General features: G+C 45.9%; 1 protein-coding gene across 1 annotated transcript; it reads left to right on the forward strand.

Moving 5' to 3' along the window:
- Positions 1 to 18513: 18513 nt before the first annotated feature.
- Positions 18514 to 89512, forward strand: SNX17 (sorting nexin 17). The gene is made up of 15 exons (XM_063441842.1): positions 18514 to 19186; positions 21940 to 22014; positions 22176 to 22293; positions 32730 to 32794; positions 36558 to 36668; positions 53707 to 53797; positions 53878 to 53965; positions 54046 to 54115; positions 54216 to 54308; positions 54633 to 54836; positions 54981 to 55097; positions 61282 to 61359; positions 63816 to 63890; positions 69727 to 69768; positions 88209 to 89512. Exons 1-15 carry the CDS (start codon positions 19127 to 19129, stop codon positions 88326 to 88328), a joined length of 1407 nt encoding a protein of 468 aa, XP_063297912.1. The 5' UTR covers positions 18514 to 19126; the 3' UTR covers positions 88329 to 89512.
- Positions 89513 to 144179: the final 54667 nt, after the last annotated feature.

The raw sequence follows: 144179 nt of genomic DNA on the forward strand, positions 1-144179 counted from the left end.
TTAGTATATCATCTAAGTATACAATAACACAATCCTGTTGAAATTCCCTAAGAACTTCATTGATCAGATCCTGAAATACAGCCGGTGCATTACAGAGCCCAAAAGGCATTACCGTGTACTCATAGTGCCCATATCGAGTATTGAACGCTGTTTTCCACTCGTCTCCCTGCTGAATTCTCACCAAGTTATACGCCCCTCTGAGATCTAACTTGGTGAAAATCTTGGAACCCTTTAAACGATCAAAGAGCTCAGTAATCAAGGGAATTGGGTATGCATTTCTGATAGTTATTTTATTCAAGCCTCGGTAATCAATGCAAGGCCTTAACGTGCCATCCTTTTTATTCACAAAAAAAAAAACGGCCCCGGCAGGCGAGGATGATCTCCTAATGAATCCCTTGTCTAGATTCTCACGGATATATTCCTCTAAGACTAAGTTCTCCTTAGTGGATAAAGGATATACATTGCCCCTCGGAGGCATAGTACCAGGTAGGAGATTAATCTTGCAATCAAAGGACCTGTGTGGAGGTAAAGTGTCAGCATTCTTCTTGTCAAAGACTGCCTTTAAGTCTATGTATCGAGACGGTATTTGTAAGTCTGTAGACTGGGTAGAGTTAACCGGTGTATTACCTACGCAAAGTGGTGAGACTTTCTGTAAACACCTGTCCTGGCAACCCTGACCCCATGAAGTTATCTCCCCTAGCTCCCAATCAATAATAGGGTTATGTTTCTTTAACCATGGATACCCCAGAACTATAGGAACAGAAGGGGAAGAGATAAGCATAAGGGATATATCCTCCTCGTGTAAGATACCAACAGTCAAAATAACAGGTATAGTCTCATGAGAAATCACAGGTTCAGATAATGGTCTACCATCTATGGCCTCAACGGCCAAGGGAGTATCTCTTAGCTGAGATGGGATAGAGTGTTTAGAAACAAAAACTTGGTCGATAAAGCTCTCAGCAGCTCCGGAGTCTATCAATGCCATAGTCTTTATTACTCCCTTCTCCCATGCTAAAGAAACCGGTAGTAGAAGCCTGTGATCTTTATAATTGTGTATAGAGGACAAAATAGAAACACCCAAGGCCTGTCCTCTAGAGAAACTTAGGTGCGAGCGTTTCCCGGACGATTAGGACAATTTAGGCGAAGGTGCCCTCTTACTCCACAATACATACACAATCCCTCCTTTCTTCTGTACTGTCTCTCCTCTTCTGAGAAGCGAGTATTGCAAATTTGCATAGGTTCAGAAAAAACTGGGATAGTGGTTTGAGGACTTTGAAATAAAGGCGCTAGTTTAAAGGAAGGTCTACGAATATTATCACGAGTGTTCTGTCTCTCTCTTAAACGTTCGTCAATACGAGAGATAAAAGAAATTAAATCCTCCAAATTTTCAGGGAGCTCTCTAGTAGCCACCTCGTCTAGGATTACATCAGATAATCCGTTTACAAATACGTCTATATAAGCCTGTTCATTCCACTTAACTTCTGCCGCCAAAGACCTGAACTCTAGTGCATAATCCACAAGGGTTTGGTTATCTTGTCTAAGGCGCAATAGTAGTCTAGCTGCATTGACCTTTCTACCTGGAGGGTCAAAAGTTCTTCTAAAAGCAGCGACAAAGGCATTATAATTATAGACTAACGGATTCTCATTCTCCCACAGAGGATTGGCCCATCTCAGAGCCTTATCAATGAGGAGTGTGATAATAAATCCAACCTTTGCCCTATCTGTAGGGTAAGAGCGAGGTTGTAATTCAAAATGAATACCAATTTGGTTTAAGAAACCACGGCACTTCTCCGGAGAACCACCATAACGTACAGGAGGTGTAATACGGGAAGAAGCACCTACAGTGGCTACTTCTAGACCTGAACTTACAGGAGAGATGGACGTAGCTCGCATCTCCTCCGGTGGATTACTAGATCGAGATAATAAAGCTTGCAGCGCTAGAGCCATCTGGTCCATTCTGTGATCCATGGCATCAAATCTAGAATCAGAAGAACCAACCTGAGTGTTTGTACCTGCAGGATCCATGGCCCTGTCGTAATGTCAGGATCGGGACAGGGATACAACACGCAGAGTACAAACAGGTACAGGGTACGTATACCGGACCTTAGAATGGCCGGACTAACGTAAGAGTAGTAAAGAATGGTCTAGAGACAAGCCGAGGTCGAGGGAACGAGAGAGCAGGTAAACGAGAGACAAGCCGAGTCAAAGGGTAATAGAGGTAAACGAGGTAGAACAGACAAGCCGGGTCAAAACCAAAGAAACTAACAGAATACAAGAGCACTGAGTGACTAGACAAGCTAGAACCACGACAGGGCAATGAACAAACGTAGAAAGCCCTCTTTTATACCCTGATTCTAAACAGGTAATCACGCCCCCGACGAATCCTCATTCGTGCTTGGGGCTTGATTGACAGATCGGGTTGGGTTGTCGTCATGACGTCGGCTACTGAACGCCGCGTCATAAAAGGAAGTGGATCCCTCGCGGCCGGCGTGTAAACGACCGAGGGGACCGCGAGGAACGAGCGATTCAACCCTTTTGCGAGGAAGAACGTCCAAGTGTCTCACCTCCACAGAGGTGTCCACACAGCTGTTTCTGGTGGGACAGTTTATTCGGGGCGCTGTTTCCGGTGGGACAGTTTATTCAGGGCGTTGTTTCCGGTGGGACAGATTATTCAGGGCGCTGTTTCCGGTGGGACAGTTTATTCAGAGCGCTGTTTCCGGTGGGACAGTTTATTCGGGGCGCTGTTTCCGGTGGGACAGTTTATTCAGGGCGCTGTTTCCGGTCGGACAGTTTATTCAGGGCTCTGTTTCCGGTCGGAAAGTTCATTCAGGGCGCTGTTTCCGGTCGGACAGTTTAATGAGGGCTCTGTTTCCGGTCGGAAAGTTCATTCAGGGCGCTGTTTCCGGTGGGACAGTTTATTCAGAGCGCTGTTTCCGGTGGGACAGTTTATTCAGGGCGCTTTCCGGTGGGACAGTTTATTCAGAGCGCTGTTTCCGGTGGGACAGTTTATTCAGGGCGCTGTTTCCGGTCGGACAGTTTATTCAGGGCGCTGTTTCAGGTCGGACAGTTTATTCAGAGAGCTGTTTCCTGTCGGACAGTTTATTCAGGGCGCTGTTTCCGGACGGACAGTTTATTCAGGGCACTGTTTCCGGTGGGACAGTTTATTCAGGGCGCTGGTTCAGGTGGGACAGTTTATTCAGGGCGCTTTCCGGTGGGACAGTTTATTCAGGGCGTTGTTTCCGGTGGGACAGATTATTCAGGGCGCTGTTTCCGGTGGGACAGTTTATTCAGAGCGCTGTTTCCGGTCGGACAGTTTATTCAGAGCGCTGTTTCCGGTGGGACAGTTTATTCAGGGCGCTGTTTCCGGTCGGACAGTTTATTCAGGGCGCTGTTTCCGGTGGGACAGTTTATACAGGGCGCTGTTTCCGGTCGGACAGTTTATTCAGAGCGCTGTTTCCGGTGGGACAGTTTATTCAGGGCGCTGTTTCCGGTCGGACAGTTTATTCAGGGCGCTGTTTCCGGTGGGACAGTTTATACAGGGTGCTGTTTCCGGCGGGACAGTTTATTCAGAGCGCTGTTTCCGGTGGGACAGTTTATTCAGGGCGCTGTTTACGGTGGGACAGTTTATTCAGAGCGCTGTTTCCGATGGGACAGTTTATTCAGGGCGCTGTTTCCGGTCGGACAGTTTATTCAGGGCGCTGGTTCCGGTCGGACAGTTTATTTCGCTACCTTTGTTTCCGGTCAGACACTTTATTCCTCGCGCTTTGTTTACGGTCGGACAGTTTATTCAGGGCGCTGTTTCCTGTCGGATAGTTTATTCAGGGCACTTTCCGGTGGGACAGTTTATTCAGAGCGCTGTTTCCGGTGGGACAGTTTATTCAGGGCGCTGTTTCCGGTCGGACAGTTTATTCAGGGCGCTGTTTCCGGTTGGACAGTTTATTCAGAGCGCTGTTTCCTGTCGGACAGTTTATTCAGGGCGCTGTTTCCGGTCGGACAGTTTATTCAGGGCACTGTTTCCGGTGGGACAGTTTATTCAGGGCGCTGTTTCCGGTGGGGCAGTTTATTCAGGGCGCTTTCCGGTGGGACAGTTTATTCAGGGCGTTGTTTCCGGTGGGACAGATTATTCAGGGCGCTGTTTCCGGTGGGACAGTTTATTCAGAGCGCTGTTTCCGGTGGGACAGTTTATTCAGGGCGCTTTCCGGTGGGACAGTTTATTCAGGGCGTTGTTTCCGGTGGGACAGATTATTCAGGGCGCTGTTTCCGGTGGGACAGTTTATTCAGAGCGCTGTTTCCGGTCGGACAGTTTATTCAGAGCGCTGTTTCCGGTGGGACAGTTTATTCAGGGCGCTGTTTCCGGTCGGACAGTTTACTCAGGGCGCTGTTTCCGGTGGGACAGTTTATACAGGGCGCTGTTTCCGGTCGGACAGTTTATTCAGAGCGCTGTTTCCGGTGGGACAGTTTATTCAGGGCGCTGTTTCCTGTCGGACAGTTTATTCAGGGCGCTGTTTCCGGTGGGACAGTTTATACAGGGTGCTGTTTCCGGCGGGACAGTTTATTCAGAGCGCTGTTTCCGGTGGGACAGTTTATTCAGGGCGCTGTTTCCGGTGGGACAGTTTATTCAGGGCGCTGTTTCCGGTGGGACAGTTTATTCAGAGCGCTGTTTCCGATGGGACAGTTTATTCAGGGCGCTGTTTCTGGTCGGACAGTTTATTCAGGGCGCTGTTTCCGGTCGGACAGTTTATTTTGCTACCTTTGTTTCCGGTCAGACACTTTATTCCTCGCGCTTTGTTTCCGGTCGGACAGTTTATTCAGGGCGCTGTTTCCTGTCGGACAGTTTATTCAGGGCACTTTCCGGTGGGACAGTTTATTCAGAGCGCTGTTTCCGGTGGGACAATTTATTCAGGGCGCTGTTTCCGGTCGGACAGTTTATTCAGGGCGCTGTTTCCGGTCGGACAGTTTATTCAGAGTGCTGTTTCCTGTCGGACAGTTTATTCAGGGCGCTGTTTCCGGTCGGACGGTTTATTCAGGGCACTGTTTCCGGTCGGACAGTTTATTCAGGGCGCTGTTTCCGGTGGGACAGTTTATTCAGGGCGCTTTCCGGTGGGACAGTTTATTCAGGGCGTTGTTTCCGGTGGGACAGTTTATTCAGAGCGCTGTTTCCGGTGGGACAGTTTATTCGGGGCGCTGTTTCCGGTGGGACAGTTTATTCAGGGCGCTGTTTCCGGTCGGACAGTTTATTCAGGGCTCTGTTTCCGGTCGGAAAGTTCATTCAGGGCGCTGTTTCCGGTCGGACAGTTTATTAAGGGCTCTGTTTCCGGTCGGAAAGTTCATTCAGGGCGCTGTTTCCGGTGGGACAGTTTATTCAGGTAGCTGTTTCCGGTGGGACAGTTTATTCAGGGCGCTGTTTCCGGTCGGACAGTGTTACGGACCGTTTCAGCAGACAAGGGGTTAAAATCCGTTTAGGCGATATGCCCCTTTCTGAGAGACAGGCACAGCTACTGCAGAACACCAAACTCCCGAACTGGATACAAAATAGCACTCCAAACTGGAACCTCACGAATAGCTGCTAGCAGACGAACAGGAAAAGCAGACATCAGCTTACACTCCTAGCAATCAGTCTCCAACAGCATACAGTGAATCCCCCCAAGAACGAGACAAGGCTCCGTGTTGAGGGTCAAGCAGTGGTCTGCTTATTGAGGGCTACCTGCCCCTGTATTTATGCAGGTCTCCCACCTGGTGGACACTCCCCTAGGGGACCAAATGGAAGACTGTAACACAGACAGACATGTATCACATTACAGACTCACAGAAGCAAAACATCCCCACAATGCATCCTGGTTTCCTCCCTTCTGCCCTGGAGATAATTGGAGAAGTAATTCAATTATCTCCCAGGACAAAGGCAAAACTCCATTACACACGTGGGGACCCAAATACAGTAATATGCTTTAAAATACATAAAGTTACTTTTTATACATTAAAGGGAAACTCCAGTGCCAGAAAAACAATCCGTTTTTCTGGCACTGAAGGGTCCCTCTCCCTCCCACCCACCAATCCCCGGTTACTGAAGGGGTAAAAACCCATTCAGTCACTTACCTGGGACAGCGGCGATGTCCCTCGCCGCTGTCTCCGCCACCGCGACGCTCCTCCCAGTGATTGCGTCGGCCGGTGGGCGAGACTGATCTCGCCCATCGGCCGAGGAGACGTAATGCGCATGCGCGGAAATGCCGCGCATGCTCATTACGTCTCCCCATAGGAAAGCATTGAAAAATAATATCAATGCTTTCCTATGGGGTTTTGAGCGACACTGGAGGTCCTCACACAGTGTGAGGACGTCCAGCGACGCCCTAGCACAGGTTTCCTGTGCTAGAACCCAGGAAGTGACCTCTAGTGGCTGTCTAGTAGACAGCCACTAGAGGTGGAGTTAACCCTGCAATGTAATTATTGCAGTTTATGAATAACTGCAATAATTACAGTTGCAGTGATACCGGAGAAACTGACGGAAGCCAAGCACAGAGAGATGGACACAGGTTTCTTCAGGAAGGAAGAGATTCTTTATTGGATCACCGATCGGGACTCAGAGGGACTAATGTCACCAAAATACAGCAAGTTCTGAGCCCCGGACAATAGTGCAGGCTCCTTATATAGGCACATAACTCCTCCCATATTAAGCTCCACCCGCACATTCTCTTGACCAATCAATACAAATAAGAATTAACTTCCTGCTTGACCGCATGGCCTGTCCAGCACAATGGAGGAGGGGAATACTATATCCTGTATTCTTGCACATGCTCCGTACACTACTGATCATATCTTGCCTCGTGCAACCAACTGATCGATACGTCAGCATATGCACGTACACATGCCACGTGGTAATCTCGGCCTACTAAATTTATTTTTACCGAGATTCCACCACATTCCCCCCTTTGATGCCTCTTGATATTTCACAATTACTTGAGGCATCACTTAACCTTAGTTTGCATACACCGCAAGTTACCTTGAACCAGACCAGACTTATCTTATGATGTGAATCTTCAAGACTCATCTTCCTGCATTGGTTCTCCCTGATCTAGAGCCTTATTTTTATAAATTGCCATTATCTGTGCAGCAGCCTTCCTCTCTGCTATATTTTCTATCAGGCTTTGCACAGACCTAACTACTAAGGGTATAAGACACGGCAGGAGTAGACACAACATTAAAATTAGTAGGACTCCACCTACCACTGCCTTAAGCCCTCCAAACCACTCATACCAACTAACAAACCAACTACTTGGATTATACCCTTTCCATACCTGTGTAGGCACATGCGCTTGTTTAACCATATGGCAAGTAAGCTCAGCTATTGCTTGCCCTTCGTCATCTATTTGAAGACAGCAATTGCTCAGGTTAAACTTCCCACATACACCTCCCTCTACTGCCAAAAGGTAATCCAAGGCTAATCTATTTTGGTATACTGCTATCCTCATCCTGGTATTGTGCTTCGCTAGAAGATTGAGCGCTTGTGATGTCTCGTTAGTAATGATCTCAACCACTGCCTGTAATCTTATAATACGGTTGAGCATGTAAATTGGGGTTCTATAACCAAAGGTACCATCCTCTGCCCACGTGGCTGGCCCATAGTAATCTATAATACGCTGGGGAGGCCATTCATTATCTTCCCAGGTGCCTATCTCTATGGGTCCTCTTTTCTTCCTATGATTCACATCATACACTTTAACACCTAAAGTCTCACCTGTTTCGATAGGTAACAAGAAGGATGGTTTGAGCATACCCAACACACATGCCCCTTCCCAGTCCTGTGGCAACTCCGAATAGGCTTTCTTACCACAGATCCAGTACAAATTTGCTGGGGCTCTCCAGTTAGATGTGATGGATAGATCAAACCACACATCCTTTAAATTGGCGTAACTTGCAAACGGGTTAGATGGTTCTGAGACATTTGAAGCCGACCACCAAGTTGTATTCTTTGTATCATCATCATAAGCTTTTTGCCCTAGACAAGTTAATTCTCCTACAGAAGTATTATACATCATTCCTTTCCTCGCTATGCAAACATAACCTATGATGGAGGTCTTTAATCTCCACTCAGATTTACCTCTAACACTCATATGATAATCGGCTTGTGTAGATATTAATTGGTCAACTGCCTCAGAACCGGACATTACCTCCTTTGCTTCCCAAGGCCATTGGTCTCCCATATTAGTACCTCCACACACATAGCAGTTGGTAACATTAAGACTACCGGCAATACTTTCAGCTAAATCAATAAACAGGTTTTTAGCATTATGGGGGATCTTATTATCTATGCTCATCTCTTCATAAAAGGAATGGTATACTTGATGAGTCTGGGAGGATACCGTATCAGTCTCTATCCCTATAAACAATACTGTCCCAGGATCTAAACCCGTCCCATATATTTGAAACCCAAATAAATTACCATATTTATCTAAGAACTTGTCGGGGTTATTTATAAGTATATGGACTGGATTGCATTCCATAGACTTACAATATGGACTGGTAGGCAACTTAGTCACAATCATGTCCTTGTCTACTGTCTGTCCCCAAGTTGCCCACCCCACACAAGACCAATATGGGCAAAAGTTATAATCTCTATTTGGGCATCTAGGACTCACATACTTATTTTTACTACTGGTACAAATATATTTATCGTTAGACCCATACGTCCTCTCCCATCTAAGATCCCCACATACATTCCACGGCTTTCTACCACTTGATATCGCCTTACACGCATCAAATAGCAGAACACCCGAAGAATGTACGGATTCTAATACCGTCTTATTAATTAGGGTCCCCTGAGGATCTCCATTCCTGAGAGTCAACCAAATCGTACGGGGTTGATACTCTGGACTGAAGCACTTAGGTTCTCCTACTCCTAAATGGCACACACTATATTCTATATTTAAGTATCTACATCTTGATACATCTCCTTTACACTCGTATTGCGAATGCCAAATTAGGGATTGGGAAATATGGTTACCTGTTCTTGTAGTCTTAATGCATACCTCACAGCTAGGAGTGTCGGTACCTCTACCTTCCTGAATATAAAAATACACATATAAAAGCATTATTAAGAATACATCTTTCGTCGTCATCCTCAGTCTTCGTCCGTGCGAAGGCACCTCAGCTTCCAGGATGTAAGGGCTGCAGGGAATGGAGTTCTGCTCGTCTTCACAGGGGTCCCTTCGAGACTTTTCCTGACTTATACACTCGTTGGTGAGTGGACAGGCTTTATTATGGCCGTCTAAACACTCACTTACCAAATCTCTGAAACAATAAAATTTGTAATCCACAAGGTTCCTCGTCACTCCGACTGAGTCGTGCGTTTTAACCGGATCTTGCAGGGATTCTCTGGATCTGCTGTAGCTTGGCAAGAATCGACTGCTGCTGGTTTAACCCTGGAGTGATGTATCCACGGAGTCACTTCGGCTACTTTTATCGCTGTAGGGGTAGACAAAAGAACAACATAAGGACCTCTCCACTTGGGCCCTAACGGTACATTATTCCACTCTTTAATCCACACTTGGTCTCCTGGGTGGTAACTATGAACTGGGGGATAAATATTCACAGGTAATCTATCTTGTACCCATTTCTGTACCTCCTCCATAGTCTTACCCAACTCTACAACCTGCTGCCGGGTAATTCCTTCTCCCAACTGACTCAAATCCCCCCTTAAGTTACCAAGTACGGGAGGTGGTCGCCCATACATGATTTCAAAAGGAGAGAGGCCCATCCTTCTGGTAGGTGTACTGCGGATTCGCAATAGAGCTATGGGCAAGAGAACGTTCCACTTAAGTTGGGTTTCCTGACACATTTTAGCCAACTGATTCTTAATAGTTCTATTCATTCTCTCTACCTTACCAGAACTCTGGGGTCTATATGCCGTATGAAGCCTCCACTTTATACCAAGCATATGAGTCAGTTGTTGTAGGCACTGATGAACAAAAGCTGGACCATTGTCCGATCCTATAGAGCAGGGTAGTCTATATCGGGGTATTATTTCTCGTAGCAGGAATCTCACAACTTCCCCTGCTTTCTCTGTACGAGTAGGACATGCTTCTACCCAGCCTGAATAGGTACACACAACTACCAGTAGGTAGCGATGTCCACCAGATTTAGGCATCACTGTATAGTCAATTTGTAAATCGGACATGGGGAGTCCCCCCATAAACTGGACTCCTGGTGGCTTTACTGGTCCTTGCCTTGCATTATTTTTAGCACACGTTACACATCTTCGTACAATGGCCTGAGTCAAGTTAGACAATCTTGGTATGTAGAAATGTTTTCTGAGAGATTCTTCTGTGCTGTCTCTCCCAGAATGTGTCCCGTTGTGATAGTTTTGGACAATTTCTACCGCTAGTGATGCTGGAATGACTATTCCTCCATCTTCTAACTGATACCATTTGTTCTCCAAATACTTTCCAGGTTCAGTCTTTAACCACTCCTCTTCTTGAGCTGTATAAACTGGAGTCCATTGAGACAGTGGAGTTGGTATAAGAGCAGCTATATGCCCCACATACTCTTGTCTTCCCGATTCAGCGGCACGCTTAGCTGCACTATCTGCCATCCGATTTCCTTTGGTTACATCACCATCTCCTCTCAGATGCGCTCGACAATGTATAATACCGACTTCTTTCGGCTCCCACACTGCTTCCAATAGTTGTAGGATTTCAGCTGCGTACTTGATTTCTTTGCCTTCTGAATTCAATAGTCCTCTTTCTTTATACAAAGCTCCGTGGGCATGAGTGGTTAAAAACGCATACTTGGAGTCCGTGTAGATGTTCAGTCTTAAACCTTCAGCCAATTGTAACGCTCGTGTCAGTGCTATCAATTCTGCCTTTTGTGCTGATGTTCCTTTTGCCAGTGGCCGAGTTTCTATCACCTTGTCTATCGTTGTTACTGCATATCCTGCATAGCGGATCCCTTCTTTCACATAACTACTGCCGTCGGTGTAATATTGAACATCGGGGTTCTGGATGGGAAAATCACGAAGATCTAGTCTACTTGAAAATACTTCATCCATTACTTCCAAACAATCATGTTGACTTTCAGTAGGTTGTGGCAAAAGGGTAGCTGGATTTAAGGTATTTACAGTCTCTAAATGCACTCTTGGGTTTTCACACAACATTGCTTGATACTTGGTCATACGGCTGTTACTAAACCAATGATTTCCTTTGTAATCCAACAACGTCTGTACTGCATGTGGAACTCGTACATAAAGTTCTTGACCCAGAGTGAGTTTATCGGCTTAAGCTACTAGCAGGGCGGCTGCAGCTACGGCTCTTAGACAAGGTGGAAGTCCGCTGGCCACTGCATCCAGTTGTTTAGACATGTAGGCAACAGGTCTTTGCCATGATCCCAAGTACTGTGTCAATACTCCCACAGCCATTCTTCTTTGCTCATGTACATACAGGTAGAATGGTCGTGTGTGATCAGGTAGACCTAATGCTGGGGCACTCATCAAAGCCTTCTTCACATCTTCAAATGCCGTTTGCTGTTCTTGAGTCCATAAGAAGGGGTCGTGCTCTGTACCTTTGATAGCTGCATACAGAGGTTTTGCCAGTATCGCGTAGCTGGGAATCCATATCCTACAGAAGCCTGCTGCCCCCAAGAATTCTCGCACTTGTCTTCTATTCTTGGGTATCGGTATTTGGCACACAGCTTCTTTTCTCTCTGGCCCCATAATTCTTTGACCTTCAGAGATATGGAATCCCAGATATTTGACAGTTGGCAAACACAACTGAGCCTTCTTTCTAGACACCTTGTATCCTGCCTTCCAGAGAATGTGTAGTAGATCGTGCGTTGCTTGCTGACATATTTCCTTTGTAACTGCTGCTATCAACAAGTCATCTACATATTGTAACAATACACACTCTCCTGGGATGGACTCGAAATCCAATAAATCTTGACTTAGAGCTGACCCAAATAGGGTAGGTGAATTTTTAAACCCTTGGGGCAGTCTTGTCCAGGTCATTTGGCGTTTTGAGCCCGTCACAGCGTTTTCCCATTGGAAAGCAAAGATACATTGGCTTTCTGCGGCAATTCGGAGGCAAAAGAAGGCATCTTTGAGGTCTAAAACTGTAAAATAAGTAGCCCCGCCCGGAATTAAAGCAAGCAGGTTATATGGATTGGGCACAACTGGATGTATACTAACAACCGCATCATTGACTGCTCTCAAGTCCTGTACAGGTCGATACTCATCTGTACCGGGCTTTTGAACAGGCAGCAATGGGGTGTTCCAGGGGGAAGTACAGAATTTTAGGATACCATACCGTATGAACTTATCCAGATAAGATTGGATGTTCTTCTTAGCCTTCTGCGGGATGTGATATTGTCTTAGGCTCACTGGATAAACCCCAAGTTTTAGTTCGATTTTAATAGGTGGAATATTGCGGGCCAGTCCTGGTGGGTTGTTCTCTGTCCAAACTCCTGGTATGTTGAATAAGGATTCAGCACTCCTAGGGTTTTGGCTAGTCAACGCTGTATAAAGTCGCCACTCTTCTTCCTTTGGTACGGATAATGTCATAATACCTGAAGGTCCATTAAACTTTAAGGATGTTGTTCCATTTGGTAGGAACGTAATCTGCGCTTGTAATTTGGATAGCATATCACGTCCCAGCAATTGGACTGGACATTCAGGCATGTAAAGGAATTGATGTTTTACTACGTGGCCTCCCAATGTACAGAGTCGACTTTTAAGAACCGGTTTTGCAGCACTTCTTCCAGTTGCTCCTATTACAGTAATAGTTCTTCCAGATGGAGGAGCAACTAGGTCAGTCACCACTGAATGTTCAGCACCAGTGTCGATCATGAACGCACTCCTTTTTCCCCCTATTGATACATCGACCATAGGCTCCGCTCGACCAAGGGGGATGGAGCCCGGTCGGTATCAATAGTCCTCCATGACCGTGTCAGCCAATCCTACGAAGTCCCTACCTTCTCTATCGCGGGACCTTTGCGCTGCTGGATAGTACCTGTCTTCCCTTACACTTCCTCTGTTCCCATTACTTCCTCTATTACCATTGCTCCCTCCGGGGCCTCCTCTACCTCTCGCTCTGCCTCTAAAGTTTCCGTAACCTGCCCTGGGTAGGTCTCTCTCGTACTGCTCTCTTTGCGGACACTCGTTTCTCCAATGCCCTTCTTCCTTGCAATACGCGCACTGATTCCTACTCAAAGGCTCCCTATTCCATCTACTATCGCCTCTATCTGGGCCCCGTCTATCTACGCCTGCGATCGCTACCGCTAGCATATCAGCCTTTTTACGCATCTTGCGCTCTTCCTCTTTCTTTGTCTCTGTTTCCCTGTTCATGTATACTTTATTTGCTACCTCCATTAGTTGGGTGATAGACATTCCTGCAAACCCTTTTTAACTTTTGTAGCTTGCGCTTAATATCTCCGTAAGCTTGGCTGACAAAGGCGGAGTTTACCATTCGGGAATTATCAGCGTCTTCCGGATTAAAGGGGGTATACAAGCGGTATGCCTCCAATAATCGGTCATAAAAGACACTGGGCGCTTCATCACTTTTCTGAATCACCTCAACTGTCTTCGACATATTAATAGCTTTCTTCCCTCCGGCTTTCATGCCAGCAATTATAGCGTCTCTATAGGCTTTGAGTTGAACCATATCTGCGCCATTAACATTCCAATCGGGATCGGTATTAGGGTAATGTGTTGCGGCCCATGCTGCCGGATTGGCTTGATTTAAAGCACGGGCTCTATCCTCTAGCGCTTTAATGGCCGCTTGGTTAATCCTTGTCCTTTCCTCATTATTAAACAATGTCATTAATAACTGCTGGCAATCAGCCCATGTCGGATTATGTGTCTGAACTATCGAGGTGAACAGATCGGTCATAGCTTGTGGTTTCTCAGTGTACGAGGAGTTGTGGGTCTTCCAATTCAAGAGATCGGTAGTCGTGAACGGGACATATACGAAGACTGGGTCAGCATGTGCCATTTGACCTGCGGCATCGAGATAGGCTGACCCAGGATTCAGACGAAGAGGCATCTGATAATGTTTAAGTTGTTGGGTACCGGTCAGTTGTCTGGTTAGTATAGGGCTACGTGAAGGGGCGTCAGTTATGGGTTCCAGTCGGGGGGAAATAAGGCATGAGGATGTGGGAGCTTGATTTTGGGAAAAGCTAGTAAATAGAATACTCCCAGCCGAGCTAGAAGAAGCTTGACCGGAAGTTTGAAGTGGCGCCAAATCAGGATATTCAGATCTAACGGGGGTTGGTTCTGGTTCCGGAAGGGGAGGTTTAATACGAGGGGGGGTGGATTCTGTACTGGAGGAGGAAGCGGAAGTGGATGGGGGCAATGAGGGGAGGGGTATAGAACTTCCTGCACTCGCGTCACCTCTTCCTCTTAAAGGGAAGTAAGGGGGCGGCAAAAGGATCTTGGACTCAGGGGGCGTGTCCAAAATGGGCCTAACCATAGCCCTAGTGGACAAACAAGTCCTGGCCACCATGAGGCGACATTGCTCCTCGTGGCATATCTGAATCCATCTTGGCGAGTCGTTTACGGCCTGTCTCCAACAATCAATATATGGAAACTGTCCGTAAAGTTCAGGCCTACCTGATACAGCCACGTGTACACGCTGTACCAGAGTTGGATCCAAACTACCACGTGGCGGCCATGCCGCAACCAAAATAGGCCACTCCCTAGTGCACAAAGTGACCAAACGTACAGGAGACATTTTAACCCCAAAATCACATGTTTTAAATCCCTTTTTAAAATGCTTTACCATACAACCTAAGGGATCCAAAATCGTTGACTCCGACGCGCCCATACTTATCAATGGAACGTCGGTGACAATGAATACTATGCACGCGTTCTATTCAACAGTCACACCCGTTTCCTCTGGCAACAGCACCACGTGGTACGGTTACCAAGTGAAACGTACACAATAACACAATAAACACTCAGGGAATTCCCGTACACACACAGCTGTTACACCAGTCACTAAATAATCAATATTATGCCCTTTGGCGAAACTATACAGTCACCCACGCTATAATTCTCTATATACGAATTACCCGTCTATAACACACCCCAGTAACATCGTCTTTTACAAATAGCGGTTACAGTACGGTTAGCATAGGTCAAAGCACAATTTAAGGTCACAATACAATTATTAGTGGTTATGGTGTTAAACATGCAATAGACGACAATGATTAGTACTTATATACAGTGTCAGTAAATATACAGGGTTATGGTACCGTGCACTATGATACAGCAACACACTATTAACACTCTCGCTAGACGGCTGAGCTCACGCTATCTAACAAGATATACACTTTACTAACAATCTTTAACACATATACAATCCCAACTAAACTATTGGCCAGTACCTTGAATGGACTACCTAAAACTATGTACACCCGTTTTGGTTAGCCACACTGCCCAAGCACCACATATAGCGAACTAGAGGGCGGAATTTACAACAGAACCCTCTTAGTCCATTTACTCTATCAAAAATCTAGTGGGTTCCAAATTTACACGCCTTCCCACTTAGCCAAGATAGGTTGAGATCTAGCGAACCAAATTTACACAGGCGCCGCTTAGTCTCCCGGTCCCTCCGACCTAGCGAACGTAATATACACCCTAGAACGCTAGTCTAGACAAGACACCGGTGTCCGGCTAGGGCTATTTACACAGGACCCCGCCTGACTCCAAACCAAATCAAACGGTCTTACTAAAGAGCGTTCGATTGAGCGGTGCGCCTTCGCTCCTTCCCTCCGACAGAGGGGGCAGATTCCATACACAGATTTAAACCCCTTTTGGGCCTACCGCACAATCGGTATACCCCTAGTGGGTCTGCCGTCTAAAACAGCAGTTGTCTTACCTCCTCGTTCCTGAACCTGAGTTCACACTCATCGACGGGGACACCCCAGCACTTCTTACGTAGAGGCCGATGATCTCCTGGACAACAGACCAGTGGCGCGAGACGAAGGGAGGTCCACGCAGAAGTTCAGGGGTGCAGCCGTAGAGAACGTGGGCAAAGATAGACCGTCTCACGCCTCTGCCTCTCAGCTACCGTTGAACGATGAGCTTCCCGGCCAATGCACCAAATGATACCGGAGAAACTGACGGAAGCCAAGCACAGAGAGATGGACACAGGTTTCTTCAGGAAGGAAGAGATTCTTTATTGGATCACCGATCGGGACTCAGAGGGACTAATGTCACCAAAATACAGCAAGTTCTGAGCCCCGGACAATAGTGCAGGCTCCTTATATAGGCACATAACTCCTCCCATATTAAGCTCCACCCGCACATTCTCTTGACCAATCAATACAAATAAGAATTAACTTCCTGCTTGACCGCATGGCTTGTCCAGCACAATGGAGGAGGGGAATACTACTTCCTGTATTCTCGCACATGCTCCGTACACTACTGATCGTATCTTGCCTCGTGCAACCAACTGATCGATACGTCAGCATATGCACGTACACATGCCACGTGGTAATCTCGGCCTACTAAATTTATTTTTACCGAGATTCCACCACAGCAGGGTTAAGGGTAGTGGGAGTTGGCACCCAGACCACTCCAATGAGCAGAAGTGGTCTGGGTGCCTGGAGTGTCCCTTTAACCATAGACATGTAACATATCCCCAGATAGCTCAGGTCTGAGTGCACATTATTAGGTGAATGGCACTCAGACCACCCGAATACAGTTTAATCGCCATGGAGCCAAAGTCTTTAATCACACGAATAGGCTCCATGGCATAGCTATCTGGGTTACCACAAATTCACATGAAATAAAATACTGAATAAACGGCTGTTCGGCTACATCCCCACGAATAGGAACCAGGAGACGGACGTCTCAGCGGTGTTCGTGCAAATAAGTGTCCGTTTATAGTTCCATAGTTTAGGTGCCGAACACCGCTGGCCGTATGGGACTTGTAAAATGGCCGCCGCCACGTGTTCAGTTGACGAACAAAGACCACCCTGCCTTCGTCAATTAAGCTGCGGTGTCCGACCGGAAACAAGGCGCCCTGACTAAAGTGTCCGACCGGAAACAAAGCGCCCTGAATAAACTGTCTGTGACGAGACCAATCTCGCCACCTTGCATTGGAGGAGCCGGGTCGCCTGCCTGCTGCCTTTGGATTATGGACCAGACTTTAAAATACTTATTTTCACTGCAGAAAGGCTTATTCGAGCCTTTTCTGCCGGGGTGTTCGCTTTGTTTCCGGTCGGACACTTTAGTCAGGGCGCCTTGTTTCCGGTCGGACACTTTATTCCGCGCGCTTTGTTTCCGGTCGGACACTTTAGTCAGGGCGCTTTGTTTCCGGTCGGACACTTTATTCCGTGCGCTTTGTTTCCGGTCAGACACTTTAGTCAGGGCGCCTTGTTTCCGGTCGGACACTTTATTCCGCGCGCCTTGTTTCCGGTCGGACACTTTATTCCGTGCGCTTTGTTTCCGGTCGGACACTTTATTCCGTGCGCTTTGTTTCCGGTCGGACACTTTAGTCAGGGCGCTTTGTTTCCGGTCGGACACTTTATTCCGTGCGCTTTGTTTCCGGTCGGACACTTTAGTCAGGGCGCCTTGTTTCCGGTCGGACACTTTATTCCGCGCGCTTTGTTTCCGGTCGGACACTTTAGTCAGGGCGCCTTGTTTCCGGTCGGACACTTTATTCCGCGCGCTTTGTTTCCGGTCGGACACTTTATTCCGCGCGCTTTGTTTCCGGTCGGACACTTTATTCCGCGCGCTTTGTTTCCGGTCGGACACTTTAGTCAGGGCGCCTTGTTTCCGGTGTGTTCCAGAGATCAGAGACTCCACATCTCCCTCTGCACAGTCTGGGTGTCAGTGTGGCCCCTAGCTCCCCCAGCTGTCTGGGTGTCAGTGTGGCCCCTAGCTCCCCCAGCTGTCTGGGTGTCAGTGTGGCCCCTAGCTCCCCCAGCTGTCTGGGTGTCAGTGTGGCCCCTAGCTCCCCCAGCTGTCTGGGTGTCAGTGTGGCCCCTAGCTCCCCCAGCTGTCTGGGTGTCAGTGTGGCCCCTAGCTCCCCCAGCTGTCTGGGTGTCAGTGTGGCCCCTAGCTCCCCCAGCTGTCTGGGTGTCAGTGTGGCCCCTAGCTCCCCCAGCTGTCTGGGTGTCAGTGTGGCCCCTAGCTCCCCCAGCTGTCTGGGTGTCAGTGTGGCCCCTAGCTCCCCCAGCTGCCTGGGTGTCAGTGTGGCCCCTAGCTCCCCCAGCTGTCAGTGTGGCCCCTAGCTCCCCCAGCTGTCAGTGTGGCCCCTAGCTCCCCCAGCTGTCAGTGTGGCCCCTAGCTCCCCCAGCTGTCAGTGTGGCCCCTAGCTCCCCCAGCTGTCAGTGTGGCCCCTAGCTCCCCCAGCTGTCAGTGTGGCCCCTAGCTCCCCCAGCTGTCAGTGTGGCCCCTAGCTCCCCCAGCTGTCAGTGTGGCCCCTAGCTCCCCCAGCTGTCAGTGTGGCCCCTAGCTCCCCCAGCTGTCAGTGTGGCCCCTAGCTCCCCAAGCTGTCTGGGTGTCAGTGTGGCCCCTAGCTCCCCAAGCTGTCTGGGTGTCAGTGTGGCCCCTAGCTCCCCAAGCTGTCTGGGTGTCAGTGTGGCTCCTAGCTCCCCAAGCTGTCTGGGTGTCAGTGTGGCCCCTAGCTCATCCAGGTCTCTGTGTATTGGTGTGTCCCCTAGCTCCCCCAGGTCTCTGTGTATCGGTGTGGCCCCTAGCTCCCCCAGGTCTCTGGGTATCAGTGTGGCCCCTAGCTCCCCCAGGTCTCTGGGTGTCATTGTGGCCCCCACCACCCCTTACACTCTGCTTGGGATATCGGCGTTAACCCCTTACTCTCTGCCTGGGATATCGGCGTTAACCCCTTACTCTCTGCCTGGGATATCGGCGTTAACCCCTTACTCTCTGCCTGGGATATCGGAGTGACCCACATACTCCTATGCCAGGCATATCCAAGTTAACCCCTTACTCTCTGTCTGGGATATCTCAGTTAACCTCTTACTCTCTGCCTGGCATATCGGAGTTAACCCCTCCCCATTAGTAATTCTCCCACCCCCTGCTTACATAGTAGCCCCTGCTTTGTGTGGCCTGCCCAGGGGTAATTCCCCCCCTGTGTTTGGCTAGTAGCCCCATTGGAAACGCTGGACTGTAATTCACAATATGCATTTCTCCATCCCTGAGACTGAGTCCTGCAACAGTGAGAATGGAACACCTTATGTGGTAAGTAGAGACTTGCCTCTTACTCATTCATACCCCATTCCTACCCCATTCCTACCCCATTCCTTTTGAACCCATATAGGGCTTGGATTTCTGAGTGGCAATTAATCTGTCAGTCTCAATAGCAGCAAAACTTGAGGCTATTTATTTTTTAACTAATGTATAGGTGGGGTGAATACTTTGCTGTGTGCTCTGGGTATTATTCGAAAAGGTACTTACATTTGCTGTTATAAATGCCTTATAAACTGTACAGTTGGGACAACAAGGTCATTTGCTACAATTTGGTATAGAATTAATTATCCCGTTTGATACGGATATCAAATAGCTGACAGTGTATGGGATATCTGTATGGGCAGCGTGATATGTGGATAGTGTATGGGGAGCGTGATATGTGGATAGTGTATGGGGAGCGTGATATGTGGATAGTGTATGGGGAGCGTGATATGTGGATAGTGTATGGGATATCTGTATGGGCAGCGTGATATGTGGATAGTGTATGGGATATCTGTATGGGGAGCGTGATATGTGGATAGTGTATGGGGAGCGTGATATGTGGATAGTGTATGAGATATCTGTATGGGGAGCGTGATATGTGGATAGTGTATGAGATATCTGTATGGGGAGCGTGATATGTGGATAGTGTATGAGATATCTGTATGGGCAGCGTGATATGTGGATAGTGTATGTGATAACTGTATGGGGAGCGTGATATGTGGATAGTGTATGGGATATCTGTATGGGCAGCGTGATATGTGGATAGTGTATGGGATATCTGTATGGGGAGCGTGATATGTGGATAGTGTATGGGGAGCGTGATATGTGGATAGTGTATGGGGAGCATGATATGTGGATAGTGTATGGGGAGCGTGATATGTGGATAGTGTATGAGATATCTGTATGGGGAGCGTGATATGTGGATAGTGTATGGGATATCTGTATGGGGAGCGTGATATGTGGATAGTGTATGGGATATCTGTATGGGGAGCGTGATATGTGGATAGTGTATGGGATATCTGTATGGGGAGCGTGATATGTGGATAGTGTATGGGATATCTGTATGGGGAGCGTGATATGTGGATAGTGTATGGGGAGCGTGATATGTGGATAGTGTATGGGGAGCGTGATATGTGGATAGTGTATGAGATCTGTATGGGCAGCGTGATATGTGGATAGTGTATGGGATATCTGTATGGGGAGCGTGATATGTGGATAGTGTATGGGATATCTGTATGGGGAGCGTGATATGTGGATAGTGTATGAGATCTGTATGGGGAGCGTGATATGTGGATAGTGTATGGGGAGCGTGATATGTGGATAGTGTATGGGATATCTGTATGGGCAGTGTGATATGTGGATAGTGTATGGGATATCTGTATGGGGAGCGTGATATGTGGATAGTGTATGAGATATCTGTATGGGCAGCGTGATATGTGGATAGTGTATGGGATATCTGTATGGGGAGCGTGATATGTGGATAGTGTATGGGATATCTGTATGGGGAGCGTGATATGTGGATAGTGTATGGGATATCTGTATGGGGAGCGTGATATGTGGATAGTGTATGGGGAGCGTGATATGTGGATAGTGTATGGGGAGCGTGATATGTGGATAGTGTATGAGATCTGTATGGGCAGCGTGATATGTGGATAGTGTATGGGATATCTGTATGGGGAGCGTGATATGTGGATAGTGTATGAGATCTGTATGGGGAGCGTGATATGTGGATAGTGTATGGGGAGCGTGATATGTGGATAGTGTATGGGATATCTGTATGGGGAGCGTGATATGTGGATAGTGTATGAGATATCTGTATGGGGAGCGTGATATGTGGATAGTGTATGGGATATCTGTATGGGGAGCGTGATATGTGGATAGTGTATGGGATATCTGTATGGGGAGCGTGATATGTGGATAGTGTATGGGATATCTGTATGGGGAGCGTGATATGTGGATAGTGTATGAGATCTGTATGGGGAGCGTGATATGTGGATAGTGTATGAGATCTGTATGGGGAGCGTGATATGTGGATAGTGTATGAGATATCTGTATGGGGAGCTTGATATGTGGATAGTGTATGAGATATCTGTATGGGGAGCATGATATGTGGATAGTGTATGGGATATCTGTATGGGCAGCGTGATATGTGGATAGTGTATGGGCAGCGTGATATGTGGATAGTGTATGGGCAGCGTGATATGTGGATAGTGTATGGGATATCTGTATGGGCAGCGTGATATGTGGATAGTGTATGGGCAGCGTGATATGTGGATAGTGTATGGGCAGCGTGATATGTGGATAGTGTATGGGATATCTGTATGGGCAGCGTGATATGTGGATAGTGTATGGGATATCTGTATGGGCAGCGTGATATGTGGATAGTGTATGAGAAACTGAGAGCGCTCGTAACTCCCAATTTACAAAATAGTGTCAAACATACAATTTATCTCACTTGGTTTTGTGTGCAGAGAGCTACTAATCTACATGATTCAGGTCTCGGACTGCTTTGATTATAGCTGGGCAGAACTGGCTGGAGCAGGATTTAATTCTTTAGGGGTTCAACAGTTTAGCAAAATGACTCCTCGAGGTGTGCTGGCAGCTGGTACCTCCTTTCACCATCACCACCTCAATCTGCTGAATTTCTTTTGGTGCCCAGAATGTTTCTTTTAATGCAACATTTTAAGTTTCTTGATATAGTGATAATCCACTATATAATATTAAATTCACTTTAATTCTAGAGGCGTTTGTTTCTGTTCTAGGCCTACAACATCCATGTGAATGGCGTACTACACTGCCGTGTCCGCTACAGCCAGCTGCTTGGCTTACATGAACAGGTGAGAGCAAGCTCTTGAGGCTCTGCAGTGTGCCAGTTAAACACTCATCATTCAGTGAAAGCAAACTTTGCTCCTCCAGACAGAGCACCTTCTATAAAGCAAATAGGGAGCTGCACCTTTTTGTGATAACTTTTCTCTTTTTTTTTTATCATCTTTCACAGCTCAGGAAAGAGTTTGGTAACAATGTGGTCCCAATTTTTCCTCCCAAGAAACTATTCACCCTTACACCAGCTGAGGTGGAGCAGAGAAGAGAACAGTTGGAGAAATACATGCAGACAGGTATGTTTTTTCCCACCTCTCTCCCCCCCCCCCCCCCCCCCCCCCCCTCTAATGCAGCACGTCTCCGCAGAGCCTGAGATTCTTACTGCAGGGTGACACAGACAGAAGGAGCTATGGGAAATGGAGTCTGTCCCTCCCACTGCAGGGTGACACAGACAGAAGGAGCTATGGGACATGGAGTCTGTCCCTCCCACTGCAGGGTGACACAGACAGAAGGGAGCTATGGGACACGGAGTCTGTCCCTCCCACTGCAGGGTGACAGACAGAAGGAGCTATGGGACACGGAGTCTGTCCCTCCCACTGCAGGGTGACACAGACAGAAGGAGCTATGAGACACAGTCTGTCTCTCCCACTGCAGGGTGATACAGACAGAAGGAGCTATGGGACACGGAGTCTGTCCCTCCTACTGCAGGGTGACACAGACAGAAGGAGCTATGGGACACGGAGTCTGTCCCTCCTACTGCAGGGTGACACAGACAGAAGGAGCTATGGGACACGGAGTCTGTCCCTCCTACTGCAGGGTGACACAGACAGAAGGAGCTATGGGACACGGAGTCTGTCCCTCCTACTGCAGGGTGACACAGACAGAAGGAGCTATGGGACACAGAGTCTGTCCCTCCTACTGCAGGGTGACACAGACAGAAGGAGCTATGGGACAGCCTAATAGGTTAGAGGCGCAGATAGTCAGTTTTTGTTACGTTAGAATTTGGTAATCACACAGTAACTCGTGTAGGTGTCATTTATAGGCCCCCAGGGCAAATTGAAGAGTTAGATAATCTACTAGTTGAGGAAATAGCTAAAATGACAATGAAGGGGGAAGTTATCATCATGGGTGACTTTAATCTTCCTGATGTGAATTGGAAATCCAAAATAGCTACTTGTGCCAGGAGCACACATTCTAAACTCCCTACTGGGATTGTCTCTAAAACAAGTCGTTGAGGAGCCAACTCGTAAAGAGGCCATACTAGATTTAGTGTTAACAAATGGAGATTTGGTATCAGATATTACTGTAGGTGAAAGTTTAGGATCCAGTGATCATCAGTTAGTGTGGTTTAATACAAGAACAGTGACTGAGTCACACCACACAAAAACAAAAGTTTTAGACTTTAGAAAAACAGACTTTTCTAAAATTAGAATATGTGTAAAGGAGTCATTATCAGACTGGAGCAACTTAAATGGAGTCCAAAAGAAATGGGATTATTTAAAAGCTGCACTACTGAAGGCTTGTCAGTAAAAGCAAAAAATTCAAAAAACCACTGTGGTACTCCACAGATGTGGCCAAAATAGTAAAAAAACAAAAAGTTAGCATTTAGTAATTATAAAAAAAACTCAGAGTGAGGAAGACAGAATGATCTGTAAGATTAGGCAGAAAGAGGCTAAGCAAGTTATAAGAGCTTCCAAATCACACACAGAAGAGAAAATAGCACAGTCAGTAAAAAAGGGGACAAAAAATATTTTTAGATACATAAGTGAGAAAAGAAAAGTAACACGAGGATTAGTTAGATTAAAAACAAAAGAAGGAAGGTATGCAGAAGAGGATAAAGGTATAGCTGACTGCCTCAATGAATATTTTTGTTCAGTATTTACAGATGAAAATGAAGGAAAGGGACCTCAGTTAGGAAAAAGGACAAATGAGTCATTTATTACACGTGAGTTTACAGAGGAAGAGGTTCTATTTCAACTGTCAAAAGTAAAGACAAATAAGTCAATGGGACCTGATGAAATACACCCAAAGTTATTAAAAGAGCTTAGTGGTGTACTAGCAAAAACATTAACAGATTTATTTAACCAATCATTGTAACAGGAGTAGTCCCAGAAAATTGGAAGTTAGCGAATGTTGTGCCCATTCACAAGAAAGGTAGTAGGGAGGAGTCGGGCAACTATTGGATTCCAATATTGTTGAATGGGTAAGTCATTGGTGTACAAGTAGCTTGGCGTATGACATCGGAAGAGGGAGGAGAGTCCCCGGCGCTGGAGAAAGGTAATCGTTTAACCTCTTCCTATCCCTAGAGCCTGGTGGGAGGGGGACCCTGAGGGTGGGGGGGGGGACCTAAAGACCCTATAATGCCAGGAAAACTAGTTTGTTTTCCTGGCACTATAGTGGTCCTTTAAACTAGAGGGGCAAAGGTTTAAAAATAATATCAGGAAGTATTACTTTACTGAGAGGGTAGTGGATGCATGGAATAGCCTTCCAGCTGAAGTGGTAGAGGTTAACACAGTAAAGGAGTTTAATCATGTGTGGGATAGGCATAAGGCTATCCTAACTATAAGATAAGGCCAGGGACTAATGAAAGCCTTTTGAAAATTGGGCAGACTAGATGGGCCGAATGGTTCTTATCTGCCGTCACATTCTATGTTTCTAATAAGCTCAGTAACAAATACCAATTTAATGAGCATGTGACCTCTGTGATCGAAGAAGCTCAGTAATGAAAAAGTGCGTGTCTTATGTGATAATTGAAGTAATCGCATACCAATTTGAGTGCTTGCCCTTTGTTAGGAGGAAGCTCAGTAACCAAATACCAATTTGAGGAGTGTGAAATTGTGTGCAGACATGGGGGTGTTTTTCTATGGAATGACCAGTATGTGGATGTGGGTTATATGTTTCTGTTGATACCACAGAACAAATGAGACGTGGCTGGCAGAGGCTAAATGTAGACTGAGAATGATAGGAGTTGCAGTGTTGGAACTGTAAATATTGCATGGGTTAATTCTGGCAACTGTAGCTTTAGATCTGAAGTGTGTAGCAGATGATGATAAATAAGTTGGATATCACCATTTACAACTAGATGTGAGAGGTTTAGTTTGAAATATGCTGCCATAAACCAAAAAGTCAAAAACCGTAAACAAGTGGGTAGGTTCATAAAAGCACAAGTAGGACACATAGTGTTAATAACACTTAGGAATGTAGCACAGTAATAATAAATGGGGAAACTAACTGATGATATAACAAATACGTAAAGGCCTTATGACAGGTAGCATGGCCGAATGAGGCTTAAAATTAAAGTAATGAAAGTGCAGCCAAACTTATGCCAAATGTACTGAACCAAAAAGAAAATGTAACATAGCTGATGGTAGGCCAGAACCAAAGTTAATATGTAGCATGGCCGAACATAGCCCAGTTTGTACTAAAAGCAAAGTGAAAATGTAGGATAGCCGATGGTAGGCTAAATGTACTGAACCACATTGAAAATGTAGAGCTGCTGACCGTATGCCAAATGTATTGAACCAAAGTGAAAATGTAGATCAGTTGAATGTCCTGAACCTTTAATGAAAATATATTGTGGCCGAATGTAGGCAGAAATGACTGAGCCTGCACAACAATTTTGAGGCTGAATGTAATTAACCAAAGTGACTGTCGCTCAGCTGAACTTTTGCCAAATGTTTTAAATCCAAATTAAAATGTAGCATGGACAAAGGTAGATCTAATTCATTACTGTCAAATAGAACATTTTGTGTGGCCGAATGTAGACCGAATGTACTGAACCCGAACGAAAATGTAGCACGACAAAACAGAGGCCTAAAGTACTAACCAAAGTGTACAGATGCCTATCATTGGCCAAATGTAGCATGGCTGAACCTAGGCCAAATGTACTTAACCACAGTGAATATATAACATGGCGTAACGTAGACCAAATGTACTAAACCACTGTGAATATGTAACATGGCCGATCGTAGAATAAATGTACTGAACCACAGTGTAGCGGATGGCATTGGGCAGTCCACAAAATTATGTGTTTTAATATGCTTTCGTTTAATTTTTGCCATATGTATGTATATTGTATGCAGCATTCGACTGATTGTTCGGTAAAATCACTCCATTTATTATAAGAGTGAAACTACCGAAAAATCAGACCATTCGCAACAATGTTGCAAACCCTAAATTGTGTTATGTATTCATCCGCTTATAGAAATGTGGTTAATGACATTTACTGTCCACACAGGAAAAGTTGTGCCGAGCAGCAACCCAATCCACAGAAGGATTAATGCTGAGCAGCAATTATGCAAATTAAACCTGGTAACTGACTTTGGGGTCAAAGGCTGGTTACAGCCTATCAGAACTAAAGGAGAGGTATTTAGGCCCAGTTCTCATCCTGCTCAGTGCCCTGTCGTGGTTTCCCTTGTGGTTGTCCGAGAGCGCGTTCCTGTTATTAGTTTTCTACCTGGTTTTTGACTTTGGCTTTGTTTATTGACTTCTCTATATTCTGGTATCCTGACTCCTGGCTTTCCTCATCGCTGCGTCCCTTTCTGTGTTCCCTGACCTCGGCTAGTATTTTTGACTATTCTATGTACGTTAAATCCGGCCATTCTAAGGACCGGTAATACGTTACTTATTTGTCATCCGTGCTATACAGTTCTACGTGCTGGATCAAACAGTAATCCTGTCAAATTGGCAATCAGTGCAGTGTGTGCTTTGTCTTCTGGGTGGCCACCGTTCTGGAGATGAACACGTGGCGGCGGTCATCTTAAACTCCCGAACAGCTGTGTTTTGCCGACCATTGTCTGGAACTAAAATCGGAAACTCGACTAGGCAAACACAGCCAACCAGCCCCTCGTTCTGTAAAATGTCCCGAACAAGTGAATTAATATGAATACCGATTTTTTTTTTTTTTTTTTTTTTTTTTTTTTTTAAATTTTGGATGGCAAGTATTTCTATGTATTTTATCTCCCGAACAGAGACTGACCGCAAGGCCAAAACACATGGAGCCTTTTTCGGATACCACCTCGTGTGCGGTCATTCAAATTGCCTCTTCCATCTAACACCCGAACCCCTGGTCTGATCTGGGTGAATTTTGAATATTAGTCACCCAGATCAGGGCTACCAGGGGGGACCCATTATATAATTCTATCTGACTGTTTTGGGGTACATCCAGAAATCTGGTAAAACTGCAGTATGTATAAGTGGATTATGTGTCACACTGAGGGAAGGAGATGTGTGGGAGGAAACAGTTACACTATTGGATACTGTACTAATTAAAGGACCACTCTAGGCACCCAGACCACTTCAGCTTAATGAAGTGGTCTGGGTGCCAGGTCTCTCTAGGATTAACCCTTTTTTTTTTTATAAACATAGCAGTTTCAGAGAAACTGCTATGTTTATAATAGGGTTAATCCAGCCTCCAAATCCTCTAGTGGCTGTCTCACTGACAGCCGCTAGAGGTGCTTGCGTGATTCTCACTGTGAATATCACAGTGAGAACACGCAAGCGTCCATAGGAAAGCATTGTAAATGCTTTCCAATGAGACCGGCTGAATGCGCACGCAGCCCAGAGCCTGGCGGGAGGGGGTCCCTGAGGGTGGGGGCACCCTCAGGGCACTATAGTGCCAGGAAAACGAGTGTTTTCCTGGCACTATAGCGATCCTTTAATGTGAATCTCTCCCTTGCATGGGAGAAATCTTTAAAAGAAGGTTGTGTGGATTCAAAGTTCAGTTCTGCTCCTGATGCTGTGTGTCGTCCAGTCATTGGGATCTGTATTAGGATATTCATGGATTACCTTGCTTGCTGTGACTATTGTTATATGGGATTTTATTACTTGTTCCTGAGCCTCACTGGGATCTTTAGTGGACCAAATGTACTAAACCACAGTGAATATATAACATGGCCAAACGTAGACCAAATGTACTGAACCACAGTAAATATATAACATGGCCGAATGTAGGCCAAATGTACTGAACCACAGTGAATATGTAACATGGCGGAACGTAGACCAAATGTACTGAACCACAGTGAATATATAACATGGCCAAACGTAGGCCAAATGTACTGAACCACAGTGAATATGTAACATGGCGGAACGTAGACCAAATGTACTGAACCACAGTGAATATATAACATGGCCAAACGTAGGCCAAATGTACTGAACCACAGTGAATATGTAACATGGCGGAACGTAGACCAAATGTACTGAACCACAGTGAATATGTAACATGGCCGAACGTAGGCCAAATGTACTGAACCACAGTGAATATATAACATGGCCGAACGTAGGCCAAATGTACTGAACCACAGTGAATATGTAACATGGCCGAATGTAGGCCAAATGTACTGAACCACAGTGAATATGTAACATATTCAAATGAAGAGAACCGGGTGAGGTTGACTGTGGTTCAGGCTCCTGCTCATGAACAAACTCTCCTTGTAATGTAATGTAGGATTTCAAGAATACAAGATATGGTAAATAATCATTAATTTAATTCATTCAATCTATGTGTTTCCCTTTCATACTTTTATTCCTTTTCACTGGTTGTCCAGAAGGATTTTGGTAGAGATCTGTGCATTTAAAGGTAATTTTGTTTCTTATTTCGTGTTCTAAGGCTTCTGGCCTAGTTACCAGCCGGTGTCCTTTCGTGCATGCGCAGGCTTTGCTCCTATTTCTTAATCGCACATGCGCATTCGTTGGTTTGCCTTTCGCCACATTGCGACTGGTTCGCGCATGCGAGTTTGCTTCATTGCCCTTTGCCATCATTCAATACGCCCATGCGAGCAGTGTATTTTCTGACCGTTCTGATAATTCGTTTTAGAATGCACCCATGCAAACAAAACTATTTTGCGCGTGCACGATCGGTTCTTTTTACTCAAATCCTTTGCATTTATGGCATTACGTTTTCGCGCATGTGCGAATTTACCAATCCGTGCATGCGTAAATAAGCCCCCAAGTTTGTGGTGATGTCAAGATGCAGTTCAGAGTCCTCCCCTTTGGCCTAAGCACGGCTCCAAGGACATTTACAAAGATCCTAGTGGTTCTGATGGCAGACCTGAGGAAGCACGGGGTATCCATATACCATAACTTAGACAATATCCTGATCGTAAATAACAACTCAAAAAACACGGTGTAATAAATATCAAAAAAATAAATAAAACGGGCTGCAACACACATATACAAGCGACTAGATCTGAGTGTAAGCTCACGATATAAAATGCATGTGCGCACCTAAATAAATTGAAAAAATAAACAAAAATGTTTATACCAATATAAATGTATTTATTATTAGATGATTAGTAAAAAGATAGCCAGATAACTCTACAATTAGTAAAATAGATATAATATATGGTATATAGTAGAATATAGCTATCTAGAAATATAAAAAATCATACAGTAATATAGACATGAAAAAATTATAAACATAAAAATGAAACAGCTCAATAGAAGTACCTAACCTCGGTGGGGGCCCCCACCGAGGTGTAAACCGGAGGAATACTCGGGAGCAGGACGAAATCCGACGTGTAAGGAGAATAATGCTGAACCGCGGTCGGAATCTTCTAAAAAGACCGCGGTAAGTAGAGAGGGCACTCCAGCAGGGAACGTGTTGCACCACGGTCGGTGCCTTCAAAAAAGACCGCGGTGTACGAAGACCGGCCGGCAGCAGAACACGCTTCAAGTAAATACTCACGGAGATTCCTGCACCCGACCTCTTCCCTGATCGTAGCAGACAGTAATATCCTGATCGTAGCAGACAGCTAGAGACCCTAGATTTGGATGGACAGATCTCTCTAAAGTTCCTTCAAAAGCATGGATGGAAGATAAACTTCAAAAAGAGTCATCTTTCCTCTACTCAGATGATGGTCTACCTGGGAGCTCTATTCGATTCATCCAAAGGGAAGGTCCAGCTGTCACAAGAGAGAAAGTTGAGACTTACAACAAAAGTAAGAGAGATGTTGGCATACAAAGTGACTTCAACAAGAAAATCCATGAGTCTCCTGGGTTCAGTGTCTTCCATCATAGGACTGACAAGATGGACCCAGTGGAGAATGAGAATATTTTAGTCTAGTTTCCTTCACCAATTTACGTTGGGGAATCTTCATCAAACCATCAAAATTCCATCAGAGGTTCGTCAATCCCTGATCTGGTGGTCAAGGAAAGATACCCTCTCCAAGGGGTTTCCACTGGGACAAAAAGCTTGGTCGATGATAATGGATGCCAGCCAGTGGGGCTGGGGAGCCCATTTTCTAGAAAATGATGCTCAAGGGAAATGGAGATTAGAGACAGTAAACACTCCCTCCAATCTTCTGGAACTTCGTGCGGTACTAGAAATACTAAAGTATTTCTCCTCCCATATTCTTTACCAATGGGTCAAGATAAGGTCGGACAACACTGCAGTGGTGGTCTATATCAATCATAAGGGCGGGACGAGGAGAAACCAGCCTGCAGAAACCAGACTGAAACAAAAGGATTCATGGAAAAGGAACGGGTGTGGCAACATAAAAAACAAACATTTAAAGGAATCCAGGAGACTGTGAATTCCAGGAATGGAATACAGGAATGAAACCAGAAAACCCAGCATAAAGAAAACCAGACATAGAATACAATACCAGAAAAACTAAACAAGAAGTGTAAAAAGAGTACTGGATACCAGAAGCCATAGCCAGAATGATCCGCAGCTAGGAACAGGATGTGACAGTTTTGACCTGTACCCAGGTCTTTATCAAGTCTCCAGTGTCCCCTATGTATCACAATGTCTCAGTGCCCCATGTCTACCAGTGTCCTTGGTGTTTCTCAGTGTCCATAGTGCCTGTCTCCTAGTTTCCCAGTGTCATGCCCCTGCAGTATCACTGCTCCATTCTCTGCCATTTAGAAGTTAAATCACGTTGTTTATACAGCCCTAGTCGAGGCAGGAGGGTTGCAGCGAGGGAGGGAAGACAAGGCGTGAATTTGATAATGTCTGTCACCTGCGTGCAACAGATGTCCGCTTTGAATCTCTGTAAATGCTTATACCATGACCACTTCTAAAAGCAGAAGCTATCATAGATGCACATCTGATAATTCCGTTGGTGTAAGAGTGGTAAAACCCCACTTGGAAACGGAACAAGTGCTAATTCACTAGCCTTACTTTTGACCTACCATCAACCTCTTGGTGCTTCATAAAAGTGATCCGGCCAATTATAGCATTCCTAAGGCAAAGGGGGGGACCTCTAAATTAGTGTATGTTGAAGGCATCTTATTGATTCTCAGGAGATTTGTTCCATTTAAAAACAAAAACAAAACAAAAAACATTCAGTGACCATTTACCCTATTATCCAATATAGATTTCTTGTTAGACTAAAGTGAGACTTTTCCCTATGGATTAAGGACAATACAATTATTATTAATTTATTTTACTGTATGTTCGGAGTCCATTTTAGAAAATTCAGCTGATCTAGTGATTGAATAAGATGTCAGAAATTTAGCCTTGTCCGATCAAGAATGAAACATTTGTATCAGTTGGTTGGTGCTTTTGTTAGGCCTTTCCCCATCTTGTTCATGTTCGAAAAGTCATGATTTTATTAAAGATACCTGTATGTGAGTATCACCCCCATCTTTCTTCATTTTTATATTCTTTTTGTTTGTTTTCAGTTTGATTGTTTATAGATGTGTTGTTGTTTTTACTCCCATATACAGTTTATCATTTCTTTTATTTTCTCATTTCAGTTCAGTATTAAAGGGACACTATAGTCACCAGAACTACAGCTTATTGTATTCGTTCTGGTGAGTAGAATCATTACCTGCAGGCTTTTTGCTGTAAACCCTGTCTTTTCAGAGAAAATGCAGTGTTTACATTACAGCCTAGGAATCCCTCCACTGGCCACTCGTGCTGCACAGTGTGACTGACATTTACTGTCTCCACCCTCTACATGCAGACACTGAACTTTCCTCATAGAAATGCATTGATTCAATTCATCTCTATGAGGAGATGCTGATTGGCCAGGGCTGTGTTTTGGCTTATTCTGGCTCTGCCCCTGATCTGCCTCAGAGATCGTCTGAACAAATCGAATGCTTTCCTATGGGAAATCATTGTGATTGGCTGAGTTTATCACTTCTGATGATGTCAGCCAAGCAGGCAGATCAGGGGCAGAGCCAGCAGCAGCAGACTGGAATAAAGGTAACATTTTACTGTATTTAGGGGGGCAGAGGGAATACGTGGTGTTTTTAATGCTATAGGGTTTGTGTTCCTAAATGTATGGTCTGTTGAAGTAGTGCATTTGTGAAAGTCCTTTCCTTGTTTCTTGTTGGAGTCCAGTTCGATTATTCAATATTTCTGAATTGATCTCAAAGAATGAAGAAATCAAAATGTTACATCATCCTTTTATGGACTATGGGAAGAATGAAAATGATATCACTTAACTGTTCAAGTTTACCTTAATTCTTGTATTTATCGTAATTGTTTCTTTGCTGCTATTTTATTAAAGAAATAGGAAAGCATAATACAAGCCTCTGCCGTGATATTGGCTAAAATCAGCGGTTTCCTACTACAATAGTCATTTACAACAATACAGTGTCTGTTTGATCAATTTTATGTCATTTTAATGGACAAAAAAAGTAAAATTTTTCTGTTTCAAAAACAAGGACATTTTTAAGTGACCCCAAATTCTTTGAAACAGGAAGTGATTTGTTAACAATGTGTGAGAAATAGTTTTTTCTAGTTCTTTTTACATTGACTGTTATCCGCTTCATTGGTTTACAGTGCGCCAGGACCCCATGTTAGGAGCCAGCGAAATGTTTAACAGCTTCCTACGCCGAGCACAGCAGGTCAGTGACGCATCTATCCTGTGATAATGACATGTCACATCCTGTGATAAGATGGGTTTAAAAGTCAGCAAACAATCCACCCATTACATATAAAAGGGATCTGTTATCTATTTATATAAAAAGAGCGCAATGTACAGGCAAGCTAATTATTTATTAAATTCTATTAGTCACGGATATAAAACCAAAATCGAGTAAAATTCTGCATGTAAAGTTACAAACACCGTAATAATAAAACTTGAATTAAAAACCGCTTTCCGTCCAATAATCTGTGACTGTGTCTTCTCGCATAGAGACTATGGGATCCAGTCTCACAATGATAGAGTTCAATGTTTCACAAGCAATGACATCCTGGGCTGAAATGATGGTGTAAAGCAGGGGTGCCCATTAGGTGGATCTCCAGATGTTTTACTCATCTAAGCATGCAAAGCATCATGTGATTTGTAGTTATAAAACATCTGGGGATCTACCTTTTGGGTAAAGTCTGTAAAGATCTCTGAGCTGCCTAAAGATCCAGTATAGTAATTAGTGGATTGCTGGGAATTCCTGAAATAAAAGTAATCTTGAATCATGTAAACGATTACCAAGCATTGACCACCTCCCAAACTTCCACAACCCCTCCCATCAGGGGAGAAAGGACACAGGAGCTGCTGCTACCGATGCTACCAGAGATTCAGCTGGCAACAAGATTCAAGATAGCTCCAGTTTACCTCAGGAGCGCCCAGCATGCTACCACTTACTATACCTGGAAGGACCTCCAGTTTACCTCAGGAGCGCCCAGCATGCTACCACTTACTATACCTGAAAGGACCTCCAGTTTACCTCAGGAGCGCCCAGCATGCTACCACTTACTATACCTGGAAGGACCTCCAGTTTAACTCAGGAGCGCCCAGCATGCTACCACTTACTATACCTGGAAGGACCTCCAGTTTAACTCAGGAGCGCCCAGCATGCTACCACTTACTATACCTGGAAGGACCTCCAGTTTAACTCAGGAGCGCCCAGCATGCTACCACTTACTATACCTGAAAGGACCTCCAGTTTAACTCAGGAGCGCCCAGCATGCTACCACTTACTATACCTGAAAGGACCTCCAGTTTAACTCAGGAGCGCCCAGCATGCTACCACTTACTATACCTGAAAGGACCTCCAGTTTAACTCAGGAGTGCCCAGCATGCTACCACTTACTATACCTGGAAGGACCTCCAGTTTAACTCAGGAGCGCCCAGCATGCTACCACTTACTATACCTGGAAGGACCTCCAGTTTACCTCAGGAGCGCCCAGCATTCTACCACTTACTATACCTGGAAGGACCTCCAGTTTAACTCAGGAGCGCCCAGCATTCTACCACTTACTATACCTGGAAGGACCTCCAGTTTAACTCAGGAGCGCCCAGCATGCTACCACTTACTATACCTGGAAGGACCTCCAGTTTAACTCAGGAGCGCCCAGCATGCTACCACTTACTATACCTGAAAGGACCTCCAGTTTAACTCAGGAGCGCCCAGCATGCTACCACTTACTATACCTGGAAGGACCTCCAGTTTAACTCAGGAGCGCCCAGCATGCTACCACTTACTATACCTGGAAGGACCTCCAGTTTAACTCAGGAGCGCCCAGCATGCTACCACTTACTATACCTGAAAGGACCTCCAGTTTAACTCAGGAGCGCCCAGCATGCTACCACTTACTATACCTGAAAGGACCTCCAGTTTAACTCAGGAGCGCCCAGCATGCTACCATTTACTATACCTGGAAGGACCTCCAGTTTAACTCAGGAGTGCCCAGCATGCTACCACTTACTATACCTGGAAGGACCTCCAGTTTAACTCAGGAGCGCCCAGCATGCTACCACTTACTATACCTGGAAGGACCTCCAGTTTACCTCAGGAGCGCCCAGCATTCTACCACTTACTATACCTGGAAGGACCTCCAGTTTAACTCAGGAGCGCCCAGCATGCTACCACTTACTATACCTGGAAGGACCTCCAGTTTAACTCGGGAGCGCCCAGCATGCTACCACTTACTATACCCGGAAGGACCTCCAGTTTAACTAAGGAGCGCCCAGCATGCTACCACTTACCATACCTGGAAGGACCTCCAGTTTAACTCAGGAGCACCCAGCATGCTACTACTTACTATACCTGAAAGGACCTCCAGTTTAACTCGGGAGCGCCCATCATGCTACCACTTACTATACCTGGAAGGACCTCCAGTTTAACTCGGGAGCGCCCAGCATGCTACCACTTACTATACCTGGAAGGACCTCCAGTTTAACTCGGGAGCGCCCACCATGCTACCATTTACTATACCTGAAAGGACCTCAGTTTAACTCAGGAGCGCCCAGCATTCTACCACTTACTATACCTGGAAGGACCTCCAATTTAACTCAGGAGTACCCAGCATGCTACCACTTAATATACCTGGAAGGACCTCCAGTTTAACTCAGGAGTGCCCAGCACTCTACCACCTCCAAACAGGTCAGAGATTGTTAGACTTTACACCAACATCATTTCAGCCCAGGATGTCATTAACATTAATCACTATATATTTGTGAGACTAGATATCATCTCCATTAGCGATGGCACAGTAATAGATTATCGTATGAAAGGCTGTTTTTTAATTCATGTATCGGCTGAGCGCTCTCAGCCAGTGAGCAAAGACCTGCACAGCCAGGTGTTGCTCGGTAGGGGGCTTTTCCGGCAGCAGGGTATGAAGAAGCAGGCACCTGACAGGATGCAGGGTAGTTGTGTCAAACAGTTCTTAAACGGTATGACTGCTTGCTGGGCAGCAGACTGTAGGGTTTAATCCACTGTGTTCAGCTCCTTCACTCTTTGAGCTTGTTTGGTTATGTATTCCTGCAGTGGTACGTTATAGTGTGTCACTGGCCAGCTCTTTAAAATGGCTTCTTACCTATAAAGTGCTTCAGCTCCCTGACTGTCAGTATTTGAGTGCCCCTGCTCGCATACCTCAGACCAGCGTTCTTCCGGAATTGCACATGCGCATGGAGGGACAGATTCAGAGGCTTCAGATCTGCAGCTTTGCAAGCTCTTGTAAAATATACCCTTATTGAAAACATAGAAAAATCAGCGTAGTGTCCCTTTAAGAAGTGACCCAGGGTAAGGTACAGGAAGATAAGCTGTTGGAATATTATTCCTGCCTTTCATGTTCTCCATCTGTGAATGACACACGTATTGCTTGTTCTCTTTCAATCATTACCCGCAAATTAGCACGCTGTTCTAGTGTGTGCCCTTAACAACTAATTGTCAAACTGCAGCCATCTTAACAAGTTCCACATTACCTATACCTACCTAACTTAATATCCGCTCCCAATTAAAAGTGTGATTAACAGTGGGAACGTAGATCCTCTCCGTGATCGCAGTATGGCAGTCATTGAGGAGATAAAGGTAGTTAGTGAGTTTAAATAGAAATAAAGTGAGTCCCCTATCATTTGAGGAAGGTAAACTGGTTTCTAGAACCCCTGGGAGGTGACAATGAGCCCCTTTAATTAGCACGATGCCTGCACTACATTTCTTCATTAATGTGTTTCAGATGGTTTAAACAAATCAAATCCCATTTACTTTGCCAGACCTGGTTGATCTTTTGGGGGTTTATCATTGAATAAAATTCCGCAGGTAAGTTACTGATTGATTTGTTTGAGATAAATTAAAAGGAATTTGATTTGTTCAAACGACCTGAAATGCAAATCTGCATGAGTCTAGCCTGCAGCTTTTCCTATTGATTAGTCTGTGTTTTGCTCCCAAGGAAACTCAACAGGTCCCCACGGAGGAGGTCCAGCTGGAGGTCTTCCTTTCCAATGGGCAGAAGGTTAAAGTGAACATTCTGACCTCGGACCAGACAGAAGATGTACTGGAGGTTAGTGGGCAGCCTGAGTGAACACAGCATGTACCTATTACCAGTGGTGTATCCTGGTTTTGTGCTGCCCTAGGCAGGACAAAACTCAGGCGCCCCCCTCCCGCCCGCGCCACCCCCACCCAACCCTTCCCCCGCCCCGCCTTCTAAATACACACACACACATTCACTGACAGATACGCATACACTAGCTAACAGAAACACACACACACTAACAGACACTCACTAGCAGACACACACACACTCTCACTAGCAGACACACACACTAAGACATACAGACACACACACACTAAGACATACAGACACACACACTAACAGACACACACACACACTAACAGACACACACACACACACTAACAGACATACACAGACATACACACACACACACACTTTTTCTTTTTTTATTTAACCCCCCCCCCCCAGCCTCCTTACCTTTGGGAATGCTGGGGGGGGGGGGAGGGGTCCCTCTCTCCCTGGTGGTCCAGTGGCTGCTGGGCGGCGCTGGCCGGCAGCTGGCGAGGGAGCACTTCCTCTCCGCCGCACAGTGAGGCTGGGAGGCGGAGCCGGAATATGACGTCATATTCCGGCTCCCAGCCTCACTCTGCGGCGCGCGAGGGAGCTGAGCAGACAGCTCAGAGGAAGTGCTCCCTCGCCAGCCGCCGCCCAGCGCCACCCAGCAGATCGCCCGCCCAGAGGGCTTGTCAGTTAGCCGCAAGGCTAACAAGGCATTTGCCCTGGGCGTTTGGGGGTGACTTTTTTTGCCGCCCCCTGGAAAATTCCGCCCAAGGCAAATGCCTTGTTTGCCTCGCGGCTAATACGCCCCTGCCTATTACAATTATTTATATAGCTCCAACTTATTCTGCAGCAGTGTACAATAGGGAAACGAGAAACGACTCTGTCAATATACAAAAAAGGATTGCACACGTCGATAGATACTTGATTTCAGAGCTGCTCACAAATACCAGAGTGGCCACACACCAATAGTCGAGTAAACCAGACTTTATAAACGTTGTCTCAAACCGTGGTGTGATTAAAGTCCGCTTTAATATGATCCCTGTTTGCCCAAACAATTCCGATAAAACATGTTTGACATACCAGAATAGGTGAAGAGTTTACAATCTAAAGTGATTAGGATCAAATTATCTGAATGAGGCACCAGGTCAGGGTTAACTGTGTTTTAATAGAGAGCCCATGCCAAGGGTCTGTGTATATAAACCTGTGGTTCATTGAATAAAAGCAGCTCTCATTCACCTTTCACTAAGTCTTGGCTAGTGTGTGTGGGTGAGACAACCATACCCTGTGCAGGAGAGTCTGCTCTAGAGAGGGAGAGTTCCAGTTGGACCCCAGTCAAGCTGCGGCGACTGGGGTTGAAGCACTCTTGGTGTCCTAGTTACAGCTAGGAAGCAAGCTTGGTGGAGGTACCCAGTCAGGGCACAAGGAGCTCCGTTACACTACACCCAGAATATTCCCACAGGCACCACTCTAGTGCTACAAACACTGGGTAGCTCTATGCCAAATTGTCAGAAAGGAGACAGTATGTGATTTACTGTTACTGTGTTTGTAACGGATCCCTTATACTCCAGCTGAGTAACTCCATGCATAATCTCCCAAAATCCAAGTGTAGCAGAAGGTGTAGTGAATTATAGCTCCCAATCCCCCAAACATGAGCCAAGACTTCATGAAGGGGTAAAACGATCTGTTTAATGGTGGCCACAGCTTGTCCTTTTATGGAGGTCCTCCAGTAAGGGATACTCCCACAAGGGACCTTATGGAGGACTGAAACACAAGTTACACTAACCAATCATTCTACAGTACAATATAAAACACTCCCACATAAATAGTGAAATCCCTTTTCATTATCCTGGAGATAATTGGGCTAAGTGGCCGCAGTAAACTTAATTATCTCCAGGTAGAGAAAATATTTCCATTTTACAACTGTAACAAAATACATTAAAATCAATTACTTATATCTCACAGAACGGAACCCCCACATTCGACATATCCCCAGATAGCTTGGATCTGAGGGCTCAATATTGCCGAACAGCGCTCCGATCCCACGAACACAGTCAAATCGCCATGGAGCCCAAAAGTTAGGCGTTAGTCCAGTTTGTGGGTTATGAATGTACTAAACGACGCGGCGTTCGTGTAAACGGATAAGAAAGGATGGTAGTTTGACAAACGGCTGGGTGGTCCCTGCTGGGACTGCCAAATCGTTGTGGTTAACCACAGCTTCTGGGAGATTAATAATCTGCACACTCCCATTGCGTGTGGTCTATGTGTTCGGTAATTTGTTTGGTATAATAAAAGGGAATAAAATAATGCTAAATTCACGAACAGCATACAAAATAAAGGGTCCTGGTAGCCACAAAACAGGGGTTTTGTCACATAGCTCCCCCTTAGTTCCATGGGACGGCATACCCGCCTAGACCCCAACGGGTTTGCTTGGGGATGACTGAGAAGTAGTTGGCAGATCGTCCAGTTCTGTTTTGCGGGACATCCATCGGTGAACTACAGAAGGGATAATTTGGCCCCCCACTGCTATCCGGGGAGGCACCCTAGAGCTTAATTTTTCATGAAATCCTGTGAGTGCATTACATTTATGCGATTTTGTTTTTTTTTAAACTGTATCACACTATGTATGTGTTTTGTTTGTTGTAGATTTGCAGCCGTATCTCAAACTTCTCTGTTATCTTATATTTCTGTTTTGCGGAACAACCTGTAACGGCACCCCCAGGCATAAAAGGGGTTAAAAGCTGTTTAGTAGATCTTCCACTTCCAGAGACACAGGCACAGCTACTGCAGAACCCCAAACTCCAGAACAGGATACCAAGTAGCACTCCAAACTCCCGAACTGGAACCTCACGAATAGCTGCTAGCAGCTGAACAGGAAAAGCACCCAAGCGGCTTACACTCCTGGCAATCAGTCTCTAACAGCATACACTAAATCCCCCCCCAAGAACGAGACAAAGCTTTGTGTTAAGGGTCAAGCAGTGAACAGCCAGAGCTGTGGGTTTATTGTTCTTATATACACATTAGTACCACCCACAGGGTTTTGGAAAACAACCAATAAACACATACAATACACTCAGACACTCCCACACAAAATCCTCCCACCTAGCCTGTGATATAATTACCTTACACAACGGATAATGTAATTATCACAAGCAGAGAAATAGTTTTTCCACATTATTCATAACTTTCAAAGTATGCATCACATTCACATAAAACATTTTCAGAATCATCATACTCCAAATACAAACATAGGTAAAAATCATACAAATTGGTCCAGTGGTTCAAAAGATAGATCATAGTCCTTTGTGACCAAATGAAGCATGGCTTTTCTGCCCAAAACCAGTTCCACAGAGTCTTCTATCCTGGAGATAATTGAGAAGTAATCCAATTATCTCCAAGGGCAGAGGCAAAACTCCATTGAACACATGGCAGCAAAAGACAAGAAAATACATAAAAATATATAACTGCAGCCATTGCATAAAACAGGTATATTCAACATATCCCCAGATAGCTTAGATCTGAGCGTACATTATTACTGAATGGCGCTCAGATCTAATACATACAGTTCAATCGCCATGGAGCCAAAGTCTTTCACATAGTCTTTCATCATACGAATGGGCTCCATGGCATAGCTATCTGGGGTATTACTATTCAAATAGGGCAAGTACCGAAGAACCCGGCTTTCATGTCTTTGCAGGGGAAAATCAAGCTTTTTAACATGGGGCCATAGTCCAGAGGCAACAGGCGGGCAACCAGGCTTCTCCAATGCAATGTGGCGAGATTGGTCTTGTCACACAACCCATCTGCATTGGCATTCTGCTTCCTTGGCCTGTACTGCAAGGTTAAGTTATAAGGTTGCAGCGCCAGGCTCCATCGCAATAGTCTGGGGTTGTCTCCTGCCACTCTGAGTCAAATCAGGGGGTTGTGATCAGTCATAACGGTGAAGGAGCGCTCGTATAAATAAAGTTGAAGCTTCTTGAGTGCCCAAACGAGGGCTAAGCACTCCTTCTCCACAGTGGCATAACTGACTTCCCTGGGTATCATTTTTCTGCTCAGATACGCCACTGGGTGCTCCATGCCATCCACCCCGACCTGACTCAATACGGCTCCCAGTCCAAACATTGAGGCATCTGTATGGACGAGAAATCTTTTAGAATGATCAGGTGCCTCGCTGAGGGTCGTTTTTAACTTTTGAAAGGAGTCCGCACACTCTAGATACAATACAACTTGTCTGGGTAGACTTTTTTGTGAGATCAGTGAGGGGCTTCGCTATAGTGCTATAATCCTGTACAAACGTCTGGTAATAGCCGGTGGTCCCTAAAAATGCCACAACTTGGGTTTTGGTGCGGGGCTGGGGCAACTGGGTTATGGCCTCCAATTTGCCGGGTTCGGGCCTCTGCTTGGCCTCTGCTTTGCCGAGCTCGGTGGCCTAAGTACTGCACTTCTGCCATCCCTGCATGACATTTGTCAGTTTTTAATGTTAGACCAGTGGTTTCAATTCTTTTGAGCACTACAGACTTGCTCCAGGTGAGCTACCAATGTACAACTGAATATGGCTATCCAGATATGCACATGCGATGCTCTGAAATCCCTCTAAGAGCCGGTCAGCCATCCACTGAAAGGTAGCTTGGGCATTCTTCCCAGCTCTACTCCAGCTGGGTTGGCGGGTAGCATATCTGGCAGGGGAATACCCTCGCTATCTTTACCGGCCAGAGTGCATACATCAGATATCTCCTCTGTCCTTTCTAAGTAGGGCTTGAGCATGTTCACGTGAAAGGATCTTCTGATCCTTTCATTGGAACAGCTCACTACCACGTAAGTGGTATCACTAATTCTGGCGGCTACCTTCTAGGGACCCTGCCAGGAGGCCTGTAATTTGTCAGTTTTAGTAGGTCTCAGAACTAAAACTTTGTGTCGTGGCTCTAATACACGGTTTCTCGCCCCCCTGTCGTACCAATGTTTCTAACGCTTTTGGGCTGTATGCAAGTTTTCTTGAACAGCCAGTCCCTCAGCTCCAGAACGTAGGGCATGATAGGGGTTCCTGCCTCTCCCACATCTCCCTCCAAGTGTTCCCGTACCAGGTCCAGGGGTCTATGTACTCTTCTCCCATACAGTAATTCGAAGGGAGAGAAGCCGGTTGACTCCTGAGGCACTTCCCGGTACGCAAACAACAAATGGGGAAGAAAAGCTTCCCAATTCCGACAGGTCTCTGTGAAGGTCTTCAGCATCTGTTTGAGTGCCATTGAATCGTTCAGAGTCAGTTCGTCTGCGGGTAATAAGGTGAGCTCAGGATAGGTTTTACCCCGCAGCTCTGCCAGAGCGGCTGTGTAAAGGCCGCCGTGAACTGTGTCCCCTGATCCGACACAATCTCCCGGGGGAATCCTACTCTAGTAAAGACCTGTATTAGAGCCTCTACTACCGTCTCGGCCTGAATATTAGAGCCTTGTAGACACTGCCTCCGGGTACCTACTGGCATAGTCTACGATAGTGAGGATATACCTTCTGCCCGAGGAGCTGGGCTTACTAAGGGGTCCCACTAGGTCCACCGTTACTCGGTAGAGGGGTTCTCCTATTATGGGGAGGAGTCGTAATTTGGCCTTGGGGTGGTCAACTCTCTTCCTATGCGTTGGCAAACCTCACAGGTTCTACAGTAATCGTCTGTGTCCTGTGTAACTCCGGGCCAAAAGAACGTCTGTGTCAATCTATTCCTAGTTTTCTTTATCCCTAGATGTCCGGCTAAGGGGATGTCGTGGCTTATCCGCAACAGTTCGGTCCGGTACTTGCGGGGTACTATTAACTGTATTTTGGTCACCTGACTGGCCCCCTGTCCGGTCCCGTCTGTCATTCAGTATAACAGTCTTTTTTCCCATTGAAATCGTGCCTGACCTACGGCTTATCTTCTGTAACCCCGTAAAGTAGGATCTTCCATTGGCTCTCTTACAAAATCTCGGGGGGTGTCCCAGTAAGGAGTGGGGTTTAAGGCCAGTGTGACGAGACCAATCTCGCCACATTGCATTTTAGAAGCCTGGTTGCCCGCCTGTTGCCTCTGGACTATGGCCCCATGTTGAAAAGCCTTCTTTTCCCCTGCAGAAAAGGCTTGTTTGTGCCTTTTCTGCCCGGTGGTCAGAAGATTCAATCTACCGAACAAACAACCGAATGACTGGACCACCTGTAATGGGAGTGTGTCTGCAATTTACCTCCCAGAAGCTGCGGTTAACCTCCGCTTAATTGACAAATGCTGGGTGGCCTTTGTTCGTTTGCCGAACACGTGGCGGCGGCCATTTTAAAGTCCCGAACGGCCAGCGGTGTTCAGCACCCAAACTATGGAACTGGAAACGGACACTTATTTGCGCGAACACCGCTGAGCCGTCAGCCTCCTTGCTTCTGCATTCGGTCATTTAACCGGATGCCTGTTCATTCGGTAGTTTAAGCCGTATGAACAGCATTACCCCAGATAGCCATGCCATGGAGCCTATTCGTGTAACGAAAGACTATAGGAAAGACTTTGGCTCCATGGCGATTGAAATGTATGTATGTGATATGAGCGCCATTAGGTAATAATGTGCGCTCAGATCTAAGCTATCTGGGGATAGGTAGAATGTATATGTTTTGTGCAACAGTTGTAACTTTATACATTTTTATGTCTTTTACTGCCATGTGATTAATGGAGTTTTGCCTCTGTCCTGGGAGATAATTGGATTACTTCCCAATTATCTCCAGGATAGAGGGAGGGACATTAGGATGCATTGTGGGGATGTTTTACCTCTGTGTGTCTGTTATTGGTTCATGTCTGTCCTTTGTCACAGTCTTCCATCTGGTCCCCTAGGGGAGTGTCCACCAGGTGGAAGACCTGCATAAATACTGGGCAGGTAGCCATTAATAAACCAGACCACTGCTTGACCCTCAACACGGAGCTCTGTCTGATTCTTGGGGGGATTTACTGTATGCTGATAGGGACTGACTGCCAGGAGTGTAAGCCGCTTGGGTGCTTTTCCTGTTCGTCTGCTAGCAGCTATTCGTGAGGTTCCAGTTCGGGAGTTTGGAGTGCTATTTTGTATGCAGTTCGGGAGTTTAGAGCATTCCCTTTTATTCAGTTCGGGAGTTCGGTGTTCTGCAGTAGCTGTGCCTGTGTCTCTGGAAGGGAAGATCAACTAAACGGCGGTTTCACCCTTTTATGCCAGGGGGTGGCGTTACAGCCAGGGTCTGGGTATCTGTTCCTACCTGAGGTGCCTGAGAGTGTGGTCTCCATTGCTCGAGTCTGCTGTCGAGTGGTCACAGGCAAGTTCTTTCCTGGGCTGGTGGGACAAACTGTGAGGGGTCATTCCCCAGGAGTACTTCGGCCAGAAGATCTGTCATAATCCCTACTTCCAGGGATTTAGCTCCAGTACCTCAGTCAATATGGACCCGGGCTGTGGGTAGTTTGTGGATGCCCCCCCTCCCCCCCGGCTACTCGGAACGCTGCCGTGTGTTGGGGCGGCTTGACCCAGTGTGGTTGTACCAGGGTGATGGTGGCTCCGCTGTCTCTTAGGCCTCTAGCCTCCTGTCCATTTAGGCGGACGGTCTGGCGATGATGCGCCCTATTGTCGCCAGCGGCCTCTACTGGGTTTACTTCATGTAGTACAGATCATTGTTCGGTGGTGTCTGGGGTGGAATAGGATAAATAACCCCTTGGGTTTCTTTACTGTAATCCTCCTGGATGCAATGTGCCGCGGCTCTAGGCAGTGGTACTGGTTGTCGCCCCTCCCTGTGCTGAGGTGCGCTGCGGGCAGTTGGGCTTGATGGGCCCTATTTGGTTGCACCCGAAGCACATAGGCGGTGGCTTACGGTATCCCGGATTGCTTGGTGCAGCGTGAGAGCTAGTAGGTCTAGCTGGCGCCGTGGGTGTTGGGGCAGAGGTAGGGGGACGAGGTATCATTAGTGTTAAGTTGCTCTTCATACTTCTGCTGTCGTGGCTTGCGATCACGAACCCAGTCTCTAACCTCTGGCGGAGCATAATCATAAAACTGCTCCAGTAGGAATAACTGTAGGGCATCTGCCAACGTGGTCGCCTGGCACCCCTGAATCTAGTTGTGGGCAGCGAGGTGCATGCGGAAGGCCCGTTCGTCATAGAAGTTGTAAAGAATCACCCTCCACTCATTCGGTTCTCTCCCTCCCTGCTACTTTATTCTTTGGCTTTATTACTGGTTCATTCGTTACTTTAATTTTGTTAATTTCCCTTGTTCTGTAAAATAGTGAGCTTGCCGAACGAAGACCACCCTGGGTAGCAATTAGAACTTAGAACTCTGAGTAACTGCACGAAAACCGCAAGTTAATTGACGGCTCCGAGGTTGCCGCCATTTCGGCAAACGAACACGTGGCGAGAACAATGGACGGCGGCCATCTTAACTCCCGAACGGCGGCCAGCGGGACTTGGTCGTCGAGTGCCTGGAACTGTTTTTCGGCATGGCACTCAACGAACACCCGGTCCCCCTCTGGAAGTCCCATACGAAGCCCTTCTAAATACGGCAGAAGAACGGCGTTCGGGAGTTTGTAACAGACGAACGAGGGAAGCATTCTCCAAGAACCAGATTGAAGATACCTACAGCGGTTTTCGTGCAAATTTCATCCGAACGGAGACCAGCTCTTGCCCCTGATTCTATGGAACTCTGAGTCTGCTAATATCTCGTGGTGAGCCGGGCAAACTTCCACACAGTTTAACTCCAAAACTCGCCTCCACCCACTCTGGACCCAAGTCCAGCTTCCAGTAGGTGGACCTCTCCGAATTCCAGAGAACAGGAACAGGCTCTTAGCAGAGCTCAGCGATTATACCCTGGGGAGTATAGTGATTATAGCAATCCCCAGAGTGTAATTCTCCAATCCCCCAAACATGAGCCGAAACTTCATGGAGGTACAAGATGATCTGAGGTGCTAGCACACCCAGTCTGCTTTTATTTCCATCTTACACATATAAGACCGCCCACAGGAGAGGGGTAAAATAGCCAATAGCATAACGGTTGCAACCCACAGGTTCCCTCCCCTCAGATAACCAGTTAACATAATTATTACAGCCAGGAAAACTACAGTTTTTATACATGTGCTATAACTTTAACCGTACATCCAATCTTCATAAAAAGATTACTACATATTTAGAATCAGCACACTTTAAACATAAACCCTTCCAAAAATCAGACAAATCCCTCCAGTGGATCAAAAGTTAGGTGGAAGTCCTTTATGACCGACCGCAAGCACAATTTCCTGCCCAAAACAGTTCCATAGATTTGGGCTGTGCGGTCGGTCAATTTCATGCAGAAAAACGACCATCTTCGAACGGGACTTAGTCTCTGGAGCTGCAAGTTCAGTAGGGAAGAAGGTAAGGGTCAGCGGTGTTCGTGTATTTGCGCATCCGATTTTAGTTCCACAGAATCTTTAGCATACACCGCTGACCGCGTTCGAATGAACAAAGATGGCCGCCGCCACGTGTTCGACTGTCAAATGGCGGCCACCCAGCGGTCGGCAATTAAACTGCAGTAACCTCACAGCCTGGGAGGTAAATTGCCTGCACACTTTAACTTCTGGGTGGTCCGCCTGTGTGGTACTAGGTTCAGTAAGCCCCATTTACTGAACCAAGAGGGAGAAAGCCAGGAACAAGTTATTTTACAGGTCTGGGGACATAGTCTTAAAGGAGCATTGTTCACTAAAGTTACAAGATGTCCCCAGACGGTTCTTAAAGGGCCATACACACCGAATAAAAGTCCATACGTTTTCAGGGGCCATAGTCTTAAAGGGTATTGTTACCCAAAGTCTCAATATGTCCCCAGACAGTTCTTAAAGGGCCAGCAGCAGTACAATAAATACAATATGCCCAAATGTTGCACCTGAAGGGCCAAATCTCCCAGGGACCATAGTCAACAGGTAAGAGGCTGGCAATCAGGCTCCTCCAACAGCCGTGGGTAAAGGGCAGCTTGTCACCAATAAACTCTGTGACGAAAGGCATTTCGTCACATCCTCCCATGCAAGGGAGACACCCACAATAATTAGTACAGTAACCAATTAGGTATAAGGTACAACCCACACATCTCCTCCCCTCAGATTATCAGTTAACATAATTAAAAGGCACACAATTTCCCCCACGTTCTGGATGTACCCCAAATACCTAGGGTACACCCCTAAATATGGTATCCCCTGATAGCCCTGATCTGGGTGAGCAACGTACTCAAAAATCACCCAGATCGGACAAGGGGTTCGGGAGTTATGGAGGAATAAAGTTTTGACTGACCGCACCGGCAACAGTAGCCGAAAACAGTTCCATAAGTTTTGGCCTTGCGGTCAGTCTCTGTTCGTGTTTTAAAAGTCCCGAACTAAATGCCATCCAGAGCTGGGCAGGCATTCGGATGAATCCCCTTGTTATTGGGATTTCTATCAGTCTTTTCTGTAGCTCTTGGGGTCTCAGCGGTGTTTGCTTAGTCGAGTGTCCGATTTGGGTTCCAGACACTCATTGATCAAAGACCGCTGTTCGTGAGTTTAAGATGGCTGCCGCCACGTGTTCAGCTCCCGAAATGGCGGCCACCCAGGGACTGTAACAAAGCGTTTGTGAGTTTTAAGGGAGACGAAATAGAACGAACAGGGAGGTAGATTGAAGCCACACTTCGCATCAGGGTGGTCCGGTGATTTGGTAGTTTTAGATCGTATGCCGAATGGAGTGGTTCAATACAGTCTATGGGGAATATTTAGAAAAATGCTTTAAATTCACGCGAACGTCTTTATAAATTACTCACACGCAAGTATTGGGGATCAAGTAACGAGTAAACAGGGAATATGCTGGACAGCCAGATGTACTCTGCTACATTACGTGTCTGTCCATAAGCAGCTCTCTGCAGCGCTAGTTTATCCCCTGGTTGCGTTCCTGTTGCTTGAACTCTGGCATTCTGCGCTTGTGTTGCTTGTGCCATTATTTGTGCAATAATCTCCTACGATGGATTGGGCTCCAAAATGCTGAGTCTCCATCTTAAATCCTTTTGGAACTCTGTTTCCTCTGTAATCTCCATGGTAGCTTTGCTGGTTCTATCGCTCTCTATTAATTGGCTATTATCATGGCTTTCGGCTTGTTTCTTGACACTATGCCTTGAGCTTCCAGTAATTCCTTTAATGTTGTTCATTTGAGCTGTTCGTATCTGTGGGCCATTCACTCCTTCTTTCGGTTCAATATATCTATTCGGGAGAAAACTCCACTCCTGCCAGCTTATACTCCAGCTGAATAAATCCGTGCATAATCTCCCGAAATGGAAGTGTAGCAGAAGGTGTAGTGAATTATAGCTTCCAATCCCCCAAACATGAGCCAAGACTTCATGAAGGGGTAAAACGATCTGTTTAATGGTGGCCACAGCTTGTCCTTTTATGGAGGTCCTCCAGTAAGGGTGTAACGGACCGTTTCAGCATACAAGGGGAAAAATGCGTTTAGGCGATAATCCCCTTTTCCATAGACAGGCACAGCTACTGCAGAACATCAGAACTCACGAGCTGGATACGAAATAACACTCCGAACTGGAACAGCTGAACAAGAAAAGCATACAATCGGCTTACACTCTTGGCAGTCAGCTTACAATCCAATCCCCCCCCAAGAACGAGACGACACTTCATTTTGAGGGTTAAGCAGGAACTGAGGACTGGGACACCCAGTCTGGCTTTTATTACAACCAAGTACATACAGGACACTCCCAGGGGGAGGATGAATTTAACCAATCACATGGATGTACCTCCCACACATTTCCTCCCCTTAGATTAGCACTTAACATAATTAACAGGGACACATTTTTACCCAAGTTTTGGATGTACCCTAAATACTTGGGGTACATCCACAGATCCAATATCTCCAGATAGCCCTAGTCTGGAGGGACAACATATGTTAAAATCAGCCCATTCGGATAAACGGTTCGGGAGTTATGGGACTTTAAAGTATTGACCGACCGCATGGGTAAAGTATCCGAAAACAGTTCCATGCATTTTGGCCCTGCGGTCGGTCACAAACAAGGGAACGCAAACAGACGAATTACTTGGGTTATAGAGACTAAGGGGGATTCGCATGAATCCCCTAGTTCGTATGTTTCTTTCTACCGAACGACGGGTCATTCGGTAGTTTCTATACGAAATCCTGGAAGTCTGGAGGTCTCAGCGGTGTTTGCCTAGTCGAGTGTCCGATTTCAGTTCCAGACACTCGACGGCAAAACACCGCTGTTCGGCAGTTAAAGATGGCCGCCGCCACGTGGTTGTTTCCCGAATGGCGGTCACCCAGAGGACACATAATACATTACATGAAAGTATTAAAGGCAGGATTACTGTACTACGCTCCACAGTCTTAAAGGTACAGTAGTCCCAAAAGTTCCAATATGTCCATCGCTGCTTTTAAAGGGCCAGCAGCAGCAATACAAATTGTTACATGCCCAAATATAGTCTCTAAAGTGCTGCATGTCCAGGGGCCATAGTCAGCGGGTAGGAGGCTAGCAACCAGGCCTCTCCAGTTCACAGTGGCGAAGCTGGTTTCGCCACATTTCTCCCCTTTGTCAATTAGACTAACAGGGTATCTGACTTTCTGCCGGTCAGTGCCCTGGTTAGTCCAGCAACCCACCCACGAAACAGAAATAACAGAGCAGCCCACCCCCACTAACCGGTTACTACATCTGGGTGAGGAAGAATTTTGTCCAAGTTCTGGTGTTTCACCACTGCTGGGTGGGAGACGGGTAGGCTGCCTTGGTGGGTTGCTGAGGGGGCAGAGACCAGCGGTACTCTGTCCTGTTGCCAGCACTACCACGGGAGTAGTCTGGTGGGCGCCTGGTTGCTGGAGACTGGCTGTCTCCCCTTTAGGTGCACAGCTCGACTGCCGGAGGGGGAGACTGACTGTCTCCCCTTTGGATCCATCACACTGAGGCTGGGGAACAGGACCGACCGTCCCTATCCCTTGTGCTGTAAGTGCAGAGACTACGGTCCCATCTGCACAGTTGGGGGGCTTAACATCTCCCCTCGGTGGGTTAGGTTGCCGTGGGAGAGAGGGTGTAACAAGCTCCTCTCTCTGGATGGCAAACTGCCGCTGGGGAGGAAGGACTGCACCTTCTGCTCCCTGAAACACACACTGCCGCTGGGGAGGGAGGACACTGCTCTCCTCTCCCTTTACTTCACACTGCCTTCCTGGCATATCACTTTGCTGCTGGGGGGCAGGAACAACAACCTCTGCCCCCTGTAACTCAGCCTGCCGCTGGGGAGGAAGGACGACACCTTCATCTCCCTGGGGTACACACTGCCGCTGGGGAGGGAGGACGCTGCTCTCCTCTCCCTTCACTTCACACTGCCTTCCTGGCACATCACTTTGCTGCTGGGGGGCAGGAACAACAACCTCTGCCCCCTGTAACTCAGCCTGCCGCTGGGGAGGAAGGACGACACCTTCATCTCCCTGGGATACACACTGCCGCTGGGGAGGAAGGACGACACCTTCTTCTCCCTGGGGTACACACCGCCGCTGGGGAGGGAGGACGCTGCTCTCCTCTCCCTTCACTTCACACTGCCTTCCTGGCACATCACTTTGCTGCTGGGGGGCAGGAACAACAACCTCTGCCCCCGTAACTCAGCCTGCCGCTGGGGAGGAAGGACGACACCTTCATCTCCCTGGGATACACACTGCCGCTGGGGAGGAAGGACGACACCTTCATCTCCCTGGGGTACACACTGCCGCTGGGGAGGAAGGACGACACCTTCATCTCCCTGGGTTACCCACTGCCGCTGGGGAGGAAGGACGACACCTTCATCTCCCTGGGGTACACACTGCTGCTGGGGAGGAAGGACGGCACCTTCATCTCCCTGGGTTACCCACTGCCGCTGGGGAGGAAGGGCGACACCTTCATCTCCCTGGGGTTGCTCACAGGACCAGTCTAGGAGCTCTGCTACCTCGGGTACTGCTGGTTGCTGTTGGGCGGGAGGACCGGTTGTCTCTTCCCAGGCCGCATTGATGAGTCGCAGGTAATCCCCCTCCAGGTTCCATTCCTGGGTAACTAAATATCGTAGGTCTGCCTCGAGGTCAATAGCGCCAAAGAGACCCAGCATGTTCTCTCGGATGCCGTACAGGTCCCAAAAACGATAGTCGGTATCTTCCCCAAAGTCCTCGTCACCACTATTATCCCAAAATAGACCGGGGCCAGTGTAATCTCCGCCTTCTGGGAACTCATACTCTGCCATCCTGGGGACACACTGAGCCGCGTACCACTGTAGCGCCTGGTATGCGTCGTCGAGCACCAGTTCTGCGTATACTAGAATCTCGAGTCTAGTCACCCACTTTTCTGTGGTCTGTTTTCTCAGGAGGGGCATCCGCTCTGCCATTCTAGCCAGAATTCGCTGCCTTCTGCTGCGGCGCTGATCCCCTCGTCCCACAATTCGGCTCTGACAGTCTCTCTGTACATCAACATGTTCTCCTCTGAGACTGCTCCAGACTCCAGGACGTAATCGTCCAATCTAACTTGAAACTTCTCCTCCATTTTCTGAGTTCCTTTGTAGATAGGGTCGCTGTACGGATACTAGCGTTGCCCTCAATTTGTAATCCAGAAATAGTGTTGTCTGTAGCTGTCCCTCTGGTTGTAGGAACGATCCCGCCGCTTGCCACCAATTGTAACGGACCGTTTCAGCATACAAGGGGAAAAATGCGTTTAGGCGATAATCCCCTTTTCCATAGACAGGCACAGCTACTGCAGAACATCAGAACTCACGAGCTGGATACGAAATAACACTCCGAACTGGAACAGCTGAACAAGAAAAGCATACAATCGGCTTACACTCTTGGCAGTCAGCTTACAATCCAATCCCCCCCAAGAACGAGACGACACTTCATTTTGAGGGTTAAGCAGGAACTGAGGACTGGGACACCCAGTCTGGCTTTTATTACAACCAAGTACATACAGGACACTCCCAGGGGGAGGATGAATTTAACCAATCACATGGATGTACCTCCCACACATTTCCTCCCCTTAGATTAGCACTTAACATAATTAACAGGGACACATTTTTACCCAAGTTTTGGATGTACCCTAAATACTTGGGGTACATCCACAGATCCAATATCTCCAGATAGCCCTAGTCTGGAGGGACAACATATGTTAAAATCAGCCCATTCGGATAAACGGTTCGGGAGTTATGGGACTTTAAAGTATTGACCGACCGCATGGGTAAAGTATCCGAAAACAGTTCCATGCATTTTGGCCCTGCGGTCGGTCACAAACAAGGGAACGCAAACAGACGAATTACTTGGGTTATAGAGACTAAGGGGGATTCGCATGAATCCCCTAGTTCGTATGTTTCTTTCTACCGAACGACGGGTCATTCGGTAGTTTCTATACGAAATCCTGGAAGTCTGGAGGTCTCAGCGGTGTTTGCCTAGTCGAGTGTCCGATTTCAGTTCCAGACACTCGACGGCAAAACACCGCTGTTCGGCAGTTAAAGATGGCCGCCGCCACGTGGTTGTTTCCCGAATGGCGGTCACCCAGAGGACACATAATACATTACATGAAAGTATTAAAGGCAGGATTACTGTACTACGCTCCACAGTCTTAAAGGTACAGTAGTCCCAAAAGTTCCAATATGTCCATCGCTGCTTTTAAAGGGCCAGCAGCAGCAATACAAATTGTTACATGCCCAAATATAGTCTCTAAAGTGCAACATGTCCAGGGGCCATAGTCAGCGGGCAGGAGGCTAGCAACCAGGCCTCTCCAGTTCACAGTGGCGAAGCTGGTTTCGCCACAAAGGGATACTCCCACAGGGACCTTATGGAGGACTGAAACACAAGTTACACTAACCAATCATTCTACAGTACAGTATAAAACACTCCCACATAAATAGTGAAATACCTTCTCACTATCCTGGAGATAATTGGGCTTAGTGGCCGCAGTAACTTAATTATCTCCAGGTAGAGAAAATAATTCCACTTTACAACTGTAATAAAATACATAACTTATATTTCACCTAATGGAACCCCCACATTCGACATATCCCCAGATAGATTGGATCTGAGCGCTCAATATAGCCGAATAGCGCTCAGGTCCTACGAATGGAGCCTGTGAAGGGATAACCTCATCACCATTCGCCAATTGTACTCCCTTCTGTCAGCCTTCCACAGTTATTCGTTTCTTTTGCTGTTCCATTTGTTAATTTGTTTTTCCCGAACCGAGACCACCCCAGAGACTAATTAGAACTAAGAACGCCGTGTATCTATGCGAAAACCGCAGACTCATTGAATGCTCCTAGGTGGCTGCCATTTCATGCATACGAATACACGTGGAGAGAACAATGGGTGGCAGCCATCTTGTCTCCCGAACGCTGCCTGCAGGACTTGGTTGTCGAGTGCCTGGGACTGTTTTCGTCAATGCACCCTTGCACGAACACCGGTCTCTATGGAACTCTATGTTCTATTTCCCAGCACTTTAGACGAACGGTGTTCGGGAGTTTCAAACTACCGAACACAAGAAGCATTCTTCACGAACCAGATATTTCCCCAATTGCGGTTTTCGTATAAAACTTCACGAACAGAGACCGGCTCTTGCTACATTTCCTCTGGAACTGTTGTTTCCTGGCTTCAACCTCGTGGCAGATAGGTCAACTCTCTCTCTGGTGTTACCGATCGGATTTGGCTGAATTTTGAATATGTTGCTCCCACAGAGACAAGCTACCCTGGGATGTGGGGTTCTTATGTGTTTTTGGAATATTTCTAATTTTTTTAAAAATTTTTACTTTTTCTGACCAGAAGATAATTGAGTTTAGTATGTTCTCTAAACTCCATTATCTCGCTGGCTCAGAGGAGGAGTTATGCACTGTCAGCCAACAGAATCCGTAATAGAATATAGAACTGGCTGGGCTCTCAATGCTCTGTATACTGGCCAGATAGTCATGGCATGTGAGCTGGACTGAATCCATAATAGAATATAGAACTGGCTGGGCTCTCTGACTCTGTGACAGTGGGCGGATTGATGTGTATAAAGAGTAATCAGGGCATCCAATTCACCTTGTGTTCCTCTCTCCCTAGGCAGTCGCCAACAAGCTGGACCTTCCGGATGATCTAGTGGGATATTTCAGCCTGTATCTCATTAAAGACAGCAGTGATAGCTCGTTCTTCTGTGAGTAATGTTAAAGTGATCTTCTGTCCCAGGATCGTGCTGGCAGAATCCCTTTTTGACCTTGTTTATTTCTTTGATAGTTGTGAGAAAGTTGCAAGAATTTGAGTTGCCTTATGTGTCATTAACCAGCCTTAGGAGCAGAGAATACAAGATTATCCTTCGCAAAAGGTGAGGGCTCAGCTTTTACGGGGGTTGGTGAAGATAAAGTAAGCTTTCAGACATAGTGAGAAAGGATGTCTCTTTTTCAGTTACTGGGACTCTTCCTACGATGATGATGTCATGGAGAGTAGCGTAGGACTCAACCTGTTATATGCTCAAGTAAGTTCCCTTCATGATGATTGCTCGTGTCCTGGAAAGTGTCCGACATATTGTGCGTTTTCCCCGTTTACGTCTGACAGCCTTCTCGTTTGCTTTGTAGACTGTCTGTGACATTGAGCGGGGATGGCTGCAGGTAACAAAGGACCAGCTGCGGCAGTTGAAGTCTCTGCAGGAGAAAGTTTCTAAAAAAGAGGTAAGGGTTTTAGAGAGAGATTGATAGGAAATGTACGGCTCTGACAGTGTGCCCGGTATACTCCTGTAATCCCAGGTCCCCCAGTCTTGGTGCATTACTAATACATAATGTTTCTGTTAGAGAGAGATTGATAGGAAATGTACGGCTCTGACAGTGTGCCCGGTATACTCCTGTAATCCCAGGTCCCCAGTCCCGGTGCGTTACTAACACATAATACTTCTGTTAAATCGCTTTGTTTATGAAACACTAGTCATACCTTCCCTGACTGAGATCACACAAGGTAAAGTTGTTTTGGTGTTTGTTTACTTGGTCTATGTGTCTCAGTTTATTCAGCTGGCGCAAACCCTGAAGTATTATGGCTATTTGAAATTCGAGGCATGCATCACAGACTTCCCGGAGAAAGGCTGCCAGGTGATTGTTAGCGCTGGTAACAATGAGCTCAATTTCCAAGTCAAACTGCCCAACGACCAAATGAAAGAGGGCAGCTTCAAGGTGACGCGAATGAGATGTTGGCGTGTGACATCTTCAGTAAGTACCACAGCCTGCGCTCGTTTATACATTTTGTACATTCTAGTCACCTGATTTTGAATATGAAGGGATCCAGTTTCCCCCTTTGTGAATATGTGCTTTCCCATTTCCTGAACGGGTACGGCTTTGTTTGATTGTGTGCAGGTCCCGTTTGCTAATGGAAGTGGAAGCCCAAACAAGACCGAAGCCAGGCTGGAATTGGCCTTTGAATATCTGATGAGCAAAGACCGTTTGCAGTGGATCACCATATCGAGCCCCCAGGTGAGACCTGCTCGTCACTTGCTCTGTGATGTCCTTGCCAATAACTGGGTAACCACAGAACTCTTCAGATAAATAGGAAACAATGTATGTCGTCATGTATCCAACACCTAAAGATTAGGCTTCCTTTAACCCCATAAGGACCAAGGCTATTTTGAGATGTGACACGTTTGCGACCAAGGCCTTATTAGCACTTTTACCATGCATTCCTTATGCCACAATTTCTGTGTGTGTGTGTGTGTGTGTGTGTGTCAATTTTTTTTTTTTTTTTTTTTTATGAAGAAATACAAACTTATTGTGATGGTCAGTGAAGGTCTTGCATACTCTTTTCCCATAATAGTAGCACGCCAATAATCCACAGGTTCCAATATCGCTGGTGTCTCATAATAACCCACACATGAGCCAAAGCTTAATGCTGGGACAAGACTGGTTTAATGGCAAACAGGCATTCAATTTATACAGTGTACAAACTCCTCCTCTGAGCCAGAGAGATAAGTGAGTCCGAGAAAAAGTAACATTTTACACAACACCCTGAAATACCCCCAAAATACATGGGAACCCCACATCCCTGGGTAGTCTGGCTCTGTGGGAACAACATAATAAAAAATCAGCCAGATCCGTCCAGGAAGTTAACGAACGGGACCGCAGGGAGAGATGACCGGTCTGCCACAAGGTTGAAGCCGAGAAACCATTCCATGAGAAATGTAGCAAGAGCCGTTCTCCGTTCCGTGGTGTTTTTTTGTTTTTTTTTAATTCTTTATTTTTTCCTGTGCACAAGACAATACAGAGGTTCACGATGCCACAACAGCATTAGTAAACAGTGAAAACAATGCAGAGCATATATATGGCATGAGAAAATGGCACAGTTTTTAAGTGTATTGATACATAGGCTAATCCTGCTTGTTTAAATGAAAGTCACAGAAGTAAAGATAGATGCACATATTAAACAAGTAACGTTAGAGACTTTGAATAGTATATGTTTGCACGGTAACAAGATTAACATTAGAATATATATTTAGTATTAAAGATCAAAGTTTTGCTACTGCAAGGTATGCCTAAGCGATAATTGAACATGCAGTAAGTTACACTTAATGGTAATATGCAAGCTAAGTTTGCCACCCTGAGTGACTGTAGTGGTAGGTGCTACTGTGGGGATGTTTGGGACACGTGGTGCAGCCTTATGGATTAGTTTTTCTGGCTGAGTGTGAGGTGATTGTGGATCCGACAACTTTTTATGCTTTCAGCCTATGCCTGTCATGGACAGAGTGCAGTACCCGGTATTGGGATGAACGAAAAACAATGTGACCAATAGCTTATATGTTTGTAATAAGTTTAAGCATCTCAATATAGTAGAAAGTAGTATACTGTAGCATAGAGTATAGGATATAAGATGGTAATTAGGCTACAGTATAGCGTAAACAATAACCGCAGTATCAGGATAACAGGTTTATGTCTAACTTTGTGAAGGAACAAAAAAGAACAAAATACAGATATGCTTTGCTATAGAGTGGTCGACAGTTTACTCAGCCTATGCCTGTAGAGGGGGGACACTGTCCTTAGCCAGCTGGAAACTAGAGTCCGTCTCGGTCATCCAACCCCTTCCCTGGAGGCTGGACATGTCCGCTGGGAGTGAGGGCAGGCGAGGTAGTCGGTGGAGAGAGCAGCCAGGAGGCTGGTGTTGCGTGCGGGAACCCTGTTGCCATGCGGCGGTAAGGCATTCCTCCTGCCAGCATTCTGTTCCGGTGCCTGTTTCACGGTGTCTCGCTTTGGTGGTCCCGTTGTAGCCCAGCAGATTCCTTTTAGGGGATGGCAGGTATTGCCCCCAGGCCTGCGGGTGGGTGTTTGGTGGCAGCCCTTGTTCCTCTGCTTGCGTGGCCTGCGTGCCCTGGGCTTCACCCGTCTCCTCCGCCTCTCGTCGGAGTGTGTCTCATGAGCCTTCCAGCTGATCAAGCTTGGTGCGTAGCGGGGAGGGTGAGGTGAGTCAGGTGGCGGTTTTGCAGTTCGCGGTCTGCTCTCGAGCCTCTTCCAGAAGGCTGTAAATAGCCTGTCAAGGCGGACCTCAAGCGGCTCCAGTAGGTCCCGTGTGGTGGGGGTCCGTGCGGAGTCCGCCATCTTGTCCACGGCTACACAGCGTGTCAGTTGTTTTCGGGTTACCCCATCGTCGCTTGGCAGCAGGTAATGGGTAGCTGGGACCGGGATAATCCCCGCTGGTCCATAGGGGGGGGGGGGGGGGAACGTGGGCCCAGTCTCTTTCTGTATGCTGTCGCTGGGGGAGCGGCCGCCTCCTCCACGCCGGCCATGCTTGTAGGCCTCGGGTTGCGTTGCTGGGTGTTCTGCAGTCGGTGCCTGGTGTTTGGCACCAACGCGTAGCCCTTGTCAGCAGCTCTTTGTTGGTGGCCCATTTGACGAGTTTTGAAGTCGTTTTGTGGCTTTTTAGCCGACAGATTTGGCGTTTGGAGCAGGAGCAGCTCTGACCTGCGCCCGCTCGGCTCTGCGTCCAGGCCCTGCCCCCCCCCCCGTGGTGTTTTTTATGAAAACCACAGTAGATAAAGTAAATCTGGTTCGTGGATAATGCTCCCTGTGTTCGGTATTATGAAACTTCCGAACGCCGTTCGTCTGAGTGGATGGGAAGAGGAACGTAGAGGGGATCCGTAAAGAACGGTGTGACGAGACCAATCTCGCCACATTGCATTGAAGGAGCCTGGTTGCCCGCCTGCTGCCTTTGGATTATGGACCGGCAGTTAAAGGGTTAATTTTACTGTGCAGAAAGATTTATTCCTTCCTTTCTGCCCAGCCGTTCGGTAGATTCTATCTACCGAACAAACAGCCCTTTCTTAGCCTCCCCAGAGCCGTGGGGAGCTGGCAGGCACCGTTAATTGGCCACCCAGAAGCTGGCGTGTGCCCTCCATTTACCTCCCTGAAGCTGCGGTTAACTGCAGCTTAATTGATTTGTTACTGGGTGGCCGCGGTTACACTTAGCGGCCGCTAGGTGGCGGTGTTAAGGAGCTCCCCGGACGGCCAGCGGTGCTCAGCCCAGAATCAGTGTAGTGTAGAATTCGGTAGTTTGTATATTTGAATGTTAACCCAGATAGCACAGCCATGGAGCCAATTCATGTAATTAAAGACTTTGGCTCCATGGCAATTGAACTGTGTGAATAGGATCGGAGCGCTATTCGGTAGTTTTGAGCGCTCAGATCCGAGCTATCTGGGGATATGTGACATGTCTGTGTTTTATGTATAAAATGTGTCTTTATGTATTTTATAGTAATATTGTATCTTGTGTTCACCACGTGCATTATGGAGTCTTGCCTCTGTCCTGGGAGATAATTGAATTACTTCTCAATTATCTCCAGGGCAGAGGGGAGGAAGCCAGGATGCATTGTGGGGATGTTTTACTGCTGTATGTCTGTAATTAGTACTTGTCTGTCCGTTGTTACAGTCTTCCATCTGGTCCCCTAGGGGAGTGTCCACCAGGTGGGAGACCTGCATAAATACAGGGGCAGACTTTTCCTCTAATCCAACCCTTAATGAGAGGGATTCCCTCTGCAGACATCAGCAAAGGGATTTTCCAGCTCACGCAGTACAGAGGGGGCTCAGTGAGCACTGCCTCATCTGCCAGCATTGGGCCTGTAAACGTGGTCCTACTGGGGTTCCTCAGGTATTCATTGGCACCTGGAGCTGCTTGGTACCAGCAGAGATGTAACTGCTGGTATTGTCTAGGCCATCATCTTGTCTCCTTTTTATAATCCTGCCCATTACGTGTTCCCAATGGCTGCCTATTCAGTACTCTCCTTTTTATAATGCTAGTCTCCTGCCCATTACATGTTCCCAATGGCTGCCTATTCAGTACTCTCCTTTTTACAATGCTAGTCTCCTGCCTTATTACGTGTTCCCAATGGCTGCCTATTCAGTACTCTCCTTTTTATAATGCTAGTCTCCTGCCTCATTACGTGTTCCCAATGGCTGCCTATTCAGTACTCTCCTTTTTACAATGCTAGTCTCCTGCCATTACGTGTTCCCAATGGCTGCCTATTCAGTACTCTCCTTTTTACAATGCTAGTCTCCTGCCCATTACGTGTTCCCAATGGCTGCCTATTCAGTACTCTCCTTTTTACAATACTAGTCTCCTGCCTTATTACGTGTTCCCAATGGCTGCCTATTCAGTACTCTCCTTTTTATAATGCTAGTCTCCTGCCCATTACGTGTTCCCAATGGCTGCCTATTCAGTACTCTCCTTTTTATAATGCTAGTCTCCTGCCCATTACGTGTTCCCAATGGCTGCCTATTCAGTACTCTCCTTTTTACAAAGCTAGTCTCCTGCCCATTACATGTTCCCAATGGCTGCCTATTCAGTACTCTCCTTTTTACAATGCTAGTCTCCTGCCCATTACGTGTTCCCAATGGCTGCCTATTCAGTACTCTCCTTTTTACAATGCTAGTCTCCTGCCTTATTACGTGTTCCCAATGGCTGCCTATTCAGTACTCTCCTTTTTATAATGCTAGTCTCCTGCCCATTACGTGTTCCCAATGGCTGCCTATTCAGTACTCTCCTTTTTATAATGCTAGTCTCCTGCCCATTACGTGTTCCCAATGGCTGCCTATTCAGTACTCTCCTTTTTATAATGCTAGTCTCCTGCCCATTACGTGTTCCCAATGGCTGCCTATTCAGTACTCTCCTTTTTACAATACTAGTCTCCTGCCTCATTACGTGTTCCCAATGGCTGCCTATTCAGTACTCTCCTTTTTACAATGCTAGTCTCCTGCCCATTACGTGTTCCCAATGGCTGCCTATTCAGTACTCTCCTTTTTATAATGCTAGTCTCCTGCCTCATTACGTGTTCCCAATGGCTGCCTATTCAGTACTCTCCTTTTTACAATGCTAGTCTCCTGCCTTATTACGTGTTCCCAATGGCTGCCTATTCAGTACTCTCCTTTTTATAATGCTAGTCTCCTGCCCATTACGTGTTCCCAATGGCTGCCTATTCAGTACTCTCCTTTTTATAATGCTAGTCTCCTGCCCATTACGTGTTCCCAATGGCTGCCTATTCAGTACTCTCCTTTTTATAATGCTAGTCTCCTGCCTCATTACGTGTTCCCAATGGCTGCCTATTCAGTACTCTCCTTTTTACAATGCTAGTCTCCTGCCTTATTACGTGTTCCCAATGGCTGCCTATTCAGTACTCTCCTTTTTATAATGCTAGTCTCCTGCCTCATTACGTGTTCCCAATGGCTGCCTATTCAGTACTCTCCTTTTTACAATGCTAGTCTCCTGCCCATTACGTGTTCCCAATGGCTGCCTATTCAGTACTCTCCTTTTTACAATACTAGACTCCTGCCTCATTACGTGTTCCCAATGGCTGCCTATTCAGTACTCTCCTTTTTACAATGCTAGTCTCCTGCCCATTACGTGTTCCCAATGGCTGCCTATTCAGTACTCTCCTTTTTATAATGCTAGTCTCCTGCCCATTACGTGTTCCCAATGGCTGCCTATTCAGTACTCTCCTTTTTATAATGCTAGTCTCCTGCCTCATTACGTGTTCCCAATGGCTGCCTATTCAGTACTCTCCTTTTTATAATGCTAGTCTCCTGCCCATTACGTGTTCCCAATGGCTGCCTATTCAGTACTCTCCTTTTTATAATGCTAGTCTCCTGCCCATTACGTGTTCCCAATGGCTGCCTATTCAGTACTCTCCTTTTTATAATGCTAGTCTCCTGCCCATTACGTGTTCCCAATGGCTGCCTATTCAGTACTCTCCTTTTTACAATGCTAGTCTCCTGCCCATTACGTGTTCCCAATGGCTGCCTATTCAGTACTCTCCTTTTTATAATGCTAGTCTCCTGCCCATTACGTGTTCCCAATGGCTGCCTATTCAGTACTCTCCTTTTTATAATGCTAGTCTCCTGCCCATTACATGTTCCCAATGGCTGCCTATTCAGTACTCTCCTTTTTACAAAGCTAGTCTCCGGCCCATTACGTGTTCCCAATGGCTGCCTATTCAGTACTCTCCTTTTTACAATGCTAGTCTTCTGCCCATTACGTGTTCCCAATGGCTGCCTATTCAGTACTCTCCTTTTTATAATGCTAGTCTCCTGCCCATTGCGTGTTCCCAATGGCTGCTCATGACATGTTCGTTGCAGTATGTGGCATTTAGAGCCATCCAGAGATCATTTTCAGTTTCTGTTTCAGGCCATCATGATGAGTATCAGCCTGCAGTCAATGGTGGACGAACTGATGGTGAAGAAATCTGGAGGGAAAATCAAAAAGGTATCCGAGAATCTAAACCTTATCCCTGTCATTACATTCATTCTCGATCTGTGATATCACTGTCTTTCTCTCCCCTCCCCTTCCCCCCCCCCCCCCCCCCACATTCCTTATCTGGGTTTTTCTGACCTGTCTCTCTCCCGTTCCCTATCTGTGTTATTACTGAGCCGTCTCTCTCGCGTTCCCTATCTTTGTTATTACTGACCCGTCTCTCTCGTATTTCCTATCGGTATTATTACTGACCCGTCTCTCTCGTATTTCCTATCAGTATTATTACTGACCCGTCTCTCTCGTATTTCCTATCGGTATTATTACTGAGCCGTCTCTCTCGTATTTCCTATCGGTATTATTACTGACCCGTCTCTCCGTCTCTCTCGTGTTTCCTATCGGTATTATTACTGACCCGTCTCTCTCGTGTTTCCTATCGGTATTATTACTGAGCCGTCTCTCTCGTATTTCCTATCGGTATTATTACTGACCCGTCTCTCTCGTGTTTCCTATCGGTATTATTACTGACCCGTCTCTCTCGTGTTTCCTATCGGTATTATTACTGACCCGTCTCTCCGTCTCTCTCGTGTTTCCTATCGGTATTATTACTGACCCGTCTCTCTCGTGTTTCCTATCGGTATTATTACTGACCCGTCTCTCCGTCTCTCTCGTGTTTCCTATCAGTATTATTACTGACCCGTCTCTCTCGTATTTCCTATCGGTATTATTACTGAGCCGTCTCTCTCGTATTTCCTATCGGTATTATTACTGACCCGTCTCTCTCGTGTTTCCTATCGGTATTATTACTGACCCGTCTCTCTCGTGTTTCCTATCGGTATTATTACTGACCCGTCTCTCTCGTGTTTCCTATCGGTATTATTACTGACCCGTCTCTCCGTCTCTCTCGTGTTTCCTATCGGTATTATTACTGACCCGTCTCTCTCGTGTTTCCTATCGGTATTATTACTGACCCGTCTCTCTCGTGTTTCCTATCGGTATTATTACTGACCCGTCTCTCTCGTGTTTCCTATCGGTATTATTACTGACCCGTCTCTCTCGTGTTTCCTATCGGTATTATTACTGACCCGTCTCTCTCGTGTTTCCTATCGGTATTATTACTGACCCGTCTCTCTCGTGTTTCCTATCGGTATTATTACAGACCCGTCTCTCTCGTGTTTCCTATCGGTATTATTACAGACCCGTCTCTCTCGTGTTTCCTATCGGTATTATTACTGACCCGTCTCTCTCGTGTTTCCTATCGGTATTATTACTGACCCGTCTCTCTCGTATTTCCTATCGGTATTATTACTGAGCCGTCTCTCTCGTATTTCCTATCGGTATTATTACTGACCCGTCTCTCCGTCTCTCTCGTGTTTCCTATCGGTATTATTACTGACCCGTCTCTCTCGTGTTTCCTATCGGTATTATTACTGACCCGTCTCTCTCGTGTTTCCTATCGGTATTATTACTGACCCGTCTCTCCGTCTCTCTCGTGTTTCCTATCGGTATTATTACTGACCCGTCTCTCTCGTGTTTCCTATCGGTATTATTACTGACCCGTCTCTCTCGTGTTTCCTATCGGTATTATTACTGACCCGTCTCTCTCGTGTTTCCTATCGGTATTATTACTGACCCGTCTCTCTCGTGTTTCCTATCGGTATTATTACTGACCCGTCTCTCTCGTGTTTCCTATCGGTATTATTACAGACCCGTCTCTCTCGTGTTTCCTATCGGTATTATTACTGACCCGTCTCTCTCGTGTTTCCTATCGGTATTATTACAGACCCGTCTCTCTCGTGTTTCCTATCGGTATTATTACTGACCCGTCTCTCTCGTGTTTCCTATCGGGATTATTACTGACCCGTCTCTCTCGTGTTTCCTATCGGGATTATTACTGACCCGTCTCTCTCGTGTTTCCTATCGGTATTATTACTGACCCGTCTCTCTCGTGTTTCCTATCGGTATTATTACAGACCCGTCTCTCTCGTGTTTCCTATCGGTATTATTACTGACCCGTCTCTCTCGTGTTTCCTATCGGTATTATTACAGACCCGTCTCTCTCGTGTTTCCTATCGGTATTATTACAGACCCGTCTCTCTCGTGTTTCCTATCGGTATTATTACTGATCCGTCTCTCTCGTGTTTCCTATCGGTATTATTACTGATCCGTCTCTCTCGTGTTTCCTATCGGTATTATTACTGATCCGTCTCTCTCGTGTTTCCTATCGGTATTATTACTGATCCGTCTCTCTCGTGTTTCCTATCGGTATTATTACTGATCCGTCTCTCTCGTGTTTCCTATCGGTATTATTACAGACCCGTCTCTCTCGTGTTTCCTATCGGTATTATTACTGACCCGTCTCTCTCATGTTCCCTATGAGTGTTATTACTGACCCATCTCTCTCATGTTCCCTATGAGTGTTATTACTGACCCATTTCTCTCTCTATGTAATTATATATTCTCTGCTACAGTTGCTTCGGAAGAGATTGCCGTGTTTAGTACGACGTTCAGACAGCCAGCAGGCAGTAAAGTCTCCCCCTCTGCTGGTGAGAATTCTCCATGTAACCATCTTCTGTTCCCTGTAGCTTCCATTCAGCTGCTGGAATTCAATGTATTGCTCTCACTGCTATACAGTGCACCTAGGCCTCACTCCACATCACTGTCTGTCTGTGTACCAACCCTGGTCTCAGTGTCGGTGTGTGTGTACTAACCTGTTACTCATGGTGTCCATGTCTGTCTGTGTACCAACCCTGGTGTCAGTGTCTGTCTGTGTACTAACCTGTTACTTACGGTGTCAGTGTCTCTCTGTACTAACCTGTTACTCATGGTGTCTGTCTGGGGACTAACCTGTTACTCATGGTGTCTGTCTGGGGACTAACCTGTGACTCATGGTGTCTGTGGACTAACCTGTGACTCATGGTGTCTGTGGACTAACCTGTTACTCATGGTGTCTGTCTGGGGACTAACCTGTTACTCATGGTGTCGGTGTCTGTGGACTAACCTGTTACTCATGGTGTCTGTGTACTAACCTGTTACTCATGGTGTCTGTCTGGGGACTAACCTGTGATTCATGGTGTCGGTGTCTGTGGACTAACCTGTTACTTATGGAGTCGGTGGACTAACCTGTGACTCATGGTGTCGGTGTCTGTGGACTAACCTGTTACTCATGGTGTCGGTGTCTGGGGACTAACCTGTTACTCATGGTGTCGGTGTCTGGGGACTAACCTGTTACTCATGGTGTCGGTGTCTGGGGACTAACCTGTTACTCATGGTGTCGGTGTCTGGGGACTAACCTGTTACTCATGGTGTCGGTGTCTGTATACCAACCTGTTACTCATGGTGTCTGTGTCTGTGGACTAACCTGTGACTCATGGTGTCTGTGGACTAACCTGTTACTCATGGTGTCTGTGTCTGAGGAGTAACCTGTTACTCATGGTGTCGGTGTCTGTGGACTAACCTGTTACTCCTGGTGTCGGTGTCTGTGGACTAACCTGTTACTCCTGTTGTCGGTGTCTGTGGACTAACCTGTTACTCCTGTTGTCGGGGACTGTGGACTAACCTGTTACTCCTGGTGTCGGTGTCTGTGGACTAACCTGTTACTCCTGGTGTCGGTGTCTGTGGACTAACCTGTTACTCCTGGTGTCGGTGTCTGTGGACTAACCTGTTACTCCTGTTGTCGGTGTCTGTGGACTAACCTGTTGCTCGTGGTGTCGGTGTCTGTGGACTAACCTGTTACTCATGGTGTCGGTGTCTGGGGACTAACCTGTGACTCATGGTGTCTGGGGACTAACCTGTGACTCATGGTGTCTGGGGACTAACCTGTGACTCATGGTGTCTGGGGACTAACCTGTGACTCATGGTGTCTGGGGACTAACCTGTGACTCATGGTGTCTGGGGACTAACCTGTGACTCATGGTGTCTGGGGACTAACCTGTGACTCATGGTGTCTGTGGACTAACCTGTGACTCATGGTGTCTGTGGACTAACCTGTGACTCATGGTGTCTGTGGACTAACCTGTTACTCATGGTGTCTGTGGACTAACCTGTGACTCATGGTGTCTGTGGACTAACCTGTGACTCATGGTGTCTGTGGACTAACCTGTGACTCATGGTGTCTGTGGACTAACCTGTTACTCATGGTGTCGGTGGACTAACCTGTTACTCATGGTGTCGGTGGACTAACCTGTTACTCATGGTGTCGGTGTCTGTGGACTAACCTGTTACTCATGGTGTCGGTGTCTATGGACTAACCTGTTACTCATGGTGTCTGTGGACTAACCTGTGACTCATGGTGTCTGTGGACTAACCTGTTACTCATGGTGTCGGTGGACTAACCTGTTACTCATGGTGTCGGTGTCTGTGGACTAACCTGTTACTCATGGTGTCTGTGGACTAACCTGTGACTCATGGTGTCTGTGGACTAACCTGTTACTCATGGTGTCGGTGTCTGTGGACTAACCTGTGACTCATGGTGTCTGGGGACTAACCTGTGACTCATGGTGTCTGGGGACTAACCTGTGACTCATGGTGTCTGGGGACTAACCTGTGACTCATGGTGTCTGGGGACTAACCTGTGACTCATGGTGTCTGTGGACTAACCTGTTACTCATGGTGTCTGTGGACTAACCTGTTACTCATGGTGTCGGTGGACTAACCTGTTACTCATGGTGTTGGTGTCTGGGGACTAACCTGTTACTCATGGTGTCGGTGTCTGTGGACTAACCTGTGACTCATGGTGTCTGTGGACTAACCTGTGACTCATGGTGTCTGTGGACTAACCTGTGACTCATGGTGTCTGTGGACTAACCTGTTACTCATGGTGTCTGTGGACTAACCTGTTACTCATGGTGTCTGTGGACTAACCTGTTACTCATGGTGTCTGTGGACTAACCTGTTACTCATGGTGTCTGTGGACTAACCTGTTACTCATGGTGTCTGTGGACTAACCTGTTACTCATGGTGTCTGTGGACTAACCTGTTACTCATGGTGTCTGTGGACTAACCTGTTACTCATGGTGTCTGTGGACTAACCTGTTACTCATGGTGTCTGTGGACTAACCTGTTACTCATGGTGTCTGTGGACTAACCTGTTACTCATGGTGTCTGTGGACTAACCTGTTACTCATGGTGTCGGTGGACTAACCTGTTACTCATGGTGTTGGTGTCGGTGGACTAACCTGTTACTCATGGTGTTGGTGTCGGTGGACTAACCTGTTACTCATGGTGTTGGTGTCGGTGGACTAACCTGTTACTCATGGTGTCGGTGTCGGTGGACTAACCTGTTACTCATGGTGTCGGTGTCGGTGGACTAACCTGTTACTCATGGTGTCGGTGTCTGTGGACTAACCTGTGACTCATGGTGTCTGTGGACTAACCTGTGACTCATGGTGTTTGTGGACTAACCTGTTACTCATGGTGTCGGTGTCTGTGGACTAACCTATGACACATGGTGTCGGTGTCTGGGGACTAACTTGTGATTCATGGTGTCGGTGTCTGTGGACTAACCTGTGACTCATGGTGTCGGTGTCTGGGGACTAACCTGTGACTCATGGTGTCTGGGGACTAACCTGTGACTCATGGTGTCTGGGGACTAACCTGTTACTCATGGTGTCGGTGTCTGGGGACTAACCTGTGATTCATGGTGTCGGTGTCTGTGGACTAACCTGTGACTCATGGTGTCGGTGTCTGGGGACTAACCTGTGACTCATGGTGTCGGTGTCTGGGGACTAACCTGTTACTCCTGGTGTCGGTGTCTGGGGACTAACCTGTTACTCCTGGTGTCGGTGTCTGTGGACTAACCTGTTACTCCTGGTGTCGGTGTCTGTATACCAACCTGTTACTCATGGTGTCGGTGTCGGTGGACTAACCTGTTACTCATGGTGTCGGTGGACTAACCTGTTACTCATGGTGTCGGTGTCGGTGGACTAACCTGTTACTCATGGTGTCGGTGTCTGGGGACTAACCTGTTACTCATGGTGTCGGTGTCTGGGGACTAACCTGTTACTCATGGTGTCGGTGTCTGGGGACTAACCTGTTACTCATGGTGTCGGTGTCTGGGGACTAACCTGTTACTCATGGTGTCGGTGTCTGGGGACTAACCTGTTACTCATGGTGTCGGTGTCTGGGGACTAACCTGTTACTCATGGTGTCGGTGTCTGGGGACTAACCTGTTACTCATGGTGTCGGTGTCTGGGGACTAACCTGTTACTCATGGTGTCTGTGGACTAACCTGTTACTCATGGTGTCTGTGGACTAACCTGTTACTCATGGTGTCTGTGGACTAACCTGTTACTCATGGTGTCTGTGGACTAACCTGTTACTCATGGTGTTGGTGTCGGTGGACTAACCTGTTACTCATGGTGTTGGTGTCGGTGGACTAACCTGTTACTCATGGTGTTGGTGTCGGTGGACTAACCTGTTACTCATGGTGTCGGTGTCGGTGGACTAACCTGTTACTCATGGTGTCGGTGTCGGTGGACTAACCTGTTACTCATGGTGTCGGTGTCTGTGGACTAACCTGTGACTCATGGTGTCTGTGGACTAACCTGTGACTCATGGTGTTTGTGGACTAACCTGTTACTCATGGTGTCGGTGTCTGTGGACTAACCTATGACACATGGTGTCGGTGTCTGGGGACTAACTTGTGATTCATGGTGTCGGTGTCTGTGGACTAACCTGTTACTCATGGTGTCGGTGTCTGGGGACTAACCTGTGACTCATGGTGTCTGGGGACTAACCTGTGACTCATGGTGTCTGGGGACTAACCTGTTACTCATGGTGTCGGTGTCTGGGGACTAACCTGTGATTCATGGTGTCGGTGTCTGTGGACTAACCTGTGACTCATGGTGTCGGTGTCTGGGGACTAACCTGTGACTCATGGTGTCGGTGTCTGGGGACTAACCTGTTACTCATGGTGTCGGTGTCTGGGGACTAACCTGTTACTCATGGTGTCTGTGGACTAACCTGTTACTCATGGTGTCTGTGGACTAACCTGTTACTCATGGTGTCTGTGGACTAACCTGTTACTCATGGTGTCTGTGGACTAACCTGTTACTCATGGTGTTGGTGTCGGTGGACTAACCTGTTACTCATGGTGTTGGTGTCGGTGGACTAACCTGTTACTCATGGTGTTGGTGTCGGTGGACTAACCTGTTACTCATGGTGTCGGTGTCGGTGGACTAACCTGTTACTCATGGTGTCGGTGTCGGTGGACTAACCTGTTACTCATGGTGTCGGTGTCTGTGGACTAACCTGTGACTCATGGTGTCTGTGGACTAACCTGTGACTCATGGTGTTTGTGGACTAACCTGTTACTCATGGTGTCGGTGTCTGTGGACTAACCTATGACACATGGTGTCGGTGTCTGGGGACTAACTTGTGATTCATGGTGTCGGTGTCTGTGGACTAACCTGTTACTCATGGTGTCGGTGTCTGGGGACTAACCTGTGACTCATGGTGTCTGGGGACTAACCTGTGACTCATGGTGTCTGGGGACTAACCTGTTACTCATGGTGTCGGTGTCTGGGGACTAACCTGTGATTCATGGTGTCGGTGTCTGTGGACTAACCTGTGACTCATGGTGTCGGTGTCTGGGGACTAACCTGTGACTCATGGTGTCGGTGTCTGGGGACTAACCTGTTACTCCTGGTGTCGGTGTCTGTGGACTAACCTGTTACTCCTGGTGTCGGTGTCTGTGGACTAACCTGTTACTCCTGGTGTCGGTGTCTGTATACCAACCTGTTACTCATGGTGTCGGTGTCGGTGGACTAACCTGTTACTCATGGTGTCGGTGGACCAACCTGTTACTCATGGTGTCGGTGTCTGGGGACTAACCTGTTACTCATGGTGTCGGTGTCTGGGGACTAACCTGTTACTCATGGTGTCGGTGTCTGGGGACTAACCTGTTACTCATGGTGTCGGTGTCTGGGGACTAACCTGTTACTCATGGTGTCGGTGTCTGGGGACTAACCTGTTACTCATGGTGTCGGTGTCTGGGGACTAACCTGTTACTCATGGTGTCGGTGTCTGGGGACTAACCTGTTACTCATGGTGTCGGTGTCTGGGGACTAACCTGTTACTCATGGTGTCGGTGGACTAACCTGCGTACATTCTCTCCATCACTGTGCCCTTGCTGCCATCTCTCTATGATCTGCTGCACATTCTTTCTGGTACCCTATTTATCTCGCTCTCTCTCCTTTCTGTCTGTTTCTATCTCTCGCGTTGTCTTTTCTGTTTCCATAAGTATGCTTCCCCTGCTCGCTCTCCATGGTGTGCGCGGTTGCTGTGCAATGGATGCAGTTCCTGTTTTATCTTTATTTTGTGTCCTCGATTTCCTACATAGCAACCTATCTTTAGCTGTCTCTCTCTCTCTCTCTCTCCCAGGATTCTCCAGACTCCTCCAGAGAGCCAATTGTTAAATTATCGGTAAGTTATGAGACTAAATGGCAAACCTGGAATTGGTGCAGTTATAAAGCTTTATGTAAGCAAGAGTCTCCAATCAGAATCAATAATTAAGTGAACCAAAGCAGGAGTTTCTCAGGGTACAATGGTTTGTCCTTCGTTAACAGGAGTCTTTAAAAAGTGTGTATTTGATCAAACTTAACGTTTATTAGTTACAGGAGAACAATATGAAACGAAAAATATTGAAACACCCAAAATGTAATCAACACCCAGTGTAAAACAAATGGAAATGACAAACACCCACCAACCATAAAGTGATGAAAACAATAATCAAAACTGAGAGCCAAGTGCTCTCTAGATAAAACTTCCAAAAGAGGAATATTCTCCTGATCGGATCTACCTTAGAAATCGAAGATAGAGGTATGTCTAAAGAGAACCAGAGGGGAACGCTCTACTAAGCTGTTGGATATATAAGCCCAGTATTTAATCAGCTCACACACGTTATTTGTTTTATTTCTTGTTCTTATTTTTACTTTATCGTGGATCTATGAAGTTGCCAAACTGTTTCTATAGAAATGTTCTAATTAGAAACTTTGATGTACATTTGGTTCATCCAGTGAGTGTCTATAAGCCGTGCACTTGCTTGTTGTGTGAGAGAGGGTCATTTGTAATTTCCATTTGTTTTACACTGGGTGTTAATTACATTTTGGGTGTTTCAATATTTTTCGTTTCATTTTGTTCTCCTGTAACTAATAAACGTTAAGTTTGATCAAATACACACTTTTTAAAGACTCCTGTTAACTAGGGACAAACCATTGTACCCTGAGAAACTCCTGCTTTGGTTCGCTTAAAGCGCCACTGTCATGCCGAATCTCGTTTTTTGTTTTTTTAACCCCCCTCCCGCCTCCACTACATCCAAATGCCCCTAAGCCCCCCACATTACCTATTTTTTATTCTTTATTTTCTGCCCCGATCTATATTCAGGGCGCCGCCATCTTTGTGTGGGTAGGTGAAGTCCCTGTGGGACACTTCATCTGCCCACATTAGGTAGACTGTGAGATTCCCGCACATGCCCAGTGAAACACCTGGACATGCGAACGGGAATTTCACCTATTCATTCATTCATCAGACAGACGAATGAATGAATAGAAAAAATCAAACGAACGAACAAACACCGAATATCAGTGTTCGTTTGTTTGTTCGGTTTATTACAAGGAGGGAGCTACCGGCATGCAGCTCCCTCCTTGTAATATGTAAAGACAGAAGCGGCAGGGAGCTGTGCTCCCCACCACATCATAAGCCCCCCAGGCCCCCCCCCCCCCCCTCACTCTATGGGGGTCAATATGACCCCCGTCATAGCATAAGGGAGATTAAAATCTCCCGAATGCCCCTACTCGCTATACCGCAAGTAGGGGCATGTCCACTAAACAGTGAGCAGCCTGTGGCTGCTCACTGTAAAAAAAAATTGTTGTAAGGTGGGGCGGGGGACCTACTGTCCTCCCCCCCCCCCCCGGCCCCCACCCCTGGGTGGCGGGTAGGGGCCATAATGGTAATGAGGGGGGACCTACTGTCCTCCCCCCGGCCCCCACCCCTGGGCGGCGGGTGGGGGCCATAATAGTAATGAGGTGGGGGGGGGGGGGCTACTGTCCTCCCCCCCAGGACCCACCCCTGGGCGACGGGTGGGGGCCATAATGGTAATGAGGGGTGGGACCTACTGTCCTCCCCCCCCGGCCCCCACCCCTGCGCGGAGAGTGGGGGCCCTAATAAAACAATAAGGGGTGGGGACCTACTGTCCTCCCCCTGGCCCCCACCCCTGAGCGGTGGGTGGGGGCCCTAAATAAAGATTGGGGGGGGACCTACCCCTAAAAATAGTGAGGGGGGAATAAAATAACCTGTAAAAAAAAAAAAAAAAAAAAAATTAAACTTGCCATTTGACGTCTTTTTTTCTAAAATCTTCTTTCTTCAGCCCCCAAAAAGGGCAAATACAAATCCATCATACCCGTCCAACTAAAAATAAAATAAAAAACCCGACGAAAAAGAAAAACCTGAGCGCAAAAAAAATAATCCATCTTCACCCATGGAGGGCTCCGCGCAGACTGAGCTCCGCAGGGTGGGGAAGGCTTATAAAGCCTTGCCCCGCCCTGCAATTAGGCTAAGAACACTCTGATTGGTGGGTTTAAGCCAATCACAGTGCTCTGTGTCATTTTACACAGCGTGGGAAAGTTCTTTGGAATTTGGAAAACAATAAGGGGTGGGGGCCGGGGGGGAGGACAGTAGGTCCCCCCCCTTATTGTTTTATTAGGTTATTAGGGCCCCCACCCACCGCGCAGGGGGGGAGGACAGTAGGTCCCGCCCCCCCATCTTTATTTAGGGCCCCCACCCACCGACCCAGGACACCAGCCGCGGGGGGGGGTGTATTCGTTTTTTTTTGTTTTTGTTTTTTTATGCTATAGGCTGCACACTGCTTACTACACATGCCCCTACTCGCAATATAGCGAGTAGGGGCATATTATTTACTAATACTAAGTATTAGTAAAGTTGGCTGAAAGACCAATTTAGCTCTTTCAGCCTTTTAGTAGATAACTCCCTGATACCGTGGGAATTAGGGAGTTATCTACTAAGCGGCTGCAAGATGCAGCCACAGCAATGAAGAGGATCGGAGTTTCATTCATTAGAATGAAATTCCGATACGAACAAAGTACCGAATTGCATCCTAACACCAATGGAGAAACTCTTCTCATTCTGTTACGATGCAATTCGGCAGTTTTGCCGGCGTTCTGTCTAAGTGACAGGACGTTCGGCAATACTGACAGGAAGCATTGTGGGAACAGGGAGGAAAGCTAGGGATCATGGGAAAATTGCTCTGACCAGCGTAAATGAAGCACACTTTGCTCCTCTGCTGGTCAGAGCTGGTCAAGCGGAGGAATCCTCCATAAGGCAAAGAGTCCCTACTTTGTCTTATGATTTTAAAGAAAACTAAAGAAGACAGGAAGAAAAGAATAACAGATCCCGAGAGAGGGGGAGAAGAGGAAGAGATTGAGGAAAGGTAAGTTCAGCATGACAGTGCCGCTTTAACTATTGATTTAAATGAAGGGGTTAACCCCCACACAGGAGTATACACTTCTACCTGTAAAACCTAATGATTAACTTATCAAAATAAATACACAAGTTATCAGTGAGCTTTACATCTTCTTAACACTCGCCTTCCTGGAAGCTTTCACGTTAAATCGCTGTAATGGAAAGTGATGACATCTCTTCATTAAAGGTACACTCCAGGCACAAATACAACGATTTGGTAGGTTTTGGCCTCGATAATTTGCTCAAATCTTTTGTGTGCAAAAAAAATTAAATGTTTTGCAGAATGCTGCACCATAAGCCTGCCTCCTTAGCCACACCACCTCACCCCAGAAAAATACTTCCGTATCAAGGTATGTACACAGCTTAGCCACACCCCATCACCCCAAGGTATGTACACAGCTTAGCCACTGACCTACAAAGCAACCTGCACTGGAAGATTACACCAAGTTAGATCTATAGTAAGGATATCACTACCTGTGTGTAGTTTCTCTGACCGACTACAATGGGGTTGTGAATTAAAAGCAGTCACTCATTGCTATTGTGACAGAGCTCCTGTACTCCTACCGAGTACCTCTGCCCAATCCGATGCCTAGCCGTTGGGGAGGAAGCCTAGAATGCTTCAACTCCAGTCACCGAGGCTTAAATGGGGTCTCTGGAGCTTTTCCACCCGTCCAGGCTGCAGCTCTACTCCCAGGCAGGTATCGTCCCCTCTGCCTATTCCCCTGCAGCTCTACTCCCAGGCATGTATCGTCCCCTCTGTCTATTCCTCTGCAGCTCTCCTTCCAGGCAGGTATCGTCCCCTCCACCAATTCCTCTGCAGATTTCCTTCCAGGCAGGTATCGTCCCCTCCACCAATTCCTCTGCAGATTTCCTTCCAGGCAGGTATTGTCCCCTCCACCAATTCCTCTGCAGCTCTCCTTCCAGGCAGGTATCGTCCCCTCCACCAATTCCTCTGCAGCTCTCCTTCCAGGCAGGTATCGTCCCCTCCACCAATTCCTCTGCAGCTTTCCTTCCAGGTAGGTATCGTCCTCTCTGCCTATTCCTCTGCAGCTTTCCTTCCAGGCAGGTATCGTCCCCTCCACCAATTCCTCTGCAGCTTTCCTTCCAGGCAGGTATCGTCCCCTCCACCAATTCCTCTGCAGCTTTCCTTCCAGGCAGGTATCGTCCCCTCTGCCTATTCCTCTGCAGCTTTCCTTCCAGGCAGGTATCGTCCCCTCCACCAATTCCTCTGCAGCTCTCCTTCCAGGCAGGTATCGTCCCCTCTGCCTATTCCTCTGCAGCTTTCCTTCCAGGCAGGTATCGTCCCCTCCACCAATTCCTCTGCAGCTCTCCTTCCAGGCAAGTATCGTCCCCTCCACCAATTCCTCTGCAGCTCTCCTTCCAGGCAGGTATCATCCCCTCTGCCTATCCCTCTGCAGCTTTCCTTCCAGGCAGGTATCGTCCCCTCCACCAATTCCTCTGCAGCTTTCCTTCCAGGCAGGTATCGTCCCCTCTGCCTATTCCTCTGCAGCTTTCCTTCCAGGCAGGTATCGTCCCCTCTGCCTATTCCTCTGCAGCTTTCCTTCCAGGCAGGTATTGTCCCCTCTGCCTATTCCTCTGCAGCTTTCCTTCCAGGCAGATCCCTAAAACTCCACACAAGACACTCTGTTTTAAAAGGAACTAACATGCAAAGCTTTATTTTTACTTGGGACTAGCCTATATGCTCATTACATAAAGATTAATGTGACCACTTATTAAAAATACAAGCAATGAAATTACATTAGGCAACATACAGGAACTTATAATAACATAATGACATACTTGTAAAGATGTGAGGAAGATAATTAACATTAAACATCTCTCTTCTGCCTGCAGAATTAGCAATATGCATATCTACCTGAATATGCAAATTAACCAGCCTTGCTATTCAGTTATGCTACCAACAGAGGGCTCTCTGCAGGCTCCGTAGCTAAATCCACCCAGTCAGTAGCCAGCATCAGCAGTACAGGAGAGCACACAAAACAATAAACAAATACATTACACACATCCTGCACCTATAATGGGCACAGGGTGACTTACACATAGGATAATATATGAATAAGACAGAATGGCATAGTATAATACTGTTTAGTATAGATATATGAGAAAAAATTAAGCAATATTACTCACAAGCCCAGAGCCAAATTAGCATATGGCTCTCATGGGAAGCGTGATGGGACGATTAATAGGATGTCCCCATCCTTCTTCTTGTTGTTCCTTAAATAGTAGTTGGTGAAGGATGCAAAATTCAGATGTCTTTCAAATTGCAGATGTGTCTTTATTTGATGAATAAAAGTTGTACAAAGATAAAGGATAAAAATTCCAATTGACAATTAAAAGGTGATATAAATAAAAGTCCTGTATATACAGTCTGACCCAAAACGCGTTTCGCCCTGTGGTGGGGGCTTCCTCAGTTGGTGTCAGTCAGTATCTTCTGGGTAGGCTTCCTCGGCGTTCTTTTATAGCACTTCTGTGTTCTACTTCCGGGTTTGCATTACTTATCCGCATTTGGAACGCATACTGCGTTCCACCGCCGTCTACATGCGTTCCACTTCCGGGTCGCGTATTGTGTGTCAATCGGGCGCACAATAGACGTCACTGGAACGCATGGTAGTCGGTGTATGCGTTCCACTTCGGGATATTTTACAATTAAAGTCATAACAGAATATCTATTTTCAAAATTTCGGAATATTTTAAAATTAAAGACTTTACAGAGTGTATATTTTCAAAGTGTGGTGATTACTATGTGATATATTAATTTGTATATTCCAAACTCAATTTTATATACATATATAAAACTTGTATGGTAGCTAATAACCAGGAATAAATAAGAATACAGAGCAATCTTCAAGGAAATTATAATGCTGTGAGGTTTAAGTTAATATATGGCATTAAAATACATGATATACATATTGATATTGGGTTTTCATATATCTGTTATATATAAATTAGTTCTAAAAAAGGCATATGTGTAATAATATATACATATAGAGCTTATATGACATATAGTAATATTGTACGTAATTGTAGCTAAAATCTATGATGGTAATAATTGCTAAAAATGAGGAAAAATTCATACTTTAAAAGGAGTGAATAGGAAAAATTATGTATATATTTTAAATGAAGTGACAAATCTCGAAATCCGAATTTAGACCATAAGGGATAAGGGTATTAAAATTGAAAATAAATTTCATCTCTTCTGAGCCTATCTTTTTGGTGTAATCTCCCCCTCTCCAATTTTTCTTAACTATTTTGAGGGGGCAGAAAAAAAGGTGATCCGGGTTAAGGTTATGATGTATTTTAAAATGGTTGGATACGCTGTGGGTTTCCAAACCTTTTTTAATATTTCTCACGTGTTCTGATATTCGTACATGTAGGCACCTAATTGTCCTGCCAATATATATTAAATTACACGGACATTTTAATAGGTAAATGACTCCTTTTGAGTAGCATGTTAATTGGTCTTTAATAACAAAATCGATATTGGTGTGTTCTCTAAGGTCTGTTATGTCTTTTTGGATTTTTTGTTGACCTACATGCTAAACATGTTCCGCACCCATAAAAACCTTTGCTTTGGTTTAGAAAGTGTCTGATGCTTTTTGGTGGCCCTTCGCTGCTATGGACTAATGCTTTCTTTAGATTCGCTGCACCTCTATAGACGATTCGAGGTCTGGATGGTAAAACGTTTTTTAAAATTGGATCTCTTTGGAGGATGTGCCAGTGTTTTTTAATAGTCCTATTTATTTTGTTGTTGTTTCCGTTGTAATTGCATATAAAATGTGCCTCATTTGTGTTTAAAATTTTGGGGTTTTTCTGTTGTTTGTAAGTTAATAGTTGCTCTCTGGGAGTATCTCGGATTTCTTCCATAGCTTTAGTTAGTTTTATCTCTTCGTAACCTCTTTCTAGGAATTGTTGTTTTATTATGCTTGCTTGATCCATGTAGTCCTGTTCAGTCGTACAATTGCGTCTTATTCTTAAGAACTGGCTCTTGGGAGCGTTATCCAGCCAGGGTTTGTGGTGGCAGCTCTTTTTTTTCTATGAATCCGTTAGCGTCCACTGGCTTAAAAAAGTTTTTAGTTTTAATCTGTTGAGCTTCGATAAAAATATGGAGGTCCAAAAAGTTAATTTCTGTAGTGCTATGTATGGTAGTGAGTACGATTCCCCATTCATTGGATGTGAGGAAGGCTAGAAACATATTTAAAAGATCATGAGAACCATTCCAAATTAAAAATATGTCATCTATGTATCGGCGATAGGTCACCAAACTCGACACCCAGGGATGCTCTGAAAAAATAAAAATCTCCTCACAGTATTCCATAAACAAGTTGGCATAACTGGGTGCGAATTTGGTGCCCATCGCCGTACCTCTAATTTGCAGATAAAAAGTGTTCTCGAACCAAAAAAAATTATTGGTTAAAATAAGATGGATGCCTTCCAATATAAAATTCATCTGTTCTTCCTTAAAATTAGCTTTTCTTAAAAAATGTTTTACTGCCTCTATACCAATTTCGTGTGGAATTATGCTGTATAGAGATGTGACATCACTAGTGACTAATATATTGCCATCTTCCCATTTACTTGTTTCTAAAGGTCCTTTCCAAAGCACAATATTTACAAGAATCGGAAAGAATCCTTTCAGATAACAACACTTATAAAAAACTAAATTCAGATCCGACCAGTAAAGTCAAAGATCTATTTGACAATTACATACAAAAAGGTCTAGATAAGGGTATACTAACGGAAAAAGAAAGTAAATATCTGTCAATTACACATCCAAAAATACCAGTATTTTACTACCTTCCAAAAATTCACAAAGACATAAAAAATCCCCCAGGACGCCCAATTATTTCCGGGATAGACTCCATCTCCTCCAGAGTCTCGGAATACATTGATTTGCTTTTACAACCCATAGTAGTTAAAAATCCTGCATATCTAAAAGATACTATACACATATTACAACTTTTAGAAACAAGTAAATGGGAAGATGGCAATATATTAGTCACTAGTGATGTCACATCTCTATACAGCATAATTCCACACGAAATTGGTATAGAGGCAGTAAAACATTTTTTAAGAAAAGCAAATTTTAAGGAAGAACAGATGAATTTTATATTGGAAGGCATCCATCTTATTTTAACCAATAATTTTTTTTGGTTCGAGAACACTTTTTATCTGCAAATTAGAGGTACGGCGATGGGCACCAAATTCGCACCCAGTTATGCCAACTTGTTTATGGAATACTGTGAGGAGATTTTTATTTTTTCAGAGCATCCCTGGGTGTCGAGTTTGGTGACCTATCGCCGATACATAGATGACATATTTTTAATTTGGAATGGTTCTCATGATCTTTTAAATATGTTTCTAGCCTTCCTCATATCCAATGAATGGGGAATCGTACTCACTACCATACATAGCACTACAGAAATTAACTTTTTGGACCTCCATATTTTTATCGAAGCTCAACAGATTAAAACTAAAAACTTTTTTAAGCCAGTGGACGCTAACGGATTCATAGAAAAAAAAGAGCTGCCACCACAAACCCTGGCTGGATAACGCTCCCAAGAGCCAGTTCTTAAGAATAAGACGCAATTGTACGACTGAACAGGACTACATGGATCAAGCAAGCATAATAAAACAACAATTCCTAGAAAGAGGTTACGAAGAGATAAAACTAACTAAAGCTATGGAAGAAATCCGAGATACTCCCAGAGAGCAACTATTAACTTACAAACAACAGAAAAACCCCAAAATTTTAAACACAAATGAGGCACATTTTATATGCAATTACAACGGAAACAATAACAAAATAAATAGGACTATTAAAAAACACTGGCACATCCTCCAAAGAGATCCAATTTTAAAAAACGTTTTACCATCCAGACCTCGAATCGTCTATAGAGGTGCAGCGAATCTAAAGAAAGCATTAGTCCATAGCAGCGAAGGGCCACCAAAAAGCATCAGACACTTTCTAAACCAAAGCAAAGGTTTTTATGGGTGCGGAACATGTTTAGCATGTAGGTCAACAAAAAATCCAAAAATACATAACAGACCTTAGAGAACACACCAATATCGATTTTGTTATTAAAGACCAATTAACATGCTACTCAAAAGGAGTCATTTACCTATTAAAATGTCCGTGTAATTTAATATATATTGGCAGGACAATTAGGTGCCTACATGTACGAATATCAGAACACGTGAGAAATATTAAAAAAGGTTTGGAAACCCACAGCGTATCCAACCATTTTAAAATACATCATAACCTTAACCCGGATCACCTTTTTTTCTGCCCCCTCAAAATAGTTAAGAAAAATTGGAGAGGGGGAGATTACACCAAAAAGATAGGCTCAGAAGAGATGAAATTTATTTTCAATTTTAATACCCTTATCCCTTATGGTCTAAATTCGGATTTCGAGATTTGTCACTTCATTTAAAATATATACATAATTTTTCCTATTCACTCCTTTTAAAGTATGAATTTTTCCTCATTTTTAGCAATTATTACCATCATAGATTTTAGCTACAATTACGTACAATATTACTATATGTCATATAAGCTCTATATGTATATATTATTACACATATGCCTTTTTTAGAACTAATTTATATATAACAGATATATGAAAACCCAATATCAATATGTATATCATGTATTTTAATGCCATATATTAACTTAAACCTCACAGCATTATAATTTCCTTGAAGATTGCTCTGTATTCTTATTTATTCCTGGTTATTAGCTACCATACAAGTTTTATATATGTATATAAAATTGAGTTTGGAATATACAAATTAATATATCACATAGTAATCACCACACTTTGAAAATATACACTCTGTAAAGTCTTTAATTTTAAAATATTCCGAAATTTTGAAAATAGATATTCTGTTATGACTTTAATTGTAAAATATCCCGAAGTGGAACGCATACACCGACTACCATGCGTTCCAGTGACGTCTATTGTGCGCCCGATTGACACACAATACGCGACCCGGAAGTGGAACGCATGTAGACGGCGGTGGAACGCAGTATGCGTTCCAAATGCGGATAAGTAATGCAAACCCGGAAGTAGAACACAGAAGTGCTATAAAAGAACGCAGAGGAAGCCTACCCAGAAGATACTGACTGACACCAACTGAGGAAGCCCCCACCACAGGGCGAAACGCGTTTTGGGTCAGACTGTATATACAGGACTTTTATTTATATCACCTTTTAATTGTCAATTGGAATTTTTATCCTTTATCTTTGTACAACTTTTATTCATCAAATAAAGACACATCTGCAATTTGAAAGACATCTGAATTTTGCATCCTTCACCAACTACTATTTAAGGAACAACAAGAAGAAGGATGGGGACATCCTATTAATCGTCCCATCACGCTTCCCATGAGAGCCATATGCTAATTTGGCTCTGGGCTTGTGAGTAATATTGCTTTATTTTTTTTCATATATATCTATACTAAACAGTATTATACTATGCCATTCTGTCTTATTTTCTAGAATCATCAGACGTGTGTTCCACTAATTGTATGTATTTCTAATATTTTCTGTATAAGTGGTATAAGGGGTTCCCACTTGGTGGTCTGTAGCCATTTCTTGGCTACCACACGTATTTTACTACTGTATATTCACTTGCTTACTCCTTTGTATAGGATAATATATATATATATCAAAAAGATAGCACTCTCAGGACTTCCATGATCCTGCACCTATAATGGGCACAGGGTGACTTACACATAGGATAATATATATATCAAAAAGATAGCACTCTCAGGGCTTCCAGGATCCTGCACCTATAATGGGCACAGGGTGACTTACACATAGGATAATATATATATCAAAAATATGGCACTCTCAGGACTTCCATGATCCTGCACCTATAATGGGCACAGGGTGACTTACACATAGGATAATATATATATCAAAAAGATGGCACTCTCAGGGCTTCCAGGATCCTGCACCTATAATGGGCACAGGGTGACTTACACATAGGATAATATATATATCAAAAAGATAGCACTCTCAGGACTTCCAGGATCCTGCACCTATAATGGGCACAGGGTGACTTACACATAGGATAATATATATATCAAAAAGATAGCACTCTCAGGACTTCCAGGATCCTGCACCTATAATGGGCACAGGGTGACTTACACATAGGATAATATATATATCAAAAAGATAGCACTCTCAGGACTTCCATGATCCTGCACCTATAATGGGCACAGGGTGACTTACACATAGGATAATATATATATCAAAAAGATAGCACTCTCAGGACTTCCATGATCCTGCACCTATAATGGGCACAGGGTGACTTACACATAGGATAATATATATATCAAAAAGATAGCACTCTCAGGACTTCCAGGATCCTGCACCTATAATGGGCACAGGGTGACTTACACATAGGATAATATATATATATCAAAAAGATGGCACTCTCAGGACTTCCAGGATCCTGCACCTATAATGGGCACAGGGTGACTTACACATAGGATAATATATATATCAAAAAGATAGCACTCTCAGGACTTCCAGGATCCTGCACCTATAATGGGCACAGGGTGACTTACACATAGGATAATATATATATCAAAAAGATAGCACTCTCAGGACTTCCAGGATCCTGCACCTATAATGGGCACAGGGTGACTTACACATAGGATAATATATATATCAAAAAGATGGCACTCTCAGGACTTCCAGGATCCTGCACCTATAATGGGCACAGGGGGACTTACACATAGGATAATATATATATCAAAAAGATAGCACTCTCAGGGCTTCCAGGATCCTGCACCTATAATGGGCACAGGGTGACTTACACATAGGATAATATATATATCAAAAAGATAGCACTCTCAGGGCTTCCAGGATCCTGCACCTATAATGGGCACAGGGTGACTTACACATAGGATAATATATATATATCAAAAAGATAGCACTCTCAGGGCTTCCAGGATCCTGCACCTATAATGGGCACAGGGTGACTTACACATAGGATAATATATATATCAAAAAGATAGCACTCTCAGGGCTTCCAGGATCCTGCACCTATAATGGGCACAGGGTGACTTACACATAGGATAATATATATATATATCAAAAAGATAGCACTCTCAGGACTTCCATGATCCTGCACCTATAATGGGCACAGGGTGACTTACACATAGGATAATATATATATCAAAAAGATGGCACTCTCAGGTCTTCCAGGATCCTGCACCTATAATGGGCACAGGGTGACTTACACATAGGATAATATATCTATATATAAAAAAGATAGCGCTTCCAGGATCCTGCACCTATAATGGGCACAGGGTGACTTACACATAGGATAATATATATATCAAAAAGATAGCACTCTCAGGACTTCCAGGATCCTGCACCTATAATGGGCACAGGGTGACTTACACATAGGATAATATATATATCAAAAAGATAGCACTCTCAGGACTTCCAGGATCCTGCACCTATAATGGGCACAGTGTGACGTACACATAGGATAATATATATATCAAAAAGAGAGCACTCTCAGGGCTTCCAGGATCCTGCACCTATAATGGGCACAGGGTGACTTACACATAGGATAATATATATATCAAAAAGATGGCACTCTCAGGGCTTCCAGGATCCTGCACCTATAATGGGCACAGGGTGACTTACACATAGGATAATATATATATATATATCAAAAAGATAGCACTCTCAGGGCTTCCATGATCCTGCACCTATAATGGGCACAGGGTGACTTACACATAGGATAATATATATATCAAAAAGATAGCACTCTCAGGACTTCCATGATCCTGCACCTATAATGGGCACAGGGTGACTTACACATAGGATAATATATATATCAAAAAGATAGCACTCTCAGGACTTCCAGGATCCTGCACCTATAATGGGCACAGGGTGACTTACACATAGGATAATATATATATCAAAAAGATAGCACTCTCAGGACTTCCAGGATCCTGCACCTATAATGGGCACAGGGTGACGTACACATAGGATAATATATATATCAAAAAGATAGCACTCTCAGGGCTTCCAGGATCCTGCACCTATAATGGGCACAGGGTGACTTACACATAGGATTATATATATATCAAAAAGATGGCACTCTCAGGACTTCCAGGATCCTGCACCTATAATGGGCACAGGGTGACTTACACATAGGATAATATATATATATCAAAAAGATAGCACTCTCAGGACTTCCAGGATCCTGCACCTATAATGGGCACAGGGTGACTTACACATAGGATAATATATATATCAAAAAGATGGCACTCTCAGGGCTTCCAGGATCCTGCACCTATAATGGGCACAGGGTGACTTACACATAGGATAATATATATATCAAAAAGATAGCACTCTCAGGACTTCCAGGATCCTGCACCTATAATGGGCACAGGGTGACTTACACATAGGATAATATATATATCAAAAAGATAGCACTCTCAGGGCTTCCAGGATCCTGCACCTATAATGGGCACAGGGTGACTTACACATAGGATAATATATATATCAAAAAGATGGCACTCTCAGGGCTTCCAGGATCCTGCACCTATAATGGGCACAGGGTGACTTACACATAGGATAATATATATATCAAAAAGATAGCACTCTCAGGGCTTCCAGGATCCTGCACCTATAATGGGCACAGGGTGACTTACAAATAGGATAATATATATATCAAAAAGATGGCACTCTCAGGGCTTCCAGGATCCTGCACCTATAATGGGCACAGGGTGACTTACACATAGGATAATATATATCAAAAAGATAGCACTCTCAGGGCTTCCAGGATCCTGCACCTATAATGGGCACAGGGTGACTTACACATAGGATAATATATATATCAAAAAGATAGCACTCTCAGGACTTCCAGGATCCTGCACCTATAATGGGCACAGGGTGACTTACACATAGGATAATATATATATCAAAAAGATAGCACTCTCAGGGCTTCCAGGATCCTGCACCTATAATGGGCACAGGGTGACTTACACATAGGATAATATATATATCAAAAAGATAGCACTCTCAGGACTTCCAGGATCCTGCACCTATAATGGGCACAGGGTGACTTACACATAGGATAATATATATATATCAAAAAGATAGCACTCTCAGGGCTTCCAGGATCCTGCACCTATAATGGGCACAGGGTGACTTACACATAGGATAATATATATATAAAAAAGATAGCACTCTCAGGGCTTCCAGGATCCTGCACCTATAATGGGCACAGGGTGACTTACACATAGGATAATATATATATATCAAAAAGATAGCACTCTCAGGGTTTCCAGGATCCTGCACCTATAATGGGCACAGGGTGACTTACACATAGGATAATATATATATCAAAAAGATAGCACTCTCAGGACTTCCAGGATCCTGCACCTATAATGGGCACAGGGTGACTTACACATAGGATAATATATATATCAAAAAGATAGCACTCTCAGGACTTCCATGATCCTGCACCTATAATGGGCACAGGGTGACTTACACATAGGATAATATATATATCAAAAAGATAGCACTCTCAGGACTTCCATGATCCTGCACCTATAATGGGCACAGGGTGACTTACACATAGGATAATATATATATCAAAAAGATAGCACTCTCAGGACTTCCAGGATCCTGCACCTATAATGGGCACAGGGTGACTTACACATAGGATAATATATATATATCAAAAAGATAGCACTCTCAGGGCTTCCAGGATCCTGCACCTATAATGGGCACAGGGTGACTTACACATAGGATAATATATATATCAAAAAGATGGCACTCTCAGGACTTCCAGGATCCTGCACCTATAATGGGCACAGGGTGACTTACACATAGGATAATATATATATCAAAAAGATAGCACTCTCAGGGCTTCCAGGATCCTGCACCTATAATGGGCACAGGGTGACTTACACATAGGATAATATATATATCAAAAAGATAGCACTCTCAGGACTTCCAGGATCCTGCACCTATAATGGGCACAGGGTGACTTACACATAGGATAATATATATATATCAAAAAGATAGCACTCTCAGGGCTTCCAGGATCCTGCACCTATAATGGGCACAGGGTGACTTACACATAGGATAATATATATATCAAAAAGATAGCACTCTCAGGACTTCCAGGATCCTGCACCTATAATGGGCACAGGGTGACTTACACATAGGATAATATATATATATCAAAAAGATAGCACTCTCAGGACTTCCAGGATCCTGCACCTATAATGGGCACAGGGTGACTTACACATAGGATTATATATATATCAAAAAGATAGCACTCTCAGGGCTTCCAGGATCCTGCACCTATAATGGGCACAGGGTGACTTACACATAGGATAATATATATATCAAAAAGATAGCACTCTCAGGACTTCCAGGATCCTGCACCTATAATGGGCACAGGGTGACTTACACATAGGATAATATATATATCAAAAAGATGGCACTCTCAGGACTTCCAGGATCCTGCACCTATAATGGGCACAGGGTGACTTACACATAGGATAATATATATATCAAAAAGATAGCACTCTCAGGACTTCCAGGATCCTGCACCTATAATGGGCACAGGGTGACTTACACATAGGATAATATATATATCAAAAAGATAGCACTCTCAGGACTTCCAGGATCCTGCACCTATAATGGGCACAGGGTGACTTACACATAGGATAATATATATATCAAAAAGATAGCACTCTCAGGGCTTCCAGGATCCTGCACCTATAATGGGCACAGGGTGACTTACACATAGGATAATATATATATCAAAAAGATAGCACTCTCAGGACTTCCAGGATCCTACACCTATAATGGGCACAGGGTGACTTACACATAGGATAATATATATATCAAAAAGATAGCACTCTCAGGGCTTCCAGGATCCTGCACCTATAATGGGCACAGGGTGACTTACACATAGGATAATATATATATCAAAAAGATAGCACTCTCAGGGCTTCCAGGATCCTGCACCTATAATGGGCACAGGGTGACTTACACATAGGATAATATATATATCAAAAAGATAGCACTCTCAGGGCTTCCAGGATCCTACACCTATAATGGGCACAGGGTGACTTACACATAGGATAATATATATATCAAAAAGATAGCACTCTCAGGGCTTCCAGGATCCTGCACCTATAATGGGCACAGGGTGACTTACACATAGGATAATATATATATCAAAAAGATGGCACTCTCAGGACTTCCAGGATCCTGCTGAAAGTTTGTAAGACAAACTGAAACGTTGATTTTTTTTTATTTTGGACATTAAAAGTTCAGTTTTACTTTTAACCTTCGCTATCTTTTTGCTGTTTCTACATTATTGCTGACAAGCACCGGGCAACTACACCTGTAAGTAAAGTGCAAAATATTTTTTTATATATATCTCTATCTATCTCAGGTCTTATCAAATCACTTAATAAAGCCTCAGAGAGGAGACGAAACATTGTCTCCACTTCCTTGTTTCAAATAAAGAAACCTCAGGAGTTCCTGGATATTTCATTTCTTCCTTTTGATATTTTCAGGGATTGGCCCTCCCTTTGTGGGGCACCATGCAGGAAGTATTCCCCCCTTTTATTAGTGTGTGCGTTTTTAGACAAAAGGAGTAGTCCAGGGTCCTTCATAAAGTGTTCGTCTGAAACTCCTGGTGATGGTGGCTGAGCAGTGTATATATACACTGGTGATAAGCAAGTCTTTTTCTGAAGTAAGGGGGCAGGCTTTGCATTTTGCAAAACATTTAATATTTTTTTTTTCCTGAAAACTATTCAGATTTGAGCATGAAAAAATACAATATTTATTAAAGTATTGGTTCCCGAAGTGTCCTTTTAATCTTCTTCTCTATGAAATTCCACTCCGAATAGAACATGTATCGGCATATTTTTTTATAGAATAATAAAAGCTGATGTGTCCAGATAGCTTCACAAGCAAGGAGGAAGATATGAGGTAGAGCCCAGCCTGTTAATCTATAACAAATGTATTTTATACTATTGTACTGTGTCCGAGGTACAGCCCAGCCTGGATGTATTTTATACTATCGTACTGTGTCCGAGGTACAGCCCAGCCTGGATGTATTTTATACTATTGTACTGTGCCCGAGGTACAGCCCAGCCTGGATGTATTTTATACTATCGTACTGTGCCCGAGGTACAGCCCAGCCTGGATGTATTTTATACTATTGTACTGTGCCCGAGGTACAGCCCAGCCTGGATGTATTTTATACTATTGTACTGTGTCCGAGGTACAGCCCAGCCTAGATGTATTTTATACTATCGTACTGTGCCTGAGGTACAGCCCAGCCTGGATGTATTTTATACTATTGTACTGTGTCCGAGGTACAGCCCAGCCTGGATGTATTTTATACTATTGTACTGTGCCCGAGGTACAGCCCAGCCTGGATGTATTTTATACTATTGTACTGTGTCCGAGGTACAGCCCAGCCTGGATGTATTTTATACTATTGTACTGTGTCCGAGGTACAGCCCAGCCTGGATGTATTTTATACTATTGTACTGTGTCCGAGGTACAGCCCAGCCTCGATGTATTTTATACTATCGTACTGTGCCCGAGGTACAGCCCAGCCTGGATGTATTTTATACTATCGTACTGTGCCCGAGGTACAGCCCAGCCTGGATGTATTTTATACTATTGTACTGTGCCCGAGGTACAGCCCAGCCTGGATGTATTTTATACTATCGTACTGTGTCCGAGGTACAGCCCAGCCTGGATGTATTTTATACTATCGTACTGTGTCCGAGGTACAGCCCAGCCTGGATGTATTTTATACTATCGTACTGTGTCCGAGGTACAGCCCAGCCTGGATGTATTTTATACTATTGTACTGTGTCCGAGGTATAGCCCAGCCTGGATGTATTTTATACTATTGTACTGTGTCCGAGGTACAGCCCAGCCTGGATGTATTTTATACTATCGTACTGTGCCCGAGGTACAGCCCAGCCTGGATGTATTTTATACTATTGTACTGTGCCCGAGGTACAGCCCAGCCTGGATGTATTTTATACTATCGTACTGTGTCCGAGGTACAGCCCAGCCTGGATGTATTTTATACTATTGTACTGTGTCCGAGGTACAGCCCAGCCTGGATGTATTTTATACTATTGTACTGTGCCCGAGGTACAGCCCAGCCTGGATGTATTTTATACTATTGTACTGTGCCCGAGGTACAGCCCAGCCTGGATGTATTTTATACTATCGTACTGTGTCCGAGGTACAGCCCAGCCTGGATGTATTTTATACTATTGTACTGTGCCCGAGGTACAGCCCAGCCTGTTAATCTGCCTTTTTGTTTGTGTTGCAGAGTAAGCTCAGCTCAGTCAGCCTCCGTGCTATCAGCAACTCCAGTTCTGCCAATGACATGAGTGCCGAAGATTTCCATGGAAATTACGCTTTTGAGGGCATTGGAGATGACGATTTGTGAGCTTCTATCTGACCATTACTGACATGACGTAGCCATGCTACCTTCATCCCAAATGTCCATTTAGCTTGCTCTAAATCTGTATCCTAAACCCCTGGAAATTGGGGTCTATGTTAAAACACCAGCATTGCGACCACAGGGCGGTGTATTAGCTTACTCTAGCGCTTGGCTTGCACCTTGACCAGAGATTTGCACAATATGGAGGCAGTGAGGTTTCACCCCTTATTATCCTCCATGTCTAACACGCAAAGGAATTTGTGACCTTATTGTAGCTCAGGGCCTGGCTGTCCTTATAGTTTCCTGCACCTTCCTCGTCTCAGTGATGGGGACAGACATCGGTTGATGTTTCTGACCAAATTGTAAGCAACGTTCAGTGCCCTCCCGGCTTGGCGTGAGTGCCAGAGGCATTGTATGAGAGCGCTTAGCACTTCACGGTATTATAACGCTACCTGCTTCTACGACAAGAAGGGACAAATGACTTTAACAGCTTTTATGGTTTTTATTTTACTGAAAGCTGGGACATGTTTTGTTTCTCCAAATTTGCCAAACTAGTTAGATTGTACATTATAAATATACATTTATACTTTGCACATTAATTACCAAGAAGTAATTTTATACATGGGACTGATCTGATCCACACGCTTGTAACAGAGAATGTAGTGCTACCATTTGCTATGTTTCCAAATCACCATGTAAGAATAACATTAAAGAGAATCATAGCTGACCGCTCTTCTGTCTTCCGTCAGACCAGTTTCCACCGTTTTATCTTGCTGTAAAGGTTCACTTTTCTTTTTCTTTTAATAGGTTTTATTGAAGGGTTTTTTTTCTTCTTAAATACATTATATATACAAAAATACTAGGGAAGGAGAAAGGGATTATCCACCCGTAAGTACTGAATCAAACAAAATGATTTTTTACATTTACATTTTTTAAATGTAAATATATTAATTAATGCAAAAAGGAAAGGATATTACAATTGGTCCGCAACAGTTTTTTTTCCCAATAGTATTTAATGCTATCTAATATAGGAGATGGCTACCTAAGAGCCGTATTTTCTAGTGAGGAACACAATATCTCCTTAATGTTCATATCCCACAGAAGGATCTTTTCTAACAGTGTGGGAGCAGCATGGCACAAGGCTCAGTCACAAAAGAAGTGTTCTTCCACTAGTTGTAATAAATTGGCCCTGATACTACCGTGAGTGCATTGTGTTTTTATAAAAGTGGTGAGTTTTTGGGGGGGCACACTATAGCAAACATGTATTTCTAATGCTACAATGTTCCAGTAGCTGTTTACATTTATGGGCTCCCCTAAATGAAATAAAGACTGACCTTGTTTCCAGCATTAATACTCATTCCTCGAATCCACCACCTTCGCCAACTGTGTCATTTTCCTGCAGGCTTCTCGCCCAATCCATTGCTTCCCACATGGAAGTGTTGGGGACAAGAAGCACATGCGTGGCTAACAATGCTCCTCCAATCAAATGCTTCTCACAGACCAGCTTTGAATGCAATGCTTGTCTATTAGAGGCATCAGTGGAGGTTCAATGTCCTAGTGCACTGTGTGAGGACATCGACTGTCACAGAGCAGAGTTTGACTTTGTTGTAGAAGTGGAAGCACCATCTAATGGCTTTCAGGAAGATGGCCACTAGGGGTGTGTTTAGCCTTGCAATTAAATCATTGTCATATATTCAAAATGACTGGTCCATTGCACTCCATTACTACACTGAGATGACGTTGTCTGGGTACCGATAGTGGTCATTTAATCGTGTTACAATCTTGTGGAGTCTATTTCCACTCTGAAGAAGTTTTGGGTAGTGAGGTTATTAGAAAATTCTTCTGTAGCCGGTAATTTAATAGATGCAAGATGAGGCGTGTGCAGTACAGAATTTAGGTGTATGAAGTACAGTTGCTGTATTTATTTAACAAGTGCCACTCGCTGGTTCCTGTGAACTCGGCAAGCCCGATTTGTATCGTATCGTATTGTATAGTGATAATGAGATTCTTTAGAAATATTGCATAGGGTGAATTGCAGTCGCCCATGAGAGATCATATAGGAAGATATTCTGAATACATCACATTGCTGGACTGTCTCCCATGATACAACTTAAACAAACGTTTAACCTCTTAAGGACGCTGGACGGAAATTTTTCGTCATTGCCGTCTTTCCCCTTAACCCCTTAAGGACCAAACTTCTGGAATAAAAGGAAATCATGACATGTCACACTTGTCATGTGTCTTTAAGGGGTTAAGGACGCAGGACGGAAAATTTCCGTCCAATACTAAAAAATAACCCCGGATTGCCTCAATCGTGGGGTTAATGTTCCTATAGTGTGCCTCCATGTCTGAGGCACACTACAGCAAGCCTTTTCACTTTCACAGCCTATATGATCGCTCTGAGCGGAAATTCAGAGCAATCCGATCTGTCTCCCTGCAGCTCCAGGCTGCTCTCTGCAAGAAAACAGTTGTAAAATCCCACCCCATCCCTTCCCAATACAATTTAACCCCTTTTGATCACTGTCTGCAGTTTCACTGTGATCTGATTTTTTTTTTTTTTTAAAACACCTGAGGGTTAAAGGACCACTATAGTGCCCTGAGGGTGCCCCCACCCTCAAGGTCCCACTCCCATGGCACTGAGGGGAGAGGAAGGGGTTAATCCCTCCCTCTTCTTCAGTCATCGGCTGCATGCACAGCAAGAGCTGCGCGCGCATTCAGCCAGTCTCATCGGAAAGCATTCTCAATGAAAATCACAGTGAAAAGCACGGAAGCGCCTCTAGCGGCTGGATTAACCCGTAGAAACTGCTATGTTTACTGCAAAAAGGGTTAAACCTAGCTGGACCTGGGTTTAATAAAATAGTAAAAAAAAAACAAAAAACACTTTTAAAAAGTAAAAAAAAGAAAAGTTTTAAAAAGGGAAAAAAATGCGTATTACCTCTACACTTGGTACAGGCTAGTGAAAAAATGATCCCACGCTAAGGTACAAAATCTGTCTTTTGAAACACCCTGGGGTGTCTTCTTTATTAGGAAATGGTATGCCTTTGTGAAGTAATTGGAAAAAAAAACAACCTGCAAAAAAATAACAGTGGGGCATGGACCCAGCATAAAAATTCAAACTTAATTACCTGTTGTCATGATTACTATGTGACCCCACACGCAAAACTATATTAACACAAACAACGTATACCGGACCTTAGAGTGGCCGGACTTAACGTAAAAGAGAATTGTCAGAATAACAAGCCAAGGTCAGGGATACAGAATGAGACAATACGAATAAACTAGCTAAGGGTCAGGATACCAGAAGTAGGGAAAGTCAAAAACCAGAAATACAATACACAGAATGCGCTCTCTGACAACCAACAAGTGGAAACCATGACAGGGCACTGAGAAAAGGTATTATAGGGTTTAAATATGCCTCTCAGTCAGACTACACGTTCTACTCAGCACCACACAACACCTACTCCAGAATAGATAACATATTCCTTAACGGAGCAGGGATGGCCAAAACAATCCACACGGATATTAACAACATTACATGGTCAGATCACGCAGACATCACACTCACACTCAGCAACCTATGCTACAAATCCAACTGGTCGTGGAGGCTCAATAATAGCTTCTTAAGAGACGACACAACACGAACAACCATCCAACACACCATCACAGAATACTTTGAGATAAACACAACCCCCGAAGTTAGCCCCACCACGGTCTGGGCAGCACATAAAACAGTCCTACGCGGCCACTTCATAAAACTAGCCACACAGAAAAAGAGAGCCAAAACGAAAGTTACTTGACTTACAATCAGCTCTACGTAAGAAGGAGCAACAACACAAAACAAACCCAACAGACTCACTCCTTAAGGAACTCAATGACCTCAGACACTCAATCAGGGACCTCACCCTGGAGACGGTCTCACGGTCCATACTATGGTCGAAACGACTTTTCTATGAAAAGGCCAATAAGACAGATACACTCTTAGCAAGGGTCCTCCGTCCGAGGCCGCAAGGCAGAACCATAACAAAAATACGCACAACAGCAAACACACTAGTCAAGACTCCTGAAACTATAAACAAAGTATTTACATCCTACTTCTCCGACGTTTACAATCACTCCCCCCACCTCAGGGCCACCAATATGACTTATATGGCAGACATACACCGCTTTCTTTCCGAACTCGCTATTCCGAAAGTGAACGGTGCAGAAGCCGATGATCTGCGAGCACCGATTACACAGTTAGAGGTTGAGGCAGCAATAGCATCCCTGAAAGGCAATAAGGCACCAGGACCAGACGGCTACGACATCAGTTACTACAAACAATTCAAAGACGTGTTAGCCCCACCCCTCACAACCCTTAGCAACCACTTTCTACAGGGAAGGACACCCGATGGTGATATGGCAACGGCAAACGTTGTCCTCCTGCCAAAACCAGGGAAAGACGAGACACTGGCCCCGAGCTACATGCCAATCTCATTAATCAACACCGACCTCAAAATTTTTGCAAAAAATTTTAGCATCCAGACTAACCCCCCTGCTCCCGCGCCTGATCCACCCGGACCAGGTGGGCTTTATACCAGGCCGCCAACTATATGAAAACACACGCAGAGGGGTTAGCACAATCTGGCACATGGGGGTTTCCAAGGCGCCTTCTCTGGCACTCTCATTAGATGCAGAGAAGGCGGAGAAGGCTCTGGCAGAGAAGGCTCTGGCCTTACTTGTTTGAGCTACTCCGATTTCAGGGGTTCCCAGAGACCTTTGTCACAGCAATACAAGCACTATACACGGACCTAAAAGCGCAAATACTCATCTCAGGGGCCCGCAAAAGACCCTTCACAGTAGGGAACGGCACCAGACAGGGTTGCCCACTGTCCCCACTACTCTTTGCCCTAACCTTAGAACCACTGTTACAAGCCATTAGGCAGCACCCAGACATTAAGGGCATTGTGATAGGGGGCACACCATTCACAGTCTCTGCCTATGCCGACAATGTCATGCTAACGCTTCAGGAACCAATGCACTCTCTCCAACACCTGACACATGTACTGGAACGTTTTGGGACGATTGCAGGGTACAAAATTAACTACTCCAAATCGGTAGCAATGCCCTTTCACCTAGAGCCCCCGGACGTAGCCCACATACACGACATGTATCACTTCAAGATAGCCACTGACGAATTTATGTATCTAGGGGTACGACTAACAGCAAATACCTCCTCCTTTTTTACCCGCAACTATACACCCCTGTTCCGGACCCTCCTTATGGAACTGGAGCAGTGGACAGACAGACCCATCTCCTGGATGGGAAGAGTAAACTCTATAAAAATGAACGTGCTACCGAGGATCTTGTTCCTCTTTCAGGCACTCCCGATACGAGTGACCAGGGGGGACCTGATAGGCATACAAAGAGCGATTGATGCCTTCATTTGGCACAACAAACGCCCGAGGATAGCGCGCGCCCTCATGTACAGACCGAAACCGGGGGGGGGGGGGGGGGCTGGGATTACCCAATATATACGCCTACTACTTAGCTGCACAGCTGACACAGGTAATACAGTGGCACGCACCCAAATCCCAAAGAGCCATATTGAGAACCGCAAACCCGGCCATACTCAACTCCATACAGATATGGGACCAAACCAAAACGAAGTACACCCTCAGCCCCCACTTATCCCCCATGACACCGGTCCTTAGAAACAGGGCTTTCCCCCCGGGAATGTGGGCAGGTGACTACAAGGATATACAAAAATAAGTGGAGCACTAAAATACCTGTACAACTGTAGATACGGTGTATATAGATAATACTGTATTATAGCCTGGCTCTAGTGTTGAACGCCTTGGGATCTTTATAAGGGGATCCACTGCCCTCTTCTTGTATCCTCCTGTTTTCTTCAACTTCCAAATGGGAGATAAAGATGCAAATGGGTCAATTTTCCATAAATCAGGAAGAAATTTATTGAATAAAATAAACTCAAAATAATTATGACAGATAAAAAAACAAAGATTCAACTGAATCAAAATTATATATATAAAATAGTCTATAAAACCAAAACGCGTTTCGCCAGGAGCTGGCTTCCTCAGTTGGTGTAAGTTTTCAAATGGCACTTTTCCTGCTTTTATAAGGGGTAGATTGCTTGATTGTCGGCATCTGTGTGATCGGACGTGGGACGTGTGTTTTGTTGATATCTCCATACCGGCATCCGTAAACCCGGAAGTTCTGTTCGTGGAACGCACACGTGATCGGTTTGTGGAACGCACACGTGACCGGATACCCAGTGTAATATTCAACTTGTCCTCCTATTCGTTCTTCGTGGAACGCAAGTGTTGCGTTCCTACTAATTCATTTGCATAGATATATACAGAACGTCTTTGTATCTAATAAGTCCACAAAACTCGTGATTCAAAATTCATTAAAAAACGAGTGAGAGGAGGGAAAAAAAAAAAAGGGGGAAGTATCAAAACAGGATTTGTGAAGCAGATAACTATTATTGATAAATACTTATGAACACTACAAAAACCTTTAGAATCCCAATTCATACAGTAGAGATAAAGGTGCTGGTTTAAAAATAGTTCACAATGACCTCCATAATACAAATAAAAAGGATAAGATATAAAATACTAATAAAATTTTGGGAGTGAACCCATTTAGTGTAAATTTACCTGGAATCTTAATTAAAAGGGGAAGGGAAAACTTTATTTCGAGATGGAAATCTTAAAGGGGAAATGATTATAAAAAATGACAAAGCTCGAAATCTAAATTTAACCCAAACGGAACTAAAGTGTTAAAATTATAAATGAATGACATCTCCTCCTTCCCAATTTGTTGTAAGAAATCTCCACCTCTCCACTTCCTTTTGATCAATTTTAATGCACAAAACAAAAGTCCCTGTGGGTTTTGGTTGTGGTACTGTTTGAAATGTTGTGGGACACTGTGGGTTTCTATACCTTTCTTGATATTCCTTATATGCTCAGAAACCCTAATGTGTAAGCATCTTATTGTCCTCCCTATATACATTTTGTTGCAGGGGCATACTAGGAGGTAGATAATGTTTTTAGAATAACAGGTCAATTGATCTCTTATATCGTATTCTTTATCACTAATTTCTTTGGTATTTTTAATGTTTCTTTTTTTGCTATTAGTTTCCCTACATGCTAGGCATGATCCACATCCATAAAAACCTTTACTTCTTGTAAGAAAATTGTCACTTTTACTAGAAGGGTCTTTTAAAACACTATTGACTAAAATATGTTTAATATTCCTACATCCCCTATGTACTATTTGGGGTTTGGCTGGTAAAATTTCCTTAAGAATAGGGTCATCCTGTAAAAGGTGCCAATATTTGTGAATGGCATATCTTACTTTTTTATTTTTTGCTGAGTAATTGCAAACAAAAGGAGTCTTGAATTTATTTTTTCCTACATCTTGAGTTTTCTTTTTATTGTAGGAAAGTAGGTCACTCCTTTTCAGTCTCTGAATTTCCTCAATACTTGATTGTAAGCCTTCTTCGTTGTACCCCTTTTCCAAGAACTGACTCTTTATAACTTGTGTCTGTGTTAAAAAATCTCTATCTTGCGTACAGTTCCTCCTTAGTCTCATGAATTGGCTCTTTGGCGCATTAGTGAGCCATGGGGTGTGATGGCAACTTGATAAGTCAATATATCCATTGCAATCCACCTCTTTAAAATAGTTTTTGGTGTGGAGTGTCCCTTCTTCTATAAAAATGTTCAAATCTAAAAAATTGATGTCTGAATTACTGTGGGTGAAGGTGAGTCTGATCCCCCAATCATTATTATTTAAAAAAGTTAAAAAATGTTCTAGACTGGTTTCATCTCCTTTCCAAATAAAAAATATGTCATCAATGAAACGGCGATAGGTAACCAAGTTCGCTGCAAAGTGACTGTGCAAAACAAATGTCTCTTCCCAGTACGCCATAAATAAATTGGCGTAACTGGGTGCGAACTTGGTACCCATCGCCGTTCCATTGATTTGGAGATAAAAACTGTCCTTAAACCAAAAGAAGTTGTTAGTTAAAATGAGGAATATCCCTTCTTTGATAAAATCTATTTGTTCCTGTTTAAAATCAGACCGTTCTAAAAAATATTGCACTGCCTCAATTCCTTTGCTGTGCGGAATAATGCTGTACAGGGAGCTCACGTCACAAGTTACTAATATAAAATTCTCTTCCCATTTAATATTGCTTAAAATCTGGAGGATATGTATTGTGTCCTTCAAATATGTGACATTCTTTACAACTATTGGTTGCAGGAGGACATCGATGTATTCTGATGTTCTTGATGATATACTATCTACTCCAGAAATTATGGGTCTCCCTGGGGGGTCTGTTAAGTGCTTATGCATTTTTGGTAAACAGTAGAACACTGGGATTTGTGGATTCTGAATGTTTAAATATTTAGCCTCTGACTCTGATAAAATTAAATTATCCAATCCTTCTTGAATATATTCCTCAAACTTGATTGCAACTTCCCGGCTTGGATTTGCTGATAATTTCTTATATGTTTGGAGATCCGATAGTAGTCTTTCTGCCTCACCTATATATTTGTCTTTAGATAAGACCACTACCCCCCCCCCCCCCTTATCCGCTGGCTTAATGATAAGGTCTTTATTCTGTTGTATACTTTTCAAAGTTTTTGTTCCAGTGGAGGAGAGATTTTTCTGGTATTTGTTTGTATGTTTAATCTTACTAACCTCCTTCATCACCATCTTCTCAAAAGTCTGTATCTCACTAGAGATCATGTTTTTCGGGAAAAACTTCGATTTGTCTTTCAGACCACTATGTATAAATGGGGAAATGGCGGTTGGTTCTATTGTGTCATTCCTATTGTGAAAAAAAATTTTCAGACATAATTGTCTAATAAAACGATTAAGATCAATAAAAAATTCAAAAGGTTTAAAATCGGATGTCGGTGCAAACTTTAATCCCTTATTTAAAATTTCTAATTCATTTCTATTCAACTCTTTACCTGAAAGATTGAAAATCCCTTTACATTCGACATCCTCCCTCTCTTCTCCCTGTTGTGTTTCCTTTCCTCCTCGTCTTCTATTTCTCCTTCTTCCCACGATCTTCTCCTCTTGCCCGGTGAGTCCCATTCTCGTGACTCTTGTATCTGTTTGAATCTGGGTTGTGTTGTACTCCCGTGAAAAGGGGAAGTCCTAGGTGAGGTGTTATGTTCTAAAATCTGGAAGCGATTATAGGTAGTTGGGCGTCGGTCTTCTAATGTGACTTGTGACGTGACCTCCCTGTACAGCATTATTCCGCACAGCAAAGGAATTGAGGCAGTGCAATATTTTTTAGAACGGTCTGATTTTAAACAGGAACAAATAGATTTTATCAAAGAAGGGATATTCCTCATTTTAACTAACAACTTCTTTTGGTTTAAGGACAGTTTTTATCTCCAAATCAATGGAACGGCGATGGGTACCAAGTTCGCACCCAGTTACGCCAATTTATTTATGGCGTACTGGGAAGAGACATTTGTTTTGCACAGTCACTTTGCAGCGAACTTGGTTACCTATCGCCGTTTCATTGATGACATATTTTTTATTTGGAAAGGAGATGAAACCAGTCTAGAACATTTTTTAACTTTTTTAAATAATAATGATTGGGGGATCAGACTCACCTTCACCCACAGTAATTCAGACATCAATTTTTTAGATTTGAACATTTTTATAGAAGAAGGGACACTCCACACCAAAAACTATTTTAAAGAGGTGGATTGCAATGGATATATTGACTTATCAAGTTGCCATCACACCCCATGGCTCACTAATGCGCCAAAGAGCCAATTCATGAGACTAAGGAGGAACTGTACGCAAGATAGAGATTTTTTAACACAGACACAAGTTATAAAGAGTCAGTTCTTGGAAAAGGGGTACAACGAAGAAGGCTTACAATCAAGTATTGAGGAAATTCAGAGACTGAAAAGGAGTGACCTACTTTCCTACAATAAAAAGAAAACTCAAGATGTAGGAAAAAATAAATTCAAGACTCCTTTTGTTTGCAATTACTCAGCAAAAAATAAAAAAGTAAGATATGCCATTCACAAATATTGGCACCTTTTACAGGATGACCCTATTCTTAAGGAAATTTTACCAGCCAAACCCCAAATAGTACATAGGGGATGTAGGAATATTAAACATATTTTAGTCAATAGTGTTTTAAAAGACCCTTCTAGTAAAAGTGACAATTTTCTTACAAGAAGTAAAGGTTTTTATGGATGTGGATCATGCCTAGCATGTAGGGAAACTAATAGCAAAAAAAGAAACATTAAAAATACCAAAGAAATTAGTGATAAAGAATACGATATAAGAGATCAATTGACCTGTTATTCTAAAAACATTATCTACCTCCTAGTATGCCCCTGCAACAAAATGTATATAGGGAGGACAATAAGATGCTTACACATTAGGGTTTCTGAGCATATAAGGAATATCAAGAAAGGTATAGAAACCCACAGTGTCCCACAACATTTCAAACAGTACCACAACCAAAACCCACAGGGACTTTTGTTTTGTGCATTAAAATTGATCAAAAGGAAGTGGAGAGGTGGAGATTTCTTACAACAAATTGGGAAGGAGGAGATGTCATTCATTTATAATTTTAACACTTTAGTTCCGTTTGGGTTAAATTTAGATTTCGAGCTTTGTCATTTTTTATAATCATTTCCCCTTTAAGATTTCCATCTCGAAATAAAGTTTTCCCTTCCCCTTTTAATTAAGATTCCAGGTAAATTTACACTAAATGGGTTCACTCCCAAAATTTTATTAGTATTTTATATCTTATCCTTTTTATTTGTATTATGGATGTCATTGTGAACTATTTTTAAACCAGCACCTTTATCTCTACTGTATGAATTGGGATTCTAAAGGTTTTTGTAGTGTTCATAAGTATTTATCAATAATAGTTATCTGCTTCACAAATCCTGTTTTGATACTTCCCCCTTTTTTTTTTTTCCCTCCTCTCACTCGTTTTTTAATGAATTTTGAATCACGAGTTTTGTGGACTTATTAGATACAAAGACGTTCTGTATATATCTATGCAAATGAATTAGTAGGAACGCAACACTTGCGTTCCACGAAGAACGAATAGGAGGACAAGTTGAATATTACACTGGGTATCCGGTCACGTGTGCGTTCCACAAACCGATCACGTGTGCGTTCCACGAACAGAACTTCCGGGTTTACGGATGCCGGTATGGAGATATCAACAAAACACACGTCCCACGTCCGATCACACAGATGCCGACAATCAAGCAATCTACCCCTTATAAAAGCAGGAAAAGTGCCATTTGAAAACTTACACCAACTGAGGAAGCCAGCTCCTGGCGAAACGCGTTTTGGTTTTATAGACTATTTTATATATATAATTTTGATTCAGTTGAATCTTTGTTTTTTATCTGTCATAATTATTTTGAGTTTATTTTATTCAATAAATTTCTTCCTGATTTATGGAAAATTGACCCATTTGCATCTTTATCTCCCATTTGGAAGTTGAAGAAAACAGGAGGATACAAGAAGAGGGCAGTGGATCCCCTTATAAAGATCCCAAGGCGTTCAACACTAGAGCCAGGCTATAATACAGTATTATCTATATACACCGTATCTACAGTTGTACAGGTATTTTAGTGCTCCACTTATTTTTGTATATCTTTGTGTGTTATTTGTGAAGATTAAGGGAATCCTTCACTTAAGTGTAGAGCCTAATTTTACCTTTCTGGTGGAGTGTGCACTTACTTTGTTTATATAAGGTGACTACAAGGGAATAGAAGCCACAGGGCTCCAAAGATATGTCCACCTATATACGAACCAACAAGTGGTCACTTATGAACACCTAACCACCAAAGCCACCTTACACACAAGAGATTACTTTAGATACATGCAGATCCGAGACTTTGCACACAAACCCGAAGTGCGGAAAGCAGCCCTAACATCACTAACCTTCTACGAAAAACTATGCTACAATGAGACCACACAAACTAAACTTATCACACTAATGTAAAACCATCTCATAGGGGCCCCAGACGGGGAAGACGCACTGCGGTATACCAACCAGTGGGAAAACCGACCTGGGGGAGACGCTAGAGGGAACGGAGTGGCAAGATATATGGGAAGCATGCACCAAAACCACAATCTGTGTAACACTTCAAGAGCAATCCTATAAAACACTATTTAGATGGTACATGACACCGGTAAAGCAGAAACACATGGGATTGAGCCCCACAGATGACTGCTGGCATGGGTGTGGGGGGAAAGGCACGTATATTCATATGTGGTGGGAATGCCCGAGAGTGGCGGACTACTGGCGCAGCATCGTGGAGCTTGGCTCCCAAATCTTACAACAACGACTGGGAGTAGATCCGTGGGCGTGCCTACTTTCGAGACCCACTGAAGGCCTCCCCAGGCACGAACAAAGGCTTCTCAACATGTTCTATCTAGCGGCCCGCAGGGCCCTGGCACAACAGTGGTCATGTCCAGACCTTCCGAAGATATCCCTGGTCAAAACAAAAATGCGGGATAACTATATAATGGATAAATTGTCCCCCAGGACAAATTGAAGAGTTAGATAATCTACTAGTTGAAGAAATAGCTAAAATGACAATGAAGGGGGAAGTTATCATCATGGGTGACTTTAATCTTCCTGATGTGAATTGGAAAACAAAAATAGCTACTTGTGCCAGGTAGCACACATATTCTAAACTCCCTACTGGGATTGTCTCTAAAACAAGTCGTTGAGCAGCCAACTCGTAAAGAGGCCATACTAGATTTAATGTTAACAAATGGAGATTTGGTATCAGATATTACTGTAGGTGAAAGTTTAGGATCCAGTGATCATCAGTCAGTGTGGTTTAATATAAGAACAGTGACTGAGTCACACCACACAAAAACAAAAGTTTTAGACTTTAGAAAAACAGACTTTTCTAAAATTAGAATATGTGCAAAAGGAGTCATTATCAGACTGGAGCAACTTAAATGGAGTCCAAAATAAATGGGATTATTTAAAAGTTGCACTACTGAAGGCAACAGAAAATTGCATTAGGCTTGTCAGTAAAAGCAAAAAATTCAAAAAACCACTGTGGTACTCCGCAGATGTGGCCAAGTTAGCATTTAGTAATTATAAAAAAAAACCAGAGTGAGGAAGACAGAATGACCTATAAGATTAGGCAGAAAGAGGCTAAGCAAGTTATAAGAGCTTCCAAATCACACACAGAAGAGAAAATAGCACAGTCAGTAAAAAAGGGGGACAAAACTTTTTTTAGATACATAAAAGGAAAGTAAAATAAGGATTAGTTAGATTAAAAACAAAAGAAGGAAGGTATGTAGATGAGGATAAAGGTCTAGCTGACTGCCTCAATGAATATTTTTGTTCAGTATTTACAGATGAAAATGAAGGAAAGGGACCTCAGTTAAGAAAAAGGATAAATGAGTCATTTATTACACGTGAGTTTACAGAGGAAGAGGTTCTATTTCAACTCTCAAAAGTAAAGACAAATAAGTCAATAGTACCTGATGGAATACACCCAAAGCTATTAAAAGAGCTTAGTGGTGTACTAGCAAAACCATAAACAGATTTATTTAACCAATCATTGATAACAGGAGTAGTCCCAGAAGATTGGAAGTTAGCGAATGTTGTGCCCATTCACAAGAAAGGTAATAGGGAGGAGTCGGGCAACTATAGGCCAGAAAGCCTTACTTCAGTAGTGGGGAAAGTGATGGAAACCATGTTAAAGGATAGGATTGTTGAACATCTAAAAACACATGGATTTCAAGATCAGAGACAACATGGGTTTACTTCAGGGAGATCATGCCAAACTAATCTTATTGATTTTTTTGATTGCGTAACTAAAATTATAGATCAGGGTGGTGCAGTAGACATTGCTTACCTAGATTTCAGTAAGGCTTTTGACACTGTTGCACATAGAAGGCTTATCAATAAACTACAATCTTTGAGTTTGGATTCCAATATTGTTCAATGGGTAAGGCAGTGGCTGAGTGACAGGCAACAGAGGGTTGTAGTCAATGGAGTATATTCGAAGCTTGGGCTTGTCACCAGTGGGGTACCTCAGGGATCTGTACTTGGACCCATTCTCTTTAATATTTTTATTAGTGATATTGCAGAAGGTCTTGATGGTAAGGTGTGTCTTTTTGCGGATGATACTAAGATATGTAACAGGGTTGATGTTCCAGGAGGGACAAGCCAAATGGAAAATGATTTAGGTAAACTAGAAAAATGGTCAGAGTTGTGGCAACTGACATTTAATGTGGATAAGTGTAAGATAATGCATCTTGGACGTAAAAACCCAAGGGCAGAGTACAGAATATTTGATAGAGTCCTAACCTCAACATCTGAGGAAAGGGATTTAGGGGTGATTATTTCTGATGACTTAAAGGTAGGCAGACAATGTAATAGAGCAGCAGGAAATGCTAGCAGAATGCTTGGTTGTATAGGGAGAGGTATTAGCAGTAGAAAGAGGGAAGTGCTCATGCCATTGTACAGAACACTGGTGAGACCTCACTTGGAGTACTGTACACAGTACTGGAGACCCTATCTTCAGAAGGATATTGATACCTTAGAGAGAGTTCAAAGAAGGGCTACTAAACTGGTTCATGGATTGCAGGATAAAACTTACCAGGAAAGGTTAAAGGATCTTAACATGTATAGCTTGGAGGAAAGACGAGACAGGGGGGATATGATAGAAACATTTAAATACATAAAGGGAATCAACACAGTAAAGGAGGAGACTATATTTAAAAGAAGAAAAACTACCACAACAAGAGGACATAGTCTTAAATTAGAGGGACAAAGGTTTAAATATAATATTCGGAAGTATTACTTTACTGAGAGGGTAGTGGATGCATGGAATAGCCTTCCAGCTGAAGTGGTAGAGGTTAACACCGTAAAGGAGTTTAAGCATGCGTGGGATAGGCATAAGGCTATCCTAACTATAATATAAGGCCAGGGACTAATGAAAGTATTTAGAAAACTGGGCAGACTAGATGGGCCGAATGGTTCTTATCTGCCGTCACATTCTATGTTTCTATGTTTCTATAAATTAACCGCCCAGGTACGAAACACTATGCCTAAGTTCCAAAGGGTATGGGACCTATGGGAACCGTACGATATTTAGAGGGGTAACTCGGGGCACGGGGTAGCATCCACGCAACTCCAACAGCGGAAACATAGAAGCACACATAATACCAATTATCACCCCAGCATTCGGACGGGTGGTAGCGGCACCACCACCGGATGAGTGTGGGGTCAAACTCGAAAAACAGACCACAGCCAGAGGGGACTGGCAACCCCTAACGTAAACACATCGGAAAAACAACCTCAGCAATCACAGATACCTATGTACTTGTCTCTAACTTTTTACTTTCCTTTTAAACCTATCTTGTTCCGTCTTGCGCTCCGATGTTTGCGGCTCTGCCCTGGCTCCCCGATGGGGCTTGGGAGCCATCAGGGTGGGGACCGGGATCACCCCCACCGGTCCAAGGGGGGGGGGTTGCGGGGTGTCCGCTTGTAGCCGTCGGGCACCGGGTAGCTCCAGTCTGGGAGATCGGCCTCTCCCGTCCGGCGCACACCAGGCCACATGCTCTTGCGGGTCTGTTTAACTGACTGCTGTCTGTTCACGGGCCGCATCACCGGTACACCGTGAGGATTGAGGGCTGGTGAATCGCTTAGCTTCCTTCGTTGGGGTTGTTTGTGGTCTAGAAATGCCTTAGTAGTCATCCTTATTGAGGAGCTCCAGCAAGGCACGTCTTCCCTCCATTACAGTCAGGCCCCGTCCCCCCTTTTAAACCTATCTTATTGAATGCAAGCACTACAGACTCACAAATTGGCAAACGAGGGGATAGACTACGACACGCATACAATCAGCAGATGGTAACGGGAAGTGGGAAAACGGTCACACACCCTTCGGGGCCAGAGACCGAAATACTACTCCCTAAATCAACCCTCTACTTAAACGCTATTGTACATAGTTAACTCTGCTTGCCAACATAATAGAAAATAACAGACGAAAACGAATACAGAAAATGCAATGTATATAAAATGTCTACATTAATTCTTACCACTGGCATTCTGTAAAACTGTATAAGACACTGCGATGTCACATGCATAAATGTAAATGCTTATACCTTCACTATCAACATCGTCTGATCAAAAATAAAGAATTAAAAAAAAAAATATGCCTCTCAGTGCTGTGATTGGTTATAACATGGCCCTTGTCACCAAAACCGGTGCCATATTTAATGTGGGCAGTGCGCCCTTTAACATTAAGCATGGGACCGCAGCGGCTAGCATCCCTTTGAACGCCGCACCAGCCTGGATCTGTCTTCATTGAGGATCAGGCGGCACTACGCCGCAATCCAAGTAAGTAATTTATTCCCTTTTTGGTGTAGCTGCCCTTGTTATGTGCGGCCACACCAATCAGGGAGATTTTTATTAGAAGTATCGGCCTGGGGGGGCGGGGCTGGGCCGCCGGGCCGACTGGAAGCCATCAGCTCTGGCTCCAGTTTTGAGGCCAGGGAAATTACATAAAAAATCGGTAACAACCGCTCCAAAGTCGGATCCTCCAACACCATTCAACAGAGAACAACCCCAGCTTTAATCAGATACCTGGGAGAAGCCTACTGCACTCCAACTGCACTGAAACAGTCACCTGCAGCGTAATAGCTGCCATAAGCCAAAACACGTGCGGCTGCTGAGTACAACCTGACGACCAGGAGACACATCCTCACGGAATGCCAAGGTGGGAGACAAGACACCTCATGTGAGACGCCTGCACACACGGAGCACTACCCCGGCTCGGGGCACGGCCCTGCTTCCCCCCCTCGGCCGGCGGGGGTTATCCCGGCCACATGGCGGTGGCCTACACAGCAGCAGGAGCTCCCGCGCTGGTTCCACGCTGGCCGCCTGAACTAGCAAAGGCTGGCCAAAGTACAGCCCGCTAGCAGACACGCATGCTGCCAAGGAGGATAGTCTGCACTAATACGAGGGGGCACTCTCACACTGCTTTGGGGACCCTGGTGGCTGCGGCCCTTCAGAAAGACCCCTGAGCACCCAGCCCCCAAGAGAGGTGAGGGACCCTGCCTTTGGGTTTGGGGGTGTGGCAGAAGCAGCCACCCGAAACTCGTATATTCAATGTTATGTGTCCCTAACCCCATGTCAATGTATATTGTATATTGTGCCAGCAGGTTACGGAAGAACCGAGGTGCACATACCGTTATTGGGTCCGTGGGTGGCCGCCGTTCGCCTAATCTCCACGTGGCGGCGGCCATCTTAACTGCCGAACAGCGGTGTTTGGTCGTCGAGCGTCTGGAACTAAAATCGGACGCTCGACTACCCAGACACCGCTCAGACCTCCAGGATCCCCAAATCGTATGATCCAAACTGCCGAACGGCCCGCCGTTCGGTAGTTTGCATTCCCCAGTTTAGGGGATTCATCCGAACCAAAGATTGGGGTCGGATGGCTGAGCTATTCGGCACTTTCTAGGCAGAGAAGTAGACCGACTACAGGGCCAGAATCTATGGAGCCGTTTTCGGCTACTGTGTCCCTGCAGTCGGTCAAATCTTTAAATACCTGTAACTCCCGAACCCCTGGTCTGATCTGGGTGAAATTTGAATATGTTACTCACCCAGAGCAGACCTACCAGGGGTCGTGTATCCCCGTACCCCCCGTATTTAGGGGTCATTCAGAAACTGGGGAAAACTCGGTTCCCTCTAATTAATTTACCTGTTAATCTAAGGGGAGGAGAGGGAGGGGAGGTGATTGTGAGGTGATTGGTTGTTTTGAGTTACCTCCCTTGCATGGGAAAAAGCCATAAAAGAAATTGTGTGAATAAAGCTGACAGTTGACCTCCAAGCTATGTGTCGTCTAGTTCTTGGAGGGAAGGGATTGTAACCACGCTACCCGTTTGATACCTGTATTGGATTGCTGTTCCTGTCTACCAGCGGAGCTACTTTGGATCGTACCTCTACTCCGCTACAATTGGTGGCAAGCGACGGGATCGTACTACACAGCAAGAGGCATTCAGCAGGAATTAAAGGACTGAATGGAAACGGATTATACCCTCTTGAAACGGGATACGCTAAAAGAGTTACTGGAAGCGAGAGGGAGGATAGCAAGCAACAAAACAAAGGCTATCCTAATCGCAGAACTCATGGAAGGAGACAGAGTCGCAGCTGCTGCAGCTCCTCCAAGGGAGGGGGAAGAAACTGAGTTTACCAGAGAATATCGGGCCAGGATGGCTCTATTCTCACCAGCCATGGCAGCACAGAAAGCAGACCAGGTGTACAACGATGTACAGGCTCTCTTTATGCAGCGATCAGCGCAGGGAAGCGCAACATCAGCCCCCACCCCGCCAGCGAAAGCCAAAATACCGTACCAGGTATTCAAGGCGTTTAATGATACCGAGGGGGACATTGATGGCTATTTACAGAACTTTGAACTTTTGTGCCAGCTGCATGCCATTAGCCCTGAAGAACAGGTACGAGTGCTAGCGGGTAACCTATCCGGCCGCGCAGCAGATGCCTACCGAGCTATGCCGGCGGAGGATATCCGAGACTATCAGAAGGTAAAACAAACCTTGCTCGCACGGTATGCCATTACACCTGAAGCATACCGAACACAGTTCCGGGAATTACCCAAATCAGCAAAAGACTCGCATGCAGAATTTGCACACCGCCTACAACGGGCAGCTGACGGGTGGCTTGAGGCAGCCAAAGCCGTCACGGCCCAAGAGATCAAGCAGTTGATGATGCTGGAACAGTTCTACAACCGTGTGTCTCCAAAGTTACAGATCTGGGTAAGAGACCGTAAACCCCGTACTCTGCATGAGGCCGCTCAACTAGCAGATGAGCATCAGGACTCCCGGCGGGAACAGCAGTTCTCCAGTAGAGTACAACCTACGCCCGCTGTTCCCCAGCTTACCCCAGCAAATCCACCCCGACCAGGGGGGACCTACCAGAACCAACCCCCCAGGTACAACAACCGGGCGTCTGTCCGGTGCCATGCATGTAACCAGCTGGGTCACATGCAACGAGACTGTCCCCAAAACCGGGCCAGGCCAGCCTGGACCCCTCAACGACCACCAACCAACCCCCGAGCGGCGGTACACTGCTATCAAGGCCGGCCCTGGGCTCAACCTTTCACCTCCACCCAAATAGAAGAACCCTTGGGCACCCTCCATGAGGTAAACCCCGTCCAGGCGGCCTCAGACAACCGCCAGGGCCACCGGCAAGTGGTCCATGTGGAGGGCAAGCGGCTGGAGGGGTTAAGAGATTCTGGGGCCACCATCACTCTGGTACGGAACCATTTAGTAGCCCCGAACCATCTCACTGGGGATTGTATTGCCGTTCGAGTGGCAGGGGGAGCTATCTACAAGGTACCCACTGCTAAACTACATTTGGACTGGGGAGCGGGGGCAGGACAAATTGAAGTGGGGATGATGCAGGATCTACCTGCCGATGTGATTTTGGGGAACGATTTGGGGGAGCTAACTTCCGCTTTTGTTACCCGGCCTCCTCCACAGGAAGCTTACCCGGTCGTCACTCGCCAACAGGCTCGCACCACGGCACCCCACCTTGACTCTGAGGCTCAGGTAAGCACAAACCCCCCTGATCACACTGTATTACCCTGGGCTGCCCCATTAGAATTTGGTAGCGAGGTCGCCCTGGACCCGTCCCTACAAGTTTACAAGGACAGGATAGATAAAGACCAGACTGGCAGAGAGGGGGAGAGATATGCTTGGGATAAGGGGTTATTATACCGGTATGCCGAAAAGGTAGTAGCCGGATCCATTCCTGTACCCATTAAACAGTTAATTGTGCCTCGAAAGTATCGACGAGAGTTAATGCGGATCGCCCACGACATTCCCATGTCCGGACACCTAGGGATCAGCCGAACCAAACATCGGCTATTACAGAACTTCTTCTGGCCCGGGATATCACAGGACATTAAGCAGTACTGTAATACCTGTGATACCTGTCAGAGAGTAGGAAAGCGGGGGGACCGATACAAGGCCAAACTACACACCCTGCCCATTATTGAAGAACCCTTTAGCCGGGTAGCGGTAGACATTATCGGACCACTGAGGCAAAAAAGCCCGTCCGGTAAGAAATACATATTGACCGTGGTAGACTATGCCACTAGGTACCCCGAAGCAGTAGCCCTGACGAATGTACACGCAGAGACCATAGTAGACGCCCTCATGCGTATATGTACCCGTATGGGGATCCCCCGGGAGATCATTTCAGATCAGGGTACCCAATTCACGGCTGAGCTCACGCAACAGCTGTGGAAAGTATGCGGGGTCCGAGCTATCCTTAATTCCCCATACCACCCCCAGTCCAATGGCCTCTGCGAACGGTTTAATGGGACCTTAAAACAAATGATCCGCACGTTCGTAGCCACTCAGAAGAACTGGGAGCGGTTCTTACCCCATCTCCTGTTCGCCTACCGAGAGGTACCCCAAGAATCCACAGGGTTCTCTCCCTTCGAACTGTTGTTCGGAAGGAGAGTAAGGGGACCCCTAGACCTAATAAGGGAACACTGGGAGGGGGGAACGACCATTGACGGCACCCCTATCGTACCCTATGTGTTGGAGTTCCGGAACCGCCTGGAGGAATTGACCCGGGCTGTGCGCAACAACCTCCAGGTGGCCCAGACCCGCCAGCGCCAATGGTATGATAAGGGAGCCAGGGACCGCAGCTTTCAGGTCGGCCAGAAAGTACTAGTCCTACGCCCTGTCCCTACTGACAAGCTGCAGGCTTCCTGGCGGGGCCCATTCAAGGTGGTAGAGCAGGTCTGCGATACCACCTATATAATCGGCCCCTGCGCCGGGACCGGGGACAGACGCATGTTCCATGTGAACATGCTGAAGCCCTACCACGAGCGCACAGAGGAAGTATCCGCCATCTGCGCCTCGGCTGCAGAGGACACAGATAACCTACCCCTTCCTGACATGCTGGCCCGAGGAACGCTACAAGAGGATCTCGCAGCCGTACAGCTAGGAGACCGCTTGAATCCCCAAGAAAAAGCTCAGGCCCAAACTTTAATTAGGGAAAAAGGAGCCACTTTTTCCAACCTCCCGGGGTATACCCCGTTAGCTACCCATCGGGTAGAAACCCTAGACCCGATCCCACTCCGTCAACCACCATACCGCATTCCCGAAGCAGTGAGGGGGAACATGTACAAGGAATTGAAGGAAATTTTGCAGTTAGGGGTAATTGAGCATTCCGATAGCCCCTGGGCATCCCCCGTAGTACTTGTGCCGAAGCGGGATGGAACTACCCGCTTCTGTGTAGATTACCGGAGGCTCAATGATAAAACCATATCCGATGCCTATCCCATGCCCCGGATAGACGAGCTATTAGACAAAATGGCTAGGGGGAAATACTTAACCACCATCGATCTGTGTAAAGGGTATTGGCAAATTCCTCTAGCCGAGGACGCCATCCCCAAGTCGGCCTTCGTTACCCCATTTGGCCTGTACCAATTCCGGGTCATGCCATTTGGGATGAAGAACGCCCCGGCCACCTTCCAGAGGATGGTGGACCGACTATTGGACGGGTTTCAGGAATATGCTTGCGCCTATCTAGACGACATAGCCATCTTTAGTTACTCCTGGACCGATCATCTAGACCATATCGGAGCAGTACTAGACCGCATCCGGGAAGCCGGACTGACCCTCAAGCCCAGTAAATGTCACATAGGGATGGCCGAGGTCCAATACCTCGGACACAGAGTAGGCAGCGGCCACCAAAAACCCGAACCAGCCAAAATAGAGGCCGTAGCTAAATGGCCAACCCCCCGCACTAAAACCCAGGTACTAGCCTTTTTGGGGACGGCAGGATATTACCGAAAGTTTGTACCTAACTACAGCGCCCTAGCCAAGCCCCTTACCGACTTGACCCGCAAGAACCTTCCCAAACTAGTAGTATGGGCCCCAGAGTGTGAGCAGGCCTTCCAACTCCTAAAAAATGCCCTTGTTAATGCCCCTGTGTTGGCTGCTCCCGATCCGACTAAACGCTTTCTCGTCCATACAGACGCCTCCATGTTCGGATTGGGAGCAGTACTGAGCCAGATCGGAGCCGATGGCGGTGAACACCCAGTAGCTTACCTCAGCCGAAAGCTTTTACCCAGAGAAGTAAGCTACGCCGCCATCGAAAAGGAATGCCTTGCCGTGGTGTGGGCCCTCAAGAAATTACAGCCCTATTTGTATGGACAAACATTTTCCCTGCTCACAGATCACAACCCGTTGGTCTGGCTGAACCGGGTGTCAGGAGACAATGCCAGGCTGCTGCGCTGGAGCTTGGCGCTTCAGCCCTTTGATTTCAATATCCAATATCGCCCGGGGAAGCTCAACGGAAATGCTGACGGGTTATCCCGGCAAACGGAACTAGACAAGTGATCTGTGGGTACTCCTCCAGACATCCCCAAGCCGATCCGTTGGGATCAGACTGTGTATGCTGGCTTGGTTCTGGGGGAGCATTGTGGCAGAAGCAGCCACCCGAAACTCGTATATTCAATGTTATGTGTCCCTAACCCCATGTCAATGTATATTGTATATTGTGCCAGCAGGTTACGGAAGAACCGAGGTGCACATACCGTTATTGGGTCCGTGGGTGGCCGCCGTTCGCCTAATCTCCACGTGGCGGCGGCCATCTTAACTGCCGAACAGCGGTGTTTGGTCGTCGAGCGTCTGGAACTAAAATCGGACGCTCGACTACCCAGACACCGCTCAGACCTCCAGGATCCCCAAATCGTATGATCCAAACTGCCGAACGGCCCGCCGTTCGGTAGTTTGCATTCCCCAGTTTAGGGGATTCATCCGAACCAAAGATTGGGGTCGGATGGCTGAGCTATTCGGCACTTTCTAGGCAGAGAAGTAGACCGACTACAGGGCCAGAATCTATGGAGCCGTTTTCGGCTACTGTGTCCCTGCAGTCGGTCAAATCTTTAAATACCTGTAACTCCCGAACCCCTGGTCTGATCTGGGTGAAATTTGAATATGTTACTCACCCAGAGCAGACCTACCAGGGGACCCCTCGTGTATCCCCGTACCCCCCGTATTTAGGGGTCATTCAGAAACTGGGGAAAACTCGGTTCCCTCTAATTAATTTACCTGTTAATCTAAGGGGAGGAGAGGGAGGGGAGGTGATTGTGAGGTGATTGGTTGTTTTGAGTTACCTCCCTTGCATGGGAAAAAGCCATAAAAGAAATTGTGTGAATAAAGCTGACAGTTGACCTCCAAGCTATGTGTCGTCTAGTTCTTGGAGGGAAGGGATTGTAACCACGCTACCCGTTTGATACCTGTATTGGATTGCTGTTCCTGTCTACCAGCGGAGCTACTTTGGATCGTACCTCTACTCCGCTACAGGGGGTGACCCAGAGGAGACCGGCCCCCGACGCTGTGAGTCCTGTGGGACGGAGGCGCATCAACCTTTCCGGTGTACCGGTCGCCATGGGGAGGATGTCCTAGTACCAAGTATGTGGCCGGCGCTCAGCGGGGCAAGGGGTTCCAAGCACCTCACGGAAGCATATGTGGTGCTGGGGAGGTGCAGGAGCCGGTCGGGGCATGGACTCTTGGTGGGGGGGTCTGATGGACCGATCCGGACTCTGAGTGCCCACGGTGCCACAGGGCGCCACGCGTGTAGGCTGGACATGGCCTGGGAAGGTCGGACTGGGGACTGACAGCCACAGGGAGCTCACACTGGCGGGAGTGTGAATGTCTTTCATCCACTACCACGGGCATAGCATCACTCACTCCACAACACGCAGCAATACTGCCTATTTAGGATGATATCTTAACAGGGCCGGCGCGTCCATAAGGCGGCCCAGCCGGCCGCCTTAGGGCGCCCAAGCAGGGGGGGGCGCAAAAATCCGAATCCCCAGCCACCGGCTAGGGATTCGGATTTTTATACAGCCGCCCGCAGCCTACCTTGCCCTGCTCTCCTGGCTGCTGGCTCCCTCCACAAACGGTCCAGTCCCGGAGGAGGTGAAGTCTGTGCTGTGCCGCCCGGGCCCGCCCCCTCCGGATGATGTCAGGAGGGGCGCGACTTTCACCTCCCCCAGAGTCCCCTGCGGTCCGATGCTGGCAGGGACAGGCTCCCCCTGCTGGCTGGCTCCAATATGGCGGCGCCCATACAGTGGAGCCCGCCCGGAACACAAGTGAGAGGGAGTGAGTCAGTGACAACACTGAGGTAAGGGGAGGGAGACAGGGAGGAAAGGCAGGCAGACAGGCCCAGCGGATACCTGCTAAGGAGAAATAATAGAAAAGCGGGCCACCAAGCAGTATATATTCTGGGCACAGTGTATGCACCCTGTTTGTTATGTTCCATGGAGGGGGTAGACATGTGGCAGGTTGTGGTGGAGTGTAAGCAGGGTCAGTGACTTTTGGCCAAGGCAACAGCTTGTGTAAGCTCACTGAGCAACTGACTCCGTGAGTGTTGTCTTATCACCCTATGCCTGTAGCGGACAGGCTGGGTTCCACTCTGTACTTGAGAGGATTTGTGCCATCCATGGTGCCATGTCATGTGGCATCATTGCAGCCGCCGGTGGTAGTGGGAACCATTTCTCCAAGTCCATGGGCCCTCCTCACCCGTATATCGGGATCCCAGGTGATGGTGTGTGGACTGCGGGCGGGTATATGGCCCTTCTTGGCTCCCCGCCTTGGAGGAGGGCGCCAAACCAGTGCTTTGTGTATATGCTGTGTCTTGGGAGTGTGTCTGTCTGGTCTCTAGGCTCCTCCAGAAACGCTGACATATTGCTTCATACGCTGCGTGGAAAGTAGTTTCCCAGCTTCGGATGGTTTCTGTGACATCCGCCATTTTGGAGAGACCACGTTGCAGGTCCCTTAAAAGCAGTCGCCAAAAGCAATCATGAGGTAAGTGCTTGCTTGGTGGAGACCGGGATGACCCCCGCCAGCCCAGAGGGAGAGGAAAGGGTAACGGGACCTTGGAGTTTCCACTTGAGGGCACAGTGTCACCGAGGATGAGGGTTTGGCCGCCTGTATGCATGTATGTCTCTGTATGTATGTCTCTGTATGCCTGTATGTATGTCTCTGTATGCCTGTATGTATGTCTCTGTATGACTGTATGTATGTGTCTGTATGTATGTATGTGTCTACATGCCTTTATGTCTTTGTATGTATGTTTCTGTATGCCTGTATGTATTTGTCTGTATGACTGTATGCCTCTGCATGTCTCTGTATCCCTGTATGTCTCTGCCTGTATATCTCCGTGTGACTGTGTCTGTATGTCTGTGTGTGACTGTTTGTGTATGTCTCTGCCTGTGTGTCTATATGTCTCTGCCTCCATATCTATGTCTACATGGCTTGGAAGAAAATAAAATACACACAAAGGGATCTGGAGGGGAGGGACACACAAAACGGACTAAGGGGAGAAATGGCCACATAGAGGGTGGAGAAAAAAAAACAAAGAAAGCGGCTGGGGGTAAGAGACACAAAAAGGGTCTGGGTGTAAGTAAGAGACATACAAAGGAGGTTGTAAGACACACTAAAGAGGGAATAAAATACATTAAAGCACAAAAGGGGTAATACATTCAAAAGAGGGGATATGAAACACTAAAGAGGGTAAGAAAGTAAGAAATCCAAAACGGGGGGGTTACAAGACACACAGGTGAAGATGCACTTTTTTTTGCGGGGGGATGGGGAGGGGTGGGGGGGGGGGCGGCTAAATGCATCTTCGCCTATGTAGCTAAAAATCCTTGCACCGGCCCTGTATCTTAAATATAGTATGTTGAAGTTATTTACATAATCTATTTGCTTTTCACCTTAATTGCGGTCTATATTTTCATTATAAATTTGCAAGACCAAATGTATGTACAGAGCGAGAGCTGGTAGCAGTAGCACACAAACAACCCACATGGTTCAAGCGTTTAGTCGCTTGGTCAAAGTATGGAAGCAGGGATGCGCAACTGTGGCGCGTTGGGTATGAGAGAAGAACAGCCTATTATACAACATAAAGACAGGTCTACAGCATGGATTGTCAGATGGTTAGGATGTTAGCTGTCCTGGATGGTCTCAGCTCAATGATGAAAAGGGCTGTCATTACTGTTACTACGCAGAGAATAGCTCCCAGCGGCTACTGAGCTACAGCATTAATACCAGATTAGCATGTTATACTATTTTATGTTTGTTTCTTTGACTTTTCTCATGTCAGCCTAAATAATATGTCTCATGCGATGTTATTGACCTCTCACTAGCTTACACAACCTGAACAAGCCTGTTATACCTTAAAAAAAAAAATGTGCAGTCTTATCGCATGCTACAGTTTTATGCATCTTGCAATACTTGTATTTGCTGTTGTGGCATAACAACTTGTATGTCAAACTTTTGCACAACAAAAATAAAGAATTAAAAAAAAAAAAAGAAGTATCGGCCTGGCCACACTGATCAGGCGCAGCCGTGTCGATCATAGCCCCTTTTGCCGTGACAGTTGTCTCAAATGTGCCCCTTCAACGTCCACATATACCTGGCAAGTACTGGACGTATTGCTGTGCTCAGACGACGTAGCTGAGCAAGATATGAAGTAATATAAAGCTGTAGCACACATAAGGTTTGCAAAATATACAGTACAAACTCACTGTGTGTGTGTGTGTGTGTGTCAAAAAGGCAGAAAAAATGCTTATTACCACAACACTTGGTACAAGCTAGTGGAAAAATGATTTCACGCTAAGGTTCAAAATATGCCTTTTGAATTACGCTGGGATGTCTTCTTTAATAAATGGTATAACTTTATGGGGTAGTTGAAATATGTAACCTGCTAAAATACTAAAAAAATGGAAATGAACACAGTGTAAACATTCAAAGTTTGAAAAAAAAAACAATGGCTGTGTCTCAACTGTGCCCCTTCAACGTCCACATCTACCTGCCAAAGATACATATGGAGGTATTGCTATACTCGGACAACATGGCCGTGTCGATCATAGCCCCTTTTGCCGTGACAGTTGTGTCTCAAATGTGCCTCTTTAACGTCCACATATACCTGGCAAGTATTGGACGTATTGCTGTGCTCAGACGACGTAGCTGAGCAAGATATGAAGTAATATAAAGCTGTAGCACACATAAGGTTTGCAAAATATACAGTACAAACTCACTGTGTGTGTGTGTGTGTCAAAAAGGTGGTAAAAAATGCTTATTACCAGTACTTGGTACAAGCTAGCGGATAAATGATTTCACGCTAAGGTTCAAAATATGCCTTTTGAAATACCATCGGTTGTCTTCTTTAAGAAATGGTATGTCTTTTTGAGGTAGTTGGAATAAGCAGCCTGCTAAAAAATTTCTAAATAGAACACGGACCCATCAAAACAATCTATGAAAATTCACACTTAAAAATCTGAAATTGACAGGTCTCTTTTACAGCACTGTAACTTCACAAAAAAGTGTCTAGGTCATACATTGGGCTTATTGTTTTACTCAGAAGAGGTAACTGAGAATACTTAACCCCTTAAGGACACATGACATGTGTGACATGTCACGATTCCCTTTTATTCCAGAAGTTTGGTCCTTAAGGGGTTAAGGGGACTTTATGACAGTGGCAATTATTAAGTGTACAAAATACCCAGCGAAAATGCAATATGTATGTTAAAAAAAATATTTTTTTTTACCACATAATTTGAAATAAATTGGCGAAAAAATGGTGGCAAGTTAAGGTATAATATATGCCTAATAAGATACCCTGGAGTTTCTGCTTTCTCAAATGGAAGTCCTTTGTGCGGTTATTTGAACAGTCAAACTGCTATAATGCTACAAAATCAGACATAGGACCATCTATGAAAATTCTAACTATAGAAACTGAAATAGCCTTGTCTCTTATATGGCATTGTAGATTAACAGAATAGTGCCAAAGGCATACTCAGCAGATATAGCTGAACACAGCATAGGGTTCTGTGCAGGAATAGCACACACCAGCTTTATGAAATACACATTACTAAAACCTTGTTATATGTGTATATGCCATAATAGAGAACAAATTAAATTTTACTCCAATATTTAGCAGAGATTGGCGGTGAAATTGATAAAAGGTCCTTAAGGGGATAAGAAATAGGCGTCTTTTATTATTATGTATTGTCTACATGAATCCGACTAGGTTAATATCATTATCTAATTATACTAATAGAACAGAAATATGAACCCTGCGCAGAGAACCAACCCACAACCCAACTTTTATTCTCCACATATAAACTCCATAAAAATAGATGGAAATTGTGGCGGGACTGCTGCCTGTTTGTAAATTGCTGTGTGTAATTCCATGTATTTTTCCCCTATAGTGTGCTATATTCTTGTATTTTACCTACTCCCCGTTCGGGAAGCCTTATACGAACGGGTTCTGTTCGCATTGCGAATCGGGACCACCTCGATACCCCATTTAGAATGTTTGGTTAGAATGTTTACACCTCGTTAACGAGGTGTGAGAACCACATACCACAACCTGTTGGCGGCCTGTTGGTTATACGAACCCTGTCCAGGAGGAGCATTTGCGGATTGCTTCCCACCTCTTCGGCTCCCGCACAAGGACCTCCCCAGTGCCCTTTGGAGTGTTTACACCAATCCATTAGAACAGTGGTTCCCAAACCAGTCCTCATGGCCCACTAACAGTGTAACGGATCGACGGGCACCCCGACTGGGTACCTCTGTTGAAGGATGCTCCTAGCGCTTCCTGAGGACTCCAAGCACTGCAGCAGACACCACAACCACCGAACCGAAGAAGCAAACAAATGCTCTCGAGCATATGAATGCTGTAAACAGCTGAACAGGAAAAGCATACAATCAGCTTACACTCCTGGCAATCAGCATACAATCCAATTCCCCCAATAACAAGACGACACTTTGTTTTGAGGTCAAGCAGAACTGCCTGTACTGGCACATACAGCCTCTTTTATTCACAATCCACAAACTTAGTACTGCCCACAAGGTTTTGAAATACAACCAATCAATCCGTACAATATACACAGACACTCCCACACAAAATCCTCCCCTCTGCCTGTGATATGATTACTGAACACAAAGGGTAATATAATTATCAAAGGCAGAGAAATACAGTTTTTACAAAATATTAATAACTTCCAAAATATACATGCCATTCACATAAAACATACATTTTCAGAATCAGCATGCTTGAAATACACACATACTCAAAAATCAGGGCAATCGGTTCAGGGGTTAAAAAGTTAAGGGAAAGTCCTATTTGACCAAATGAAGTATGGCTTTTCTGCCCAAAACCAGTTCCACAGAGTCTTCAATCCTGGAGATAATTAGGAAGTAATCCAATTATCTCCAAGGACTGAGGCAAAACTCCATAAGCCACATGGTAGCAAAATACAATAAAATACATAAAAATATATAACTGTGCAGCTATTGCATAAAACAGGTACATTCAACATATCCCCAGATAGTTTAGATCTGAGCGCACATTATGACTGAATGGCGCTCAGATCACATATATACAGTTCAATTGCCATGGAGCCAAAGTCTTTCACATAGTCTTTCGTTATACGAATGGGCTCCATGGCATTGCTATCTGGGGTTACACTGCTCACATAGGGAAAGTAGAGAATGACCCGGCTTTCAGGTCTTTGCAGGGGAAAATCAAGCATTTTAACATGGGGCCATAGTCACAGGGCAGGAGGCTGGCAATCAGTCTTCTCCTGTTGTGGACATAGAATATTAACCCAATTCGTGTTAGTAAAATGTCTATTTACTTAGTATAACTACAATCAGTATTATTTAACTTTTATGTGATTTACCTAAAATGGCCGCTAGGGCTAGGGAGTTTCCCTTTGACATCGACTAACACCCTCACTAACAAGATGGCGCAGGAATCTGGGGGAGACCTCTAAGATACCATTGACATCACACCCGATAGGAAGAGCAATAAATGAACACCTAACCAAATATTGATGTATTATTTCATGTTATCTCTGACAAAGCATATGATGTAATTTTGCTTTATAAGGGGCATGCCATCCCCTCTGAATAAACATTCCTCAAGTTTTTCATTAACCCGAAACCTGTGTCTGGTGTGAATTACTTCAGGAGCGTGCACGCATTATTTCTTTAATTTGGCCAGGGGCAGATACACAAGATAATCAATCGATTGAATTGATATCCACTTCATTTGGCGCCCAAAGTGGAGCACCGGATTCGCCGGTTCGGACGGCCGGAAACCAAGGACCGGAGCGGACCCCCAGAAAGTGGGACAATCGGAGCCTGATCACCTCCTCAATACAGCCATTTGTCTGTATTCTCCTGTGTTGTGCCGGTCTGTCTCCGTGTCCACTTCCGGCTTACAGAAGGCTAAAAGACAGGTAATCTCTTATCCGGTGCCTTTTTGAACGAACCTGTCGATTGTTTATCTGCCTCCTGAATGAATGTGTGTGTATGTGCGTGTGTGGCAGCCAGTGTGTGATTTCTGCTTTTTTAATACTATAGCTTAACTGCCTAACGGGCAGGGAACGCATCCGCCCGGTGAAGGGCTGGGAACCGCCTAGAGAAAGGCTGGGAATATATTATATTATATTGCCTAGCGGGCAGGGAACCGCCTAGAAAGGCTGGGAATGCATCCGCCCGGTGAAGGGCTGGGAACCGCCTAGAGAAAGGCTGGGAATAGTGTCCGCCAGGTGAAGGGCTGGGATCTGCCTAGGGAAAGGCTGGGAATAGTGTCCGCCAGGTGAAGGGCTGGGAATAGTGTCCGCCAGGTGAAGGGCTGGGATCTGCCTAGAGAAAGGCTGGGAATTTTGTTGTACTATTCAGAGTGGAACAGGGTTTATTTGCAGATTATTTTTTAATATGCTCATTGTTATACTGTTCTTCATCATTTTATGTTTTCTGTTCAGTTGTAGCCAAAGTGTGGGTACCCTAGCTGTGAGTGTGTATGTTGTATGGCTCGTCCTTGATTCCGGAATCTGTGCACGTCTTTACATCTTTGATTCTTGCAAATGTCTTTTGATTAGCCTCTCCACGTTCATCTTTTCTCTTGTTCTCTACCTCTTCTGTACTTGTTGCCTAGAGCTGTGTTAGTCACCCACGCTCGCCCGCTCAGATCCGTGACCACCATCTCGGGTGGGCGGATCCTGTGACTAGTCTACATTTAGGGAAGACGCACCTCGTGGCAGTCGAGCACTGTAGACATTCCTTCTTTTTCCTCTCTCTCTCTGTCTCTATCACGTGGGAAGCCTTGGTTGGTAAAAATGGGACAGGAACACGCCAGACCATCAAAAGGCTATTTAGCTTGTGATATCGTTAAGGAGAGGGCAGGAGAAGAGGCTATGTTAAAAATAACGAAGATAGCTAAGATTTGTGGTTTCCAAATGTCACCTAGTGGTAGATTACAGCCAGAATTTTGGAGGAAATTACTTGTTGACAAGGAGGGTTTGTTATTGGATAATGGGTTGAAAAAAGCCGTAGAGGCTTGGTATCGGGTAGCTAGAGGACTCAAGCGGGAGGGTTGGACAGAGGAAGAACTAGATTTTGAAGGGCAAACGATTTATGTGTACCACCGTAATGCTTGTAATGAAGATGCACCTCTTGTTGTTCCCCGGCCACCGCCCTATGATGGCGCCCAGAGTACTGTGAATGAATCTCGCCCCGCCTCCCCGTTAACGCCCAGTCGCCACCCCTAGTGGCACAGGTCCTTCTGTCCCCACCCCCCTGTACCCCGTCCTCGGGCCTGACGGATCCGATTATTACCCTGTTTCTCTCCCATCCCTCTCCACTGTTCCCATCATCCCAGCCCCTCTCCCGTCTCCCGCTTCCCTTGCCGCCTCCGATCCCATCCTCCCACCATCTCTCTCTGTCACTTCTTCCGATGTCACTCCTCTCCCGTCTTCTAGTTTTCCTCCTGTCCCCATTTACCCTCTACCTTTACCCGCCGTTTCCCCTGTCACCTCCCTCGTTCCTCTCCCTGCCATCCCTTCTATTCCCGTTCCCCTTCAACTTCCACCCATTGTTCCCTCAGTTGCCTCTCTCCCTACCGCACCTCCCTCTTCCCTTGCTACTCTCTCTCCTCCTTCCACTCCCACCCCTCCCTGTCCTCTCCCCGTCACTCCTTCTGTTTCGGTCCCCGATCCTCTTTCTCCCTCTGCTTCCACTCCTGTCATCCCGCCTTCCCTCGATCTTGCGTCACTTATTTCCGCCCTCTCTGTCCCTGGTGCCACACCTTCTACTCCTACTCCTCCCACCCCACCTCCCATCACACCCCCCAGTTCCTGATTCCCCTATCCTGCCTGCCTCCAACCTTGTTGTTCCGCCTTCCTTGAACCTATCGTCCTATCCGCTCTCTCTGCTGCCAGTGCTGTTGCTACTCCCTCCACCCCTCCCGTTTCAGTTCCCGATCCTCCTCCCCCTGCTGTCCCTCCCCCTATTGATCTGTCGTCACTCCTCTCTGCCCTTTCCGTCTCTAAAGCTCCTCCTTCTACTCCTACTCCTCCTACTCCACCTCCCACCATCCCTTCCGTTTCGGTTCCCGACCCTTCTCCCCCTGCTGTCCCTCCCTCTATTGATCTGGCATCACTCCTGTGACGAGAGCAATCTCACCACATTGCATTGGAGAAGCCTGGTTGCCCGCCTGCTGCCTTTGGACTATGGACCAGACTTTAAAAGACTTTATTTTCCCTGCAGAAAGGCCTATTCGTGCCGAAGGCACGACCACCTGGGAGCTGGAGTGTGCCGCCAATTTACCTCCCTGAAGCTGCGGTTAACCGCAGCATAATTGACGAATGCAGGGTGGTCTTTGTTCGTTTACCGGACACGTGGCGGCGGCCATTTTAAAAGTCCCGAGCGGGGGCGGGGCCTGGACTTCATGGCGGCTGGACGTGTCTTGCTTGAGCTCCGAGCTCGATAGCCCCTTCCAGGCTGAGTAAATGCATACCAGCCAGCCGGGACCCCCACAAATGCCTGACCTGAGTCACACCTACTTCGGGAACCAGCCGAAGTGCCCCGGGTCTGCCGCCCGCGGGTACACAGAGCGCCTGTCGAGGGTGACGGGAGTGAGGCCTAGTAGTATCGCCGGACGGGGGAGGCGGCCGATCCCCTGCTCTGTGCGACCTAGTGCCCTCCCAAGCCTGCAACACAGCCCTGCTCCCCCCCCTGGACCGGTGGGGGTTATCCCGGTCCGTTTACTCACACAGAGCGCTCACCCTCAGGACCCTCCAGGGCGCGGCCCCAACCGACGGACGCCATGAGGCCCAAGGAAAATGGCCGACAACAGTACACAGGACCCGGCCCTGCAGAGCCAACGGAATGCGACCCACTCACCTCTGGCGTCCGCGGATACGCTGGATGCCGCTTTTGAGATCTTCTCGGCCAAATGGGAGGCCCGCTTGAGAATGGCGGCTCTGGCTGCTCAGACAGTACGGGAGACTCGGAGACGGCATGCAGAGGAGTTGCAGAGGCCCCGACCGGGCGAGACGACTCCAAGCATAGCGACAGCCGACCACAGACATCCACCTGGGCAGATGCCCACCAGGAATAAAGCAGCAGCACAATACTCCCGCGGGCAGACAACCGCTAAACACAGTCATCGGAGATTTCCTCCAAAAAGCAGCCGGAGAGCATTGAACCGCTCCCCACAAAAGAGGAAAGCGGACGCTCTGCACCTGCAGACATGCAAGAAAAAGCATGGAGAATCGATCCGGTCTAACACCCATCACAAAAGACTGGCAAATGCATATAAATGCCTACCCAGAGACCCATCGCACAACAGCAAGTCACTAAAGCAACCTACTTGACCTGCGATGCCGAAACCCAGTTGGACTCTCTGTGTGCTTTGCTGGCACCGACGACAGGAGTAGGCTGACTCCAACTGCCATCACACGGCTAGGGCTACCACCACACCACCAAGCCCACACAGCCGAAGAGGACTCTGACTCACACCATCCTTATCAAGCCTTGCCTCTCTAGCAAGGGCCACATTAACACTATTAGTTTAACAACTCATACATGTTTATTATCCTAGTGAAACACCACACTTATTGTATATGCACCTGTGAGCAATGCTACACCACCACACGTACACCCATACCTCATGCCATAGACGGTTAGGCACTCACATGTGACACCTGACAAACACCCTGTACTTAGCCTAGCACATCTACTGAAGCATAGCTTAACCTGTAAACACAGCTATTGTGATCTTGGTCGACCATAAGCACTGTTTAATTTGCTGTGTAAGTGCGCAGCCTTATATGACACGGGGTGCCTAGTCTACAGCTGTTGCCCATCGGGTGTTCTCCCTTGTTTTGTTTTGTATGCTTTTACTTTAACAATATAGTTGTCTAAGCTAGTTAATATTATAAGAAACGTACGCATTCCCATTTTCTTACTGCATAGGCGAGCAAGCGAGATTTAACACTCATAAGTCGAGTGATAGAATGCCCTTGTATGTACGTTCTCTGCACGAGCCATGTTTTTCCTCCTTTGTCCCTCCTCTACCTATTTCTACATGGCATGTGCACTATGTTCACATATTGAAAACTAAACGTCAACCTAAACTATTGTTCTACTATAAAAGCTATAAAAATGTGCCTGTATAACGTATGCCATGACTAATACTATGTTTACCTATTTTACTGAATATCGCTGTTGTGGCGCATATCGGCTATCTGTTTATTCTGTGCACACCTAAAATAAAGAATTAAAAAAAAAAAAAAAGTCCCGAGCGGCCAGCGGTGTTCAGCGCTTACACCATGGATCTAAAAACAGACAGTTGCACGAACACCGCTGAGCCGTCCGCCTCCTGGTACTTCTTCGTGCAGTTTAAACTAAAAACATGTTCATTCGGTACTTGTATTATGTGAATGTGTTAACCAAGATAGCTATGCCATGGAGCCTATTGGTGTAATTAAAGACTTTGGCTCCATGGCAATTAAACTGTGTAAATAGGATCTGAGCGCTATTCGGTAGTTTTGTGCGCTCAGATCCCAGCTATCTGGGGATATGTGAAATGTCTGTGTTTTTTGTATAAAAGGTGACTTTATGGATTTTAAGGTGTTTTACTGTCTTTGTGTCCCCACGTGTATAATGGAGTCTTGACTCTGTCCTGGGAGATAATTGGATTACTTCTCAATTATCCCCAGGATAGAGGGAGGGAATTAGGATGCATTGTGGGGATGTTTTACCTCTGTGTGTCTGAAATGTGATACATGTCTGTCTGTGATACAGTCTTCCATCTGGTCCCCTAGGCGACTGTCCACCAGGTGGGAGACCTGCATAAATACTGGGCAGGTAGCCCTGAATAAACCAGACCACTGCTTGACCCTCAACACGGAGCCTTGTCTCATTCTTGGGGGGGATTCACTGTATGCTGATAGAGACTGATTGCTAGGTGTGTAAGCCGCTTGGAAGCTTTTCCTATTCGTCTGCTAGACGTTATTCGTGAGGTTCTGCTTCGGGAGTTTGGAGCATTCCCTTGTATGCGGTTCGGGAGGTTGGTGTTTTACTGAAGCTGCCTTTATGTCAGAAAGGGGAATATCGCCTAAACGGATTTTAACCCCTTGTGTGCTGAAACGGTCCATTACAACTCCTCTCGGCCCTTTCCGCCTCTAAAGCTCCTCCTTCTACTCCTACTCCACCTCCCACCATCCCTTCCATTTCAGTTCCCGACCCTCCTCCCCCTGCTGTCCCTCCCTCTATTGATCTGTCGTCACTCCTCTCTGTCCTTTCCGCCTCTAAAGCTCCTCCTACTCCTCCTACTCCACCTCCCACCATCCCTTCCGTTTACGTTCCTGATCCTCCTCCCAATGCTGTCCCTCCCCCTATTGATCTCTCTACTCTAATTTTCGCTCTCTCTCCGCTCATCTACCTCAGTCTGTTCAGGCCGCCCCTTTACCCATCCCAGCTCCTGTCTCCATCTCCCCTGAGACAGTTCCCAGTTTCCCAATCATGGTGGTTGGCTTGCATGAGTCTACCACGTCAGGAAAACCTCATGCTTTAGGTGTCTCTCCTGCAGCATCAGGCTTCCATCCTCCTACCTCCCAGTTAGTTACTCCCCAAGCCATCGCTGTTGGTTCCCCCGGCTCCCATGCCCCAGCCACTCATGCCCCTAATTTCCCCGATGTTGCTAGTTATCATGATCTCCCGTTCCATGTTCCCCCCGAGGATGACAATGTGCAGGGGCTCAGCCCATTCCGTCCTTCAGATAATAGGGTTTCCCAAAGACAGGCCACCCCAGCCCACCACATCCAGGCCCTATCCACAGTGGAAGGGGCTCCCCCGATGTATGTTACTTTCAACCCCTCCCAAGCCGCAACCTTGGTAACCTCCCTCCCTGACCCTTCTTTCGCAGTGTTACGATACTCACCGCCAGATAGATGAAGCCGCCGTTTAGTAAATAATCCCCTTTTCAAGAAATGCAGGTTCTGAACAGCCGACCGTCAAACTCCCGAACGGAGGATACGTGAATGCGGCAACTCCCGACCATCAAATCAGCCGAACTCCTTTCACAGCTAGAAATAACGAAAGCGCTGTCCCAGTAATAATTCCCCCCACAAACGAGACCAAGCTCCGTCTTGAGGGTCAAACAGGAATGTGTTTAATGGGGGCTACCTGCCCGGTATTTATGCAGGTCTCCCACAAGGTGGACACTCCCCTAGGGGACCTTGTGGAAGACTGTAACACATATTGGACAGTAGCCAATCGCAGTGGCTTCAGTATGAGCCCTCCCCATCTTACCCATAAATCCTTCTTCTCTATCCCGGAGATAATTGGGAAGAAACCTAATTATCTCCAAGGATAGAGGCAAATCACCATTTTAAACATAATAGGAAAAATACATCAAAATACATAAATGAGGAAATACCAAATAAAAATGGTTCGTATAACGTATCCCCAGATAGCCTGGATCTGAGGGCATATTCCTACTGAATAGCGCTCAGATCCGATGTACGTAGTTCAATCGCCATGGAGTCAAAGTCTCTCACAAGTCCTTCGGTATACGATTGACTCCATGGGATGGCTATCTGGGTGAAGTCCACATGTACGTTACAAAACTCCCGAACTGACCGGCGTTCGTATGCCTCGACGAAATAGAAGGCGGGCGGCAGCTTCCAGCAGTGTTCGGTAGATAAAGTGTCCGTTTTTAGTTCCATAGGATCGACACCAAACACCGCTAATCTTTTTCGTGTCCCAAAATGGCCACCGTCTCGTGGTCGGCATACGAACGACGACCACCCGTACGGATGGAATGGAGAGGTGTCTGTGGTTAACCACAACGTTCTAATTGGGGCCAAGAGGTTAACCAGCAGCACACTCCTCTCCTGGGTGGCCGTCCGTTCGGTAGTTTCAATCGGTATACCGGAACCACATGAACAGGGGCATACGGACAGGAAATCCAGCAAAATAAGGGCAAACAGACGAACCAGCATTACTAGTCTGTACAGATGGATCTGTCACACAGCTCCCTCCTTGTGGGACACTCTGGCAGACCCGGCTTGACCCTTTGGCGGGTCAACTTGGGGATGACCGGACTAGGAGGTGGTAGGGATGTCAGTTTGCCGGGACAATCCATCTGCATTCCCGTTCTGCTTACCGGGTCGGTGGCTGATAGTGAAGTTATACGGTTGCAGTGCTAGACTCCACCGCAGCAGTCTACCATTGTCTCCTGAGACCCGGTTAAGCCAGACCAACGGATTATGATCCGTCACAAGGGAAAATTCCTGTCCGTACAAATAGGGGCTTAATTTTTTCAATGCCCAGACCAGGGCCAGGCACTCCTTCTGCACTGCCGCATAACTCACTGTGACAAGACCAATCTCGCCACATTGCATTGGAGGAGCCTGGTTGCCCGCCTGCTGCCTTTGGACTATGGACCAGACTGTAAAATACTTCTTTGCCCTGCAGAAAGGCTTTTTCGTGACTTTTCTGCCGGGGTGTTCGGTAGATTTCATCTACAGAACAAACTAACGATTGCACGACCACCTGGGAGCTGGAGTGTACCGCCATTTGACCACCCTGAAGCTGCGGTTAACCGCAGCTTAATTGACGAAGGCAGGGTGGTCTTTGTTCGTCGACCGAACACGTGGCAGCGGCAATTTTACAAGTAACGTACGGCCAGCGGTGTTCGGCACCTAAAACTATGGAACTATAAACGGACACTTATTTGCACGAACACCGCTTAGCCGTCCGTCTCCTGGTTCCCATTCGTGGGGATGTAGCCGAACAGCCGTACCTTCGGTATTTTTATGTGAACTGTAGTAACCCAGATAGCTATGCCATGGAGCCTATTCGTATGATTAAAGACTTTGGTTCCATGGCGATTAAACTGTATTCGTGCGGTCTGGGTGCCATTCACCTAATAATGTGCACCCAGACCTGAGCTATCTGGGGATATGTAACATGTCTGTGTTTGGTGTAATAAAAGTGACTGTATATATTTTAAAGCATATTCTGTATTTAGGTCCCCACATGTGTAATGGAGTTTTGTCTTTGTCCTAGGAGATAATTGGATTACTTCTCCAATTATCTCCAGGGCAGAAGGGAGGAAGCCAGGATGCATTGTGGGGATGTTTTACTTCTGTTTGTCCTGAAAGGTTAAATGTCTGTCTTTTATTACAGTCTTCCATTTGGTCCCCTAGGGGAGTGTCCACCAGGTGGGAGACCTGCATAAATACAGGGGTAGGTAGCCCTCAATAAACAGACCACTGCTTGACCCTCAACACGGAGCCTTGTCTCGTTCTTGGGGGGATTCACTGTATGCTGTTGGAGATTGATTGCTAGGAGTGTAAGCTGATGTATGCTTTTCCTGTTCGTCTGCTAGCAGCTATTCGTGAGGTTCCAGTTTGGAGTGCTATTTTGTATCCAGTTCAGGAGTTTGGTGTTCTGCAGTAGCTGTGCCTGTCTCTCAGAAAAGGGGCATATCGCCTAAACGGATTTTAACTCCTTGTCTGCTGAAACGGTCCGTTACACTCACTTCTCGGGGTAACAGCTTTCTACTGAGATGCGACAGGGTGCTCTCCTCCATCTTCCCCGACCTGGCTCAGCACAGCCCCCAGTCCATACATGGAAGCATCTGTATGGACGAGAAAAAGTTTGTTAGGGACTGGGGCAGCCAGGACAGGGGCATTCACAAGGGCCTGTTTAAGTGCTTGAAACGCAGCTTCACAAGCTGGAGACCACAGGACCTGCTTAGGGAGATTGCTCTTCGTCAGGCCAGTCAAGGGTTTAGAAATAGTGCTGTAGTCGGGGACAAAGCGTCTATAGTACCCTGCTGTCCCCAGGAAGGCTAACACCTGGGTCTTAGTGATAGGTGTGGGACAGTTAGCCACTGCCTCTATCTTGGCTGGCTCCGGTCTCTGGCTCCCACACCCCACTCTGTGACCCAGGTATTGCACTTCAGCCATGCCTAGATGGCACATCTCTGGCTTCAATGTCAGGCCAGCGGCCCGAATTTTATCCAGTACCACCCCTACATTTACCAGGTGTTCCTCCCAGGACCCACTGTAGATCGCAATGTCATCCAGGTATGCGCAAGCAAATTCCTGAAAGCCATCGAGGAGCCTACCCACCATATGCTGGAAGGTAGCCGGGGCATTCTTCATCCCAAATGGCATGACCATAAATTGGTACAAGCCAAATGGGGTGACGAATGCCGACTTGGGGATAGCATCCTCAGCCAGGGGAATCTGCCAGTAGCCTTTACACAGGTCTATGGTGGTCAGATAGCGTCCCCTGGCAATACGATCTAATAATTCGTCTACCCGGGGCATCGGGTAGGCGTCAGTGGTGGTCCGCTCGTTGAGCCGCCTGTAGTCGACACAGAACCGGGTGGTCCCATCTTTCTTAGGTACCAGGACTACAGGCGAAGCTCAAGGGCTATCGGAGTGTTCGATGACCCCAAGCTGGGTCATCTCCTGTATCTCCTTCCGCATTCCTTCTCGGACTGCTTCAGGGATACGGTAAGGGGGCTGTCGCAGAGGGTTCTGTCCAGGGGTCTCTACCTTATGTACAGCTAGGGTAGTGTAGTCGGGCTCTTGGGAGAACGTTGCCTGCTTCTCCCACAGACGCTGTCTTGCCTGTCCCTTTTCTGTGGGGCTCAACCTGTCCCCTAGCTGTACAAGGCTAGTAAGGTCAGTCTTTATTTTTCTTGTGCAATTAAAGACAGGTTACATTTTTCTTGCGATGCCACAACAGCATTAGCAAGCCGATTAGGAATTGACATGGCATGCGATTTGATAGCACATTTTTGTATTAATATCAGGCAAGAGTTGAAAAAGTTATGGCAAAATAAAAGATACACTTTTTAAACTAATGATTCTTTTTTTTTTTTTTAATTCTTTTTTTTTGTTGTGCAAGTTTTACATAGCGACGTCAAACGCCACAACAGCGTGTCTAAGAACATACTTAGGTTGAACAGTGGCAAGAGGAAGTGCACATTTTTGTATATTAATATTAAACATTAGCTCGGCTATACAATAAGGTCAATTAAGAAAAATAAAAATTGAAGAGGCAGCGTATTTTAACCGTTATAACTGCATGTAACCTTGCTAAAGTCGCCGTGGTTACCCGTTAATATCTTAACTTATGAACTGATTGGTACAAGCTAGGTCTAGCTGCAACATACGTGTGAGTCACAGATAGTTACATATCAATATAATATAAAAGAAAAGGTAGCCTATTATAACAGGTGTAGTTAATAGCATCTTTGCTAAAGTGACTACGATTACCATGAAGAAACATATGAACTGTTTGGTACAGGCGAAGACGAAGTGCATTGATACTACAGTCAGGGTATCACCGTTGAGTACACTTAAGCTTATGGCAAAACACAGAAATCAAAGCAAGAGGCATAACATTAACCTATTCTAGCAGGAGTTACACAGCAGTCTTAAAGGACCACTCTAGGCACCCAGACCACTTCAGCTTAATGAAGTGGTCTGGGTGCCAGGTCCAGCTAGCTTTTACCCTTTTTTTTATAAACATAGCAGTTTCAGAGAAACTGCTATGTTTATACTGAGGGTTAAGCCAGCCTCCAGAGCCTCTAGTGGCTGTCTCATTGACAGCCGCTAGAGGCGCTTGCGTGCTTCTCACTGTGAAAATCACAGTGAGAGCACGCAAGCGTCCATAGGAAAGCATTATGAATGTTTTCCTATGCGACCGGCTGAATGCGCGCGCGGCTCCTGCCGCGCATGCGCATTCAGCCGATGACGTCGCGAGGAAGAAGAGGAGGAGGAGGAAAGCTCCCCGCCCGGCGCTGGAGAAAGAGGTAAGTTTAACCCCTTACTCCCCCCAGAGCCCGGCGGGAGTGGGTCCCTGAGGGTGGGGGCACCCTCAGGGCACTCTAGTGCCAGGAAAACGAGTATGTTTTCCTGGCACTAGAGTGGTCCTTTAAGTATGACATCCTATGTTTGACAATAGCTATGGGTAGAGTGTAGGATGGAGGTTAAGCGGACCTTCCCCTCGTGTATAGGATAGGCCCTAGAGTTACTGAGTATTAGGCAAGCCTAGGTAACATTCTACTGTTATGCAAGCTTGTTATGTAAATGCATGCCTACTGAGTGTGTTAAAAAATTTAAACGATATGGTTCAGTGTAACATGTAAGTGACCTCAGGCAGTAGGTTGCTAGGTATAAGGTGATAGCACTGTTAAATAAACAAGTGATAACAAAATTATAGAAATGTAAGTTTGTTCTTGGGATTGGATTGTCCGCCAGTGCCTCTTGCGATTATACCAGTTCCAGTCCCGGATCACCCGACCCCGCACATGGGCCATTTGGGAGAAACAGTCTCTGCAACTGGGGAGGGCCAGTGTTCCTCTCTGCCTTGATCGCGTGCGGCAATAAGCTGTACTGTGGCTTGGTAGCTGGCTGCATTCCAAGATTGCAGGGTATAGGCTTGCTGGTCAAAGGTGCTGTATCCAGGTGCTTTGCCGGGGCTTTGTGGCTGCCTGGCTGTCCCGCTTTTATTTGTAGGAGAGTGGTTGCATGCACCCAGTGTGCTCCGAACCTTCGCCCGCCGCCGCTGTTGCCGGTGCTTTTTGTTCCGCTTGTCCACCCTGAAGGCCCACAGTGGAGCTCCGTAGTGGCGTCGGCGGGTGTCAGGACGGATCCATGAGGAGACCATCTTAGCCGCTTGAAGGTACAACACCCCTCTGTCACATAGTATCACGTAGAATTTTAAGCAAAGTCGGTCCAGTGCTTCTAGGTGCTGCGAGTGTGGGTAGCTGTCTGCGTGATCCCTCTCTGGCCCTTGCTGGGCGGCCATTTTAGGCATGCTCAGACACCCTTTGTCTCAGTCGACTGTTTGGCCGTGTTTCTCTACCTCAAACTGTGTCCGCTTGGCTGATATGGACCGGGATAACCCCCACCGGTCCAGAGTAGGAGATCGGTATTAATTCAGGGGATTCCGGCGTCGAGGAGAGCGCCCACCTCTCCCCGGCATCCACACCCGCAGGCCGCAAGTCGTGTGTCGGGCTACAGGCTCCGACAGGCTCAGGAAAGGGATCCTCCGGTGCTGTAATGCACCCCCGTCTCGGGTGGCGCACCCCAATGGGTGTATAAGCTTTATGGCCGCCGGTATCGGCATTTTTGCTGTCCGCCTGGCTAGAGCTCTTTCCCCGCACGTCCGTGCTGCTTGGCGGTCAGACTCCGCCCCCGCGGCGGCCATTTTAACTTATTCGAACGCGGTCAGCGGTGTATGCAACCAAATCCATGGAACTGAAATCAGCTACACATTTCACCGAACACCGCTGACTCTTACCTCCTCCCATACTGAACTTTCAGCTGCAGAGACTAAGTCCCGTTCGAATATTGGAACATCGTTCGAATGGGACTTAGTCGTTTTTCTGCATGAAATTGACCGACCGCACAGCCCAAATCTATGGAACTGTTTTGGGCAGGAAAATGTGCTTGCGGTCGGTCATAAAGGGACCTCCAGCTAACTTTTTATCTACTGGAGGGATTTGAACGATTTTTGAGAGTGTTCCTAATTGAAGCATGCTGAGTAAGAAAATGTATGTTTTATGTTTGTGACATGTATATTTTAGAAGTTATAAATATTGTGTAAAAAGTATATTTTAAACTGTATGAATAATGGGATTATGTGTCACACTAAGGAGAGGGGATGTGTGGGTAGCACCCGTGATGCTATTGGATATTTTACACCTCCCCTGTGGGCGGTCTTATATGTGTGAGATGGAAATAAAAGCCAGGCTGGATGTGCCAGTCCTCAGTTCCTTCTTAACCCTCAAAGTGAAGTGTCGTCTCATCATTGGGGGAGGATTTATTGTATGCTGTTCCAGTTTGACTGCTAGGAGTGTAAACCTATTCGTATGGTTTCCTATTCAACTGTCTACAGCATTCATATGCTTGAGAGGATTTATACGCTTCTCTGATTCGGTGGTTGTGGTGTCTGCCAGAGTGCTTGGAGTCCTCAGGAAACGCTAGGAGCATCCATTAACGGAAGTACCCAGTCGGGGTGCCAGGCGATCCGTTACATTGGTGGCAAGCGGCAGGATCGTTCCTACAACCAGAGGGACAGCTACAGACAACACCATTCCTGGATTACAAATTGAGGGCAACGCTAGTACCCGTACAGCGACCCTATCTACAAAGGAACTCCGAAATGGAGGAGAAGTTGCAAGATAGATTGTACTGTTCCGTATTCCGGAGGTCGGAAGCAGTGTCAGAGGAGGACATGTTGATGTACAGAGAGACTGCCATAGTCGGGTTGTGGGACGAAGCCCTAGAGGAAGTACAGTATTCGCGAGGGGATCGACGCCGCAGCAGAAGGCAGCGAATCCTGGCTCGAATGGCAGAGCGGATGCCCCTCCTGAGGAAAAAGACCGAAGAAGTGTGGGTGACTAGACTCGAGATTTTAGTATATGCAGAACTGGCGCTCGATGACGCATACCAGGCGATACAGTGGTACGCAGCTCAGTGTGTCCCCGAGATGGCAGAGTATGAGTTCCCAGAAGGCGGAGATTACGCTGGCCCTGGCCTATTTTGGGATAATATCGACGATGAGGACTTTGGGAAAGCTTCCGACTCTCGTTTTTGGGACCTGTGTTACGACCGAGAAGACCTGCTGGGGCTCCCTAGCACTATTGACCTCGAGGCAGACCTACGGTATTTGGTCACCAAGGAATGGAACCTGGAGTGGGATTACCTGCGACTCATCAATGAGGCCCGGGAAGAGACAACCGGCCCTCTTTCCCAACAGCAACCAGCGGTACCCGAGGTAGCGGACCTCCTAGACTGGTCCTGCGAGGATCCCCAGCGGCAGTGTATACCCCAGGGAGCTGAAGGTGTCGTCCTTCCTCCCCAGCGGCAGTGTGTACCCCTGGGAGCTGAAGGTGTCGTCCTTCTTCCCCAGTGGCAGTGTGTATCCCAGGGAGCTGAAGGTGCCGTCCTTCCTCCCCAGCGGCAGTGTGTATCACAGGGAGCTGTAGGTGCCGTCCTTCCTCCCCAGCGGCAGTGTGTACCCCTGGGAGCTGAAGGTGTCTTCCTTCCTCCCCAGTGGCAGTGTGTATCCCAGGGAGCTGAAGGTGCCGTCCTTCCTCCCCAGCAGCAGTGTGTACCCCAGGGAGCTGAGGGTGTCGTCCATCCTCCCCAGCGGCAGTGTGTACCCCAGCGGCAGTGTGTGTCCCAGGGAGCAGAAGGTGCCGTCCTTCCTCCCCAGCGACAGTGTGTACCTCAGGGAGCTGAAGGTGCCGTCCTTCCTCCCTAGCGGCAGTGTGTGTCCCAGGGAGCTGAAGGTGTCGTCCTTCCTCCCCAGCGGCAGTGTGAGTCCCAGGGAGCTGAAGGTGTCGTCCTTCCTCCCCAGCGGCAGTGTGTACCCCAGGGAGCTGAAGGTGCCGTCCTTCCTCCCCAGCGGCAGTGTGAGTCCCAGGGAGCTGAAGGTGCCATCCTTCCTCCCCAGCGGCAGTGTGAGTCCCAGGGAGCTGAAGGTGTCGTCCTTCCTCCCCAGCGGCAGTGTGTACCCCAGGGAGCTGATGGTGTCGTCCGTCCTCCCCAGCGGCAGTGTGTGTCCCAGGGAGCAGAAGGTGTCGCCCTTCCTCCCCAGCGGCAGTGTGTCCCCCATGGAGCTGAAGGTGTCGCCCTTCCTCCCCAGCGGCAGTGTATACCCCAGGTAGCTGAAGGTGCCGTCCTTCCTCCCCAGTGGCAGTGTGTGTCCCAGGGAGCAGAAGGTGTCGCCCTTCCTCCCAGCGGCAGTGTGTCCCCCAGGGAGCTGAAGGTGTCGCCCTTCCTCCCCAGCGGCAGTGTATACCCCAGGTAGCTGAAGGTGTCGTCCTTCCTCCCCAGCGGCAGTGTGTTTCCCAGGGAGCTGAAGGTGTCGTCCTTCCTCCCCAGCGGCAGTGTGCGTCCCAGGGAGCTGAAGGTGTTGTCCTTCCTCCCCAGCGGCAGAGTGGGTTACAGGGAGCTGAAGGTGTTGTCCTTCCTCCCCAGCAGCAGAGTGTCTTGCAGGGAGCAGAGACCATCAGTCTCGCACCCCAGCAGCAGGACAAGAGAATGAAAGGGGAGACAGCTGGTTCCCCTCTCCACCAGCAGAGAGAGTGTCAGGGAGAGGAGCCTGCTAACCCCTCTCCCCAGCTGCAGTTTACCGTCCAGAGCTTACCGTCCAGAGCTTGTTACACCCTCTCTCCAGCGGCAGCCTAACCCACCAAGCCCCACAACTGTGCAGATGGGACCGTAGTCTCTGCACTTACAGCACAAGGGGTAGGGACGGTCGGTCCTGTCCCCCAGCCACAGAGCAGTGTATCGAAAGGGGAGACAGTCAGTCTCCAGCAACCAGGCACCAACCAGACTACTCCCGTGGTAGAGCTGGCACCGGGACAGAGTACCGCTGGTCTCTGCCCACTCAGCAACCCACCAAGGCAGCCTACCAGTCCCCCACACAGCCGTGGTGAGGCACCTGGACCTGGACACAGTTCTCCCCTACCCAGGTGTAGTAACCAGTTATTGTGGGTGGGCTGTACTGCTGTGTCTGTTTTGTGGGTGGGTTGCTGGAATAACCAGGGCACTGACCGGCAGGAGGTCAGATACCCTGTTAGTCTAGTTGGTAAAGGGGAGAAATGTAGCGGACTGGACCCTGCAACAGAGTCTGCCCCAGTTTCCTGGAGGGGACTGCTTGCTCGCCTCCTGCCCAGTGATTATGGTCCTTGGGAGATATTGCCCTTTCAGGGACTGAGTTGGGGCTTATGGACTGCTACCATAATGTACTGACCCTTTAAGAACTATTTTTGGGCATAATGGATTTTTATAAGGATGTTCCTGGCCCTTTAATTACTTTTAAGCAGTGTTGTAACTTTAAATGGGCACTTCGGATACAGTCGAAGTGCCGAAGTTGTCGAAGTGGCCGCCATTCGACAAACGAACACGTGGCGGCGGCCATTTTAACTTATTCGAACGCGGTCAACGGTGTATGCAACCAAATCCATGGAACTGAAATCGGCTACACATTTCACCGAACACCGCTGACCCTTACCTTCTCCCATACTGAACTTTCAGCTGCAGAGACTAAGTCCCGTTCGAATATTCGAGAGTGTTCCTAATTGAAGTATGATGAGTAAGAAAATGTATGTTTTATGTTTGTGACATGTATATTTTAGAAGTTATAAATATTGTGTAAAAAGTATATTTTAAACTGTATGAATAATGGGATTATGTGTCACACTAAGGGGAGGGGATGTGTGGGTTGCACCCATGATGCTATTGGATATTTTACACCTCCCCTGTGGGCGGTCTTATATGTGTGAGATGGAAATAAAAGCCAGGCTGGATGTGCCAGTCCTCAGTTCCTGCTTAACCCTCAAAGTGAAGTGTCGTCTCATTATTGGGGGAGGATTTATTGTATGCTGTTCCAGTTTGACTGCTAGGAGTGCAAACCTATTCGTATGGTTTCCTATTCAACTGTCTACAGCATTCATATGCTTGAGAGGATTTATACGCTTCTCTGATTCGGTGGTTGTGGTTACTGGACAAAACCAATGACTTCCTTCTTGGACACAAACTGACTGTACTTGCTCCACATTTTATTGCTGCCATCCTGCAACAAGTCCAGCCGAAGCATCTCTCATCTCAAAGACATCTTCGCCTTCAAACCTCCCTCCTCTTACCTGACAACGTCACTTTACAGCGTTGTTACACATTGAACCCGGCCACTCTTCTGCCACTTCCCAAAGGGGGAGTCCCACACTACTGGTACAGTCTACACATCAATCCTGACGTCCATATGGAATTTCACGTAACAAAGCCCACGGTTCCACATGATGAACAGCCTGAGAACCTCTTACATTGCACCCTGTGGTTCAAGGATACCCCAGGCCCTGATCCATTCTATGAAGAAGAGCTATTCCGCCTGGTAGAAATACACATCACACTAACAGACCTGTTCTGTGACTCTAAGGGAAACATGGTCCTCTTGGTCTATCACCCCTGTCATGGAGGTATCGCATTTATACCATCATTGGGAGGTGGCTGTTCCCCATATCTCTTTTACTAAGTCTCCAGATCTCTCATGGAAGGAACATGGAGTATTGCATCCCAAGAACAGCTCGCACTAACAGGGGTCACCAAAAAGACCATAAACTGCAACACGGTCAGTTACCCTCAGTATCACACAGAGATATGCAAAGACATCCCTCCCACAGAACAAGACCCAGATGCTTTGAACAAATGAAAATGTAGACAACTCATCTGCCAACAGTGCACGAGGCCGCTCTACCTAACCCTGATTGCACTCTGTTTGCGGATGGTTCCAGATTTGCAGATGAACAGGGACAATACCATACTGGGTATGCAGTCACCACAGAAGACCAAGTACTTCAGGCCTCCGCACTCCCACGGTCTAAGTCAGCACAAGAAGCCGAACTAACAGCCCTCACGGCGGCATGCAAAGAGTCTGAAGGCAAACGTGTTAATATTTATACAGACTCAAGGTATGCCCTGGGTGTGGCACATGACTTTGGCTTGATTTGGAAAACCAGGGGGTTCCTCACAGCCACTGGTACCCCTGTGAAACACGGTGCGGCCATCGAAAAGTTAATGGACACCCTACTGCTTCCTGAAGAGGTGGCCATACTGAAGGTGAAGGCCCACGGGAAACTGAATTCAGAAGAAGCACAAGGTAACCATTTGACTGACCAGGCCGCTAAGGATGCAGCACGCCAAAGTTGGGAAGTGGACAGAAGAGTGTCCACTAAAGAGACTCCTATATACACCATGCAGACCCTACCCACTGATCTTAAACTCCTAAGAGAACAACAGGCTGCAGCCACCCCTCAAGAAAAACAAAGTTGGAAGGAAAAAGGGGCAATCCTCCAGAATGAAGTCTATACTATCAACCTCAAGTTCTGTCTACCCAGGAATATGTATCCAGCTGTTGTTCAGTGGGCCCATGGACCAGCTCATTTGTCTAAGCATCTAATGAACTCTTTGATTGATAAATATTTTGAAGCACCCGGTATCACCACCCTGACACGAAATTACTGCAGATCCTGTACCATCTGTGCCAAATACAATCCTGGAAAAGTAACCAAAGCTGCACCCAACCATTTGGCCAGAACACAATATCCTTTCCAGAGGATCCAAATCGATCATATCCAAATGCCAAAGAGTGGCCGGTATGAATACGCGCTGATCATAGTGGATATGTTCTCAGGATGGCCAGAAGCTTTCCTAGTCGCTAACCTCACTGCCAAGACCACGGCAAAGCACCTCCTTACCGAAATTGTCTGCAGATACGGAGTTCCTGAAGTGATTGAAAGTGATCAAGGAACCTCCTTCACCGCCTTATTAACCAGGGAGATCTGGGCAGCACTGGGGGTGACCCTTGCCTTCCACACAAAATGTCCCAAGAAACTAACCTGCCCTGGCCAGAAAGTCTTCCCCCTAGCACTATTTAGTGTAAGGTACACCCCAAGAGGGAAGTTTAGCTTATCCCCCTATGAGATCTTATTTGGTACAGATCCCAGGTTAGGCTGTTATTTCCCTCAGCAACTTCAAATTTAATCAGATGCAATGGTAGACTATATAACTGCGCTCTCTCATGCCTTGACCAAAATCCATGCCCAAGTGTTTTCTTCTATTCCAGATCCAGAGTCAAACACAGGCACTCATAAGCTACTTCATGGTGATTGGGTTATGGTCAAGAAATTCCTCAGAAAACACACTCTTGAGCCGAGGTTTGATGGTCCATACCAAGTCCTGTTGATTTCGTCTACCTCTGTAAAGCTGGCCGGGAAGAGAACCTGGATACACGCCTCGCATTGTAAGAAAGTTACTGATCCAGAGGAAGCAGATCCCGTCAAATCATGAGCTTCCTGTGCCTATTTTTGCTGCTAGGCCTAATAAAGGCCCAACAAGTTGCTATTACCAAAGATAATCATGTTTACACATTTTGCTATAATTCTTCAAACACACATGTTATGGACCGTTTCAGCAGACAAGGGGTTAAAATCTGTTTAGGCGATAATCCCCTTTTCCATGACAGCACAGCTACAAAACTCACGAATTGGATATAAGTGAATGCACTAAACTCCCGAACTGCATACAAGGGAATAAGGTAGCACTCTAAACTCCCGAACTGGAACCTCACGAATAGCTGCTAGCAGACGAACAGGAAAATCTCCCAAGCGGCTTACACTCCTGTGGCGAAACCAGCTTCGCCACTGTGAACTGGAGAGGCCTGGCTGCTAGCCTCCTGCCCTGCGACTATGGCCCCTGGACATATTGTACTGGAAAAACTATATTTGGGCATGTAATAATGTATACTACTGCTACTGGGCCTTTAAGGGCCATCCGTGGATCTATGGGGACTTTTGGGATACTGTACCTTTAAGACTGTGGAGCGTAGTACAGTAATCCTGCCTTTAATACTTTAATGTCATGTATGTATTTTTGTATGCAGTTTAACCTGGGATATGTATGCAGCATTCACCTGATTGTTCGGTAGAATCACTCCATTCATTATATTGAGTGAAACTACCGAACAACCAGACCACCCAGGAATAAGTGTGCCTCCAATTACAGTTTGCAACAATGTTGCAAACGGGTAATTGGCAATCAGTGTAATGTATTCTTTGTCCTCTGGGTGGCCGCCATTCGGGAAACAAACACGTGGCGGCGGCCATCTTAAACTACCGAACAGCGGTGTTTTGCCGTCGAGTGTCTGGAACTAAAATCGGACACTTGACTAGGCAAACACCGCTGAGACCTCCATACTTCCAGAAATTCGTATGGAAACTACCGAATGACCCGCCGTTCGGTAGAAAGAGCCCCATAAACAAGGGAATTCATTCAAACCCTCTCCAGGCTCTATAACACAGGCAATTCGTCTGTTTTCATTCCCTTGTTTGTGACCGACCGCAGGGCCAAAATGCATGGAACTGTTTTCGGATACTTTACCCATGCGGTCGGTCAAATCTTTGGAACTTCATTTCTCCCGAACCATTCATCCAAATGACCTGATTCTTGGATATGTTGTCCCCCTGAATAAGAGGTGTTGTGGTGGAATCTCAGTAAAAATAAATTTACTAGGACAAGATTGCCATGTGGCATATGTGTAAATGGTGTATCAGTTAGTTAGTTTCACGTAGCTAAGATACAATCAACACCGTATTGAGCAAATGCAGGAATGCAGAAACTGAAAACACTTCCCCCCTCCTCCATTGTTCTGGGTGAGCCATGTGGTCTAATAAGTAAGGGAAGTTAGGCTTTGTTCAGCTGATTGTGTAAAGAGTATATGGGGGTAGAGTTAACTATAGGAGGAGCTATATGTCTATATCATGCATTTACACAGTTAGTTCTGGGCTCAGATCTTGTTGTATTTTGGTGACATAAGTCCCTCTGAGCCCCGGTCGGTGAATCGAATAAAGAATCTCTTCCTTCCTGAAGAAACCTGTGTCCATCTCTCTGTGCTTGGCTTCCGTCAGTTTCTCCGGTATCATTTGGTGCATTGGGCCGGGAAGCTCATCGTTCAACGGTAGCTGAGAAGCAGAGGCGTGAGACGGTCTATCTTTGCCCACGTTCTCTACGGCTGCACCCCTGAACTTCTGCGTGGACATCCCTTCGTCTCGGCGCCACTGGTCTTTTGTCCAGGAGATCATCGGCCTCTACGTAGTAAGTGCTGGGGTGTCCCCGTCGATGAGTGTGAACTCAGGTTCAGGAACGAGGAGGTAAGACAACTGCTGTTTTAGACGGCAGACCCACTAGGGGTATACCGATTGTGCGGTAGGCCCAAAAGGGGTTTAAATCTGTGTATGGAATCTGCCCCCTCTGTCGGAGGGAAGGAGCGAAGGCGCACCGCTCAATCGAACGCTCTTTAGTAAGACCGTTTGATTTGGTTAGTCAGGCGGGGTTCTGGTGTAAATAGCCCTAGCCGGACACCGGTGTCTTGTCTAGACTAGCGTTCTAGGGTGTATATTACGTTCGCTAGGTCGGAGGGACCGGGAGACTAAGCGGCGTCTGTGTAAATTCGGTTCGCTAGCTCTCAACCTATCTTGGCTAAGTGGGAAGGCGTGTAAATTTGGAACCCACTAGATTTTTGATAGTAATCGACTAAGAGGCGTCTGTGTAAATTCGGTCCTCTAGCTCGCTATATGTGGTGCTTGGGCAGTGTGGCTAACCAAAACGGATGTATATAGTTTTAGGTAGTCCATTCAAGGTACTGGCCAATAGTTTAGTTGGGATTGTAAATGTGTTAAAGATTGTTTAGTAAAGTGTATATCTTGTTAGATAGCGCGAGCTCAGCCGTCTAGCGAGAGTGTTAATAGTGTGTTGCTGTATCATAGTGCACGGTACCATAACCCTGTATATTTACTGACACTGTATATAAGTACTAATCATTGTCGTCTAATGCATGTTTCACACCATAACCACTAATAATTGTATTGTGACCTTAAATTGTGCTTTGACTTATGCTAACCGTACTGTAACCGCTATTTGTAAAAGACGATGTTACTGGGGTGTGTTATAGACAGGTAATTCATATATAGAGAATTATAGCGTGGGTGACTGTATAGTTTCGCCAAAGGGCACAGTATTAGTTACTTAGTGACTGGTGTAACAGCTGTGTGTGTACGGGAATTCCCTGTATGTTTTGTTGTATGAGTTTGACCTAGTAACTGTGCCACATGGTGCTGTTGCCAGGGAAACAAATGTGACTGTTGTAGGTGTGTTTGTTGTGTTTCTTTGAATTAGACGCTCCGTTGCTAAGTATGGCAGCGCCGGAATTTAAAGATTGTTGATCCCTTAGAATGTATGCTAAATAACTTTAAAAAGGGATATAATGTGTGTGATTTTGGGGACTACCTTATGTAGTAGAGAATGACCAGTTTGTGTTACTAGGTGGTTATCAAAACTGGTCTGTCCATCCCCAATGGAATCTGACCCATCTGACCATCCCTCAACTAAATTCTTTAGCAAAAACTGGTGCAGCTGGTATGTCCCCCTGTGCTCTAATTGTCTCTGGCTCTCAGATGCCTGTCCCCTCCTTTTTCTGTGCCTACCTACCCCCCCAACTGGTTCTTTGTATTCAGTTTTATTATTAGCAGTCAAAATTGTGAGGAGAATTCTTAATAACAGTAACTGAATCCACTGAAATCAGATAATTCTCAGCAATTACAAAACACCATAACCACTGAAAATACCATAACCACTGATAATACCATAACCACTGAAAACACCATAACCACTGAAAATACCATAACCACTGATAATACCATAACCACTGATAATACCATAACCACTGATAATACCATAACTACTGAAAACACCATAACTACTGAAAACACCATAACTACTGAAAACACCATAACCACTGATAATACCATAACCACTGATAATACCATAACCACTGAAAACACCATAACCACTGATAATACCATAATCACTGAAAACACCATAACCACTGACATAACACTATAATTACTGAGCCTTGTGTGCCTTTAGTAACAGTAAATTAGTTTTGAAATACAACTGGATGAAATGGTCAATGGTATAGGACGCTGGAATACACTTTTACCATTTTTGGTTACTGGTCAGGCTCCTCCTAGCCCTGTCCGAAACATTTTGTTAACCAAGTTACTGACCAGTAAAATTAATTTATCCATTTCCACCTACCTCACCACTCCCCGACCGGAACCTATGACTAAACAACCCTATCTAAGTCCCACCCTAACCTGACAAATGACCGGTGCCCTCCAACTTTGACATTTACAAATGCCACTGTAGCTTACCCCTGGTCCACCACACATTGATATTAATGGTCAATTACAGTTGGCAGACCCTGTATTTGTTTATGTCCCGTTCACCATGACTGATCTGTTTAATTGGAAGACCCATAATTCCTTTACGAAAGCAGACGAGTAACCTAATGCTTTCTATGAGAGATTGCTGGAGTCATATAGATTATATACTCCTTTTAATCCAGAGGCCCCTGAGAACTCTCGAATGAACAACTCAGCATTTGTCAGCCAGACCCAAGGTGATATCAAAAGAAAATTGCTAAAGTTAAAGGGATTTGTAGGAATGTCCATATCACAGTTCAGGTGTATATGAACAGGGAGATTGAAACAAAGCAGGAGGAAGAACGTAAAATGAGGATGAAGGCAGATATGCTAGCTGTAGCTATCATAAGTGTAGAGAGACAGGGAAGGGAGGTGAATAGAGGAGTTGAGAATAGCCTGAGTAAGGGAGGAAGTAGGAATCACTGTGCGTATTGTAGAGAGGAAGGATATTGGAAAAGTGACTGCCCACAGAGGGAATATAAAGCAAGTTATAGATAAGACAAGAGAGAAGGTTACGAGATGGTTACAGAGGTGGCTATAGAGAAAGTCTTGGAGGGAATGACAGTAGTAACAGAGGAGGTGTTCAGGGAAGTAGATACTATTCCCCTACCCAGAGATTAAGGGATAGAGAAGATAGAGATTTTGTCGGTCTGGCTGACACTGTCATGGAAGACTATTGATACCGACTGGGCTCCATCCCCCTTTAGCCGAGTGCAGCCTATGGTCGATGTATCAATAGAGGGAAAGAGGAGCTTTTTCATGATTGACACTGGTGCTGAGTACTCTGTGGTAACTAACCTAGTTGCTCCTCCTTCAGGAAGACTATAATTATGATAGGAGCTACTGGGAAAAGCGCTGCTAGACCAATTCTCAGGAGTCATACTTGTATTCTAGGAGGCCATTTGGTTAAGCACCAGTTCCTATATATGCTGGAGTGTCCAGTTCAGCTTCTAGGACGAGATCTATTATTAAAGCTTCAAGCCCAGATAACTTTTAAACCCAACGGATCAACGTCTCTGAAGTTTAATAGATCACCAGGCATAATATCAGTATCGGTGCAAAAGGAAGAAGAATGGCACTTCTACTCTATAATAACAAATACAGACCCTAAGAGTGATGAATCCTTATTTGACATTTCAAGAATATGGACAGAGAATAATCCTCCAGGACTTGCTCGCAATATTCCACCAATACACATTGAATCAAAGCTTGGAGCATATCCTGTTAGCCTTAGTTAGTACCATATATTATAGAGGGCTAAGGAAAATATACAAACCTATGTGGATAAGTGTGCAAAGTATGACATCCTAAAATTCTGTACCTCCCCTTGGAACACTCCATTATTACCTGTTCAGAAGACGGGATCAGATGAGTATCATCCTGTACAAGATCTAAACGCAGTTAATAATGCAGTAGTCAATATACACCCAGTGGTACCCATCCCCTATAATCTGCTTGCTTTAATACCAGGTGGGGCAACCTACTATACCTTCCTAGACCTCAAAGATGCTTTCTTTTGTTTCTGGGGTACTGCTGAAAAATTATGTATGGGCATTCACCTTCCATACTTGGTAACTTAACGGGGGATTTGAGTCAGTTGGGAGAAGGAATTACCCGGCAGCAGGTTGTAGAGTTGGGTAAAACTATGGAGGAGGTACAGAAATGGGTACAAGATAGATTACCTGTGAATATTTATCCACCTGTTCATTCTTGCCATCTAGGGGATCAAGTGTGGATAAAAAAATGGAACACTGTTCCATTAGGTTCCAAGTGGAGAGGTCCCTATGTTGTTCTTTTATCTACCCCAACAGTTGTAAAGGTTGTAGAAGTGACTCCGTGGATTCATCACTCTAGGGTAAAAAAAACAGCGGCAGATTCCTGACAAGCTACCATAGATCCAGAGAATCCTTGCAAGATCCAGTTGAAGCGTGTGACCGAGTTGGATTAAAAGTGTTTTTTTTTGCGAAGATAATATTGTTAAAAGGGAACATCAACAAAGATCTACAAGTGAGTGTTTTTGGAGTGTTTTTGACGGCCATAATAATGCCTGTCCGCTCACCAACGTGTTATTAAAAGCCAGGAAAGTCTCGAAGGGACCCCTGTGAAGACGAGCAGAACTCCATTCCCTGCAGCCCTTACATCCTGGAAGCTGAGGTGCCATCGCACGGACGAAGACTGAGGATGAAGACGTCGAAAGAAGTGTTTTTGATAATATGTATTTTTGTGTCTTTTTATATTCAGGAAGGTAGAGGTACCGACACTCCTAGCTGTGAGGTATGCATTAAGACTACAAGAACAGGTAACCATATTTCCCAGACCCTAATTTGGCATTCACAATATGAATGTAACGGAGATGTATCAAGATGTAGATACTTAAATATAGAATATAGTGTGTGCCATTTAGGAGTAGGAGAACCTAAGTGCTTCAGTCCAGAGTATCAACCCCGTACAATTTGGTTGACCCTCGGGAATGGAGATCCTCAGGGGACCCTAATAAATAAAACTGAGTTAGAAACCGTACATTCTTCGGGTGTTCTGCTATTTGATGCATGTAAAGCAATATCAAGTGGTAGAAAGCCGTGGAATGTATGTGGGGATCTTAG

This window comes from Pelobates fuscus, chromosome 2, assembly GCF_036172605.1.
Source record: "Pelobates fuscus isolate aPelFus1 chromosome 2, aPelFus1.pri, whole genome shotgun sequence".
NCBI classification, from domain to species: Eukaryota; Metazoa; Chordata; class Amphibia; order Anura; family Pelobatidae; genus Pelobates; species Pelobates fuscus.

What these genes read in the sequence shown, in the direction of transcription:
- SNX17 (XM_063441842.1), top strand. Translation starts at nt 19,127, where the DNA reads ATGCATTTCTCCATCCCTGAGACTGAGTCCTGCAACAGTGAGAATGGA. An exon ending in AGAAAGTTTCTAAAAAAGAG is followed by an intron (nt 54,309 to 54,632) that starts GTAAGGGTTTTA and finishes TATGTGTCTCAG; the next exon opens with TTTATTCAGCTGGCGCAAAC. An exon ending in TCACCATATCGAGCCCCCAG is followed by an intron (nt 55,098 to 61,281) that starts GTGAGACCTGCT and finishes TTTCTGTTTCAG; the next exon opens with GCCATCATGATGAGTATCAG.